At 37.1% G+C, this 120,395-nt stretch overlaps 3 protein-coding genes across 31 annotated transcripts; 2 read left to right on the top strand and 1 right to left on the bottom strand.

Annotated features, from left to right (window-relative positions):
* Positions 1 to 5,816: 5,816 nt before the first annotated feature.
* LOC139133207 (stromal membrane-associated protein 1-like) lies at positions 5,817 to 38,590 on the top strand. Of its 29 annotated transcripts, none has more exons than XM_070699650.1 (15): positions 6,047 to 6,260; positions 18,365 to 18,498; positions 20,157 to 20,242; positions 20,417 to 20,495; positions 22,322 to 22,372; positions 24,302 to 24,397; positions 24,901 to 25,093; positions 25,334 to 25,579; positions 26,062 to 26,366; positions 27,656 to 27,688; positions 27,986 to 28,021; positions 29,671 to 29,735; positions 30,761 to 30,833; positions 33,477 to 33,506; positions 34,433 to 36,723. In XM_070699650.1, the coding sequence occupies exons 1-15, from the start codon at positions 6,143 to 6,145 to the stop codon at positions 34,601 to 34,603; spliced, it is 1,716 nt and encodes a 571-aa protein (XP_070555751.1). In that variant the 5' UTR covers positions 6,047 to 6,142; the 3' UTR covers positions 34,604 to 36,723. The 29 variants fall into 29 exon arrangements, with proteins under 29 accessions (XP_070555779.1, XP_070555751.1, XP_070555749.1 ...); XM_070699648.1 differs by having other exon boundaries at positions 33,474 to 33,506; XM_070699651.1 differs by having other exon boundaries at positions 29,671 to 29,736; positions 30,765 to 30,833.
* Positions 38,591 to 43,085: 4,495 nt separating this feature from the next.
* Positions 43,086 to 96,177, bottom strand: LOC139133209 (protein LTV1 homolog). Its single transcript, XM_070699679.1, is given in 11 exon segments — positions 43,086 to 45,848; positions 47,493 to 47,720; positions 48,334 to 48,606; positions 48,609 to 48,657; positions 50,379 to 50,506; positions 51,033 to 51,243; positions 51,918 to 52,050; positions 52,875 to 52,962; positions 60,808 to 60,957; positions 92,302 to 92,442; positions 95,960 to 96,177. Coding segments are annotated over 11 exon segments (1,662 nt in total). The 5' UTR covers positions 96,107 to 96,177; the 3' UTR covers positions 43,086 to 45,734.
* Positions 96,178 to 97,089: 912 nt separating this feature from the next.
* LOC139133201 (voltage-gated purine nucleotide uniporter SLC17A9-like) lies at positions 97,090 to 113,014 on the top strand. Its single transcript, XM_070699640.1, has 9 exons — positions 97,090 to 97,467; positions 99,598 to 99,724; positions 100,438 to 100,658; positions 104,387 to 104,489; positions 104,972 to 105,208; positions 105,854 to 105,950; positions 106,870 to 106,992; positions 109,550 to 109,721; positions 111,648 to 113,014. Exons 3-9 carry the CDS (start codon positions 100,595 to 100,597, stop codon positions 111,815 to 111,817), a joined length of 966 nt encoding a protein of 321 aa, XP_070555741.1. The 5' UTR covers positions 97,090 to 97,467; positions 99,598 to 99,724; positions 100,438 to 100,594; the 3' UTR covers positions 111,818 to 113,014.
* The last annotated feature ends 7,381 nt before the right edge of the window (positions 113,015 to 120,395 follow it).

The raw sequence follows: 120,395 nt of genomic DNA, 5'->3' as shown, positions 1-120,395 counted from the left end.
ATAATTATGATGAAATCATCAATTTGTGTATTTGCAGCTAATGTTGCCATTTTAGGTCAGGCCATCCTGAAATGAGCTATCAAAGATCTCAACCATCTTCATCAATACATATGTCACAAAAAGTTGCTCTCTACATAACACAGCAGAGCTCTGTCGACTATTGGGTCGCTTGTTTTTTTCAAAAACCGCTGGTCAGACAGCTTTAATATTTGGTTAACAGGTCCCTAGATGACCTTAGTGAGATGATTTCATACAGTCAGGAAATACTTAATTTTGTATCCATGTCTATAGTAGCTTCAGGGACATTGGCCCTATGTTTAAGATAATGTTGTGATTCAGTAAGCATTTGAAATGGTAAACTGTATTTGGTGTTGAAATGCGGTAAAAAATAATGAGAAAACATAGCTGAGGTGATTTTAGCAGGTTTGGTTTCCAACAAATATATTCAAAGTTTTTTTCAATGTTAAAGAGTGATGGAGGGGGGGGGGGTGTCCTGGCAGATTTTGAAAAAAATCCAAACAAATGTCAATAAAAAAATCAGCCACAGAAGGTTTGTCAAAAAGAAAAGGTGGGATAGTGGGAAAAAAAGAATGTACAGTGTATCGGATAAAAAAGACGTTCCTCATCAATCTTCCAGACAACCCCCTTTTATCAAATGGTACACCCCTGATGTATTTTTGTGTGCCATTAAACATGCAGTGTATTTAGTTTAAGATGTCAATCAAGTTAGGTAAGGATTTGAAAGGAATAGTCAAGTTCACCACAGTTTAACTTTATCTCTTGTGTCATCATCCTTGTGTAATTGGTTAGTTTGTAAGTTGCTCCAGATGTGGATATACCAGCTGTTCTGGAAGAAAACAATGTTTACTTTTCCCTATAGGGTTTCTGAGTTAATGATTGCATGTTGAAATCTCTCCATGTATCTGGTGCATGGGCAAAATGTAAATATTAGTTGCATGTTATGTATTTCAGTCTATGTCAATATTGTAAATGAAAAATCAAGAACAGTTTGCTGTGTGCTTGTAAAAGATAACATGTATGTCAATTAAATTATATAAAATAATTAAATATTAAATATTAAATTAAATTATGTCAATTAAATATTAAAACTGCCTTGCAGTTTGATTGTCTTAAAAATTATCACAGAAGTAGAAAATGAAAAGAAACTAATCAAATTGCGGTAACATATCATTACATTCAGCTTTTTGTTATATCTTTATCACTCTCCATGGGCCAAGGCACACTTGGGGTCAATGTCATCACTCTGTGCCAGTCTGTGAATGTCAGTCTGTCTGTATTTAGGCCCATGTTCATACAATTGGTGGTTTGTTTTGATAACTATATTTGGTATATAGGGATAGCCTAGCAATACAATTTTTTTGACAAAATGTGACATGACTTCGGTGACCTTTGACCTCAAATATACATATTTGTCCATAACTCAGTAACCACAAGTGCTACACCCTTCATGTATAGTATGATGGGACACCTTATGATGCCACATATTGTACCTCATTAATTATGTGCATATCTAATTTTGAGCAAGCCAATAGAGCCAGAGGTCTGATTTTTGATATATAGGGATAACTATAGGAGAGAATTTTTTTTGACAAATGTAATGTGACCTCGGTGACCTTTGACCTCAAATATACATATTTGTCCATAACTCAGTAACCACAAGTGCTACACCCTTCATATCTGGTATGATTGGACACCTTATGATGGCACATATTGTAGCTCATTAATTATGCACATATCTCATTCTGAGCAAGCCAATAGAGCTGGATGTCTGATTTTGGTATATAGGGATAACTATAGAAGAGAAATTTTTTGACCAAATGTCATGTGACCTTGATGACCTTTTACCTAAAATATATGTTTATGTCAATAAATAAGTAACTACAAGTGCTATGTCCTTTGTATTTAGTAGGATGGGAGACCTTATGACAACACATGCTTTACCTCATTAATTTTGCACACATCTAATTCTGGGCAAGTAAATAGAGCTAGAGGTCTGATTTTTTGGCATATAGGGATTAATTAGCAATATAATTTTTTTTTCAAAATGTCATGTAACCTCAATGACCTTTGACCTTGATTATACATATATATGCATATCTCAGTAACCACAAGTTCTATACCCTCCAATTTTGATAGGATATTAGACCTTAAGATGTCACATCTTGTACCTCATTTATTATGCGCATATGTATTTCTTGGCTGGCCAATACTGCTAGAGGTCTGATCTTTTTTCCCGATTTAGAACCATAACTTAGACATGCCTCATGTGTTTCAAATTGGGAACAACGACATAGACCTATTTGCCCATAGATCTCAACATATACACTCCAGTGATACTTCTTAATGACCACATTTCCCTGCCCCATCAAGACTAATACTCCTATTACAAGTGGGGACTGTCATTGTCAATGACTTGTTTAGTTAATGGTTGTATCACAGTATACGATATTTCTAATTCTGTATTTTTTCCATTTTATATTCTGAATAAATACATTAAACATATTTCACTGTCTCCAGTACATTACATTTAAGTATTTTCACTTCATGCACTTTATCCCTTTCACACATGTTCAAATATCTGACCAGAGAACAAACACTAAATAGTCCAGGATGGGAGCTACAGTGTCATTGACGCTATTTTTCATTGTTATGAGTTTTCTATATACGCATTTTTTATTCGTAAATGCGAACACAGTTATAGTGAATTATCTTACCAATGTTTTTCTTAACAAAAGCGAATGAGTTTGATGGTTTTGGGGAAACTACTATGTGGTAATGAAGAATGGGAAATGGGCAATGAAATGAGCAGACAGCGGGTGATTTAAGATTAAATGTTACATCTTCACTGCAAATAAAACCATAAGTGTGTCATAAATAATACAAACAAAACAAAATCATGTTTGTTTGTTTTGTTGTATGTGAGCCACGTCTAAGACACACAACAAAAGTACTGTTTCAGTCTGTAAATGTCACCTCAGATGCCACCAGAGAAAACCATTTCCACTCCAAAATTTCATTTTTCGCCTTGCGAGAGGGGGGACACCCCCCTCACGCGCTCTCCCCCCCTCGTTCGCTACGCTCACTCGCCGCTCAGTCGCTTCGCTCCCTCGCAGTCCACCCGTCTACTTTCTTAAATTACCCAGCTACTTTCAATGTAAGGACAACACTGACAAGTAAATGCCATAACTGTACATGATTTTACAAATATGTTTTTGTAAAGTGAATCAAAAATGTACATGTATTTAGTTTCTTGAATATAGTCTGTGTGCGATAGAACAGCATCTTGTTACTGGGTGTGAAAAACCAAGCAAACAAACATTGCACCGAAAATTTGGTAAAAAAAAAATATATCTCGAAGAAGGAAAGTGAAAAAAAAAGTTGCCAGCATATGCCATGTAGAAAAAAAAATAATTCATGGTGAAGCACGTGGGAAAAAAAATAATGGCTCTCCACCAATCTTCCAAGCCACCCCAGGATATCAAATGGTCCACCCCTAAGAGCAATTTCAAGGAACGATGAATCTACATCTGATTTTAATCAGCTTTCGAGAAGATTCGCTATATAGTGTGTTGTTTTCCAGCAACTTAATTTTGCCCAGTCTTGGGAAAAGTCACTCGAACAAACAAACAAGCAGACGATCAATACCAAAAAAAAAAAAAAAATTAAAAAATATACCAAACTATCCGCAAATAAATCAGTTCACTTCATATATTCATCTGAGACTGTAAGCCTTACAAAAATTACGCCATTGTTGACATCTATTAGTATTTTTATGTCGAAAGGGAATCGCAAAATAAAACAGGGCTAATCAGCTCACATTGACCGCTGGTGGCGCCTCGTTTTGATGTATCGTTCGTGTCATTCAAATTCGAAGCTATCTCGAAGAGCCTATGCATCTTGTAACACCTTACACCCCTCATCCCTATAGGGGATGCCAACCAACGAATTTTGAGAATTCGTTTTCCAACATTTCAGTATGCAATGCCGCCAACGTATTTCGAACAGAATTAAAATATGGCGGGGATATTAACACAATAACAGTCATTCAATTTGGCTGCACTAACGCAACGATTTGAAAATTTCACTCCTATGCTCATAGGTTTTTCCCCCTAGGTAATCTGCCCAGCCCCACTTCCCCCTGTCCCGACAAAACAAAGTAAAACACCCCGCCAAAAATATATCAAAACAAAAATTACCATCTCTGTCTCCTCCAACGGGCTCAGTCTAAAGTTACTATCACCATCGCCTTTCAACATTACATTTTATTTCATTTCGTTTTATTAAATCAATGCATCCATAAACGGGTTTTCATTGAATACAATTTAATAGAAGACAATACTTGAAAATCGAATAACTCAGACCGAAAAAATAATTTGACATTGATCAAAATACATATATAAATGACAATTTTTAAAATAACGCCAACATGTAAACATGCAGAACATGGGAAAATGATCAAAAGTAGCGTCACAAAGAATATAATAATAGTTAAAAATTGTCTACATGCTTCTCCCCTGACATGTCCATCGATCTTCAGACTCCTAGCCTGGAGTGGAAACGACGAACTACCAGTCAATCGGGCGTTCGTTGAAGTTGCCCGCTGAGCAGAATCGTGGCGCTCTTTTGTTAGCTCCATGGTAGAATCACAGTCGCTTGGTGGGCTGTTCAGCTTTGGGACTATTCGCCCCATAGACGAGTGTACAGAAGCAAGAAACACCCCAAGTCTGGAAACAGAATGGCTATAAAAACCACGCCATGTCACATTCCGTGTCCGATTTCACTGTGAAAATTAGCAAGTTCATCTATCATGCAACCGTCGATCGTTCCCTATCATTCTAAAATTTCATACCTGATACTTTATCTGATTCAAAAACGCTCGTTTCGTGTGATTTTCGGCCGAATTCGACGGACACCTCGCCAAAACCTGGGGGTGAGCAACATTCCGGTCACCTCTTGGGTACCTCCACTTTACTGACGTTGGCGCCGCCTACCCATGAGGGATGACTGGAATGTTGCTCACGCTTATGTTTTGGCCAGGTGTCTCTCGAGCTCGGCCGAAAATCACAGGAAATTAGCATTTTGTAAGCAGATGAAGTATCAGGTATGAATTTTCGTGTGATTTTCGGCCGAGTTCAGAAGACACGTCGCCAAAACATAAGGCATGAACAACCTTCCAGTCACCCCTCATAGGTACGCGGCGCTAACGTCAGTAAAGTGGAGGTGCCCAACGTCCACTGTGAGGTGACCGGAATGTTGCTCACGCTTATGTTTTAGCGACGTGTCCGTCGAATTCGGCCGAAAATCACACGAAACGAGCGTTTGTGAAGCAAATCAAGTACCAGGTATGAATTTTGAGAATGATAGGGAACGGTCGACGGTTACATGATAGATGAACTTGCTACTTTTCACGGTAAAATCGAACGTCGAAGATGACATGGTGGCACAATCCCTATACGAAATAGCCATTTCATTTCCAGACTTGGGTTGTTTCTCGCTTCTGTACACTCGTCTATGGGGCGAATAGTCCCAGAGCTGAATAGCCCACCAAGGGACTGTGGTAGAATGAAAGAATTAAATTTCCGCGCATAAGGAAAAATTTGCCCGCCCCTAAGAAATCGCTCACAAAATTCGTGGAATCTTTTTGCACGAATCAATTTGTTGGTTGCCCGTACCATATAAGGCACGTACCTGTATCGTGTTCAGCCCATGACCTTTAACTCCTTTGACACCAATAAACTTTCTATTCCTCGAACGATGACGTCTACTACAACGTCATCATCGGTGACACCCCCTATTTTGTATTTCCGCAAAGTGCCTGTTTCGTTATACATTCGCCGAAGGTCGCATCATATCAATCGTCATGATCTGGTCAAATATTCGCAATTACCTTGCTTCTACGGCAAGTAAATAAGTCACTCTGGCCAAAAGATAGTCTTTAAAGCATCTCTCTGTCTACAGAAATATACAAATCTTGAATTTATTTGGAACTACATTTAGCGGATGAATCTATTTCCCTGAAATCAGACGTTACGCGTTCTACTTCCGGGTTACCTCCATCTTGATTCATACGGTGTGAGAATATTCAATTTTCGTCGTCGGTTCACAGCAGATTTTACAGAACATGGCCACCCGGTCACAACGAGACAAAGAGAAGAAATCACAGGAGAGGTATCAAAGTGTGTTAGCCAGACTTTTACGCGAGGAAGACAACAAATATTGTGCCGACTGTGACGCTAAAGGTAGGTTGCCACGCACGAGAAAATGACAATCCGGACCCTACCGGCATACTTAGCAATGTACATGCCGGTGAAAATGTATCACTATGATTGACCGATAATTAGGCTTGTCGAACATTCAAATTCGGAGTTTCGGTAGGTTTACCCCTTAAATTGGCTCTTCGATAACGTTTTAGTGGTTTCCACCTGGAGATTTCAGATAGGGAAATATTTTCAAGATAAAGTAAAACTATTTTCATATTCAGCCAGTGTCAGTTGTGACACCCACCCAGACAGCCGGTGTCGTGTTCACCATGGTTGTTTCCAACCTATCAATGGAATACTACCCCACCTCGAAAAAAAAGAAATGAACGGGAGAGCGAGGGAAATTACCCCAAAACTTTGGTCGGTGTGGTTTTCGTATGTCCGCAACTTGAGCTTGAAGTGGCGAATAGAAAGCCAACAAACTAGCAATGCGGAACAAAATCGAAGAAGTGAGTGAGAATACCTATTGAGATCGCCGCCCACAAAAAGACCTATGCGTAACCTTGTACTACATCATGGTATCTCTTCTGAGCTGCAACGCTTCCTGTTCAAAGATATCAAAATAACCAGTGAAGCAGGTCAGGAAACATATCAAATTAGTTATGAGTATCGTTGTGACATGGACTTGTACAACTGATATGTGCAACTCTTGGTCATACAGCGGTACATGTTTACATTACAGTTACTCGAGTAGGGTGACTCCCATACGTGAATAAAAATAATTTTGACAGTTATAGATTAAGATATACATGAAAGGAGCCCCTGATATAGGGGGTTTCAAATTTAGTTTTCTAATTTTGAAGTATATTGTTCAACAACCAGCAGCAGGTGAATAGATTATAATTATCGGGTCATAATCTGTTTGATAACAGTCCCCCCAACCCACCCACCATGGTTTGATTTAATTCTGGTAATCAATGATCTTTACAGGATCTATCTGCACTTGGTATGCATCTCTTAGCTTCACATCAGAACTCCAGCAGCCAAATAGCAGTACATATGTCACAAACAATTCACTGAAATGAAATTTACCTTTCAAGCAAGCACCTACATTTGTAGCTGTTGTACTCATTTCCTCATATTTTTACTGCCTTTTATCATGGATAACAATAGCTTTGTACTATGGATGAGTGGTTCTTGGCTGATAATACTTCTGTTTCCCCATTGTCATACTTTAACCATAGACCCTAAGGAAGTTTCTCTTGGCCATTGGGCCTGTTCTTTAACCAATTGATGTACAGTAGCGTAGTTGCAAATGGCAGCCTAGCGTCCGATAAACCATAGACTGTAGTTTCTCTAGGGTCTATGAATAAAAGCCACAATTTGTATAATAACTTCGGAACTGAGCTTTCTCCTTCGAAAATACTTTGAAAGAGAACACCCAGAAAAAAACATTCTAAAACAAGTTGTACACATAATAGTATACTGTACATGCATGCCCTTCTCTAGGAATTTGGCCCTGTATTGGTACATCATTGAGGTACAGGCATGTACATCCGTGAGTACATGTATTAATAATGTATGGGTTTATTGCAGTTACCACAATGATAAGTGATTATTAGTCCTGACATAACTGGCTGGGATTCCAAAATACTTCCCCAAATCTGCCCGAATTTTGTAAAGGGACACATAGATCATTATCACTCAGTCGAATCCTGTCATTGCAGCACTGTACACTAATCCAACCACCTTTTTTGACTACAACATGGTTTACAGATGTCACATGTTATGAAAAAATTGTTGTCAAAGTTCATTGGACAACAGTGCCCATGAACTTGAAAATGTTAAACCTGCTGCAGGGTATTTCACTATCTTTTAAAAAGGGTTTCTCATTTCAACAATATTGTTTTGCTTCAGTGGAAAGAATGAAACTGCCTGTCCATCAGGCTGGTAATTTTTTTTAATTTGAAAATATTTCATTTGCTACTGACATAAGGTTTATATTAGTTACAAAGTCATGCTTTCAATATTTTGTCGTATGTTTGTTCATATTTGGACCTTTTTTATCTGTTGTATTCCCAGTTGGTCACAGTTCTGGCATTGCAAGTTGTAAAGTGGCTCAAGTGTAAGTGAACTTGTGGTTTAGAATAATTTTGGCTGATTGCACATGATTTGATCGGATATCAAGGTCAAATATAAACCATCAAACACCAAATCGTAGTCTAAATATTTTTGAAAAGCTATATTTTACATGTATTATAATTTATGTAATTTAGTGGTTTTGAAGATGAAGTTGGATATTGAGTGTTTTAGTGGTAGCAGGGTGTTTGTGAACTGGAAAGTTCACAGGCAGGGGATTACAATATTTCACTTGATGTGAAACTCTTTCAGTGATGTCTGTGTCGAGATAAACTAACAGCTTGAAAATATACCAGTGCGTCTGAGTACCGCATTATGATAACCCCAGGCAATTGCCCACAGAAAAACTATTCGAGAGACAGTCGTTTCTAACGACAGTCCTGTTTGTTTTGGATTCAAAAATTGTCAACTATGTGAAGGTGTACATAGGTCTTTTCCACAAAAATATTGTTATCTGCAGAAAAACTGATTACACATAAACCGCATAACGCCTACCCAGCTGTAAAGCCAGACTATACATGTTCATAGTCCATATGGATTTTGAACTAGATAAAAATATCCCCCCTTGAGTGCAAAAGAATATCTAGTGTGACTGGAGTACATTTTTGCTAGCAACAAAGGAAACAATGCCAACTTACTGTACAGCTATTGCTGTTGGTATACATGTAGGTCTGATTGTTACCAACTTGCTTGTCTTGTACATGCTGGTAATACCAGACAAATTCATTTGTACTCACATACATGTACATTGAAACTTACATGTACAGTAGTGTGTAGTCTACTGAAATGTACAATGTACATGGAAACAAGTGTACAGTCCTGTGTACACCACCATATTCAGAAATGCTACAGAAATTTATATATATGTATGCACACCATGTACATTGAAATTACAGTAATATGTAGTCTAAAGGTGTACATACATGTATGTTACTGTAATATACGGTATAAGAAAACATGTTCATACACATGATAACAACAGTACTTGTAGACAGGCTAAATGCTTGTCTGTCCAATTTCTAGATTTTGTAAAGCTACATCTATGACTAAATGAAATATTTCTAGCAGGTATTCTGGAGTATGCAGTGGCCAACCTACCTATATTTACACCAGTTACTCTAACAGCGTTAAGACTATGTGACATACATTCCTTAGACATGAGGAATGAATACACACGTACAGTTGCTGAATACTGCCTCTGTGTACGTATGTTTGGAGAAACAAAGATCATAAAATGTGTAGTACATTTGACTTGTCTTTTAATGATACGTGTATGGTAAGTGTAGTTGATATCTACACACACCTACGTGTACATGTAACCCTCTCACTGGCTGTGCAAAGTGATGATCTCAGGTTCTCCACTTCTCCTCCAAACCCCTCTCCCCATCCATTTCACTACGCTACATGTATATGTACAGTGTACATGTATGCCTTAGCCTCCCTCAGCTATAATGTAGCCCACTAGGGACAGGCATCAGAAGCTGTTTTAGCTGAGGAGAGGCTGTGATAAAGTCAGAGCACATGCCAAATTTACAGGTGACTTGTGAGTGGACAAGAGAGCTTGATATGAAATTGCAGAGCAGTATGAATACACAATTACTTCAAGTAAGGAGTGAGAGCCTCTGTGAAATGCAAGAGTCAAGTATATGTATCACAGCGATCATAAGACTCATGATCTGATGACTGGTATGATAACTGAAAGTTGAATTGATAATACTTCTACTTTAGACAATATATATAACCATAAGAATTACAAAACTAACTCAATCGAAATAACCAGTTACAGTAACATCGTAGAAGAAATTTACCAGGAAACACAAATATTGCTTAAGATAGAATGTCAAAGACAGACATCTGACTTTTCTACTGCTTGTTAGAAAAATTTCAATAATTGACAGCTTTATTTTTCCACATAGAGTTCATACATGGATGGTGGCCATTTTGAATTTCAAATAGGGATACATCGTAAATGTTAGGTAATTTGTCTCTCTAGTACCAAAATTTGCACAGTGATTCCTGATTTATATTCTTGATTTGGTAAGAGAATGGTTAAAAGTTTCATTCTAGAAAGTTTGAGAAAAAAGTGTAAGTCTTTCACTTTCAAGGCATATACTACCTAATCCCACAAGTACATGTATATACACAAGAACTGGTTTGGGCTCCAGTGCAAAAGTATTGACTGTCTTGAAAGATACAGGTAGTGTGTAGGTTTTATGCCAGTGCAATATTAACCCTTTTCCTGCCGAGCGCCCTTGTCCGTTATTCTCCCAAGTCAGTAGAAAACCGCCCCATAATATGTGCCTGCAAAAGATTGGCTCTCCTGCATGTTATCCTGCCGGGCATTTTGGCAGAAATCGCCCATTTTCAGGGTTGTTTTAGCCGTACTTATACGTGTTAGACTTCGATAATTTCTACATGCCCGTAGACAGGGGAAGGAGCTCAAGGGTTGCTGCAGAAAAAAACTGAGGTCACCGGCTTTGTTTGCCCCTGGGAGTGCGTCATTTTATTGCCGTTTCATGTTTATTTTTTCGGAAATAAACTCCTTCAGTATTACGTACGTCCGCTAGGCACAAACATCACCTCACTCGTCTGTTAGTCAGAGACCCTGAGGGTCGTGCTAGGGGTGCAGCAGCACCGTCAAACCTGTCCTGTTTCCCCAGGGTAGGGTCAATTGAATACGTACCTCCAACGACTTGGCAGTGTAGCACAAAAACTACGTTTTTGCCGTTGTATTAACGACATGGCTGAGCCATTGAAGCACAGCTTTACGTAGTTTTGCCAGCTCAGTTGGGAGTTGGCTTACGAGTGTTACTGTTCATTACTGACTTAATCGAGTGGTCCTCAGTCAGGTACGGGTTTGTACCGGCATGGCTTGGGCTGCAGCTAACCAGTGATAACCAGTCACTACCCCCAAGTCTTCAGTTCACTTTTGCGATGCACGGGTGCAACGCAATATGCTTCCATTGTTCTAGCCATCGACGTGTCCACATGCTGGGTACTGCTAGCTGGTTTGCATAACAAAAGCAGTCCCTGCTAAATGCAGGCGGTATCCCCGTACATGTAGCATATTGACCTCATGTCACCTTTTGAATTCTCTGTACGCAAACAGCGTACGTAGTTACCAATGCGTCGGCAAGAGGATACGTTTGCCTGCAAACCAGAGCCAATACTTCGGACGATGGAATAAATAAAAATCCAAAGCTACGTCCATTGAATGGCATGGCCAAGGCGGTGAAGGACGTTGCCTGGCTTGAACTTGCAGAGCTGAAGCCCAGCTTAGTACGTCGGACACCAGTTTGTAATGGTATTTCCGAGTCGTTCATATCCGTTCCATGGGAGGAACAAGTCGAGCCGTCCCGTCAAAAATACGTTCTCATTTTCAGTCACGCACAACTGAATAAGTGACTTTCGTCTCGCACCATCGGCATATCTGCCAAGTCGTTTGCAAGAGGTAGCCTTCTAGATTAGCATTGCCGAGTTGGTCAAGTTCGGCAGCAATCTCTATAGTGCCAGGCAGCCAAGTACGTCCAACTCCGCCAGAAAACGTCACCATGCTATCCTGCCAAGTCCGCTAAAAAGCGGTAAAAAAAACCCAGCCCCCCTCGGGTGTGGGGGACTGGCGGACAGGTTTCTGCACCTTTCCCTGTCTATCGACTCCCTGCGAACCCATTTCGAGGGGAAAAGGCGTTCCTTGTCAGAAAACCTGTCCTCGGATGACCCCTAAACGCACAGGGGATAGCAAAACGTAGTTCCGTCGACTAGGCAGGAAAGGGGGTACCAAAAAGTAGCCCGATTTCCACCGCCTTAGGAGGATAACGGCCGTGGCTGCTCAGCTTCTAGCTACACCGAATTTCAAGCGGATTTTCACCGACTTGGCAGGAAAAGGGTTAATTAAGTTCAAACCACAAATTTGGAACATCTTGACTGACTATTTTTAATAGTCGTAGATTATAGTGATCAAAATTATTTACAATATGCATTGATTACATCAAACAAAAAGAGGAGAAAGACACAAAGAGACATGCATAATGTTCAATTTTTGCTTCAGGCATGTTTTTTCTACTGCCTTCAGGTAAAATGTGCATCTGGTACTGGCATGTTTTCAGAAAAAAAAAAGTCTGTTCTTGAGTAATGCAATTCAGAGTAATAAAAGACTGGGGAATTAGTTTGAAAATGAATGAAATATGGTAAATTTTGATGCGGTTCAAATCCACAACGTACGGCACCCAGTCAACTAGCAGAGAAGCCACAGACAAAACCAGATCAGATCAGATCTGAAAAAAATCAGATCTTTTCTGTCATGATGAATTATTCAAATAGAATTGCTACCATTGAGATTGAAATACATGTACTTTGTATCTTGTTTTGATCCTATTTGTAAGTCTTGTGTGAGGTTTCTGCAGACCTTTGCAAAAAAGAGGATCTCCACCCTTTCAACACCTGTTTTGCAATGTCGAGGTCCTGTGCCTGTGGAATACAATAGGATCATACCACTATTTACTTGTGCTAGGGGTGTCCAAGAGAACAACATCAAAGGTTCCAAGTTTCAAACCCTGCCATGATGGGAGAAAAGAAAGGTTTTTGACAATGGGAGGTGTGCATTACAATATTCCTGCCTGTTAATTGCAATAGCAGGAAATAGGAAGTTAGTGTGTTTTGATATGATAAAGATATTCTGTTTACCCTGAAGGATAACAGTGTGTGCCTGTGCTCTCTTTGATAACATCTGCTCTCAACTATCAATAACAGAGATAGTACGACCACAATGTGTTCATCATGGTTTTGTTATATAGTTTTACAGGATAGCACTATTCTTCAAAGATCACTCTCTGATAGTGTATGACATAGACACATTGATTTATTCCCATGAAATGCCATACAATGTATATCATTGGGCAAATGTATTTGATACACATGATGCCCATTTACATTACACATGTATGTCTATATATTAATATGAAGGATCAGCCATTAGATACTAGGGGAATCTCAAAAATGACCTGTAAAGCTAGTGTGCAGCCTTGCCATTTTGTGAAAAACACTTTTAATGACTGGGCGTTGAAAATTAAATGCAAGTCTAAAATTATTGGAGAAGAAATTTGTAAAAAAATGTCAACTTTCAGACCAAGAAAAAAAGGTGCATGTTGTCATTCTGACCATTCCCACTCCTCTGAACTTTTCAATATCCTTTCCTTGAACAAATGTACATTACATGCAGTCTAGATATTCAGGGAAATTGTATCCCCACTCCTCCCAGCTTCTACTCATCCATTCCTAACACACATGTACACATTCAGGGACTGTGCATTGTTGATATACCAGTGAATCTCTGAGAGTAAGACTACTTATTGTATATAAGGCAACTGTATTGAGTACAGAGAGATGTGTCCTCACCATGTTCATTAAAGCTTTGTTCTCACACGTGCGTGTAACAAGCAAAAAAGTATGGAGAATGATATATTGGAATTCGGTCTAGACATGACCTTGAAGTTCAAAGCTTGACCTCCATTCTGTGACATAGGCATCGCACACCTTGAACTGGTCCTTGTCTGAGGAGGGGGAGGGGGAATATTGGTAATAAATAACTGAATACAGACACACATAATGTACATGTACATACCTGTATTCTGTTGCTCATAATCATATGTGTCAAAAAACCTATAATAATACAGAACCCTGTATGAGGTACATTTTGTAGAGATCAGAGAGGAGATACAGTGTACAGCTGATTTTCATCCTCTGTTGTCTGTGATACACATTGTATATGAAATAGATGCCATGAAAAGTGGAAATTGGAAAATCCCTGTAAATTAATGTGGTTTGCCTTTGCGTTCGTTTGAAGTGAATGTTGCTATGTATGTTTTTCAGTGGTCAGGTCTCAGGCAATTTACATGTACGTCATGTGGCCAGTGTGCTGTGGGCATTCCAACAAATACCGCAGTCAAAACACGAAGGCCAAGAAATAGTGGTATGAAGCTGAGATAAGCCTTCATACTGTTACATGTAATTGCACAATGATGTGTGTCACTTCACTTCAAATTTAGAAAAACAACCCTTGATATGATCCAAGAAATCAGAATGAATATGGCTCCCTCTGTCATTACCTAAATTAGAGAGAATATTCCAGCAGTAAATGGGAGGGTCTTAGAGCCATTGGTTAAAGAATTGCTTACGGATTTCTGTCATTATTCAGACAGCAAGACAACCAATTTTCACTGTGTAGTCTTCATTGTAAAGTAGTTAATAATGATTAGCTGTCTGTCTACTCCAGAAATATAAGTAATTAGATCATAGTCATTGACACTGCTGTCCACGAAAACTGGGTTGTATTAGAATTCACTGGCCAGCCTTTCAGTGTGTCTCATCGCGGTACAGGGTCCAAAATGAACAAAGAGTAAAAACGTACCCTTATATAACAGTGATGTCATAGACATAAGTGATTTAACAGTTAGTCATTAAAGGTAATGAAATGGTAGCATCACGCATTGTCTCTTTCACACACTACAGACTGTCTTCCATTCTGGTAGCTGTTACATGGACAGTTATGTGGCGGATGTTAACGCCCACATACAGCACCTGAATACGCTGCTCTCATTCCGTTACAATCGGACCTTTTCATCGGCTTGTAGAAGTTGTACAGCTTTTGATTGGTGTGGGAGAGTTTGTATTGATTTGACATCTTTCTTTGTCTTGTCAATACAGTGTACCAGTACATCACATGCACGTACACTGTGCATATACCATTGTTACTACTTTCTTGCACTGGCAGTGTATATGCTGCATGGCAAAAAAAAAGTTGAACTTATAGACTTACCGATAATGTATAATCTTGTATCATATATTTGCCTATGAAAATTCAGGCCACCAATTCACAGTTTATAACCCACAATACTTAGCTTGATACTAAAACCAGTGTTGTGGTCAAGGCTGGTACGCCTATCAGGGTTCCCCTTTATACAAATACAAAGGACATAAGAAATATTATATAGGTTCTCAGATCACTTGCCTACAATGTATCTTCCCAAACCTCAGCAAAAAACCCTGCTAAAACTGGCATCTATAGATTACTGAGTTACATGTACAATAGGCCCTTTAGATTCTAGAGGGTTTTAGGGTACAACAAAGAGATTAATGAAGACATGTTGGTAAATCCTTTCATTACAATTGTCTCCACTAATGCCATCTGCCAATATCTATAGCACTATAAACAATCGGATTAGTGCAGTGATGAAAGAGTTACGGTACAAAATCATACTGTGGCCCGAAATTTTTTTCCTCACATTTTTAAATATTGCGTGTCACATGATTTGTTTAAATATTTTATTGGTTGCGCTTCACTAAAAACAAATAAGTTTCTTAACCCCATATCCTGAAGGCATGGTAATGAAACACAAACTATACTTTTCTTTGACATCTTTCTAAATAGGAGTAAAATGTACAATGTACATATACAAATCATTGCATTGAATGTTTTAGTATTCCGTTGTATGAAATGTTTCCTAGGTCCACTGATGGTTACCAAGCTACACTTAATGTTACCCTGTCATCGGTATAGTTTTCACACACATGTACATGTGTTCATTGTGTATGACTAAGTTACAAGGCTTTCATGGTTGAGAAAAGGAGTGTGAAAAGGTCCTAGGCTCCTTCATGGTCAGAGACCAACAAAGAAATGACACTGAAACACTTTGTCAGATCAGGTACTGTTCCAGTTGAACCACACCCTGTTTACTACTGAAGATGACAATTAGTGCAAGATATGGGGCAGATTAGTATCATATTTTCGGTATTTATGCTAATGATTCTTTATCAATATGGAACATTTATCTGCCCCGAATTGTGCATTATATAGAATATGAATGCAAAATGTATCTTATTATAGACATACAATACTTCATTATGTGGCTCTGCAAAATTGTATTTTGCAGCATACATGTACATCTCTGTTTCTTGAAAATGTCTGTGGTAAACATTGTCTGTGTACGTATACATGTATCTGCATTGTACATGCAGTTGCTTTTGTCATTTGGCATTCTACCGCTGTGTTATAGAGTGTGCATCCTGTGTAAGCTGTATCACAGCACAGTCCCTGAAGCAGATGACAATGATGAGGGTACATACACACATGCAACCATGAAAGATTAATGAATATGTCAATGCTCAGATAATGCACAATATTGCATAGTCACATTTCCTCTGTTGCCAAGTATAGTAAGTACTGAATTGAAATTGATCAACTGAGCAAACTGGAAAACAGAAACAATAAAAAAAACAGGATAGCAAATTATGTTTTTGAGGGCATACTGCCTTGATGTACAACTTTCCAATTCATGTACATGTACACAAGATGTCACACATCTGTCATATGTTGACTGTACGACTCAGAGGCAGCCCGCATACAGCCTGCATGTCTGATCTCTACACACACCTACGTAATATGTCTAATTATATACGTGTGTTGTGATAAGGATGGAGAAAATGTATTCAAGTAATCAGTGGTCAGACAACCATTATTGAGGTATGTCAGTCCACCGTGGTCCAGTTTGATATTCCAAAATAATACAGCTGTGGTAATTATGTCACATATATGACTGATTTGCTTGACCACTGGAGATGGCAAATTAAATTGGTCTCCCAGGAATAGAAAAAAAAAGAAAAAAAGTTTAATAAAATGAATAAATTATAAATAAATAAATGAATAAACAAATAAATAAATAAAAACAATGTAGACCACTGGGGATGGCAAATTCCATTGGTCTTGAAGGAAAAGAAAAAATTTAAAAACAAGAAATAGATAAATAATTTATAAATAAATAAAAATGCTGTGATGCTGGTCCTTACATCCTTTGATTTACCCACTTGGTATGGATTTGATGATAATGTATAACTGCCGTGTTGTGAATTGGAATTTATATACAATAAAGCTGTACAGTAGATTGCGCATGGAAGTGTGAAAGGGGTCATGCCTTTTTCCATATTTCAATTAAAGGAGTACAATACAGAGATGAGACAGCTCTGTATAGCTGTTGATAAGCGATTATCACCGATCCAATTTAGTACGTGAAGTGGCAATTTAGATTGGCAAAGTACAGAATGGCTGAGAACGGTATTTGTAGTGTCATCGACACATTTTGGATGAACTAGTTGAGCTGTGATGATGATCAAATTTGGCGTAGTGTAATACACTGTCTGTGGAATTCTTACAATCATATAAAGCAAAGCATTGGTTGTATAATCAGAATCTGCACACAAAGGACTTGGGTTTGTCACTAATTTGCTGTACATGTATATGTTTTACAGGGACAAAGTCACCCATTTTTTCATGAATTAATTTTGTTTGATACAAGATGCTATTTATATTGTTTGACATGTTGAAAGATACTGAATGAATGGGTGACCATGAATATATTCGTTACCGGTTTTAGACAAATTAAATGAAACCATCATGAAAATGAATTAATGGTCATGATCATAAATTCATTCTCAGGATGGTTTCATGTCTTGTGTCTTAAACCGGTATCGAATACATGCTTGGTCACCCATTCATTCAGTATCTTTCAACATGTCAAACAATATAAATAGTATATTGTATCAAACAAAATTCATGAAAAAATGGGCGACTAAGTCTGCTGTTTTCTACCCAGTAGTCGAGTACAATCGTCATTGAAAACACTGTTTTGCATTTACATGATGTATTATTGAACATTATTCCAATTCTGTGTCTTTTGAAGACTAAGTTTGTACTTACTGGAATGTTTCTCTGTGTTTGATCAAAATGATATAAAAGAATTGCAGTGTATTCTGTCAGACAATTGTGTTCAAGTTATCAGATAGACTGCAAATACGCAGTCGATAAATCTTTTGCAGTGTGGCATTCCATACATGTATATATCATATACTGTATATGATATTATTATTAGAAAGACTAGTTTGAAAGCGGGGTTGAATTGAAACATTCAAAGTTTGCAATGACAAAAATTCTTTTCGTTTAAATCTCTGTGCAGGACCACGTTGGACGTCATGGAACATAGGTATATTTGTGTGTATTCGCTGTGCTGGCATACATCGTAATCTTGGAGTTCATATATCCAGGGTAAAGTCCGTCAACTTGGACTCATGGACTGAAGAACAGGTTGATGTAAGTACTTTCACATATTCTTTTTGTCATTTTCTTATACCTCATTTACCATCAGAAACCAAGACAAACATTATCAAAGTCTTTAGTAATTACTCATACTTCTTCCGTTGGTTTTTCGTGCTCTGTCGTTTTGACTAACAGTTGTGTGACATTCTTGGCATTGTTTTGAGAAAAAGTCAGAAGTGACATAAATATATGAATAATACATGTATGTATACAAGATTGTATCGGTGTTAAAATCAACAATAAGTTCCATGTAAGTCTTCATGCTTCAACATCAGATTATGAAAACATTCTATGAACAATAGTTAGCCGGGTTCTCCCCCTAAGATGGCTTGTTCCTGCAATACAAATATCGGTAGCTTTTCAAACTCATCAATTATTAAAGAAATATTCCATCATTTTGTATGGATTTGAATGACAAATAGAAACTTCTGATTGAAATACTTGCAGTTTAACTGAAATAAGGAAAGAAAAGTTTCATGTATTTGACTGGATCTATGTGAGTTTAAAAAAATACTGAAATGATGCATCTATAAATTCATCTGATGCTGTGTTTATTTTTATCCTTCATGTACCCACATGCAGACTTTTCTGAATATTATCATCACAGGATGCTGGTAGATGATCACTTTTATCTGATCATAAAAAATCTACATATTGTATATATTACTAGTCATTTAAAAAAAAATCTATAACCTGTTTAAATTACTACAGGTTCAGGAAAAATATATTATTGTACTTAGTACTTTTTCTTTGTACGTGAACATTTATTTTGAAACAATTTTGCTTCACACACTGTGAAAACAGGATTTCTATGTGCAAATATTGTGATTATACTATGATTGTACGATTTTCAAATGTAAATACTCAAACAAATATACATGTACTTATGCTGTTGGTACTAAGTGGTCGAAAAAAGGGAATATTTCCTACAGTAATTACGTACAAAAGTAGTGTGATATTTTTTGGATCAGTCCATATTTTCAACATTGCATTACTGTTGTCACATCCAATGCATGTATCATGCGTGACTCCTGACTCTGCTCACCCCTCCACTTCCCGTGGTATGACCCGTCTGAAAATATGAATAGGATCATGTCAGGGCAACTTCAGTATTCAATACCAAGAAATTACCGATGCCATTGAAGTAGGATATTAAATTTGCGGTATTTTCAGTCACCAGTTCATCCGTTATTTGATTTCAGATACATAACGCAATAAATAAAATAATCATGATTGGAATGTGGCCCGATAGGTTCGGTATGTCACTGTAAGTGGTTTGTACATGTGGCAGTTCACTGTACTCCAGTTTCTAAATTTTGTGATCGGCAAAAAAGCGACCTCTATGACGTACAAGGCACTGAAACCACAAAGTCTCATTCAAAGATTTCACATGCTCTACATCGCTGTACTCACTGCTCTTGCAAGCTTACACCAGTGAAAAAAAAGCCATTAAAAGCATTCTAATTTTCTGCATGGATGGTTTTAATTATGCGATTAGAAGCGTTTCAATTTTCTCTGCATTAATATTGACACACAAGAAGCTGACTTAAAAAGGGCATTTACGGTCAATGATAATGAGTGTAGTGATTATTTACTTTGGAAATGTTTGACCTGTATTTTGTGGTAATATTGTTCTGTTTCTACTTTCACAGTCGATGGATAATATGGGAAACAAGAAAGCAAGAGATATCTATGAAGCCCATTTACCACATGATTTCAGAAGACCACAGACTGATTCGTATCCTGAGAGAGAGAGAGAGAGAGAGAGAGAGAGAGAGAGAGAGAGAGAGAGAGAGAGAGAGAGCGAGCTTGTGCTTGCTTGATATTTGAAATTTTATGTCATTGCTTTTGGATATACCGTTCTTTCAAAGCATTTTTAGTGAATTGATTTCTTAACATGTATAACTCAAAGATCATTGGAGCATTTTATACGATGCAAGTATGAAAAGAAGCTGTACAAGGACAAGAATTACGTCCCCAGTGCTCCAAAGGTAACCCAAATAAAATCTTTATTATTGAAAACCTTGTACGAGATTGCAGAAGGTTTAACATTTAGAAAGGTTTAAGTTTTGCTGCTTTAAGAAAGGCATAAATAACAGGTGTATACAGGTACATATGTACCAATACCCCTCAAAGAAATATCTCTATGATATACAAGAATTTGTTTTTTGTTTAAATTTAATGTAATTGTTTTATCTTCAGTGGCCTCAGTTTTGCTGTTACTCTACCTGTTACCTGTACTCTGCAGAACAAAAACCTTGTAAAAATCTAATTAATATTTTATTTAATATTTGAATAATTAATGATGTTTGATAACCGCTTGATTAGTTTTGCCTATTCATTATCTCTATGTGCATTTGTACGAACATATGTGTGTGGTCTTTGACTACAATTCCTAACCAGTGAGTTTACTGTATTAGGCAATATGATGTGCAAATGACTCGTTAACCCTTTCCCAACCATGGTTTGGACCAAACCTATTGTTATCAATGGTGATTATGGACCTATTTAAAGAGAACTGGGGATGAACAGATTAAGAGTTCTCCTTGACTCAAGAAAATTTTTCCAAACTAAATTACAGTGTGCCCACCGAAGCCACTTTGACGTGCAACGGACTGTAGTGTTCTTTTTAATTCATGAAAATCATGCATGTTTTATGTATTGATAGGGTCAAATAAAAAATGTGTTTCTGGCAACATACCTCCAAAAATTAGGGTAGAAAGCTCATGGAAAAATTTTGTATTTTTCTTTTTGTTGGCTGAGACCCGTAAATTTGATGAATTTACTTGAATGTTTTTGAAATGAGAAAAAAGTCTAGGGTCTGTGTGTTTGTCTGGGGTAGGTTGGGTTACCGGAAACACATTATTTGGCCTATAGGGCAGGCTGGCTCACAGAAATTCCAAGAAATTCAAAAATTGACTCAAAAGTAATGATATCCTAAAGTTTAAGGTCATACTGTCATACAAATTGAGGATTTCCCTCAGAGAAATTCCTAGTAATTTCATAAATTGACTTATAAGAACTCAAGAATCTTGTCAAGCATACAGCCTAAATGTAAATATGAGCGAGTGTGAAACAAGGCAAGAAATTCAATCTCATTTACATGCTAAATATTATAAAACTTTGTCAACTTGAATTATTAAACCATGGTGTTAAGATTAATTTTGGTAAACAGTCACCTGTAATCTAAATATGCCCATATATGGTCAAAGGGCGTTCCTTGGTATTCAAAATGCCCATGTGAGGGCGCTGTTTTTAAAAGCGGCCACCCGCTTAAAATCTGTTATTGGTTAGATTTTCTCTTTCCATGGCAAAATTGAAACAAGTGACAGTATACCTTTAATATTTTGTAAAGAGTACAATTAATAGACCATTTACATGATCTTACATCCCTGTACTTATTTTGTTGGCATTTAATATTCAAAATTCAACATTCCAAATACTTGTACTACACTAAGACTACAATAAATTACAATACTGACAGAAAAATTGATATTTTTAGCATGAAAAGTATGCTAAACTTTGCTCTTGAGCAAGGGATGCAGTGAATATTATAGAAAGGCAAGTCAAACTGATGGATTCATACCAATGAAAACGCCAGGATGTAAATCATGTAGGATAGATCTCCATGTCACAAAAATGTTCATGTACGTCATAGGTAGAGCCAGGTTTATCTCTGTACTCTGATGCTGAGCTATGTGTAAATCAAACTTTGATGCATATCTTTCCTTGCTTTGTGTGTTTCTCTGTTTATTATGTCTTTGTTTTGTTTTATTTTATTTTATTTTTCTTTTGCAAAACTTTTTGTGTGCAATAGAATGGAACCAGCAGTAGTAGTTCACCTACTAATAACACTGCATTCAGTGTGGTGAGTTTCACCCTTCAGGGCGACGTTTCAACTTCGTTTAAAATGCACCCAAGCACTCGTCACCTCTTAGGCTGTACGCAGAGCCACCTAAGTCATGCACTCTCATTTATAATCAGCACGTTGCACTCATGGTTGTGGAATCCACGTCATTGTTGTAAACCATTTCAGCAACCTGCACTGCAGAATTCACCTCACGCAGCGACCATCGTGTACATGTAGTCATGTAGGCTGTGCTATTACCCGTATCTCTGTAATCTTTCATCACCATGCTTTCACCCACATTCTTGTCTACTTCTCTCCAAGCTTTTACCCCCTTCACCCTCATGGTTTGGTCCAAACCCATTGTTATCAACAGTTACCGTGGACCTGTATCATGGGGTGAATTGGTTAAAACCCTTTCACCACCAAATATTGGTATATCCCCATTGTTTTCAATGTGGTGGATGTACCTATATACTGATAATAGGGGTGAGAAGGTTCCAATGTAGGCATAATGAAAGCTGAAGATCAACACCTTACTAAAAGATACCCCTGCACCTTGCCTCTTTAGCTCTACCATAGAAAAAGTGAAAATTTACCAACATACCTATATCTAGATACGTGTTTATATTAAATTTACTGTATGTATGAAACATGTTTGATTGGTGTACCTCAGCTGCTTACTTGAAGAAATAACAATAAAATTGTTTTTTCTATGATCAAAATACCAGGCATCTGGTATATCTTTTCGGGCCAAATGGACCCACTGCTATTTCAAAATTTTATCACAAATTTACTTCAGAGCGAATGCCATTATTAGATCTGTATACTAATCCAGTCTGGGATGTCTTGATAGGGAAAAAGAAAAAATGTGGTAAACTAAGAAAAGATCAGTGACAAAGGCTCGAACAAAAGATAGCCAACGTTTTGGGGCCAACGTTTTGTCATTAGGAATGTAAGACAGATAAGATGGCCCAAAGGTTTACTGATACAAAATATCAGATACTATTCATGCACTGGGTTTTAGTTTGGACTTTGATCTGATTGGCTTCTATTTACATGTGACCTGTATGTCAATGGATGTATTGTTAATTGTCATTGTAAATGTGCACATTGCCATGATTAAAGTATGTTGAATCCTCCAAAATCGCCAACTACCCAGTGGATCACAAAAGCTGTACTGGTAATACCACAAACAGCTCATATGTGTGATTGCAAGAGCCGTCACTTGGCGTAGCCTTTTATCAAGCTACAACATACATCAGTTACTCACCTCTCTTCCTCTGTTCTGAAATGTTGACCCTTTGAGCACCAACGTCGATTTTAGTCATCTTCATAAAATAAACCAAAGTCAATTTTTCAGATTTTTGCCAAAATTATGATAAAAAACTAGCCAATGAAATGTGATGTTGATTTGGTCCAAAATTATCAAAAAAACACAAGAAAAATTCATAAAAAGTGGCAAAATGTTGCACTAAAATTTTGGTGGGAAAAATTACAGCACTCAAAGGGTTAATATGCATATCTGTTCTGTGTTCAAACCCTTCAAGCTTACAATTTGCCTCTCAAGTACTTCCAAGCTAGATTTACAAAGAAGCACATTTTACATGGGTGGTTGTGACCAGTACAGCTTTTATACTATATGAGATAAATCTATTCTGTGCAATTTCATGTTGCTTTCATTCCATCCTCTGTCATCTGTTTCTGCCTCTTCTACTGGCCACACATGTTCCACGCATACACAGCACAATAAAAAGTCATTGCAATCTTTAAAGACACAGATGTAGTAGACTTAGTGCAAAATATTAGATATCTTTATTTCATTGCCTGTTCACCTGCTTCTCTCTCCCTCCTTGCTTAGTTGCACCCTTTCTCCGTAATGTAAACTTTGTCAAAAGAACACCATTGGATGTGGCCCCAATTGTGAAGTCTCTCTGTTTTGGTTCACAGAAAAAATCCTTCAAGGACGAAGAAGCTGAGAAAGAGAAGAAGAAACGCGAGAGGAGAACAAGGACTTCGTCTTTGACACTCCCAAAACCAGAGGAGGTATGTGTACAATACTGATCCATCTTTCTACTCATCATTTACAAGTGTAGAAATGCTAGAATTTTGTGTGTGATGGTTAATTTAATTTTGTTCGTGTACCTTAATAGATGCGTACTCAAAACATTAAACTACTGTAAATGCATCTGTACATGTATCCGTGTGTATTTGTGTGTGTTTACAGTAAAAAGATAGTGTTCCCTGTCTCTCTGAACAAGCAGCTTGACATGTATGGAATTACACCTCCCAAGTACAGAATTGTTTTGAAAACTATTTCAACTATTGATTAACATGAAGTATATTTGTGTATATGTGTCACATTTCCTACATATAGACTGATACTTTTCATGACAATTTTCTACCGTGATTGAAGAAGGTATTATTTTCCCATAAAAAGGTCAAAAATGGCGATAGGCGCTCGCTTTGAAAATTTGGATTTTTATAGTTTGAACAGTAACACAAAAAGACAGGTTTGTGTGATCATTTCATGGATATTTTATTCCCAGGCATCCGCCATACCCAGACCTCAGCGTGTCCAGCCTGTACTTCAGCCAGCGCAGCAAAATATGACCGCAGCACACATTGCGGCGTCTCCTCCAAAGAGCGGCAGCAGCGTTCAGAACAGTCCGTCGTCAACAGCGTCACCTCCAACACAACAGCCGGCCAAACAGTCTGCAGCAGCAGATCTCCTGGGTCTTGGTAGGTTTGCTTTGCCGGCATGAGAGTCTTTGCTCACTTTGAAGGAAGTGTGTTGTATAATATTGAATATTTTGTTTTCAACTTTCCAGTCAAGGTCAATATTTGCATCTCAAAAAGTCCTTGAAAATTGCTGAAAAAAGGTCCTTGAATTTCAAAAGACTTTGAGTGTACATATATGGATTCTGAAGATTTCTTTAAAGAAAGTCACCAATCTTTTACTATATAATGTTTAATTTGCAGACACACCAGCACCGAGTACCTCCAACACAGATCTCTTTGGAATCTCTTTCAACAACGCAGCAAGCAGCCAGACCCAAGACCTCATGCAACAGAAAGAGAACCAAAATCCCCTGGACGAACCGCTGTTCGGAACCAGCGCTAGTCCAACCGACGAGGAAAAGAGTCCGGAGAACCCAAAGAATACCAAAGATTCCATCATGGCTCTGTACGGATCTTCCAATAATCAGACGGTCTATAACGTGCCAGGTGCGTCCCTGCACTCATCCCTTGCAATCCCCCCTTATTCATTGAATGAAGCAGTCCAGTTTTCATACAAGTGTAGGGTTGTGTCACTTCTTTGAGGTGTAGATATGTGTAGACGTGGAACAGAGAAGACAGTGTTGTGCATTTGTGGTATTATGAGCACTCTCTGAAACCAAAATTTGATTTTCAGATTCCTAAAACAGTCGTACCATGTACATGTACATATTTATAAATTGGATTTGATAGTCACTCTGAAGACAGACATCACTGAAGTTTACATAAAGTAACTTACACAGGACTATAAATTGTGATGAAATCTGTCGTTCTTGTTACTGTACATCAGATGTGTAATTCAAATATTTCAGGCTCACAGTATCCGTACAAAATTGTTTGTACTAAGTGCCCTTACTGAAAAATATATAGAATATTGACCTCATTGATTTGTTGAGAAATTTTTGATAGAATGTATTATCTTTTGATGACAGGTGGTGTTTACATGCCCCAGGCACAAAATCAATACAACATGCCGGGCCAGATGATGGCAAACGGACCCAGTGGGGTCGGAATGATGGCAAACGGCCCCTCATCGGGAATGATGAGCAACGGACCCAGTGCCGGCACGGCCGCCCCTGCCAGCGGGATGATGTTCGGCCAACAGGGTGTGCAGCCTGCTGCTAACAGTATGATGCCGGGTTTCAATCCCATGATGGCACAGCAACCACAACAGCAGCAGGCACAGCAACAGCTTATGTACCAGCAGCAGCAGCAGCAGCAACAGTACTTGCAACAGGTAAGTGTGCGTCGATGTAGCTCAGATTTCATGATGTGAAATGTATGTAGCAAGTGCTTCATAGTAAGTGTGGACGATATAATTCGTCCTGATGTTTCCTAAAGAGAATGTTAGGACTATGTCTCGCTCCAAAGTCATGAAAATGATTCGGACGTTCGGCTGGCAAATCTTGTCAGTTTTGAAAGCTGATGCTTCCCATGTTGAAAAGAGAGCCAAAAATCTCCAACTAGCTATTTGGTTTTGAGAGAGAGTTTGTGTACATAAGAACAGGCTCACTGTTCAGTTGACGAAAAAGTCAAAGGCAAGAACTAAAAAAAAATGAAGTGTACTGAATGTGAGGTCTAACTGAAATAGAGGCAGATTTGCCTTAACAGTTTCATCTCTCAAGATTTCTCCGCTTATAAATTCTGGTGTGCAGTAATTATAGTAGGGCAGTGGAACTCCACTTCAAATGTCAATTCAAATAAATTTGTTTTTATCCGCAGCAGTGTTTGATTGTCACGTTCCTGACTGTGTATCACTATTCTGTCCTTTAACTTGCCCACCATATCCTGACCTTCCTTGTAAGTTGTGATGTCATGCTGGTCCTCCAGGACAAACTAATGATCAGTGGTGCCACTCTCTCAGTGACAAGGAAATTTTGCAAAGTCCGCTCTTTCTGCCAAAATCTAAAATGGCCGCCCTCTCCTGTTTGAAGTGCCCCTCTGATCTGTCTGTACACAAGATAACCATTCCTTGTTTTCTCTGTGACTCGTAGCCTTATCACTCACAGTAGTCGCATATTCAATTCTAAAATACAGGCATTCTTTAACAAGTATATACAGTAAATGCAAAACAAATGAAATATAATGTATTTTTACTCATTTGTATTTTCATATACGTAATGAATGAGTACCGTAGTAGCTACAGTATATGCAATAAATTTACAAATATGTACCTGTATTGGGTTTATCAAGAACTTTCTGTTTTTCAAACCAGTTTCATGGAATTCACTGCTGTTGATGTTCAGTTAGAACTTTATTGTCAGGAAATATGCATCAGTTTTGTGCTAAAGTACTTGTATGTCTAAAATATGAATCTCTGTGAACACTAAGAATGTGTCTGTGAACCCCATTAAACCTAACAAAGCGCACTAATCCACACCTGCTGTTTCACTCACTTCTCTATTTGCTGTTCTGATTGTTCCTCGGTGTAAATTGGCTCGTGGTAAATTTCCTAAAAACTGAACTTTTGCTGTTTTCAATTCAATGTATCGTATACTTTTCTCTATCTCTCTCTCTTTCTAACAGCAATATCAAGCACAACTCCAAATGCAACAACAGGTCAGAATTCAAAATGGTCAGATAGCCAATCACTGCAATGCTTCTATAAATATCAGCCAATCATTGTAGCCCTCTCTTTTCCTATTAATCCTATCACTGATTTCTCTCTCACTATCAGCCAATCAAAACTTATCTATCTGTTAGCCAATCATAATACATGTACTATTCTCACTAGGAAACTATTTCGCTATCTCATTCTCTGCTAAAATCTCAATATCTATATATATATAAACCATTTTATCTCACTTATCAGCTCAGGCTAACATTGTGTTGTTTCATGGTGTTTATTTTTCAAAGTATCTCTATTGTCGAAGGTTTCCGTTCCGACGACAGGTAGTTAGATATTTATGCATGCCGTATTTTGCATGTTTGCATATGTCATAGCAATGTTTCTATACCATGGATTCTTGTTATCATCAACTTTTAGTGGAATGCAGAATGTGCACAGATTTGTATGAATTTATCCGTCTTTTTATGTACATTCATTTTGGGATGAAGGTTATAAAGCTATCGCTTTGTCTCAATGACTTTGCCGTCTGCCTCACAAATAGCAGGGTGACGTTGCCATGCTAACTACTTCATCTCCGGCACTAAAACGGAATCATAAACTTGTCACTCATAGTTTGTACAGACCGTTGAGAGAACTTTTATCAGATTTGGCTGTTGCAGGGTATTGTATTGGAAGGAACAGATCTGTCAAAGCCAGAGAAATAATATGAGAAATCTAGCATAGTGTAAAGGAAAAAATATTGAAGAGTCATTTAAGATTCTTAAACTGAAATACTACCTCATGTATTAATAGCACTGACCTTTGACAATGATAGAAATGCACAAACGAAACTACCAGCCATTCTTGCTGCCAAAATCACTTCAAAACAAAAGAAAAGGAACATCCATTCATTTACAGGAATAAATAAACCAGACAAATACTAGAGAAAAAACATCAAACATGTGACTTTGAAATAATAACAACATTTCTCAGGTCACCTGACAAGAGATAAAAATTTTTTATTATTTCGAAGTCATGTGGCTGATCTATTTATCATTCAATTCCTTCAATGGCCATTTTAGTCCGCAGACATTCAAGTCATGTAAAAGTTTGTAGCCACTTAGACTGATGTAGTCATTCAGAAAATAAATGAAATATAAGCTTTGTGGGGCTGGGCTTCAAAGAACACTGTCTCTGGTAGCAGGTTGCCTGGTATTTTAAACGTTATGTATACCATATCAAACCAACCTTCATGCAGTTAATTTAAAAGCATGAAATAATTTTTACAATAGATTACAAATATCTACATTTGTATTTTAGACTCTCTCACAGTAATCAAGTGAGCTATGCAATGCTAATATGTCTTCCTGCACGTATATGCGCCCTCAATAATTAAGTTCAATATATATAGCCCTACTGAGATGAGCTGGTGCAACCAAGTCGTGCTGTGCCATATGGCTACCTTCATGCGTGAGCCTCACAAGGTCAGACCGTTGAGGGCGCATTACTGTATAGTATTAGTAACACCCGCATAGAATACAAAGGGCTCTGAGAGAGTCTTCTATCACTTGTACTCTTGAATTTGAACTTGAAACTCTCTCTGAAGATATTTATGCTCGGTTGAATTTTTAACGTACCAGTCTGGGGACATTTATACAGATGACGTACGAAACACGTCACGTCTTGAAAATTAAGTGTCTTACTCTTGTACTGGTCACAACACCACTGGCTTTCATCAACAGAGCACGAGGAAGCTAGCGCCAAACAAACAAACAAACAAACAAAAAGCAAACCTTCACCACGCACACTCACAATTTTTCTGCCAGTAGACCTAGTTATGCCTGCTTATGTATTGTAGCATCCATCACCTGTCTGTCTAGCCCTGCCGTTTTTTCCCTGTTTTGAATGTGCAATGCCATCTATTTGTCATCTTCAGACCAGTATCATTTCCCCCCCTGGCAGCTTGAAATCTAACACTTCCCTTTTCCCTCAGTATCATATGCAGCAACAATTCCAACCGCCACAGCAGTATCAGCTACAACAACAACAACAACAACAGGTACTAAGTTCCCGTCCATTGCTTATCCTCTCATTGTTAACTGAGTTTTTGGGCTGCAATCGTTTCTTTGCAATGTAGTAAAAGTGTATTCCGGTTGTTGTTCACACAAATACTGTAATTACTATCAAGAAACACTTTTCTTCTACATGTTTGTGTTAAAGGGCCATTAGCTGTAACTTTTGATGAGTTTTGTTTTGTATGTCAACACAGCTTCTTGTTCTACACCACAAACCATGTTGAGATAGACAGTATTCAGCTTGTCAACTCAGCCTGTACATGTGTAGACTGCATTGTTATTGTTGACAAGTGTGAGTTCTGATCCGGACTAGAATTCAAATGTAAACAATACCAGTGCATTTTACAGGTACAGACACTGTGTTAACAAGCTGAACAGTTGGTCTATCAACATGCTTTGAGGAGTAGAACAAGAACTTGCCAGTGACATACAAAATAAAAATAGTTAAGAAATCATCAAAAGTTACAGCTGCCCTCAGTATGTGTGACCGTACACAGTCAGAGGATAAATATATGTTGACTGAGTGGCTTGAGTATTTTACTTAGACCAACACTTAGCAAATATGAACAGACAGAATAACATGCCTTATGCATTCATAATAAGACCCACAGCCTCCTCATTTGCCACACAGCTCTGTATCTTTGCCTCACATTGCTGTGTACCCACAGGAGTCTGGCTGGCCAGGCTAGGGTAGGGCCAGTGGCATCGCATGGCCAAACTAGGGCGGCAGTGCTGGCTCTATGAGCTGGACCTTCACTCTACTTGACCTGTAGAGGGCAGAGAAAAAAACCACATGTGTTGGTAACAAGGTTGCTGTGAGGACGTCTACTTTATAACCAGCCCTGCCTCATTCCGTGCTAAAACTAATCCACATCACAGTTGACCCAGATGAACCTACACCGCGCTATGCTTCCACATAATCACGCACTGACCACATTTTCCATCTCAGAGAACTTCCTTTTCAATACTCTGACTAACACTCCTGAATTTCACCACTTGGAATCTTTCACAGTATCAAATGCAGCAACAGCAGTATCAACAACAACAACAACAACAACATCAACAACAACAGCATCAACAGGTATATAACGCCAACTAACTCATTACATTGAACAGGCTTTGCCAGTCTAACAGTGATAATACATGTGTGTAGATATTTAGCATCATACATGTGTGCATAGATTTGCTTGGATATGAATGTTCATGTCTATCACCATCTGACATATTTATTTCTTCTTACACTTTGCCTGGATCCTCTCACCCCATTCCCTGTCCAACCACTCAGTAGGAATACATGTACCATGTAGATGTATCAAAACCCTGCTAGTCAAAATGGCTCATCGTTGTTGTAACCTGCTCACCCCCCAATTTCCTATAAACAGGTCCACAATCACCCTTGATAACAATGGGTTTGGGCCAAACCATGGTGGTGGAAGGGTTACTTAAAGCTCCATTTAGCTGTAACTTTTGATGCATTTCTTGGGTTTTGTTAAAACTTTGTGTAGTCTGTAGTTCTGCTCGCCCAAATCCTGTCAAAGTGCCTAGTGTTTAGCTCGTCAACGGAGTCTGTCAGTGTGCGATGTGAAATGTTATTGTTGGTAGCCATGTTTTTTAGTTCAGATTGAAATTCATATTTCAACAGTAACATTTTGTATTGAAAACACTGTGTGATGTGGCTAAGGCTTAGTCTTTGAATTTTAGTGCACTACAAGAGCACTATGAAAATGTAAATATTTTATAAAACAAAAAAAATGATGGAAATATAATAAAAAATCTCAGCTATTGTCCTTTCAAAATCCCTCGTGAAGAGTTCTGTGTTGATGTGCTTATCAGTGTTTTGTGTATTTAGAAATGTTTTCTTTCCTTTCGCATCGTCTCAAAGTGTAATTGCACAATAATATTGATGTGAATGTTACACATCATGCAGTTGTCCCCATCTAAAAATAAAAACCTGCCCAATCATGTGCCATCCAGAATTCCGATCAGGTGGGAAATGTTGTTGAAATGTGGTGAAAAATCGCTGTGTATTGTTATGGGTATTGGTCGCGGTTATTTTCACAAGCAACATTGGATATCAATGGCATGGACTGACCTTGACCTTTATTTTACTGCCATGGGAGATGTTATATTCTCAAATTGACAGTTTCTGAAGCAAATAAAATCAGCCAAGTATTACAGTCTGCACCAAAACTGGGAAAAAAAGGGTGTACGCCCTCCATTTTTATAAGCGTTGTTTTGCTTCATCAGAACATCTGGTCTGCGAATCTACAACGTAGCTTTGTGATTTCGCACGTTATACTTCTATGCTAGAGGCCCGTTGTTTTCCAGAGCGTAGTGTTGAAAAGTTCAAATGATCATTTCAGCATATGATGCAAGTTGACTTTACCAAGAATATTGACAAAGCATGAAGTCTGTTTGTCTTTACCAAGGGTTTGGGGTCTCAGAATTTATTTGTTGATATTGTCTTTTTCCATCAGTTTTGTTCAGTAGATGCATGTACTAGATACAGTGAGAGTTACATAGAATTTATATATGTCAACATTGAGTGATTGTCTTAGCACACATAAATAATACATTTTAAATGTGTAATTACTCCACATAATGTATTCACACTTATAGACATTTGTGTTGTTTTGTAAGATTGATGGTTGCAGTTCAGTAGACATACCTTTCTATATAAATACACATTACAGGTATCATACATTCATACACATCTACATATTTACATACATACATATATGCAAACACACATCTATCCATCCATCCATCCATCTGTCTATCCATACATACATGTACGTATATATCTGCATACATATCTACATACATATCTACATACATATCTACACACACATACATACATACATACATACATACATACATACATACATACATGCACACACACACACATACATACATACATACATACATACATACATACATACATACATACATACATACATACATACATACATACATACATACATACATACATACATACATGTATATACATACATACATACATGCACACACACACACATACATACATACATACATACATACATACATACATACAGTACATACATGTATATACATACATACATACATACATGCACACACACACACACACACATACATACATACATACATACATGCACACACACACACATACATACATACATACATACATACATACATACATACATACATGTATATACATACATACATACATACACACACACACACACACACACATACATACATACATACACACACACACACACACATACATACATACATACATACATACATACATACATACATACATACATGTATATACATACATACATACATGCACACACACACACATACATACATACATACATACATACATACATACATACAGTACTTGTACTTTTAATTGGCAGCGTACATTTATGTATACATACCACATAGCTGACAAAGCTATCAAAATAGACACCATGGACTCAGGAATGTTTTCTCAAATGCAAGAAATTTGACACGTTATATGTTCTTGTGTAAAACTGATTTAAAGGAATTTGCAGAAATGCCTAAACTGAAAAGAGTATTAGATCCAGGGCACACTGAAACATACAACCTGTTATGTATACACACACCTTTGTGATACTTTGTGTTCTACGTATTACTTATTTTGATAAATTTTCTTTTTATAATAACACTGGTTTGTTTTTCATTCTTACAGCAGTATCAAAATCAAATGCAGCAAGTTCAACAGGTAAGATTTTTGGATTTTTCGCTGACGATGGATTCATTCCCATTTTGACAGTGTTTACAGTTGTACGGTGAAGTGAGTTTCCTCAAGCCTTTTTTGGAGTCTGGGCATTGCATATTTTGTCACTGTCATGACTTGAAGGTCGATGAAACTTGATATGGATAACCAAAAACAGTAATCAGTAATTTCAGTAGGCTATCTTCATGATCCCTACATGACCTTACGTCCTGATGTTTATTCGTGGTAAGTACGCAGTATTCAAAATTTGATATTGCGCCATGAGAAAACAAAAGTTTTGCTAAAACTTTTGCTGAAAAATATTTCAGGAGTGACATTGTAAAACATTCAGTCAGTGTAGGAAACTGTTTCAGAGATACTACCGGTAATCAAAGTCATGACTTCATAGCAAGGATATGACCAGGATGGCAAGTCATGCAGAGTTTATGAAAATCACCTATAGAGGGCAGGCAACATCAGATGCTGCTGACAGAAAGTCTGACAAATTTTGTCAATGTTGCACGCGTGGCTGTTTTTGTAGCTTATAGTCTGAGCTATTTGTTTGTCAGATGTTGCCTATAAATTTATTTTCACCATTCTTGCATGCATAATCTGCAAAAGTGTTATCTAAATTTTTAGACAAATATTAATGAATATTAATTTGCATGGTAATGAGAGGACAATAACCTTAATTTTTAATGACCCAATAAAAAAAATTACTTCATAGTCATTTCATATAAAATGATTATTTGACTGTCACAAGCTTCCTTCCTTGCTTGGAGTGTTGAACACATTAACTCCAAAGAATAGTTTGTAGTAAGGTAATGCGTGTGTAATGTTCTGAATAAGCACATTAAGTTTTCTTGTAATGAAAATGTTTTAGTTTCTGACAAAACCTCAATGAAAATGATCAAATTTGCATCCCTCTGCAGGTCCAACAACAGATGCAAGCTCTCCGTGTGGGAACACATCCCGCTAACACACAGATGGGTTGGCAGCAGGCCTCTTCAGGAATTCAACAAGGTATCCCGGCGACCGCCGGCGCCGGCGGATGGGGCAACATGACGACGGGCCACACTCACAGCACACAGCTGTGGAAATGATAAATCCACCATCGAAGATATTGAAGAAAACTATGGCTATTTTGTTGACAGAGAAGAAAACAAGTTGATCGTAGACATCCAGTGTTTAAAGAAACATGCACAACACTATGAGAAGACATTCCCCAGGAAAAGTTCAAAACTAGTCAAATGCTGTCCCACTTAACTGATGTATTTCACCTTCTGTAACCACAATTTACCTGAATTTTATCATTATCATGAGCAAATATCTACATATTTAACGAATGATTTTTATGTATCCATATCACAGGGTTGTATTTTGTTTTGCAAAGTCATGTCAAATATTTGGACAAAATTTTGAAAGCTGTAATTTTTCTGTCTTCTGTGGGCCACGGGTTCTTTGCTGTGTAAGGACTCTCTGGGCCATCCAATCAGTGTCATGATATTATCTGTGTGTATATCCAGATACGTGTAGGATTTCTCAGTGTAATGTGGTAGTCATGATTTCCAGATTCCTCTGATTGACAGCTGTTTATGTTCTTGTGCGTGTCGATATGCCGCGTACACAATGTTAGCTACATTTGACCCTGGCCTTGGGTGCTAACTGCTGTTAAGTTCGGTTGCCTGCCCTCTCCGACAATCCGTATGTGTTGCTTCAACATTCACGGGTATAACAAATTCTTGTAAAATGTGCAAATGTCCATTTTGTGTTGTGTTAGCAGTTGTCCCCCCCCCTCTCACTGTTGGCACAACCTTACCTTTGAAAACAATTGATAAAATTCCTCTACAAAACACAGGAGTTCTGCCACATATGAAGTTATGTATTCCATTTCAGATTTCCCCACAAACCTCATTACATGGAAAATGCTCCTTCGCAGATCTCACACCGTCGAATTGCATAGCTACAATACCCCCCCCCCCCCATAATTATGTACTTTGTGAGACAGTCTGCCATGTAGAGCAGTAGGCACATTCCAAGTTGAATCATTGACAGGGAAGGAAGGGTCTGCATAGTCCTCGTGACGATACATTGGATGTTTATGGTCATCAGTATATCACAGAACTTTTTTAAGTTTTTCTTTTATTGCACTTTATAATATCATCTTCAGTAACTATATTGAATAGGTGTTGATACTTGGTCAGTTGTGAATAAGATTTTAAAATAATCTGTGCCCAGAGTTTACTTGATTCAGAGGGTAAATTCTTTTGGGAAAAATTGTTAAAATGTGTAAAAAAAATTCACCTGCATATCTAGATATGTGATGTTCTTATTTTATTGCATTTGTCTAAAAATCTTGCGTGTGTTGACCTATTATTATTGTAAACTTCTGTCAAATGTCCAAAAGTGTGCAATGTCTCTCTAGGAACTTGGTAAACCAGTGTATTGGTGGATTTTTGTGAATTTATATCATTGAATATAGAAAGATGCAAAGACAATGCGAAATGTGTGTAATTTTTTTGAAACAAAGAAAAACAATCCTGAATATTTTAATATATTTCAGATGGATTTTGAAATTTCGAAGACGTGTAAAGTTGATCAAGGAAAAATAAAATTGAAATGTTTCGCAAACTGACCAAGCATGCAACTACCGGTAATTTACAAAAATTTTAGTTCGTTTTATTCGACCACACGGTTTGTGAACAACAGTCACGTATTTTATTTCAGACTCTCTGATGTATATTTATTGTTTTGTCATTCATTTCACAGAAAATTTCTTTTCTTAACGGAGCAAGAGTGCACAAATCAGTAAAAAGTAATCGTATTTATCATTCCTTTGTGAACAATAATCTTTAAAAAAGTAGACAGTATGAAACAATTCTATTTTGGTAACTGTTAACTTGAAGACGACAATGGGTTTATAACTTGTGTAGTATATGCAAATTTTTATTCAAATATCCTTCGTTGATTTTTTTTCAATGTGCTGCAGTCTTACATACTAACCATACTCTCCTATTTACAAATGGAATGGTCCGTGGTAACCTGTGAGATATAGAAGGGCTGTACCAGGTATTCAGGAAATATAGGGATTGAGTTATATATATCATTCACGTAGACTTGTCACCAGAATTATACTATTGTGAGTCTGTCATTTCTCCTGATATTGTAATTTTTATGTTCACATTAAAGTTCATTTTGAAAAAAAAAAATTCAACCATGGAAATTTACCTGTTTCTGCGCAGCTTTGTATGTCTAGTCGACACAGAGACTGAAAATGGAAAAAAAGTTACATGGTTGCTCATTTTAAATATCAAAGTAGTAGCTTAATTGGTAGACCTTGAGATTGAAAATGATATATGTACATGGTTGTTTATTTTGAATATCAAAGTAGCAGCTATTTTTCATAAGAGCTGCGATGAATTCAGATATTCTGACAAGACAGTAGAAAACGGATTATCCATCCCTCTTCTATTGTCCTCAGTGCCAGGAATAGACGTTTGGTCTTTTATCCCTGTGCAGTGGTGTATAGCTCGTCCCTCCATAAGAACATGATATATTCTACCAAGGCAGGGTGCATTCTGATGTGGATCAAACAAAGTGTATGAAAATCCTTAGGTGCACACCGCCCTCTACAGTTGTGCAACTTTCAGCTGGATTCTGAATGTTGGTGTTAGAATTTCATATTTATTGCAGTATACTGACTGGTCACCCTTCTCACGCTGTAGGAATTCTTCGCCAACACTCAAGTTCAAATAAATAGCCTTTGACTTTCAGACTCAGAGGTATAGATTTCATTTTACATGGTTTACTGAACAATGTTAGTAATGCAATACATACCCATGTATCTTTTGAAGTCAAAGGTCATCACCAACATGTAGGTGCACATGACATTACAGTCTTGTTTTACTTCACATATACTTGTATCTGTAAATATTTTATCAAAAGTTACACAGCCAGTCATGACACGTTTATTCAGTAGGGGTACGCACTTTTGCTGCAAAAATTATGATTTTTACTGGTGTACGGAGGTTGAGTTAGTTCATTGACAGTCACTTGTACCGGCTTGGTTTATGGGTTTAGCCGAGTCTAAAATCCCTTGACCGTGACTAGGCTGTACTGTACTAGGTTGTGTCACTGGCGAGTGGCAGCCAATGCAACTGAATTGCCACGGCCGGAGTAAATTGTTCATTTGAACAGGAAACAAGTGGCTGTCCACGGTGTGAGTTTGAACAGTGATGTCCGGCTTTTGTGCCAATGCCATGTTATTTAGAAAAGGAGAAAATTCAGGAGTCTGTGTCAATAAAATGTTAGATTTTCATTTGTATTGATTCTTTCCAACCGCAAAAGAAAGATGACATTGTCTGATGCAATGGAAACCATTTTACTGCAAAGGGACTTTTTTGTTTTCACTACTAGAGCAGTTGAGTTCCAATGCTATTTCTAAGGATTGAACAAAGAGATTTAAGGTAGTATGCACATTTAACATTTGCTCAAGCTTTTTGTAAACCAGCCCTTTTGAGAACAAGAGAAAAATTGGGGTCACCAAGCAAAATTTGTCACTAGAGAAACATTACCTATTATTTACCAACACTTGAAATTTTAAATGGCTGCTGTCCCTGTATTAACTCCAAGGGAAAAAATGAAACTTGATTTTCACAAAAATGTGTTGGCGAAAACGTATTTGCTGCGTGAGCTTCAAAATTAGCCCCCCACCAGTGGAAGACCAAAAGAGCAATGTAAAATGAATTGAGAGTCAAAATCTCTGTCTTTGTGCATTCTACATTTAATTTTCAATTGTTATTATGTACTGCAGTACGCAGTGTGTATGTTGATGTTTGCTGTCAGACTGTAAGAAGTTTTCACCAGTGCATATGATTATTTTGTGAAATTAGAAATCCGTTTAAGAATTCATTTTTGAAAAGCAAGTAACATCTTGTACATAAAGTAGTGCTCCTGTCTTCACTGCTGACCAAACAAACGCTGTAGGCTTTTGTAAGAGAATTTTCAGAATTGGAATTTTTATTTCAGGAAAGAGTAGTTTTAGACATGTCAACAGTAACTGTGTGTGAACTTATAAATTTTGAAGCTCAGTATTCTGCTCTTTCTGGCTTTCAAATGTAATAAGTTTTGGAAGTGAACCTAGTCGTTGTTCATTAGTAGATGCTAAACCTCTAGAGGGGCTTCCTTCATGGGCAAGCCCTGTGGAAGAGGAAAGATATTGTCGACTTGACCGATGAGGGCGCTGTCCAATTTTGGAGAGTCCTCACCGTAGTAGTCTGTAGAAGTTTGCAGTGGAATGTAAGATATCTTAACTAGGGGGTGTCAAACGGTGATGACTTTCTCTGGAGGTAAATTTATGACCGTGAATCAAAGGATGATACATTTCAGACACTGTCAACCACTTTTAATGAACTTGTAGATGTCATAATTTTAAACTAAAAGAGGCTGTTGATTATTTGAATGCACATGACAAAACTCATTGCGGGTAAAGGGGGTGGGAGGGTCATTCCAATTTTGATACTCCATGATATTCAATCCCTGTTTAAGTTTGAAATGTTTATTTAATAACAGTAAAAACAAAACTCATAAGTTTAAACTGCCAACAAGCTGTTTCAGCAGTTGATCACATTCAGGGGAAAAGACAAAATTATAATGTCGTCATTTGAACCTTGCAGTTCAGAACTTTAATAAAAGAAGACAGTTTTAATAACCAGAGACAATGAGTTTTGTTTGCAATGCACACAGTTTAATGGTCCATGGTATATACAAGCACAGCAGCTTGTGACTTCTGGGGAGGAAAGAAGGCCACCATTTTGGCAGGCTGGAAATTTTCTTCACATGTTGATAAACACTACCTGATATCAGCCATCTTGTTATTTGTGCACAAGCAAGTGTAGCTGCTGTGTTTCGGTGAAATAGGATTGCAAATATGATTTCTATGTTATTTGCTTTAAAGTTGAAAGATAATTTAAAAAGTTTAAAAGTTATTTTATGTGTTAAGATGCAGCAAACATTGATTTTAAGTTTTGTGTATTTTTTTCGTAATTGTATCTAGGTATTTGTTGATTTAAAAAAAATCTCTAGGTTTATCAAGAGTATTAATATTGCCATTATTTTAAGTTCAAAGGTCACTGTGAATGCTACACTAATTTTAATTTTCAGATTTATGTTTTAGCCTCTATGTTATGTAATATCTTTGAAATACATGTATTGCCCGTCATCTCAGGAAATAATGTAATCATATTAATTGTACTCCCCTCCAAAAAGTAAAACAGACTAAAAAATAAGCTTGAAGTATGGTTATACAAACAATGGATATGGGACATAATTTGTGGTGCATGGGCTGAAATATACACGTAACGTCTGCTTGATTGGCTATGATTACACCATCAGCTGTATGACTAGCAGACGTCTTTAAAAAAAAATTTGATGTGTGAATAAATTATGAGAAAGCAAATGTCGGTTTTGAGAATCCACTGTTACAATATTCTGTGAGCCATTTTGATTTCGGGGGCAAAGGTCAATATTTCCGTAGCTTCTCTGTAGCTTGTGAATTGTACTTTATTTTGTTGATAAATGAAGTGTGATTTTCAATTGTAGTTTATAGAATAATTGTGTACATTTGTTATGCAAAGTGTCCAATTTTCAAAAATGAACATTTTGAGACAAGAGTTTGTTTTGTTTCGAGTGCAGAGCAGGCTGTACAGATACACGGAAGAAAAAAGCAAGCCAAGCCATGGTCTATTGCAGTTTCTCTAGCATAATTCAGTTGTCCTTAGATGTTGCGAGTTACACAGTGATATCATTATGCTTTGTACATGTGAGGAGTGTACACTGTCACACAATTTCCCAGTGACCCATATCTGAAGCCAACTTTTCAAACATCTATGACATCGCAAATCAGTAAAAAGGTTAGGATGACCATTGATGCATGTATGATTTCAGCTCATCAAGAATATATCGTCTCAAAATCCATACATGCAGTGCACTCAGTTTGGTGCAGTTTATTTGTATGAAAGCTCAGGAGATCTGAAACATGTCATGGGGGCCCATATCAACAACTATCAAATGCTAGAACCAAATGATTCTACCAAGTGCACCATCTTCAAAAAAGAAATGATTTTAATTTTCAGAAAATTCAAATTTTTCTTGGAGTATGTAACCTTTTTTCAGTGTCACATTTTTGTTGTTGATAATAATACGGCCATTGTTGATTTGTCATGTTGGCTATGTACTAGCAGTTAATGTACATTACAGAGCAGGCATTTCACATACTAGAATTTTCCCCTGCTATTTTCAGTGATGAGGTCGGAATAGTCGAGGAGCAAGACCCACAATTTGCTGTACATTGCTTGGAATAGTCTGTCAGTTTGAGAGACCCACATCTGTGTACTCGTCCCATTATTGTCCCAGTTTATTTTAATCAGTCTTTGTTTTTGTTTTGTTCACTTCATGGTATAGTCTTGTAGAAAGTCTGAACAAGTAAATATAAATAAAGGCAACGAGAGGAAATGAATATGGTTGTACTTGTGTTTTAAATGGCCAATAGTGGTAACGTTTGATACTTTTTTTGCAGTGCTGATTTCTTGTTCTACTCTGTAAAGCATTTTGAAACACCAACCATTTCGATTGTCAAGAGAGTGTCTGTGAGCTAAAATCAACTGATATTCTTTACATTTGAATTCTAGTCCAGACCAAAATTCACTTGTAAACAAAAAAAGTGCAGTCTACACTTGTGCAGGCTGAGTTGACAAGCTGAATATTGTGTATCTCAACATGCTTTGGGGACTAGAACAAGGAACAGTAGTCGACATTAAAACAAACAGAGTGAAAAAATTATCAAAAGTTACAGCTGCTGGTTCTTTTAACCCTTTCACCACCATGGTTTAGCCCAATCCCATTGTTTTCTATGGTAAAGTTGGACCTCTACACTGGGAAATGGGGTGCAGGGCTTAAATGGAAGGGTTTTTGAGTGTAATTTTATACTTCATTTAATACAGCTGAGTTATACTTGGTGTCCCGGTCTCATTTGTCATGTATTACATAAAGGCTTATGTACATACAGTAAATTTTTGATCAGATTTGAACTCACAATGTACAGCACCCAGTCACCTAATAAAGATTATTAAGATCAAAACTGCTAGGCCAAATCCCCATCCTAAAAACAGTGGTTCAATAACTGAGCTAAGTTGTTACAATTACTATATATACATTAGCATTTTGGCTCTTGGTCAGTTGCTGTGCAGTTTATGACTCAATTTTGTTTACCTTGGTGACAGTTATGGACAAAGAACAATGCTAAGCCAGAAAAAAGCATGTCACCACATTTCCCTGCATTGAGGTCTGACCATGCCAAAAGACCAACAGATATGTACCAACATTCAACAGTGACTGGGTTTTCTGTAAGCTGGGAGGCAAGATACTCAGGGTTTGACCAAATCCGTGCAATTTTTACAGGAGTAACATGATTTCTGGTCATCAAATATGCTCAAAAACAGTACAATTCTAGCTGCAACCACTTCACAGCTGCTCAGTGACGATAGGATCTTGCATCTGATGAGTTTTCAAGATTCACACATTGTGTACCTCTGAATGTTGTGCAATAACACATTATAGTAGATCTGGCCAGTGAGGGCGCTCTCTGCAATTACAGGAAGACAGTTCAAGGAGCATCTGTCCGGTATTGCACTCACATGTCACATATGTTGCATTATTATAGGTGGGATACATACATGTATCAGAGGTATAAACACACTCCTGTAATAATTAGGAATGATATTTAATCAGTGAAAATTTCAAATTCATAAAATCTCCACATTTCTGTTTGATGATCTTGGTCTGCCAAAATCCTTTCCAGCCCTTTGAATCAAATCACTGCAAAACATACCAGTTGTGGTAGATTGTTTACTAATTGTGTACTTTAATGATAAATTTTTCCCAGGCAGTTAACACTTTTTTATGAATAAGGAAATTGTACCTAGTTGGCAGTGCTACGCTAGCTAGCTGTCCTTTGGTGACAGGCGGAAGAATGAACTTGTTCGGTTCAAGGATGTGACAAAAATCAAAATACATCCAAGAAAATCGACAATTTAGATAAATTTTACATGGTCTTGAAATGTTTACTAAAGTCATATACTGCATTTGACTCTATGTAGTTTGAACCCTGATGTGAATCTAAATATACTAGTCACCTTCAATCCTTGTACACCTGTATTTTGTTTTAACTACAAAGCTGATTAAAATCCGATGTAGAGTTATGTCGGTCTTTTGCACTATCGTATGACAGCCTATATTCTACTGTCCTCCGTAGTGATGGGAGGACCGTAATACGATAACGTAAAAGACTGACCCATCTCTACATCATATTTCACTCAGATTGATAAACTACCATCTTGAAGATGGTAGTTTATGTTATACGTGATAATGAAAGAGCTAAGACACTGTTTTCACTTTAATTTTTCAATGGTCTGTTAGCCAGGCGAAGATTTGAGTTCACAAAAGTTTCATTTAATTTACTTACAATGTTGGTGAGTGCAGTCTTGTCAATAAGTCAGTACGGAAACCGAAGAAGTTGTGTTTAGCAATGAGACTTTTTATTTGTCGTGTTAACTCTCATACAAAATTAGATTGGTCAGTTGAATATAAAAATGAGCTTCAAAACATTCGCTGAATAAGAGATATACACGTATGAGGGCATGCAGCACAAAGCCAGTGAGTTCAATGTTGAAATACTGCGACAAAGAGAAATTCTGTGAAAGACCAAGAAATGAGAAACAAATTAAAAGGTAAATTTATTTTGTAAGTATTCATGAAGAAATTTTTTTAGATTTTCAAAGGTTGAAGTGTAAGATCCATGAAGCAAAAGATTTGCACCAATAAGTGGGTTTGCGATGTAAATATCATGGGTAAGTAATGACCAGAAAATTGTTACTGAGCGGAAAACGGAAAATCTTCAATCTAAAAATTTGTTTGAATAACAGTACATGAAATTTCTATGCCTCTCTAATGTGTATTTTCTTTGCATATGCTCGTTCTTGCTGCAAAAGGACAAAAGTTGAATGTTTTTATATTTTCGTAGCTAAAGGAAGGGGAGGGATAATGGGAACTGCAATCGAAGGTCACATGGGACCCATACAACCAATGTAAATACTGTATCCAAGGTACATTAGCAAGTGATGGAAGTTAACACATGTTTGTCATAATATACATCATAAAAGTTAAATGTTACAGCTATGTTGACGTCATGTATCTAGATAACGTGCATGAAATACATTGTTTGTAAACAAGAAAGTCACACGGGTTAAGTTCAGATGACCCCACCGTCCCCATCCCTTGAAATTAACTCCACAAGTTGCTATTGTCAGGTGGGAATTTCTAATTCACAGATGTCATTGAACTTCAAGTTTGGTTTTTCCACTGACTCTAGGATATGATAGAAAAACAAAAGATATCCTAAATAGTCATTATGTGCCAACATCATAAAACAGATTGATGCTTTGACAATTATCAGTCCAGAATTATTTCAAGAGCTGAACGACACAGCTTACAAATCAAAATGGAGATTTTGTCAAAACACGACAACGTTGCTCATTCGATATTCATTTAATATCTACAAAATGAGGTATTGGACCCTTCCAGAATTCTCAGCCATAATGTCATTGCTGTACTTGAGAAACAATACTGAATTGTTAAACCTTCATAAAATATACCGTTTATATTTTCAGTTGCAGCATATTCAAAAAGATGGATTGTGTAATTCTCTCAGGGCATAATATCTGTGAGCTGCTGCTCGAGCAAAATCATTTCTATCACAATTCGCTTCACTGAATCACTTCTTTTCTCGTCAATTTTTGTGAAAATACATGATTTTGAAAATCCTTTTACCATTTGCTTAATTCATCCTCCATATCAAAATTTTAAAATATCCAACAAATGTTGTAAAGATCAAGTCTTTTTCATTCCTCAAACATCTGAAACTTTGAACAGGTTTGACAAAGTACCAAATACCTTATCAGGAAATTAGTTGCATATAGATTCATATATTGTCTCTCTTTATCTCTTGCAAAAATTCAGAATGGGAATTAATGCATCTGAAAAAACAACAAAGGCTGAGTCCTACTTTAGAAAACTAATCAAGGCTGAATTCGTCTTTACAGAGTACAATTTTTAATCATAATTTCTCACATGCAAACAGACCAACTCGGAGGTAATTTTGTGAACTGAGTTTGTGTTGGCAATGCTGATGATCAAACTAGGAAAATCATAAAAATGGTTTATTTACAGGGTTGTTGCTTATACACAGAGAATTGCAGTACATCTTGAAAACATTTCTTTTGCATGTCAGGAATCTCAATTCAAAGGATTGTTAAAACTAGGTGTGTGTATGTTAATCTGAAATATTTGAAACGTGAAATGTCAAAAAGGATGTCTGTCATTGTTTTGAATTATACTGTCTTTCGATACACTGGGCATGGCAGCCGTCACAAGCAAGAACCAAGCACAGTATTACAGTATACTCTGCTGAAACTAGAAAGCCCAAAATACAAAAATATGTTACTTTTACAGGAAGCAATCTTATAACAGGTGTGACTCAAATGAAGATGTCCCCACCTCCCCCCAAAAATACATGTCCATGGAGACAAACTCTGCCTCAAGAAGTAACACCCAAACTTGTAAGTTTAAAAAGTTGTCTTGCAAGACATGTATTGACCGTTCAGTTCAGTAGTCTATGATTTCTGTATCAAATTAAACAATTTTCTTATCAAATTAAACAATTTAGTTCTTGTGTACCAAACATTTTGCATAGGTACAATTTAGTATAATGATAATAATCCCCTGTTTTCCTTTGGAGGGTTGACATTAGTAAATTTTGAAAGCATTGGACAACATTCTGTAAATGTTTTCGTTTTGGTTTTGTCAGATTTGATGGGTGAATATTTTAGGTAGAACAGTGTGGGAGAACTTTCACCTTTGAACTTGAGTCTAAGCAAAACATTGCCTGATATCTAAGTATACTCTGTTTAGTCATACTTTTGTGTTTTATTTTGGAAGAAGTTGTTTGGTGTTTAAAGAGTTGAAAAACTTCTGGTCCATATGCATAACAAGGGTACTATGCACCTGCTTGTTGCAAGACAAGTCAGGAAACACCCAGAATCCTCATTGGCTAAGCCAGCAGGGTACACCTGGGTATGCAGTCCAATGGCATCTCTGCCTCATAAGTGTTTTTCCGCCATTTTAGGTGAGTTTGACTCCTTGTAAATTCTGCTGCAAGTTCATCATGACTTGTTGTTGTCTCTGTTCTTCCGCTTTGAAAGCTTCCTTATTGGCTTTCTTCTCAACCCGTCTCTCCTGACAACAAAAATAGAACATAGTGATGACCTTTCAACTTTCAACTCAAAACGCATACTATACCAATTTTTGATTGCAATGGGTGAGATTCTTCACCTTATCTTTAGCATTCCTGAAGCCTTTAGACTCCTGTAACACTACCAACCCTATTCTCGGTGTATTTATCCAACTCTACCACAGAAAGCAATGGGAATAGGCCAAACCATGGTGCGGAAAGGGTTAAGGCTAGTTTTTCCACGAGATCATATGATATGCAGAGTTGCAGCCAGGAATTTTAAACTAGGAAACACTCTGTCCCCTTAGCGTTTATTTTTGGGGACATTTTGCACATTTTGGGGACAACATGAGTTGGTTGTCAATCAAATTTTGTATTATATTTTAAAAAATTAGTTTAACAAAACAAAATTCAAGCTACCAGGACCGCATCACTATGCTTGAATTTCAGGCAAGTATTTGTGGTATCTATTATACTGTATCTGGCAATCATAGCTCAGTCGGACTACAAGCAAGTTATAATATAAACAGCAGATTTTTATAATTACTCTCATCTGTGCTCCCAAAGTACGAAAATATAAGCCGCAAAATAATCATGCAAAACAAAGGTCATGGTCAATATCACACGTTACTTGCTGACTACACCCAACAGAGTGCACAGTTGACTCATAAGTGCGCCCGAGGGCTCGTCCTGGCTGCAACAGTGATGATATGAATATGCAAACTTTTACTGTGCACCTGGCAGGATGGTATAGTTACTGATGTTGGAAGGGGCAGTATAGTTCCATTGAACAGCACTGTTCACGGGTGTAGGTTTAATATAGCTACACATGTGTGACATCAGACACTTCTGCTAGTAATGCTGACAAATTGTTTCAGTGTTGAATGCATGACTGTTGTTGAAGCTTGTAGTCTGAGCTGTTAATATGTCCTTTAATATTCATTATTACACTAGCATTTGCCCACTAAGTGGTGTTTTCCTCATTCATGCATGCAGTCTCTAAAATTGAAATCTTAAATTGGGGCAAAAGTTTATTTTTGCATATCAATGGGAGAACAATGATGTCATTTGCAAACAGCCCTGTTCTCCACCAGCGCTTGACTATATAATCACTGCTACCAAAAATCTGCCACCAGGTACAGCAAGTGAGTACTGGGTAACAATCTATGTAAAAGCCATCAAGCGAGCCAGAATAGTTTTCATTTATGCAAAATGTACTGGTAATTTTGAGCATTTTACATGAATCATATTTGATGGGGAATATTTTCATGTCCCATGGATGATGCATTTGGATTGGTAGAAAACTCTCATTCTAACAGATGTTTACAGTTCGTTTATATTGCACTTTATTCATGCAAAATCACCTGCGATCAAATAGGCAGAGATTTTGAAGTTGCAACTGTTTTATTCTGTACTTATAAAACTAACTGTCAGTAATCTGCATCTGATAGTAACCCAATTCTAGTCCTCTTAATAAAATTTGTTTCAAAACTTAATATTCCAGCTTTCTCCCTGATTATAACCCTTTCAGGCCTGACTTTCCGGTAACTTACCAGAGCTACCCAGCTACCCCTATATACAGGGGTTTAGGCCTGAAAGGATTAAAACTTGCAAGAACTTGGCATATTCACATCAACATATCAACGTACCCTCCTTTCCGTTTTCACAATCTGTTTTCTTTCTCTCTTTTCTTCTGGAGTTTCATTTTTCCTTCTCGGTGGCGGTACGGGCCGCGTTGACGACTCCTCTGTGTCGCTGTCATCGTCTGATACATTGTTTATTGCACCTTTCGCTGGAAGCACACCTTTCGGAATGCCAGTTTTCTGTGACAACTCTATCGGCTTTGGTTTAATCCTTGGTTTTGGTTTTGGTTTTGGCTGAAAATGAATGAAATACCGTGTAAATTGTACTTAAATTCCTGTTTTTCAGCAAATGATTTATGTTCAGCTCCTTGATTACTTTGTAAACAGTAAACATTCTTCATATTTGGGAAGTCGACAGGAAATCTGAATTTCAGTTAAAATCTAAGATAGGCTTTGGAGGCATCGCAGTTATCGCTAAAGTTTTTTATGTTTTGGAATATTGCAACAGCGCCCTCAGTGTCCATTAGACATAAAATTCAAGCCTCTCAAATCCAAGTTTGTAAATAATGTATTCTTGTTTTGAATGAGTCTTAATAAATACCATTTCATATGAAGGGGACATACAAGTAAATGTACTTGTTTGATGCAAATTCTCCATACTGAATATTCTTCAGTTCAAAGGTCACTTGAAAGTGAAAAGCTTGATAACTTAACGCTCTTCAACTTGGTTTTTAACTACAGCTGAATATGTTATGGTACTACACAAATATTTTTTACATAATGTTTATGGCTATCAAGCTTAAAAACTGTTTCAATTAAATATGGAACTCTACAAAATGATAAAAGCACAAATTTCACCACAGGAACACGCATTATTTCACTATAGAGTTGAATGTGTCTAAATTACCTTCGGTGGCTCTTTTATGGTAGTTGGATGATTGTACAAATTGGAATGCGTCGACAAAATCGTCTCACAGTCCCACTCCTCTTTCGGTTCACGGGTCACCATGGCAACCAGCTCATCCTCCGAACTAGAGGTACTGTAATCGTCATCGTAATTGATGTCGATGATGTCCTTACGGAAATCTGGCAGTCCTTTCCTGTCTTCCCCTTCTCCTTCCGAAACTGCCTCAGTTTCGTTTGCTGTTCCTCTTTCTTTGGTTTTGGTATCTCCGTCGGCTGTTGGGATGGCGGTGGCGGTGATTGTGATGGCGCAGCGAAATCAACCACTCTGTTGAAGCAAAACAAATCACACAGTGATATCAGATTGTACAAATCAACAATCTTACACTACACATACTGACATTATGGAGATAAAATATTCAACAGTTGAAAAGAGCTTGACAATTCTTATACCGGGCGCAATTTTTTTGATCAGTGGATGGGCACCAAAAGAATACTTGTCCTCATACTGCAGCTTCTTGGGGTGCCCGACTTAATGAATAGAAAGAAAAATACTCCCTAGGCAAGTATTGAATTGCAATATGACTTAGCATCCACTCAATTTGATTCACTTTGGCTGTATGGACAAATGCAAGTGTTGAAGTCAGACAAAAAATCTCTGTCATAGTAACAAATTAGATGGTACAGCTGAATGTTTATGTATCAGTCATGCTACCGGAGTGAACATAGATCTCACACTGTTACACGATCTGGAAAAAAATATGTAGATACATAACACTGTCCTTAGAATATCTGCCACCATAAAAAACATATTTCCACATATAATCTATGGAAATGTTTCACTCAACACTTTTTTAAACAATCGGTAGTTTTCCAATGTGTTGAGGGAACATTTTGCACGGACCATTTAATATTTTTCTGTACACATATTTGCCCCAAAACTGGTGATGAATCCTCTGTATAGTTATGTTTGGTATAACCCTGATGTTTGCTTAAGAGGGGCTAGCCCAACAGGAAGCTGAGGGGTGTGTGTAGGGTAGGCCCAACAGGAAGATGAGGGGTGTGACGGGGTAGGCCAACAGGAAGACGAGGAGTGTGTGGGGTAGGCCCAACAGGAATCTGATGGGATGTTTGGGTTTAGTACACAGCACCCTGCTGGTACAGAAATCCTGTACACAAATAATGTGTCATTGGCTCAAAATCGACCTAGAACAGGATATGACTGCATGCACTGGGTAATAGGGACTTCCACACCTGGGAGCAAAGTTCAAGATAGACATTTACATGCAAAATAGCCATATCATAACAACATTCAAGACTATTTGGTTTCCAAAGGCATTGCTTACACTCTGCCTGTCGGTCAATACTACTATTTTTATCCCACTGTCACCTGTGGCAGTTAGCATGATTCACGTTGAAAGAACCTATCCAAAAGGCAGGTGTTTACTTGGCTAGTGTTCAATAATTCACTTTGTTACAACACTGGGGATAAAAACATCTGCCATCCTTATACAGATGGCAGCTTTATGCATCTTTAGAACACACATGGTTATTGCTAACATTTCAAGCAGTTTCAGTCAGCTCTGTGTGCCCTTTTTGCATAACTGCAAACATTTTGTATTGAGGATGTTCAAAAATGTGTACAACATGTCGCAACCTGTCAATCGCAGGCAGGGGGAGAAGAAGAGGTTGATCATGCACAGAGGGTGTATCCCCCCTTCTGTCAGCAAAAAAAGTTTTTGATGGAAAAATAACCAGCTAAAATCAGTCAATAGCTGGTAAAAAGTAAACACATTGTGAGGACTAATGTGCAGCATCTTGGAAGCTGTTATCCAATTGGTTGGCTGAATCTTACTTTTATAACTGAATTATAAAAATAAACTCCCTAAGTTGTTGTGAATAGTGACAATTGACCAATCAGATATGACCTTCTGCGCACGCTGCACATTAGCAGTATAGTGAGGCTTCTTAAAGTGTGTCTGCTTCAACGTGTATTTCACAAGTTCCAGGAATTGATTTGAGATTTGATTAACATGCACAGTGACTTACTTTTCTTTCTGTTGTCTTTCAAATTCACTGAGTACTGACTGCAGCAGGTCGCTGTCTGTGTGGATATTTCCGGCAAGTTCTTCATGGTCCAGTGCACCAATTTCATCATCATCGTACTGTTCATAAACCTAGAAATATCAAACAGTTGCAGTGTGAGCAATTGTCACTTATCAATCCTTTTTTATTTCATCATTCTCAATGTGGGTTTCATAATTCCCCTCTGTGTCTACATCGTCAGTTTATATATGGGTATCACAACTGATGAACACTGATATCACAATCAGTCAAAATCAGAGAGGTATAAAATTAATCATTGTCTCAATAAAAATTTACACACGAATGACATAATCTATTTCAGTGTTCATGTCATCAGTGTATGTGTAGATGTCATCGTCACGCTACACGTACATGTCACAATCATCAGTTTCTGGGTAGCTGAAAAATCAGGCTTTGATACAGTATATACCATCTGAGTATTACTATCACAGTATGGTGTAATAGTGTCTACACATCCCAGTGTTTCTCAATACCAGCGAACTTCCTGTGGATCCCTGTGTGGATATACGGTATATAACTTGCACACTTGAGTAATAAATCTCGACAAAATCTCCATCTTATGATCAGACTAAAATCATCAAAAAATATTAGCATTACCTTTTCAAATCTGTCATCCAGGAGTGTGAGTCCTTCATTTCTTTTGATGACGGACGAAGTCATGGAATAATTTGTAAATTTTGATTTGGTTTCTTCATCTGAAAACGTCTTTGCTCCTCCGGAGTCCAAGTCATCAAAAGCGCCCTCGTCAGACCCATAGTCAGCATCGGAAAGGTCTGCCATTTCTTCAATGTCAGCTATTGTGGCACGCCTGAAAATAAAATCCATGATTGCTGTTATTGTCAAAGATTTCAAAATTGTTGCTTTCTATGAAGTGCATTTCTTGGAAACTACACTGCTCTATCTCTTTTTGGTTTTCACTGAATTTTACAGTATTTCCATAAAAGATGTATATGTGTGAGACTCAGTGTGAATGTGAACAAAAGTTTTAAACTTTTGCTCACACTTTACTTGAGGACATATTAAACTAACCTCCTCAATAATTAAGAATAAAATTGGGAATGCCTTGTGAATCTTTGATTTAAAGAAGCTAATTTTCTAAGATTATCAGAATTTATAATTCGATATGGCTGTCTAATTTCTCTACTGAACATTGTTGGAAAAAAATAAATTTTCAATTTTCAAAAACACGAAACACTGAACACCCAATTTTCTCCAGAAGTTTCAAACAGAATTTACACTGATGGTAGGATGGGAGATTTTTGTAAGTTTGGGAATCTAAAAATCTTTTCAAAAGGTGCACTCGGTCATACTCAAGTCACTACTGAGAGGATATGTTAAAGGTGACAAATTTGGTGTCAAAATTTGACATTAGTCTAACAAAACACAGCATCCTTCAATAAATGCTTGGTGTACGCAAACATGATGAATAGATGATTTGTCTCTGACAATGACTTCCGTCCGACCAAATTCTACCTTCCTTACCTCTGTGGTTCACCGTCAGTTGCTTCACTCGCTTTGACGACAAAGTCATCGTCGAGTTCATTGTCGGGGTTCTCAAAGTTGAAGTCGTCATCCATGGCAGCCACTACGTCAGGGTCCAAATCTAACCTGGGACCTGTTTCAGCAAAACAAGACGGCAAACATAGATGATGAAAAAGAATTAGTCTCACAAACACTGTGCTACCGTACTGTATTTCAAAAATGAAGATGACACTTCACGTTTCACTGATGAAAACTGCTGAACATCAAAGGCTTTAATAATAACTTAATTCCTCAAGTTTTGCCTCAATACTCTTTAATCCAATTCTTTGAAAAACATTCTGTTCATGCCCATCAGAGTATTATTTTCTGAGAACTTTAACTCAATAAATATAGAATAATGCTTGTTGAACCATGGGAATTTTTAAAGTCAAAATCTACCCTTACGAAAGAACCAATAATAAGCTTTAACCCTTTCACAACCATGGTTTGTCCCAAGTCCATTGTTTTCTATGGTAAAGTTGGACCTGTATACAGGGAACTGGGGGTGAAAGAGTTAATCTTACAGTGTCCTCATATCTCCAAAGAGTTACCTTTACTGGGTATGTATTGGCACAATGTAACATTAACATGGTCTATATTCCATAGGCATTTTGTTTCTTTTCAGCTTAAGGATGGCTTCAAAAAATAATTGTGGCTCTTCAACGAAGCATTTTCAAGAAATTCCTTAATTTTGAACAAGGAAAGGAAAGGAAAGCTACCTAACGATGGGCTGATACAGATCAACGTCTGCCACTTGACAATCTTTTGCAACAGCAGCAGAAAGAGCAATTTTGGTATTTGATTTTCAGAATCAGGGTATTCAAATTTCTAACGTTCACAACTTGAAAAGTTCGTAAATTTGTGAAAAATTCACTGTATCGAAAAATACCAATAACGCATAATTTTTAAAAAAAGTACCTGATATTGGTGCAGCCTTGTTCAGCATTCCGGTTTTTTCTTCAACTTTGGAACCAAATGCTGACGCTGGAAGCTGAATTTTTGGTTCCTATGGAAACAAAATATACATGCGTATGGTCTGATAAGTCACCGTACATTACTGATTAACTATCAATGAAATTAAAACTGTGGAGGTACATCCAAATTTAATATGCTTATAGTATTAGAAAATCCTGTGGTCATCTGCAAAATACTGATAACTGCAGATTCAGTCGTGCATTAACCTGTAACAAATGTGTTTTTGAGAAATGGAAGGTCCTTTTCAACTGAGGGTGAAGATTAAACACCACTGAGAAATGTTTCAATGTATAAGAGGATTGGTCGCCATGGAAACTGCATAATTAGAAGGTCTAATTTGACTTCTGACTTGACAAGATCAGATGTAATCCTGACACTTGTCTCTACTTAGCTTTAATACAGAGTAAATGTGCTGTATTTCTAATTGAGATTGAAGAATATATTATACATAAAAACTTTATCAGTGACTACAGACACAGTTCTACATGTACTGCTATAAACGACTGTGATGGTTTCTTGAAATTTGTTCATTTTGTTTTTTAATATTATTTAATGGATATCTCAAAATGATAAACGTGTTTAAAGCCTTTCATATGATGTGGGATATGCACATTATTGTTTTGAGTTCAAAGTACAACTCATTCGTCATGGACAGCAGCCATTTACCTGGTACATCAATGCAGAGATGTTAAATCACCTATATATTGTTGAAGTGATGATCATTGATCAAGTTCATATAATGGAGACCACTGCATGCTCTGATCATTTCATCTCAGTCCCTTTGGTTGAGTTCAAAGCACAAAGTCAAATGCGATTACATGAAAGCGTGAGTGACATGTTAAAAGCTCATTTTTGTCAATATTCTTCACTCATTAAAGCAAATTGCCCTCATTTCCAAATAATAAATGGTTGGATTCAATGACAGGACAGAAGACGAATTTCTGATTGAATTTTTGAGCTAGATTGTTGTATATACCAGTACACATGTTTACACAAAAGCTTCAGGGAATAGCCTGTACACTTTGTATTGAGAATTGATGGCAGCATTTAAAATGTTACACAAAAGTTGTTGAGCATATTCATCTACTAGGATACTTCACTGTATTGTATCCGCTGCTCAACGAGAAGCGATGTTGACAATTGACCAGCGTACATGTATCTCAGCCATGACAACAAGCAAAGAAAGTTATTCTGTCCTTCAGAATGCTTGGTAGACCTTTGTGGGTACACGTTGCTTTTGATAAATTGACATAAAGACATTGACAATGTCATTTAAGAGATCAACATGTCAATCAGAGCCAAGTGTTTGCCTGGGCAAGTCCTGTGAGTAAGAGAAATTCTATTGTAATGTATTCAGCACACGCTGTGATCCAGGTCTTGCAATACTCAGGAAAACATGTATTTTAAATCCTTTTAGTTTCCATGACTTGAGATGTAAACTGGCTTTGAAGTGCACCTAAATTAAAACTTGTATCTGAGAATGTGTGTTGTCATGGTTACCAGTCCATCAGGGAAAGACGGTTGTCTCTGAGACTGAAAGACTCAAGTCATGTATTGGTCTTGGCGAGACCCATACACAAGTGAATCGTTCAGTCTACTTCAAATACTGAAATGTTAAGCCTGAGATGTGTACCAAAGACTGGTTGCGTCGGCCTGTGCTTGTGGACGTAATGGCCAAGATGTGTGAATAAACACAAAAATGACAGACACCACCTACCATAGCAAATGCAATAGATATATAAGATAGAGTGTTTCAGGCAAAAACAAAACTGTGTTTTATGAGGTGTTTGATTACTGCTCTGTAAAATTAGTCTGATGGTTAAAATTTTTCCCAGTGGATGTCAATTTCAATAAATGAAATTTAATCAAGAGTCTCTTCACTGATCAAAACATAGGTGTAATACATTAATTGTCAAAATATGTACATATCGCAATTGTCAAGAGGGTAATTTATAACTTCAATAGCAATAGATGTTAATTGGGTGCTAATTAGCTATTAGATCAATTCTATCTGTCTATCTTTTAATTCTTCTATCTTTCTATTGGATACACCAAATGCTAATTCAGTCTTGTGGATAATTTGAATCTTGCCAGAATTTTATTATATTGAGGATGAATAAATTTGAACATACTCGGTAAATATCTAGTGTTGTTTTGCTGTCAAGTTAATTCAAATGACAGTTATTTTGGATTGAGACTGTGTTTCACACCCAAATCTCGTTCACCGATGGCTATTTATGGCACTTTAAGCTGACAGAATCTCCTACAAGAAAGCAGTACCAGTGAAGCGTGTCACCGGCATGCTAATTCACTGAGGCCTGTCAACTTCAAAGTTATGTATTGCCAATAACAGCGTCAACAGCCTGCCATTGTTAAGTATGGTTTATTGGACAAATGTTCTACTTGCAAGGAACTGAAGGGGATTCACTGTCAAACTGTGGATTTCGATGTCTTTAACTGATGTCTGGATTTTAATATCCATCTTCTACTTCTGCAAGCCTTAATGGAATTTCTTTAATCTATTGAGCAGACATCTTAACACACTTCATTGCGCAGCCTGCAAACTGCACTTCTCTGGCTAGGATTAAATATCTGCTTTCTCACACCAGACACTAACCTACACGTAGCTATACAGTGACCCTTGACTTTTCGTGTCAAGGGTCACAGATTACCATAGTGATGCAAAATTTTGGATTGAGCCAGCCATTGTGTAGATGATTTGCATTATGTGGAATTTATTGAATTTTTGATCAGCAGGTTTGGACATGAAAGAGTTGCTTTGGACAATTTTTGTTTTTGTCCAAAATACTGTTATTCACAACTGAATAATTGCCGGCACCCCTATCAGGGAGAGCAAGTGATCAGTGCCCTGGAACAGACTAAAACAAACTAACACGTACAATGTCAAGTTTGAGACCGATGGTTTCCATCAGTGCAAAATGCCAAACAAAACACAGCATGACTTTGTGAGTGTTTAAAACTCTGTCAGCAATAACATTTGATTTATTTTTTAGTATATTTGCTCTTGGAGTTAAACAGGTTTTTTTTGGTTCTACTCCGAATATTTTGTTGAAATACCCACTATTGAACTTGTCAAACACAGCTTGTAGTAGATGCAGTGTCCAATGTTGACTACTGAATTGACGTCTGGTCAAAAATTCACTTGTTGACAATAACACTGCACATTATATACATGTGTACACTGTTTTGCTGGCAAAGTTGACACTTCACATTTCAACGACTTTAGTGAGTAGAATATGTTATTCATATACTTGTTTTACAGAACAAAAAAAGAAGAAAAGTATCATAAAAAGTGATTGCTTTAAAATTCCAGTCAGATTAATGAGACCATACACTTCATTTTGGTCTATATTATTCATCCACAGCCAGTATTTCTTTCCAGAATATATTTGAATCTGAAAACTTTGTTTCTTATATTTTAGGGTGACAGAATATTTGTGACATGAAGATTTAAAGGCCTAGCCAATATTGCAAGTGTTTATATGAGTTCGTCATTGAAGAAATGAAGTTATATCAAATCAACTTGAATCTTTATGCTTGGGAAAATCAACGAAATAACATCGTCAAAGTTTGGCATATTTGGCTCCTGGCTGACCACTGGAAGCAGATTGTATGGAACACGGTTGTGGTGATATACCAGACCTGGTCATTCTCTCCTCAATATGGTTGTATGGGATTCAGAATTCTGATTACATTGCGATTTAGGGTGTTGCTGAGTGACATAGCGAACACTTCCAGGTGCCAACTATGCTCCGTGTTTGGAATGCTGTCAGACTGGCAGGAAAGAGAGAACTTGCCGGGACAAGTCTCGGCACTCCAAGAGGAAAACTTGACAACGTCATCTCTGTTCCTTTATCTTGATCAAACGATGTTTGATTGAATTGGAAATGGCTTACAGACAATTAGTCTATTCATGGAGACCGATTACAAGCACATACCATGTCCATCGATTTACGCACAATAGCCGCAAACATTTATTTCTCAATTGATCAATCAATTATGTGTCACTTACTGAGACCTCTAAACATTCTGATTGGAGAAGTTTCCTGCATATAACTAGACACTTCTTTACTTTGTTTCCGACAGCATGGAAATATGGATTTGTCAACTATCAGCAAATGCCAGTGAGTGGTACAAATTTACTGACTCTTCAATTGCATGAAAAGTACAAAATATAAGTATATACATGTATGAACATAGAGGTACGTGTACATAAAATGTGATTAACACTGTGGATAGCTGCTATGTCAAAAGTAAATGTACTGCCATTACAAACACTTAAGGGCCAATTTCCATCCCTAATTCTCGCATTAGTGGTTGTTGACATTGACTGTTTATAATCTTTACGGCCCTGATATGGCTTTTGCGGCCCGAGGTCGTGCGGCGGAAGGGCCCGAGCATGCGAGGGCCCGTACGCCGTACGACCAAGGGCTGCAAAAGCCGTATCAGGGCCGTAAAGGTTTTATCATATACCTTATGGAATGATAAATTTGTAGTTTACATAATATTCAACATTGTTTACGAGATAAAAATGCTGTGCGATATCAAAGATTCATCGCCATTTGTGTAAGTTTTTCAGAATACAATGACCGCTTCCCGTCGCGGATTGACATACATAATGACGTCATTTGTTTACCTGCAGAATTCTAGAACGCGCAAAGCAACATCTGTACTGTACGTGACCAACAGAGATCAAGGCTGAAATCGAGGTGTATGGAGGACAAAAGCGTGTTGTCAGTTTCTGGTAATTTTTACTGAACAGGCACGCACTTAGTATAAACAGGATTTCACTAGAATTTAGAAATAAAAGCCGATGTCACCTGCACGGCCCCACTGTCGCCATGCGCAACTACGATCTGAGCGAGCAGACGTTTTTTCTAATCTTGCGCTGGCTTTGTGTACGAATGGAACGTTTGCGGATAGCAACGCGCGTAGTAACCAGAATTGAAATAGTTCAGAAATGCACGCGATTGCCCATATTTGGGCACCGGGCCGGGGCGTGATACGTAAAAAAATGCACGGATCTGAGGCGCTTTCTCCCATAGCTTTACACAGGCACATGATGTAGGTATATGATAATGTGATTTTAGTCCCTAGTTCTCCTTTGAAATTTGTGCACGGTTTAGTCAATTTGCTCAGAGACAAGCTGATAAGAAATCTGCCCCTTTAAGATACAATGCTACAACAGGACAGTCTTTTAAACGTTCAACTTTTTTATAATTATGCATTTCTGGTCTGTGCTCATATGGACTAATTTTGAAGACTGAGGAGTATATAAAGTTTTCAGTGTCTTGTTTCAGTGAAAATTTAGTTTATTTGCCACTAAGAGGATGACATTATGTATAGAGACATTTTAGATTTCAAATATTGGTATATTTTAATTTCCAACTTTTGTGATCACTGACTTTTATTCTTGATTATTGCAGATAATGGTTTATTATTTCCTACGGACACTCTGAGTAAAAATTTCAATCTTTCTGTTTTGAGGATGTACAAAATTTAATATGAATGTGTTCTATCAAAGTGGTTCAATAACTTCAAAGGACAAAATCCCCAATGCCATGCGTTAGACTGTGCTATTGAGGTACAGCACTGGTTTTCTTCCCGAGAATTGTAATAGACAGCTCAAAATAAATTGTACAGCTACTTTTCCAAACAATGTGAAATGCATGGAACTCAAGACTGGTTTTAAAGCATTTGGATCATGTCAGAAAAAATATTATAACACATCATTTCTGTATGCATCTACCAATGAGTACAATAGAATTTTGCGTGGTGCTGAAATAACAGTTCCATAACTTTGGCTGTTTCAAGGCGCCACTAGTTCAGCGCACAATGGACAATAGCACTGCATATCGCCCTCCGCACTGTGTCAAGTGACGTTGCTTAGCCGAAAGCCTCATGCATACTTTGCAGTATTTTCATAACAACCCCGTAATATACAGATGTACAGTGTAGGTTATAATTTGTGTTTCTGGTGCAATAATGAAATCAAACACACGTTGTGTGTTTCATTTGCCTACGCCACATTTCCTAGATGCAACATGGTTAAACCAACCGAAGGGGACAGCAAAAGTGATATCAGAGAGACATGTACATGTATGAAGCGATGTTCTACGTAAAGAAACAGGATAATGGTTGAATCCTGCAGATATTTAAAACATAAACATTATTTAAACAGTACTCCGACACTGTCTAAATCCTGAGTGTAATCCATGAAATACTCAATACCACAGGATCTTGGCACTTGCAACTAACACTACTCAGCCCACAGTTTGTAATTTCACAAAGCGGAATCAGTTTCAAGTCACCCTGGTCAACTCTTTTAACTCATATCCTATTTCCTGTTCTCAAGAGTAAACCGCACAATCATCTGAAATTCTGAAGAGGAAAAAAGCGATGGCATTTCCCAACACTATTATGGGAAACGTGTATACTCCCCTACCAGTAAAATATCAGTTTTTCTTCTCACATTTTTTGTTTTCTTGGATAGGGATTAGGATTGCCCAAGCAGTAGGCTTTTAGTTTCCCGATGACTAGGTGGTACAGGTTATGATGTCAATGACATCACAAAACCATCACAAGGCCAAAACTGAGAGCTGAGACCAAGTCAGTCTAAACATCTGTAAACTTACAAGTGTTTGAGTTTCAACACATACATCAACAGATACTCATGTTATCCAGTCTATGCAATTATTAAAAGGCTTTTCAGTGAAACAAACTCTTGTAAGTGAGTAGAAAAAAACCCGAAAAACAAAGCCTTTTTTTTCCCTCAGCGGTGATGCACAGGCAGATATACCACACCCAGCGACTGTATACCACCAGATTTCAACCAGATCACGATATACCGGTACGCACAAGCGATAACGTGTGCATATATGCTGTGAACTGAGGTATACCCATTGATGACATAGTTTATTGCTATAATATCACAAATGTTTATTCAAATTCTGCGTGACATGCCAAAAAAGGGATTTTTCTCTCGCTGAGAGCTCATGTATGTTCCAATCATGCTGTATCGCAAATATAACACGGCTAATTTCACATCTCGACCAATCAGATTGCTATATGACAGAACTGTCCATATTTTGGAACAAGGGACATCATTCAATATATCATGCATAAGATCTAACATTGTCAGGTGTTCATGTAAATCCACAGCTGACTGGGTCCAAGGTGGATGTACCGGTATGGTGTACTTGACCATGGAGAGTAACAAGGAGAGTGCTATATGTGTCCACAGGGATACTACTGATGAAATGAAGGTGACATTATGGTGCACTTGACCATGGACAGTAACATGGATAGTGCTAATGTGTCCATAGGGATACCGTTGATAATTGAAAATGAAGGTGACGGTGACTGTAAAGGTCAAGATGACCTTGACATCAAAGGCGATGAACTTTGGGGGTAGGGAATTCTAAATGAAATGACTGCCTTCACAGTCAAATGTTGTCAGAAAGCTGTCTACTTTAACAAGACAACTACTGTCACTTTTGATAGCATTTCCCTCATTTTTGTTATTGATGATGAGTGTATTTTCTTTTTATTTCTTCTAAAGAAAGTATGTTGAAATGCATATGACCAGATAAAATACGGCAAAATTCACATTGGTTTCAAGTAGTCTTGGACCTGTAAATACATGTAGCCGTATCGATACGTTGAGTGCCCTATGCATTTTAGTATGATTTGGGTATAGAACAAAGATTTATGGATATGACAAAAGTAACTCAACAGTTACTGTGAATGGAGCTTTGAATCTTAGGTATGTGTCTCACTTTGTTTTGCTTTCAGCAGCAAAGAGAGTTTAAAACACTAAGATGCAAAGTGTGTGTGTGTGTGTGTGTGAATTTACCTGGCTTCGTGGCTTGGGTCTTGGAGGAACCACTGGTTTGTCTGACGACACCAGGACATTTTGTGGGTTAGTCTCTTTCAAATGTTGTAAATAGTTGTAGTCATCGTCGTAGTACACGCCATACTGCCTCTGTTCATCTTTGCGTTTGTCCTGCAGAAAAAAAGGGCAAAAGATAGAATAAGTATGTCTGTGTTCAGAATCAAAACAATATCACTTGTACATGTACAGCAACAAATGAGGTGAGTATTTATGCTTACGGCAACATTTCAAAGATTGTAGTGTCAGCAAATTTGGATTGGAAAGATTGTGTTATGATTTTCAATTTCTTTTCATGACCAGACATGTTTGTTCATAACGGTATTACAATACTCTTTCTTGTCATCGGTTGCTGAATCCCAGGTTTATGGTACCTGTACATAAGAAATACTGTACAGTGTACCGGTACTTGTGACAGTTTTAATGGAATTTCTGATAAACCTAGATTGCATACCCTACAGGTACATTTCTACTGTTACTTATTATGAATGAAATAAGAAATGTCAGAATTCCGGATATTTCTTGAAAACTACCTGTTTTATAACTAAATCAGCCACGATTATACAGTTTCTTTAACTATTCCCAGGGTCATATATACATATACTGGTAATAAATGAACATATGTTGGAGCATTCTTGTTATAGGCAAAGCTGTATTTCTGTGCCATGATACCTCTTGGGGTAGCACCTCCAGCTGTTACTGAATAAGGGGTCAGTGCCTTATGGTGATGATTTTGGACGGGAAATGCTCTATACTCTGATCTGTTGGTATTTGTTGAATATCAAATATCAGTACAATGTACATGTATGTCATGGCCTTTACTGAAGAAACAGGTAAAAAAAGATGTAAAGTGGCTTTTTTTACATTGTACTGTCGTTATAATGTTGTAATACAGTTTTGATTATTTTGAGAACTTTATTTTCGTTGATCTGGTTAGAAAATTGACTCTGTAGCACAGAGTGTGAGTGAAACAAAGCATGAATGTACAGTCACTAAGCAACTTTTAAAAATAGTGAATTTGATGTCTGAGGCAGGACAAACCTGAACCCAACACAAGGACAAAACCTGGAACAATACGTAGCCAATACCTGGTGTACATGTATACCATGCTGGTGTATATTCACATTCACAAATTAAAATGAATCATAATACAAGTGGACAAATAACTGGTGCCAAATGTGTGCTCTGCTTTGTGATACACAGGGAGAATATTTCAGCAAAACTGACTAACAATTTTATTGAAATATCCGTTTCAAGTTGTCCAATATCCTGTGACTTCTGAGTTCACATATTGTTCATAACACCAACACAGGGTGACCTGGTAGCCAAAATATCAACATATGGTGACCTAGTTAGTCATAATTTGATCCTTGTCCTGGGAATTACGTTACCAACTTCCCTACAGTTGGTTTTGATTCAGAAGTTATGAATTTAACCTCAAGGAGCCTAGCGGTAAAGGGAATAGAAACATAAATGAGAAACATGACCATCATCTTCTTGAATTTGGGATCATTTTTCTTTTATCAACATTGTAGGAAGTAAAATATTTACATGAACGTGTCTCTGAATGACCATAAAAAGTGTAAAATACTGTGATTTCCTCTCTTAGTAATTTGTGAAACATAAATAGCTACTATGTCGCAACAACGCATTTTATTTTATTTTACTTTTTGTTTACATTTTTCCAATCCATCATCAAACAAGTCAAAGCTCAATGACAGGATGAGGTATACCCACCATCAATCACCTACTGCATCACAAAGCAATGAGGAGTAAAGTGCCTTGCTTAAGGGCACAACACCATGCTGGAGTCTCTCCAACTCACCATGGTTATTGACCCTGTCCAACCATGTTTCAACCATGTTTAACCATGTTTGAACCATGATACAGAAAGCGGGGTGACACCATCCTCTGACAGTGAGTCTGGTACTCTAACCACTTCCCCACGGTGCCTCCATAAAATTTAACAAGTAGCTATGTTTGATATTTTTAGCGCTGTGGGCATGCAGTTTATCTTTTCCTTCTCCTTCAATTCAATAAGTATGTACAGCTGCATGTCGTCACTGCCCGTGACTGAACAGAAATCCAAACTAAATTTAGTCAATGATGTTGTGGAATTGAAATCTGCGCCAACACATGGAGTAGGATGAACTACTACTCTTTACTAGCCGTACTTTGTATGTAACAGAGAGGACAATGACAATGTACTAGTTTTCTAAAACAAAAATTAATAATGATATTATCAAAAGTTGCAGCTATAGCACCTTTAACCTTATACTGTCGCACAAATCCAAACAGATTTTCAAATAGGATCAAAAGTTCAGAAGGGACAATAGTGGTAATTTTTAAAAATATATTCATTATTTTTGAAGAAAATAAATACATTTAAATCTTCTCATTAAAGTATGTGGATATGTAAAGTTGCAGGTATTAACCTATGGGAGATACCATGTAGTCTGTACAATATGCAATATTGCTGTTGACAAATATATCTACCAGTAGTCTGGACTAAAATTTAGTTGTCAATATTAACATTAAAGATAAGTGTAAGTCTGTATTTGTATGATGTGATTCCAGTGTGCTGGGCTACCATAGGTTATGATTCATTAAAATATTAGTATATGTAAATTACCAAGGACATTTATGTATATCGCTTGATTAAAATTAAAGTTAACTTTCTCTAAAAAATTTGGATTAAAATTACAGTTCTCTGAAATTTTGCCATGGCAACGGTGTAATTTTGCTTAATCTACAAGTGCCGGACTGCAATCTGCTGATGGAAAATTGATCCGCCTGCCAACATGTACATTCCCAGAGATTTTGGTAATCATTTACAATTTTTATTTAACAGTCACATGTGCTAGGCATCAACGTCTCATTTATCATGTCTTTGTGCCTGGATGCATTGCTGTGAGTAATTGATCAGGATTGCTGGGACTGTTCAGTTTCAGTAAATCATGCACAGTGAGTGATTGTAATGAGACTCAAACTACAATAGATGTGCTTGCAGCCAAATGTCAGAAATGTATAACAGCAGTGTCTTTTATATTTGTTTATATGAACCATTACAACTGCCTTAAGTATCTCTAAGGCCGCGTTCAAAAAAAATGGTGAGGGGGGGGGGGGCTGGAGGAATCGCGATTGAAATCTTATTTTTTTTCAGATCCCCCCCTCAATACCCTCAAAATTTTCAAGTCCCCCCCCTCAATATCCTCAAAATTTTCAAGTCCCCCCCCCAAATTACCATATAGCCGCTTATTTATTAGAAATGCACGCAGAGTAAAAAAAAAACATGTAATGTGTGGTTCTGCACGCAAATGTTCAACACCTCTTATCTTACCTCTTATCAGCAGGTTGTAGAGCCATATACCTAGGGCAAGTTCTTAAATTGATTCATTTTTAAATGCATCAGTGAACTTTTTGGATTTCTCAGTCTAAGCCGACTTGAGTTTATCGAACTCTGGCCAATTCAATGGCACCAGCTGAAAAGCACACAAAATGACAATCATGAGAGAGTATTAAAATTGTGTATTCCTAGCTACGTTTAACCAAATTGTGAAAAAATGAGCACAGTGACCTACCGAATTTTTTTTTCAAAAGTACAAGACATATACAACTTAGATGCCACTTATAAAATGTTTTACAAAATTGACAATACTGGAAGGTTAAAATATTCCATGAAATTAATGTTTTAATCTCAGAAATTTTGGGTGTAATAATGGCAAATTTGATAACAAATAAAAGATTCCATTTAGTCACACATTTTTCCATTTAAATTAGAGTCTTTACTGTTCAAAGTTGTACTTTTGTGTTATTGGTACAATGAGATGTGAAAATTTCATTCACTGCATGAACTTGAAATGAATGGTTTTATATATTGATTTTAAGTGATTTTAGAAAAACGGACTTTTCATCGTACATGTACATAAGATCAAGTATGGTGACCCCATCTTTTTTCTCTAATATTTGATTGTTCTCATATGCCAGAATTCAAAAATCAATGGTAACTGTTAGTCCCCTAGTCTTCTATGTGTTGCTCTCTGGCTGGATCCTGTGTACATGTAGATGTATGTTTCACTGTCAATTGAGTGTCCTACGACCGAAACTCTTCTTAAACTACATCAGAATCAGAGCTACATGTATCACTGTCACTGCCAGTATGTAGTAGCAGGGCAGTAGTTGTATTAACTTTTTATTTTGACAATATTTTTGTTCAGTTTATACAATTGTGTTCTTGCCCAGCTATCCAGTATTCATCTTGCCAACACAGCCTACGTGTACCGTGCATTTGCATCATTCAATTATCACCAATATTTAGACAAACGGCTTTGTTGACAAACTGAACATTGTCTTTTTCAGCAGCATGCTGTAGAGAGACACCAAGAAACTGTGTTTGATACATTGCATAGAAATATTGAAAAATTATCAACAGCTGTAGCTCCTGCCCCATTACAGGCCAACTTGTTCTACAAAATTTAATGGCATTCATACATTTTTAGACTTTTTCGAGATTAAGACATAAAATATGACAAAACGGTTCTAGATTTTGTTTAATTATTACTAACATTAGAACCATTGGACAACATCAAAATGTTGGGAGTCAAAATATTTTTAGGTCCCCCCCCCCCTATAGGCAGAGCAAAACTTTCAAGTCCCCCCTCGACTACCCCAAAAATTTTCGAATCCCCCCCCTGAATTCCTCCAGGCCCCCCTCACTACTTTTTTGAACGCGGCCTAATGGCTGACTGTTGTTATATAATAAATAGGGAAAGTGTGAAACATTCTGATATATTTTACTCTAAGCAATACCTTGATCAACATATACAATGTATATTTATTTGCATCAATTCAGTTCGGACATTGGAACCTGGAGTTAGAAGTTACATATTATCTGCTATTGTCCCATTTTGCATTGTATATCAAAACCGATACCGGATCAACCCCAATGTGTTTAGTTTCGATGGTGCCTTTCGACGTGACGCGCAGCCAACTATATGTAGCTATTACCTCACAAATTTCAACACTCTCAACAGGCCTTCATGCTATAATTGGCACACAAGACACTTGTCTGGTATGCAATGATATCATTCATTGCCTGAATGTATTTCCATATCAGCACTTGAAGGGTGACGTACGGTTGTTCCAATGATACACAATTATGAGTGGTACAATCTGTGGATACCGGGACATTGATAAACACATACCAGACCAGAAGGACACTCTCTGATAAGAGAAAACTGATTCCCTGGAGGCCTCCTAGGCAAACCAGACACTTGTCAAACTACAAATCTTACAATTACCGGTGATGACAGATGTCACAATACAAGCTGGTGGTTTTAAAGATTGCGGTAAAATATTAAAGGGAGTCACCCAGTAACTGATTTGTTTATTTGACACTTTTAGTACAGTATTAGACCACAACTGTCAGTGGTGGGTTATAACTTGTATAGGGAAAACTAACCCATTAATTTTACTTTGCAAATATTTCCCTCAGGTCAACTCTTATTGTACCATTATAGGGAAACCCACCCTTAATTTTATTTTCCAATTATTTTGTTCCGTCATTATGCTATCTTTTAAGTTCTGCACAGAGATGTGGTGATAACATCGATAATGATAATGATGATGAGCACCATGATGACAAAAATAATCAAGAAATGAACAATGACACCTCCTTGGATGAACAAAGCCAATAGTCTAAAGTCTGGCACCATAATTTAATTAATTTAAATCATTGAAATTGCCATTCCCCTAGTCCAATGGACTGGTAAACACTACATTTTACCAGATTTGAGCAAAGAACAACTTTTGCACCATTAATGCTGAACATACAATCATGTAAATGACATTGTGAAACTGTTATCCTGGTAACTGCAATGTTGTAAATCAAGTTGAATACATCTGTACCGGTACATCTCTCAACACTGCTTCATTATCCTGCCAAGTTCATATTTCACCATCAATAGTTCAAGTTGGTTAAAATAGTGAAGCACAACATGTCCTATATGGTGAATTTTAATTGAATTAAAAAAATTGAAGGCCCCCGAAAACATAGATACTGAACATATAAACATGATTTTTATAGACTATAACTGCTATAACATGCCAAGCCAAGTTGGTGAAAATACATACATGTATAGTTTTGGCTCAATACCGCTTTTTATTGACTTGGCAGATGGGAAAATGATACCATCTGGCAGGAAAAGGGTTGATGCTAATGTGATGGGGATACACCTGAAATCCTAACAAACTATCACACATGGTAATATTTACATTTATTAATTTTCTTCTATTGACAGGATATTCTGGTTAATCAGTCAGCTGTTTCCCATAATAAAAAATTCAAATTTGAAGTAATAAATATTGATTTTTGCCACCATTCCAGTAATAAAGTCAAACACTTTTCGGCAGAAATGTCTCGGTGGAGTTAAAATTGAGCTGAATGCAGTAGATGTAATTAGAGAACATTTTACCGAACGCTATTGAAGTCAGAACACCTGCTCAGGAACCACAAGCGGAAAGAAAATTAATGAGAAAATAATGCTGTAGAGGCCATGAGAATTCCAATAAAAGTTCACTTTCTGCCTTGTAATCAGACTTCAGGCCTCACTGTTAGTATCAATTGATTTTTTCTGTGAATATGTCTGGCTGGGAGTTTTGTAAACATCCATACAAAAACCATGGAGGGTTGTCTGCTGGAAATATCTGCATGTTTTTCACTTTGGCTGCATGGGCACAGATTGGCTCCATTAAAATTGCTGGAGGTTAATGTGATCGATGCATGTACAGACTGCTGATGGCAGTGCAGAGATTGGGTAATTATCTTGTGCTTGCCACTTGAAGTTCTGCCCGGATAGCTTGTCTCTACTGATTGGGGTTTTCCCTGAATTACGATAGTAATTTGAAAGTTAATCTCTCAAAACCATTCTGTTGTCACGTATGCTTGTTAGCAAATTTAAAAGTCTAATATGCAGTAAGATTCTTCTAAACCAGACATTCTTTTTTTTTCCCTTTTACGCAAAATTCAAGCGTCATACTGGTATATGGATCCTTACAATACCGCTGGTGTGCTGTCGGATTGCGAAGGTTTATACAACCTGTATACTGCATCACACAGAAGCCCCTTAAAATGTGTTCCATACTGCAGAATGCATGTGACCAACTGTAGCCTTATCATGTTTTGTCTCCACCTCTTCATCCATTTACTGGAAAATTTTGTGAATTAGGGGTTCTCATCGATCCTCAATTTACCTTTTTACAGGGAAGAATATCTACCATTTTTGTCAATGTATACGATGTAATGTAGAAAAATTCTAAAGATTTTGCCGGAATTTCTTTGTCAGTCTGTTAAAAATTTGTTAAACATTTCCATGATGTATTTCATTTTCTTATCTCTGATTGGCCGCTACATGACATGGTTGATGGCCAATTAGATAAATACATAATACATAAACAAATATAAACAAATACACAGACAAACAAACAAATCAGTATTGCTTATACCAATCAGGCATGAACAGCACTGTTAAGCGCATCTGTAGAACCCTGGTCTACATCATCCTTAGTGTAGAAATCCATGCTGGGCTAAGGGTACTGTACCTTGACTTATTAAAGGGAAACCTAAGTCCAGCGACTTTGACCGTTTATCCCTTCCAAAATCACCCTTGAATAAAATGCAGCTCAAATTTGCAACATAATTGCACGCGCCGACGACTACGGAGCGACGAAAAGAGACGTTGAAGTAGACGACATTTATGGAAATGAGCTCGGAATCCCATGGGCGCGAAAGGGCTCATGGGAGGAGCGTGCGTGACGTCATCGGCGATACACGAACGTGTGTGACAGCCTACCAAAGCATTGGAGTCTATGACTGCAGGAGTGCAGTTATGCACGTTACGACTCTTTAATGCTCAGTAGCATAAAAAATGATTAACTGTTGTTCATTTGAGTGCAAAAATCACTAAAGAAAGAACAAACGGAGTCAGCTTTTACCGTCTTCCCACAGAATAGCTTTAATTTTTCAAAGACAGTCAGTGGCTAAAGAAAGTCGGGCGAGTTTTAAGTTTAAAAAGATACAAAGTTATGTTCTAATTCTTTCATGATGATTGTTTTATAAGGGATTTTGGGACTCTGATACCGATACACGACGATACTACACATTGCGGTTCGTATCTTGACATGCTGAGTCAGCCTACTATCGCAGGTTTTAACCAGATAAATATTAATATTGGCGATTTCGGTACTCTAAAATCCGAAGACGAAACTACACAAAGCTTTTCTTATCTTGACATCCCGGGTCTGCCAAATCTCCGATATATAACCAATAAAGATATGCAATTTCGGGACTATACCTGGTAATATTGATATTACAAGATACTGGAATGACTTCTTGCCTACTGTGTCTCGGCACGCCGGGTCTGAGAAATCGCCGATATTATATTTACCCGATAAATATCTATTATGCCGGGACTCCTAGGGTAATATCGATACCAGACGATCCGAGATTTACTTGCACTGTGTGGCGTCGGCACGCCGGGTCTACGAAATCACGGATATTTATCCGATAAATATCGGCGACTTAGGACTTTCACTCTGATACTGGACGATACTTTGTCAAATTGTGGGTAAATATCCGATGTATATCGGAGATTTCACCACCTAACAGATCTGACCACCCGACTACCTCTGTCCGACTCTTAGTTCAAAAATAGCATCCATGGCCGGTAGTCAAGAATACTGTATGTTTTACATTATTAGATTTATTAGTGCACGAAATACATTTATTACATGTAAAGCATTTTTTTTCATTAAATGTCCACACGGGACTTCGTCGAGAGGGCCGATCGGATATCATCGGGACTCGGGAGGCCCTTGCACAAATTACATTCTTTACATGTAAACATTTTTACTTGGCGATCGGGACTTGAACAAAGGAAATATCGGAAATCATCGGGAGTTTGGGCTGGTCTTGTATGAAATACATTCCTTACAACAAGCTTTAAGACGATACTATTTTTTTAAATAGCGGGCAAATTTCCATTATATCAGCGATTTCATCACTTTGTAGATCTGAATAAGCCCGCCTTCCTAAGTTCGACACCAGCTTCGAAAAATAGACGACACTATGATAGATTTGTCAAATCGCGAATAAATATTTTCCGATACATATCGGAGATTTGGCAACCTTAAAGATCAGGCCAAGCTCGACTTACACGATAACACAAACAATCAGTCAATCATTCCGTAAGCTTACCATTCACGAATCAAAAATTAATTTTAAGCGACTGATACAGAAAACTCTGTTTTAGGAACGTAGCGTTTAAGGATCGGAGGGTCACTCAGTCTCTCCAATCCAGTTCGGGGTCTCAGTGTACAAACACAGTGACTCCCTCCGCTGAATCATACACAAAACGCAAACAACCAAGATATGAACGATGTGTGGAGATGCTTTCCAATTATTACATATCTTAGTTCAAATTAGTATGGTTTGATTTCAGTCAGGGAAAAGTAATACTCGATGTCAGAAATATCGCTGTCCGAACTCTCCATAGTCGTCTTACGAACGCGCTGAACTGTTCACAGCACTCCTCCAGCTGCAAGCTACAATCGTCTGTATCGCCAATGACGTCACACACGCTTCTCCCATGAGCCCTTTCGCGCCCATGGGATTCCGAGCTCATTTCCATAAATGTCGTCTACTTCAACTTCTCTTTTCGTCGCGCCGTAGTCGTCAGCGCGTGCAATTATGTTGCAAATTTGAGCTGCATTTTACTCAAGGGTTATTTTGGAAGGGATAAACGGTCAAAGTCGCTGGACTTAGGTTTCCCTTGACTTATTAACATATAAAACCATACCCCCTAAGACAATATCAAATTGTACAGCAGCTCAGCAAGGGCCCAGCATCGTTCAGTCTTGTCTGACAGAGGAACAGCATATCAGAGTGTATTGAACTATTGAACCAAATAACCATCGACATCATCATCTGGTCCGTTTCATCAAGATTCTAGAAAATGATGAATGTGCTTATTTCAAGGGCATATTACAGAGCCGCAAGGTAAAAAGTTCTTCCTGCCCAATTATATTGTCCATAGTGACCTCCATTTTCCTTGAAAACAGATCATTATTTTGAATGATCATATCAAATACTTTCCCGCTCTGTAGAAAATCGATGATGTGTTGTCAATGACCAAGGACAATGCAGAACAATAAAGGACAACTGAGGCTTACATCATGAATCATCCATATGCCAATACATCTCTCATATCTCATCTTTTTGACAATTTTCATCGAGATGATTGCGTCCTCAAGGTCTTCATGCCACGGGAGAACACATGTTAACCCTGTTTTAGTAGTTCAATGAAAGCAACTCCCGCCGTACATGTACAGTACCTGGGAAAGTTTACATCGGATCAAGGTCTTCATTCAACAGTTCTCTTTTGGGGAAGCACGTTTGAAATTTTATATTTCCTGGCATATGGCACAGTGAATACTGATTGTCTGTTCTGAACAAAGCGGTCTTTTATCATTCAGAAACTCTACGTACATGTACATCACTGATAAATTCTAACAAGTACTTCTCTTGGCAAGCTCTGGTTAATACCAACCTACTGTTACATGTTATCCTGACTTCAATATTATTAAACGAGACAGCTTTATGATGCTTTGATTTGTAGTGTTTACACAAAAGCGATGATGAGATCGTAATTTTTGCCTTGAATTCATATTTGACATTTGCTGAAAAATAACTTAAAACTCTAGAAGTCATGTTATTATTCAACATTATCCTGGAGGGTGTGTTCATATTAGTTTATTATATTGAAATAAATACCATCCCTAAGAGACAGGAGAGTACAAAAAAAAAATAGTTGAGCTTTTATCGGTAGTGTTCCTCAAGTGAACATTTCCGCATGAATATCACAATCCCCCTTCAGAGCATTTGTGATGGTTTCATGTACAATGTATTTGGCCCTTTCCTCTTTCTTTATATCATGCAAACCCCCCCCCCCTTCTACCAATAAAATATTTACCGATATTTGAAATTCAAAATGGCTGCCATCCCTGCTGTTAAGTCTATGGGGGGAAAGCGCAAAATTTTTGATTTTCGAAAAACTAAGAAGTTTTCTTACACCAACAGCTTTAAAATGAGCCCATACAAGTGCAAAGTGGTGGATCAGAAAAGAATTGTAAAAGTTTGAGAGAGTCCGATATACCTGTCCCCGAGGGGCATTCTACTAGTACCTTAAGTGTGAGAATGACATTTCACTTTTGCAAATTTTATCAGAGTATTCTGTGATAATACTATAAATAATACAGGGCTCGAAATTAACATTTTATCCTGGTAGTCACTTTGACCACCACATTTTAAATTTGGTGGTCATTTTAAGGAAAACTGGTAGTCAATATTTTTGTTTGAACTGAATCATATTACATGTAATTATCAGGATTTTTGTATTCATGAAAAGAGAGGTCAATGTTATGGTGGGAGTCTTTGAACATGGCTGTACCCAAAATGTCCATATCTGTACAGTGGATTAAAAAAAATAATACCTATGTTGGATACACTGTAAAATAACTGATTTTGCCAATAACTTCTTGTCTACTGACTCCTGCTTTATTGGAACCAAATAACGTGCAAATGGGTGGCACAATTCGTTCATGTTGTCTATCTTGCAATCATACTTTTATACTTGCCAGAGTTCCAAAGTGATCGCTGCGTTGTCTTATGTTTTGTAATGATAAGTAGAAGGATTTCGAATTGGTTTTTCCGTTGCGAGAAATATTTGCATTAATGTTGCAGAATAATATTTAGTTTATTAGCACCTGTGAAGGCCCTGTGCCACAAAAAGGAACGAAACGTTATGTGTATCAATTTCTTCAAGGCCGATTGCAATGTTGTATTGGTGAAACGGTACCCTCGCCATCAGACAAACCGGCAACCGCTGAAATACTAAATTTTTCATTGGTGGTCAAAATGACCACCAGTTACAGAATTTGGAGGTCAAGCGTGGAAAAATGGTGGTCATTTGACGCAAGACCACCGCTAATTTCGAGCCCTGTAATATGACCCTTCAGGCCATCGCTTAAAGTTGGACTTTGAGCAGATGCAAATTGAGATCCTGAGCCCCCTAACTTTGGTGTCATTGGACAGCATGCAGAAAACACAAAAAAAATATTTGCAAAACAATTGTCATGATTTGTGTACGCTAACTGTTATGTACATTTTGACTTACTCAAAGGTTAACCGGATATTATCTTTTGAATAAAGTGCAAATTTCAGGAACTGAAAAAAGGTACATCGATTCTCACTATTTTACAGGAAACCTGACTTTTTCAAACATCTGACATGATGATTTGAAATTCAGGAATCTGAGGATATGTGTAATCCACAGGAATTTGAATGACACTTTTTGCCTACAAGGAATCTCGATGGGACATGTTGTTTGGGTAACTATGGCATAATACCGCTTAATAATTTCAGAGAATTTTGTCTCTTGAAAATAGGGGATATACCTTGGTCAAAGGAAAGGTTTTCCCATCATGCCCTTTCTGTAGAGCAGTTTCCTACTACATACATTCCTTTTGTTTTTGTTCAAGCTATTCTCTGGGCAGTTTTCTCAGAAAATAATCACCCAGCTTGTCATTCAACTTTGATCCACATGCAGGTGGCTATATATGCACCAGAAAAATAAGTCTACTGAACTTTGCTTTCTCGTCTTGCAACTTACATGCCTCATGCTAGTCCAAGCATGTAAGGGTCTCACCTTTTTGTTGGCAATCACCGGATAAAGTTCAGAGATCAGAGCATTATCACTGATAGGGCGACACTGTAACCTAAGAATGGATGTGCGTTCGTGCAGACAACTTTGTCGCTGTTTTGAAGTACACTATTCAGAAACCATTGAAGACTTTATAACAATCCTAAAAAGCATTTCCATTGGGAACAGGATGTTTGTAAGATTAGAATGCCGTGTACAGACTTTAAGTACACTGATACTGAATAGACACAATCTGTTAAAATGTGGAATTCTGAATGTATGAAATTCCAGACTGACGTAATATTGTTATTTGACCTCTGTGGTTGGCAGCAAACATTGTCTGGTTTGTCTTGTATTTTGGTGAACGGGGAATGAACTGTATAGCTGCATACTGAATCTGTATATGCAACTTTGCACCCCGGGCTTTGCACCTGCCCCGGTAGCAGGCAGCGAGTTAGGTGGCAGTTGGATGACACTGACTTTAATCTCACTGATGTACCTCTGGTACATCTTTCCTAATCCTGACGTCAATTCAATTGTAATAATTTGCAATTTCCTGTCACAGGTGCAGTACAGTTAGCCTCCGTAGCATCTGCACATCATTGAATTGAAGAGAGTTTGGTTAGACCACGGTCACTCTGCAAAATCATGGTTAAGTTAGATCAGGTACGGAAGACAAGGAGTGAAATTAATCATAATCGCAGAGATGCTGTCATAGTCCATAAACTAGAATTTTCAATGATACAACTTTTGAGTTTACAGGTACATCTATCATGGTACCTGTATATTTTTACATGAAATATGAGAAGATATATTGCTTATACATGTACTGCATAACAAAATGACCTTACAATAAGATCTCACTGGTTCTGTAATGGCATATAAAAACAATTCTGATTGTGCAACACACACATTACCTACATGTATTTACATTTCTTTGAGTTCTCTGCACTTTATAGCGTAATGTGTGCATGTATGTCTTGTTTTTAATTCCACCGAATTTCCACTGTGTGTCAAACATGATTACCGGTATAAATAACGATTCCAAGAGATCTTATGTGAATGTGTTACTGAGTTACATGAACATTTGTGAAACCCTGAGCACACATTTCTCTATTATACAAAGGGATATGAAACAGAATTCCACTCGGAAAATGTCATGTATGTGTATGGTGACTATCCTTTCATACCGGCAGTCCCGTTTTGACAAAAAATTACAGTGAATGGTGTCAGACATTTATTGTAAACACACAGGGATAAAAGCCTTGCTGAGCTGAGAAAGCTCAATTCTGACTCAGATTCAGTGAACGTCAATATGCAATTACTTAAACTACTGGTATGGAAGTAATTAGAGGTAATGTCAATCTGAGTCATAAAAATTGTAGTTGTGATGCTTTTTGTGATATCTATGCAGCGCATTTTGGCAGCGCATTTTGAGCATACAGATACGCACACACGACTTGATATCCAAAACATTATTCAAATTGTATGATGCTTTAACCCTTATCCTGCCAAGTATATGTTCACCATCAGGTCGAACTGGTTAAAATAAGGGCAGCATAACAGGTTCCGTATGTTGCATTTTATCAAAAACTTGAATATTTCAATATTACATACTGTAAGAACTGTAAATATGATTTTTTTCTGACAAAACCTGTAATAATGCCAAGTAGGTGAAAATACGTATAGATTCGGATCATTAATACTTTTTACATACTTGGCAGATGGAAATGTGATACTGCATGTGGGGCAGGATTAAGTTGAGGCTGTTAAGAGATGCATACTTTCATTTTGCTAAAAACTACGAAACTATTTCTAATTTTGATGATCAACTTTCCGCATTCTGTTGATATTTTTGCTGTACTGTTTACTATATCACTTTGCACAGGTTTGAAATTCTGATGAAGATATGCAAGTGTTCAGTGAAATGAGGGACGCAAAAACAGCAGTTCTTTCCAGTTAATGATGCGTAGATGATGAAAACACAGGAATCGGTTCAGATTTCTGAGATGCTCAATTTCCTAACACCTGCTCCTATCATCTGTACATCTTTAGCAAATCATCCTCTCATCTTTATCTGGTCTGCCTGAAGTCTTCAAATCAATTTCCTGAGCGATGTCGACAGATTCTCTTCAAGCTGGACATGTGATGGTATTTGCGGGCTAAATTTAGCTTCGCTGGTTTTGTAATGACGGAAACGGTGCCTTCAGTCGGGACAGTAAATTGCCTGGATAAGTGACACTTTTATTGGAATACACTGGGAATGAAATTGATTTATCCTGATGCAATTTGTGATCAACTTGTTTGGAGTTTTTATTGAGACCTGCTTTCATTTTATTGCTCTCTGTATGAAGTTGAGTCTAATACAGCCTCTCATTGAATGGCTGTCTCTACCAATGGCACCTCCATACAGAACATCATTACAACTGAATTGTGTTGAGTTTAATTTTGATATTTCATAAACAGACATTTCAAAATTGTTACTGTAGGTGGGCGACATGCATGGATGATACCGCACAGCCAAACACACGATACCAGTCTTTGGTAGTTCGCAATGCTAGTTCATATTAAGTATTGGGCATACAATTTACAATGCATGTTTTTGCAAGTTATTTCATCCTTTAATAATTGTGAAATGTGACCCCTCAGGCAGGGGGAAAAGGGATGAAATTGGGCATTACTTCTTTATCTGCACTGGTACGTATAAATAAACTTTTGAAACTACTGTAACTGATGACTTATGAAATTCTCTGCTATTTGCATACAAAACGGAGCACTGAAACTTGAAGTCTCCGATACCATACTGTTTATATGTTTCTGAAACTGACTCGTAATGTTATTTAAAAAGAATAGCTTGAAGTGTAATGTCTGCAGACGGCAGAAATATGGTAGTGATCGTTAATTTTCTTTTAATGCTTTCTTTCTAAGCAATGAGTACATGTAGTTTCTTTACCCTGGGATATTGCACATATTGGCGCAATCAGTGTTAGCGCAATTTCTGATAACATAAAAGGGTCGGAGGTTAAAAGAAGGTGCGTATGTTCCAGTTTTTCCACCTACAGTCTACACTGTACAAACAATTATTTTGCCCAGAGTCCTGATTAGCGATTTGAGAGTCATGCGTTACAGATAGGTTTTGACCTCAGTGAACGTGTTTTGTTTACTTGAGAATCCACTTCTTGCAATTTTTATAACAGAGTTTGTGGGTCTGAAAATAGCGATGAGATGCATGTCTACATACATGTACATGTGGGGTACTCTTCTCTTGATCGGCAACTGTCAGCCATAGTGGCACAGCGGTTGACCAGACCAAGGAGTGGAGTATCTCATTTACACTAGAAACAACTTTCTATGCAATTATAGATCTATTTTTAAAACTGAAACGCTGCAACATGAATTGATGCTGCAATGTTCAAAATGTTGCACTGAACTAATGACATCCCATACACACTCAAGTGATTACCAATTCCTCAATTTACAGAATGTTTCGATGTCTTAAGTGTGGCTGGAAAGGCTATTTTTGCACCAATTCTTTTCTCAGAGTTAATGTCAAGTTTCAAGTGTTAGAATCAAGATATTTAGTTCAAATTTTCAGGATAATTCCCTTAGTTAATATTTTCTCCAAAGAATATAAAAATTGTATATTTGCAGCCATGATTTTGAAATATGACACCAGTAAATATTAAAATTTAGTTTTTCATATTTTTTTTACATATTTGAATTTAATAATAATTGGATAGTATTCATATTACCAAATTATTATAAATATGTTGACACTATTTATTGTAAGATTTGTACGGCAGGATTTGTAAATAAAATTTGTTTTTATGATTTTACATGGGTTTATATATCAAAAAATTATTAAAAATTCTTTCAAATTTCAAAATGTGATTTTTCAAAAAGTGCTTCAAATACAGGAAAATTGTGCCATACAAATCTTATCTGTAACCTTGTTAATAGGCTGTAAAAATTCCATGTCCATATCTCATTTCAAAGTTGGATTAAATTGGTATACAATTATGTAGGAAAACTGTTATTCTGTCAAAAATGTTGAAAACAAGCCATATTTGCACCCCTCTTTTGAAGTCATAGAGCAGTTTTTTTGGTTAATCTCACTTTTGACACCTCTTTGACACTCAAAGAATCTAAAAATGCATTTACAATAGCAGTCACTCACTCTGAATGCCAGTACCGCCTTGTCAAACTTTCCTGAAAAACAGCAAATAATGACTTTCCCTTTTCAAACATTTTATTAAAAGCTAGGGACCTCTACCATAGTTAATACACTAAGGACTCCCCAACTTCTTATTATTTGGTCAGTTTTTCAGAAGAGTTAACAGGCTATAACTCTGCAATGCCTTTGTGCCCAAATGTCTAGTTTTTTTTATTCCACAGAGAATGTTGACTACTTTTATATTTTAATAGTTTTGTTGAAATTTATAACTGACGCTCTAGCCTTTCCAACCACCTTAAGTGTTAAACACATGATTGACATGATGTCAAGGAGTATATAATTCAGCGTTCATTTGCATCTCATAAAATCTGCACGGTTCGACTCTTTTGGGTGCACACAGCAAGAAATGCTCAGATAACTGCTTCATGGCCACTGGTCAAAAGAAAACAGGTTGAATTTACCGGTATGCATATGTCAATTGCCTTCACAGACTCAAATACACTGCAGGTTACCTGAACTGGTTGAACTGAAAGTTACCCTATCAAGGAAGAATGTGCCTCAGGCACAGATATTTAGACTCTTAAAGACTTGTACAATACTTTGCTGGTGTCGTGCTTGTGTCTGCTCATTTTGAAGTGCCTTGAGAGAGATGAAGTGCTCACCTGCTAGTTTGCTGCTAGTTTTTGTGACATTTTTCTGTTGACAGTATACATGTAGCATCTAGATAGAGCACTCACGTGGAATTTCAAATATATAACAATCTAACGGTGACGCTTGGGAATATAATTTTTCTTAACCACAATGCGCTTGGTCCCCCCTTGTTTTCATATTTGATTTAAAAAAAAATATCCAAAGTCTGTCACCAATTGCGTCATAGTAGTGTTTTTGTCACAAAAAACTATCCCTACATTCAAGTGTCTATGTCTCCTATGTCAATGCATGACCTCATGGCGGTATGCGGTACACTGTATACGCATGGTGTACATGAAGATCAACATCAGTACTAGGACTGGAATAGCGAAAAGTTTATTTTCTAAGCAATGCCGTTGATTGAAATTATCCTTAAACTCATTATGCGTTATTATAGACAACGGTTATGTAAATTTGAGTGCATAAATGGTATCTCGTACCTCTGAGCCAAAGTTTCACCAGGTATACTGCAGGGCCACGCTAGCATGGCATTGATTGATATGTATGTGACGTTACGGAAATATTCGTACTGCTACAAATACGATAAAATTACATAACAGATGCCACGAGAAAACATGTATTGACAAAATATCAACTGCAAAACTGTTTTTGTAGACTGTCAACAGTCCCTTGTGCCTTTTCTTCCTCTCATTGGTGTAGTTTCTTGCACATACAACACTGAGGGAAATTTTAAGCGAAGCGCCAAACGTGGGTATGAGTGCCGTAATGCTCAGCTCGCGCCTTCGGCACTTTGCTTATGATTCCCCCAACTGTCGTATGTGCGAGAGACTACACCAATAAGAGACAGAAATGGCACAAGGGACTGTTGACAGCCTACTCTTTCTCAACTGAGTGAACTTTGAGTGATCCACGATCACCGACAGGATAATTATAGAATGAAAATGCCGGTTTCATTATCTGCTGTGAAAGCAAGTTTATACAGATCAATTAATCTCTTTCTGGTTAGGTGACTTGAAAGGAAACACTATTAATGCTATTTTCAATGTAATTACTCTGTTTTGTTGTTTCAAATATCCTTGCAATGTTTTCAACGTAAACATCTTGCAAGCTTGTGCTCGGGCAACGATTATTTGCTTGACCTTCGGCTAATATCATCTTTAAAACGTGGTGTTGAGCCGTGCCAAGTTCTGTCTGTATGATATTTTTGAAGACTCTGCATCACTGAAGACTGAATTATGAACAGCATGTCAGACAAAAAAATCCATAAGGCAGATTTGAGTGGTAAATTTGAAATATTTTCTTCCAGAAACCCTTTCTTTCTTTTTTCCCCTTATCCATTGATTCATTCTGCACTACGCTGCACCCAACACAGCATACCAGTATTTTGCTCAAAATAACTTTTTTGCAAATATTCATTCAATTTTAATTAATTTGTGAACCGAAGATTAAAATATTGGTTGGGTTCACCTATTGTCAAGTAGACGTAAATTGTGTGATAATGAAATGTTAATATATGCAAATGTATGCAAATAACCCTGATTGCCTGGCTTCACTTTACTCCCAATTTCAAGATTTCCAAAGGATTTAACTCCACTCTCGCTGGGTCAAATTTTCTGAAATTCTCACATTATGTTCTTTTAATGCTAAATAACAAAACAGCTATTCAGGTATTCCTCTGTTTTCCAAGTTGTGGAGAACGCTATGATCCCAAAATGATTCACTGACAGATAATATTGCTGTAAAGCAGACCCTGCTGCAAAAGGTGTGTGCATTTACTCATTGGTGATTCCCAGGTCTGATTACACATTCCTCTTTTTAATTCACCATATTTTTACTGTGCATATGTTCAAAAGAAATGACTAATAGACAGAACATGGCAAATGTACCGGTACACACGCATCTCTTGTAAGTAAATATAATAAAAATATTTGTGCTGGACAAATGAACAGATTTGTTTGAGAAAGTCTTTTACAAATATGGTGGTTTTCATATATGCACACTGGTATATGTATTTGTTTCATGTAATATTTGACTTCTGAAAGAAAATGACTCAAATATGTTCAAAATACCAATTTAAATATTCATCATACATTAAGTTTTTTTCTTGTGATGCATAATATGAGGTTTTTACGAAAATACCGCAAAGGATGCACGAGGACATTGGCGCAGCGTATCGCCCGATGTGAAGCGGAGGGCGATGCCAGGCGCCAATGTCCAAGTGCATCCTTTGCGGTATTTTCGTAATAACCTTATTATTATACATCTTACATTTGTGACTGGGGCATCAAATTGTCTGAGAAATGACCGTTTTCATGCAATGTCAATAATTTTTGTTCAAATTTTTATAGCGCAAGTGTTGAACGATCTCGGATGCACTTCTGCAAGTTCTGGATAGTGTGTGTGCACTGCACACGTACGTACAGAGCGCGCACGAGACATGTTCTGGCACTCGTCCAAAGAGTCCCTTGAAACCGTTTAACAGTGAACGCACAGATACAGCCGCAGGGGATGGAGCGCCTTGAAACTGTACGTGTTACGGAACGGGCGTTCCGTACGGCTTTTTTAGTGCACGCAATATTCTATTGTTCTCGATGGTACCGTAGATGTATAATAATAAACAATATTTCCTGCTATTTCCATCCATATGAATTTTCTTTTCTCTGAGATCATTCAAAATTACTGTGCCAATATTGGCCTACATGTAGTTATGCCAACACTTCATATTTTTTGTAACATTTTGTGACAAATGAAAATAATTTTGTGTATAGGACGAACTCAACTTAACTTTCGACAGCAATTGAGAAATGCAAGTATAGTACGGTAGCTGAGTACCTGTTATGCGAAACACTTCAGGCCAAATTTCAAAATCATGGTCTGGTGAGCGGATACAAGGGTAACTACGACGTCACATTGGCAAGACATTGTTGATAAAGGAGCACTATTTGAAAGTCAGGAGTGACCGTGTCTTCAAAGTAAACACAGAATATAATGTAACTCTTACAGCGAAAATCGTTTTGTGCCTTCAGAAACTGCTGCAGCGTATGTGTACACACAAAGCAGGCATATTGCAAATTGCTTAGGCAAAGTAATTAATTCTTTGTTTTGCGTCCCCACCCGCTTAGGTTTTTAAGGTTTTCATGAAAAACACACACAGTGTATTTGAATAGGAAATTTTAGGACATAACCGCTTAGCTTTTCTGAACTAAAATTTTGTTACAATTTTTTTATTTGCTGCAATCAAATTACATTGTGTTAATTTTCTTGTGTGTGTTTTTCAGCCGCTTTGACGCGTACCTTTTCCCATTCAGAGTGGACGCAAAACAAAGAATTTAATTACTTTGGCCTTATCATGATGGCCAAGTTAGGGATCCCCAAAGGTTATTCCTGGGTAGTACATTGTGATGTCATACTGTACTGACCATTGATATGCAAATCATTAATTGGTTTAAAAGTGAGATGCAAAGAAGCAAAAGTTAAACCTAACATTATAAGATATTAAAATCACGAATTTCACATATTTTGAGAACATGCATTTTCTATATTTCGATAAAATGGCGAGCATATAACCATAGTGCCACAACAAAAGTACCGTATTTTTACAGCAGGACAATGTTTTGCAAGGAACTTTACTTTCCTGGGAACATCCAGAACCTTTCCTGTTCACATAGTGTTCGAATTGTCGTACATGTATTGTTTAAGTACTAATGCATTTCTTGGTCTAAGTATCCATGTTGCAAATTCCTAAATGTATTTGTCAATCTAATTCTAGTACACTGTAGTAGGGAAACTTGTCCATTGTAATGTAAATTTATCCTTTCGGAGGAGAAGTGTGCTCCATCCATTCATTTCATAAATGCAACATTGATATCGCACAAATCTTTGAATGCGTGTTGCCTGCAGCATTTGCATGATGCACTGGTTACATCAGTACACTAGAGCATATGTGAGTAGTCTGCGGTCATAGACCCACACACTAAAAGGAAACTTTTCAAAGTCTACTGTATTAATTTTGCACTGACACATAAAGTTCATGGTAAGTCACTGGTTGGTTAGAGATATCACTTTCCAACGATGAGGCATACGATATACATCCTGTAATCATGGCCACTTGCCAATTGGTATCCATGTACATGTAGTTACACATATATGTACATGTATTTGGGTGTAGCTATGAAGCAGAGTATTTTCAAGTTCACAAAAATGCTAGACCCTTGAGCACCAAAGTCAATTTTTGTCGCCCTTTTAGAATGTACCCCGGGTCAAATTTTTTCATGGTTTTGCCAAAATTTTGATGAAAATCTGTAGCCAATGACATGTGATGTCTGTTTGGTCCAAAATTATCAAAAAAAATTACAGAAAAATTCAAAAAAAATGGTAAAATGTTGCACTAAAATTTTGGGGCAAAAATTACAGCACTCAAAGGGTTAATACTTACAACGACAATATCCTTATCATGTTACTGTGCACTAGCAAAAAATATTAATTAAAGTTGCTGACATGGGCACATGTAGCAATGGAAACTAGTTTTTGTTACACTGGTTGAAATTTTCAGAAAAAATTTTACAAAGTTTGTCTCATATGATCAAGGTCAGAATATGAGTATACTGATAAAACATGTGTAGATGTTTATAACAAACTTTTGCTGCAGGTGTATTACATGTGCATGGTAGTAAACTGACACAAACGCTTTTCAAACTGTTCCATACATTAAATCAATCTTTTAATTAAAGGAACAATGCCGTTGTCTTTTAGAACAATACATTATTCCTTGATAATGAAAATCATTATGTTATGCTAAATAACTAACATCGGGTGCATTGCTTAGATGGATAACATTGTCACCAACCTTTCAGAAATACAGACATGGTTAGTTAAGGGGGAGACCCACATTCGCAGACACTTTTCTTTAACCTGATTTTTTACCATTAAAATGAATCTTAACCCAACATGTAGTATATGTTTGGGTAGGTCGACAGTTGAAGATTATAAAAATTATGAGAATATTTCAAAACCTGTTTGCATGTGTTTGTTTTGCTCAAAAATGTGTGTTTTTGAGTTTTTTCACTTAAAAAAGTGTAAGTACGAGAGGGTGCTGGCAATTGGTGAGCCGTTTACTGCAATCGATAGCAGGGTAAGGTGTGTAAAAAACCGTGTCTTGGATTTTTGATACTCCGCTTTGTTTTTGCACAATTAGCCTTGAAAGTGAGAAGTGGTGGATTCTGAATAAATTAACGGCTTTTGTCCACGTTTGTCACGATATCTTTTGTTTTCGGAACATTATCGGAATTCTGAGACACGGTTTTGTAGAAACAGTCACTAACTACAACCTGTGCAAAGATAAGGCTAATCCGTCAACGCAGCGCCAAGTTACACTCTCCAGAAGTTGCGATACATTGCCAAAAACGGAACGGAGTAAATCGCAGAAATGTGTATGCGACCCTTGGAGTCGCACAAAGTCAGCTAAAATTCCGGTTCGCTCACATTTTCGGTGGAAATTCCCAGCCCATAATGAAGTACAGGACTTTTTACACAATTGTCTGAATTTGTGGTATGAATGAAATTATACATGACGTGAAAATTGGAAGAGAATGACACTGAAACGGCCAGTTCGCGGCGTAAGCGTTTGGCTTTATTTACACAACTGTCAATCCGAGCTAAATCTGGGGATAATCTTCTTGCTAAATACAAACTAGCGTATTAACTGTGCACTGTAGTGAAGGCCTACCAGTCAAAATTTGATTATCAAGCGAAGAAATGGCTGGCTGCATATATACTTTGTAAAATTATGTGATTTTGCATGCCAAGTCCGTTGACATTGTGTTTTCCTCTCTTTTGGTTGCGCAATCATCACCGCGTTTTCAGCTTCCTGCCTGGAGAGAGACACGTGGCAATGATTTACAATGTGGTACATACTGACAAAGACGAATTCATTCAGACGCCGTGTTATGTACGTTAGCTTTTACGTTCCGTACTGCATATTGAAGTACGACCACAGTCCGCCTTGAACAAGGCATGGAGCTAAAAACGGACAGCTACATGAACGCGGTTTCCGACCTCAGAAGCACCAGTGCCGGGCTAACTTTGTGTTGTGCCATGTTAGAACCCATCGTTAGGCTAAACTTAATATAACACCTGAAAATATCTGGTATCTGAAACGATTTCCTAATAGAAAGATAAAAAGTTGGCGAAAAACTGAAATAAATCGATTCTGACACGAAACTTGAACAATTCTAAAAGCGACTTGTTTTGGCTTCGCGAGTGCCATGGAGGCGAGTACCTCAAACAGATGTGAATCTGTGACCACGCTGATATTAAACTGAATGCGTCATTCTAAAATCGCGACGGTCGAATTTTGTACAAGTAATGAAATGCGTGAACTTCAATCAAACAGTTGAATATCGCGTTGGCTGATGTGTGGAAACGAGCATTCGTCGTTCTCCGGTGGCGACTATCCGTTGACTATAATAGCGACGATAGACAGGCCAACAGCACGCTGTTTTTCAGTGTGATTGACTTTATCCACAGGAAAAAGTAGTCGCTGATTCGAAAAAAGCACGTTCATGGTTGTTTAATTTTTTCAAATTCATGGAAATTATTCTCTCATTTTCAATTTGGCTTCTTTAAATTTATTGCATAAGTTTATAACTACCTAATACAATTCAATCGCAATGATTTTAAAGCTATACCGACATGAATTTGTGCTGTGAAATATCGCATACTTTTCAATCGAGATTGATTTCGACCCTGGACTTCGACTCACTTCATGAGCAAGTCCGCCAATAAAAGTTCAGTTGATCGAGACAAATTATATATGCTCTATGATTAGCTCCGGTACAGATTGAAAAACAAATGCTGGGTCAACATTGTGTTTACATTGTAAATCACGGCATCATTCTAAACTGTACGTGCAATACTCGCATCACGTTCCCTCTGTGTCCGCATAGAATTTACAAAACAATAAGCTCACGTTTCCAAACCGGGCAGAGCAGACACCGGCGCGATTTTCTCGTTATAAAATTTCGAACTATTGGCATATTTCTAATTTCTACGGAGAGGAATGTTGCTCGCCAAACTGTCGAAACAAAAAGACGTCGCAACCATTTTCACAAAAAGATAGAAAACTTGTGGTGACGTACAGAACGTAATCTTCATTGCATGCTTTACGTGTAAACAACCGTAACCACCGGAGGGACGGTGCCGTAACGTAGCGGTAACAATTTGGTTGCCGGACTTCACTGGGCATTTGCAGATGTTAAAAATCATCTGACATTTTTATCATCAGTCGCAATTAGTTCGGAGCGGGATTAATTTTGAAGTCTGCCTTCATAAGGTGCAGACAAACATGTAAACTGTTATCAGAAAAAGACGTAATTTTTGGATTTTCGGAGTAGCCTAGTTTGATTGGGGCGGGGTCAGTTTTGAATGTCAGACTATACTTTGCATTGAGTCCACGTCATTTGTTAGCGGACACAAATGTACGTTTTGGTTTTCGGCGGCGATTAATTTTGAATGCTGGACTTTATTTAGCAAACATGTAAAGACAAAGACCTACTATTTGGATTTTCGACCGTTATTTGTTTTGTACGGGAACAGTTCTATTAAATACGTGTTATAGGAAAACGAGGTAAAAATTACGTAAACTACAATGAGCAGCCTCTCTGTTGTGCGCAAGATGTATCACCAGTTTTTATTCGAAGCTCAGTTTAGTGTTGAATGAGTAAGCGTTCTGCGTTACATTCCTCGCTTGCGACCATATCCAGTTTACACCTTTTCAACGCATCGGAAACTGGAGTTTTAAGCCTGACTGTAACTCTGACAATTTTAACTGTTCTCTCATTCCCGGCCATATGCTTGATATTTCGCTTTTGTGGACCATGCTTTTGCAATCGACGGCTACCTTCAGCATGTTCAGTAGCCACGACATACTTCCTGCCGGCAGCTGGGAAGAAGACTGACGCATGCGCACTCCTCCGGACGGAATTAGCGTAATCTACTTACGCTCTTGAGATAGCATTGACTAATCTGGAAACCGTTAAGACACAAGAAAACACGGCACGCGAACTGGCCTACAATGTTCATTTTTGTTAAAATTTAACTCATTTTCAAGTATGTTATGGTTTCAAACTTATCGTCCACTCAAAGGCCATATTAGACAGATTCAAAATTTACCATAAAACAAAAATGACCAAAATCACTCAAGGAAGGTGGGTCTACCCCTTAAATCACAAAACAGCTGTATACATGTATACAGTACCAGTACATTCATTCAGAACAACAACATATAGTTCAGAAAGCGTAGCTTCACACAGTGACAAGTTAATCGTTTTGAAGGCAGAGTTTAGAAGTGTTCTGACCACTAACAATTCAGAAATTTTGAAACGTATGAAGAATGACATACCAGTACTTTCAACAATGTCTTGATGCTTACATATCAAAAGGCACAGTGTATTCTTGAAACTGCTGCGACATGGCAAACTTTATTGTCACACGCAATTCAGTTTCCACAACAAAGAAATGTAAACCTGATAATATCATATATCATATCAATTCATTGTATGACAAAAGCACAAAACCATCACAAACTGTAAAAGAACACACAACCCAGGTTGACCGTAATACTGTGATATAACCAAAGTACACGATCACCTTGTTGTCTCTTATTCATGTGTTTACACCATACCCGTACCCATAGTCAGCCCATGGCATTCTCTTTATGAATAAGGTGTGGACACAGACAATAGCTAGATCCTGAAGCGTTTTGCACTCTGACAGACTCCACTAACTGGGTCACTGTAGATTTTAAAAGCTTCTATTCTTTCCAGCGAACGATTTGCCCTCTTTGAGTTCGGTGCTTTCTTGCTATTCAATGAGATCTGAACGCTATAGACAAGAACACTAAGTGTCTGCGTCTCAATTGCATGCTGGTATTTCAATTGAATTGAACCGGCTAGGCAATTAGCCTGAAGTGAAATAGAGCACCTGTGTGCGTGTAGATGTTGGTAAACACAATGAACTGCTTTTAAACATTTCTCTGGTTACTCCAAGCAAGTTAACTACAGTAGTCTGTAATATGATAAATTTTTCAACACCGCTTCTTAAACCAACACAATGTACAGTTCTGTAACTTTTATTAACTTTATTTATTGTTACAAACTTCTAATATCTTACTTGCTTGACTTGTTTTATATTTTGATATATATGCACAGGAAAATAATGAGAAAACACGAATAACACGTTGATATACAACTTGAAAATACAATACAATGCACGTTACCAATTTGACTGCTGTACCGCAAATGTCCGTACAGTGCAAATTGCATTATTTCTATGCTATCAAAATGTAAGACAGGCTCCCAACGGCACATCTACTGCCACTTTGCAGAAATCTAGATAATTCTGATGTTTGATTAATACCAAAAGTAATCACAATCAAGCAGCTTCGGCTGAGTTGAAGCGAAACGCTTGCAGTGCCAATCAACTCACACTCTGTACACAGTATTAGCTGCTTATACAGAATTGAATTATTAATGCAGAGAATTGAATCGATGCATACACTTCAATGTCTATGCCTGGATTTCAAATCAAATTCTTCTAATCAAGGTAACCTCAGGCACGTTGTCAGTGCAATTTTTGAAACTACCCATTCCTTCAGGAAAATCTGAAACATTTGCAACATTCGGCAGAGTAGAAATCCTTTATTAAATATTGATCAGCTGACAAGGCCATCAGCTATTTTTTTCAGTCTCAATTACAAAACTCATGATAATTATCCTCCAGGTGAAATTTGAGATGAAACTTATCTGCCTTGACTGACATTGACTGTTTGAAAGTGAATGACGAAATAGTGTAGGTGGGTTGAAAATATTAAAAAAAATCTCAAGGTAACCAAAGGAGAAGAAAACAGCACGTCTCCACTATTTTTTTGAATTCACATCATGGCAGGCTATCTAAGAACGGTCAAGGCTGTGCCATCGGAAGATAATCATGGAATTGAACAGAGGCCAGCATGTGTATGCTTTGAGGCTAAGCTTTTCTACTTTCACGAAAATAACATGCTTTCATCTCCAGCAATAATTCTCAAAGTTCAAACAATGAAACTCTTTCCAAGTACTTTCTTGATCAAAAACTTTTTTAATAGGTCTCAATGCAAACACAAGAACTTTGTAAATATTGGTTTTTCTTCTCAGACTAGATGAATAGCTCTTACATTTCTACGCCCTGGTGGAACTTGAAGGAGATCAACTCAATGTCAAATATTTTTGTTGTATCCAAAGAAAACAGTAAGGGGCCTTGAATTCAGGGAACAAAGTGGTTTTCTGGCAATTTCCCGAACGTTGAAGGGTACCAAAAGCTGAGCCATGATTGAATAAGAATGACATGGTTCAGAAAATTCACTCACTGATAAGTCAGCATTTGTACATGTACGACTAATAATGTGTGTGTATCAGAATATATTCGCCCCCAAAAATTCCATTCTGGTGCTTGAAATCTGGCAAAAGTGCTGATCAGCGGTCTTCTTTTTTTGCGATTTTTTAAAAACCAAACAGAGTTCTTCACAAGGGGATTTTTAGGGATGGGCCACCCCTCTGTTTTTTGAGCAATCCATTCACATGTTAGTAACTATACAGAAGATTATATTTTCACAACAAAAGAATACGCAAATAACCTATTGTTATGTAAATTGGTTCCCCACTGTTTTTCCAAGCTGTGTAGTGCAGAACCAATCCTTGGGGTCTCAGTTTGTTTCTGGTAGACACCTTTAGAACAGGTATTTTTAAGAATATACAATCCACTTTCACTGGTCAATCATCATCTTGAGTTTCTGCATGACAGATCTGTGTTGAATTCTGGAAACTCATTAAGCTGTGAAATTATTCATTGTCTTTTTAATTCTTTCAATCGATGTAATTAGCGAGGTCAGTTTCAATTTGTTTATCAGTCCTTGAGGATCTCAACACAAACAATCTCATTTTACAATTTGCATGTGTGTAGGCACAAGGTTTTCGAAGACTTTGAAGGTATCCGATATTGCACAATAGTACATTGCGACTACCACTTTTCAAACACGGTACTCGATATTTAAGCCGGACAAGAAACAAAGGTTTTAGCAAAATTCCCAGCTGTATGTATGAATATAAGGAGACCGTTATCGCAATGAAGACATATTTCACACTTTCTGTGCTTTACATCATTACATCTCTTGCGTGACTGTGGTGTTCACTAAACAAAATATCACGCAATGTTTTCCAACAGACTGGTAGTTTGATTTAAATACTGAAGCTCACTCTCTGATCTCACATTGCAAAATACCCTTTCTATTTCGTACTTTGTACCTGTACATTTCAGTGAAAGTTAGGAATAAATTTTTAATGACAAAATAGCCTGACAAGCTCTCTATATCGTCAGATTTGAATAAAAGTAAACATGAAAACTACACCGATTTTGAGGGGGTTCATTTCTATTTTGAGGGATTTCTTATTTGATTTGATTTTACTAAAGGTAAACATGAAAACTACACCTATTTTGAAGGTGGTTCATTTCTATTTTGAGGGATTTTTTCTTTCTACACTTATTGAATTTTGTAACAAATTTTTACATTTAGTACAATTATTTCATTATTTAACATTTTGGTACAGATGTACAGGTATGTGCACTGGATGTTATGTTACTCTGATTTCAACACAAAAACACATTCAATTGAAAACAGCATCTGAGATTTACACATAACGAATACCCACATGTAGCAATATCCCCTGCAAGTCACAGGGGAAAAGACTCGTTTTTTTCTGGGTAAATGGATCAGCTGAAAAGAATCAATTATCTCCATTGACAATTGACAATAAAGGTGGCTTTCAATGGATTAATTAATACAACTGCCGATTTACAGGCAGTCAACATGTGAATTGTATTCAAAGACTGTCCTTCCTGACCATACAGTGCACCTAGGGGATGCATTCATTGCGCCACACAAAAGCCCCTCAGACACAAATATTGACACCATTTTCTGGAATTTTGTTGATAGTGAAAAGCAGTTTTCCTTCCTGAAACTTTTTTATTGCTGCTGGTGTTTGGGCTTTTTAACAAATATGATCTTCATTGTTCATGTCATTTTACAATTTATTTCCCATAAAAAATGCTATTTTTTCATCTGATGACAGCGTTGTTTTGCGTTCCCCTTGAGATACAAAGTTCATTGAACCTCTGCCACAGGAAATCCCAAAATAAACAAAGAGCATATTGGCACAACATCAAAAGGCTCCATTACTGCATTTTCTTTAAATATTGAAATTTTGTTACAGTACATTTTGAATAAATTTGAACAGATTTCAGCATCATTGCTTCTAAATTCCACTTTCAAGTGATCATCGAAGGCTCAATTTTTTGTTTGCGTTTTTTTGTTTCCGCTATCATTCTGGTTGGGTGATAAAAACTTTTTTTTTGAGAATTAGCAGACAGATAAAAGTGTGGCACATTACCACTATATATCTACTGATAACCCTGTCATATCTGTAAGCATTTCTCATTTGCAGGCACTGAACGACAAAACTGTAAAATGTGGCAGGGGAATACGGATTGGAAAGTTTCGAGTTTCGGGGGGGATAGATTCTGTGTCTTGTTATCGTCACTGTGAAATGTTGAAACCAAAAGTGATCACTGCAAAACAGCTGTTAATCAGAACATGTACCGGTACGTGAGTGAAATTAATTGCCTTTCACCAGAGTCATGGTGGCTACATGTTTATGAAATGAGATCCAACTAAACGTGGTTCAAGAAATATTGAATATCAAACATAATGTAGTGCATACAATATACAATATGTATGTTTCAGTATACAACTTGCAGTAGTCCTACTCTAGGTTTGATTTGAAATTCGACAAGAACACCTTTCCATGCATAGTAAAACTATACAAGTTTTAGTCTAGTATCTAACCACTTCATTGGAGCTCTGCAAAGCCCAGAATATTGCTGTATGGAGGTTGTACACCTGGCGCAGAATTAACTGGTTAAATGTAAGACTGAGTAAAAGCAAGCCACTTTATCTGTCTATTGATAATTTCTCTCACATTTCAGGAAATGTACTTGTACAGTCATGTAGTATGTGAAACAAAGATGCTGTTCAACAAAAGTTTATCATTGCAGTACATGTTACACATATCACTAGATCTTGGCCTGTATCTAAGTCTACGTGATACCGGACTTAATAAATGAGAATTTTATGTGCTTTGTCTAACCTCTAACAATGGTCAGTATTGGACAATCCTTGAATGCACCGACTAAAGTGTGACTATACAGAACACATCTTTTAGGTCCTCCAAACCTAAGAAGAACTCCATGACCTGTGTCAAGGTCAACCATTTGGCCATTCCCTGATCGAACAATAGCTCTCTTCACTCCATTTCCGGTATTAAAGCTAACTTTTGCAGACATCTGGAGTGGCATTTTGCACAGTACAACCATCACATTGTAATGACGCCTAAGCAACCTAACAGTACTGAAAATATTCCTTTGATAATTTTCATGGGCTCAGAATTCACACCATGGACTTTTTAAGTCTTCTTTAGAACAAATATTCAGCCTAAACATGTATGTGTGGTAGCAATTATTGTATTTGAACACATATAAACATGTGCAAGCAATGGACAATCAAACAGCCATAGTTAGTCAAACAAATACTGACTTAACTAGTAATGTCTGCAATTTTTTGTACCAAAAACAATATATGTATACATATGGTGTTTTTTGGAAACTACACTTGTCCCAAGTTCAATATTCAATTTTCACTTAAGGACTGACATACTGTTACATGTATTTATTTCCACTTTTAAGTGTCTTGATGCATAATATACAAAGTGTTGTGCACAAGAACATTCAACTCACCTCATCTGCTGATTCTACAGGTCGTAACACATGTTGAGAGCTTTCATCATCCGCCTGAAGTGGATCACGCTGGCTTCGGTGTACAAGCTGGAAGTTTGCAGCTTTCTTCTTGTCAATGAACTTCTTGGATTTTTTCCCAGGCTGAAAATATTGAAAACACAAAAATATAAATATCTGTTTATTCTGTATTTGTTTATTGTTTATGCAACGTTGCCTATTGTTGTCACTAACATTGGTATGGAATGTACCTCAAATTGTATACATAATACATATCATATATGTTTGGGTGAAACTAGGAATTATCCATTTGCCTATTTTATTTATTCACTGGTTTGATTTTCACGTCACCTTGTAACTCATTATTTGTCGTCATTTACATTGGCACGAAATTTACACTACCCCCCTGTATATACATGTAAGGTGCCACCCCCCCCCCCCAAAAAAAAAAATAAGTATTTCTGGTAAGAATGCACATCACTTGAAAGCCTTTGCATCAACCTTTTTCTGCATCTGTGGAGCAGAGATCAGCGACATAATGAAGTATTCAAGTTACAAAATGGTGTTCTTTTACATGCAAACTACATGTACCTCTTCCACAAGCATTCAATATATTTGTTTGGACAGCAGACTGTGTGTGTTGTACCGGTGTTGGAAAGAAGCCATGACTAGAAACATTCCTTTGGCCTATCTGGCAGACACAATTGAAACATTATGTATACACTACACTCTCTGGCTCTGCTCCCAAAGTTGCTTCTCAAACTACGGTATACTGGTACAGTGACCCCCCAACCTACATACTTTTCTTCAGATTTAAACGAGCAAGTTTCCAATAAGTAAATACTATATGTTGTCGTTTACAAGTCATGTACCGGTACATACATGGAACGCAAAACTCGATAGACAGGTGGTTCAGCCGGGTACAGTTTTTATCATGAAACAATGTGCCTGGCCTTATGTTATTGTTGTCACCCATTTACTATTGACATAATTCATGACAACTCTGGCATACTGCTATAAATTGCTAGGTGCCACCCATACTCATGTACATTGTGCAAACACTTCATGCAAGAATGCGATTATGCCCATAAAATACATGTACGCATTTCTCACAACCTGTTTTCACTGACTTTAGGTTAGTTTGTTGTAAAAAAAATCCAGTTTCTACCTTACATCATACATATTGTAAGACACACGTTCAGTAAAAATTTACTTGGTCAAATGCACCGGAAAATATAAATTAATGACTTGGTTTCAAAACAAAACACACCATTCAATCCTGCCTCATCACAGAACCAAGGGTTGAGTTTATGCATGTAGGGCCATTTACAGTATCTTAGGGTCTGTAGGTCAACTCAGTTAATTGAAAAAAGACGGTTCTTTACATCCCTTGAGAGAACAATGACAGACGATACATTAATGTCTGAACTTGTCATCTTACGGTTATACCTATCTTTCATGAACTTGTATCGAGTCAAGGCCAAGGTCAAGCCTGCAGAAGCACTGACCTGGGAACTCTGTTTGACCTCATACCGTGGTTGTTGTTTCAGGTTTGAGACTAAATGGAAGTATCAGTATTGAAAATTGTGAATGTTTTTCATAGTTATATTGTAATGGATTTGGGATGTACACGACACATGAAAAATGGTGGAAAATTAAGCAAGAGAGAAAATTGAAACAAAGATGATTCAAAAGTCAAGATACCAAACAGTTGAATCAGTCTCTAAAAATAACGTTTGAGCATAAACAATGTTAAAGAAGAACTTGCAGTTAATGTATTTGGCATTAGGTTACATTAAACAACAAACCAAGATTTTGTATATATGTTCATCTAAATTTAATGTTCAAGTTTTTAGATGATACCAAAATTGGTGACAGTATGCCAACTTCGGGCCACTTGCTGCAACTTATGGTTAATTTTTTTCACAGTTTTGTTTTCTACATCAATTGCAAGTTCTACTCCACAAAGCATGCTGAAACAGCAACTATTAAGTTTGTCACCACAGTGTCTATACTTGTAAAATTAGTAAAATGCACTGTTATTGTTTGCATTTAAAAACTCCAGTCTAGACCAGAATTCACTCGTCAATGATAACAATGCAGTCTACAGGATGAGTTGACAAGCTGAATACTTATATCTCCACATGCTTTGGGGAGTAGAACAAGAAACTGTAGTTGACATACAAAACAAAAATAGTGAAAAAAAAATCATAAAAAGTTACAGGTATGAGCCCTTTAAAAATGATGGATTAACATTTATTTCAACTTAATACTTTAAACTAATACACATGCAGCATGTGTACATCACGGAACATCTGGCAAAACATCATTGAGTGGATTTAAGCACATTGGAACCTTAATTTATGGCAGCGCTGCGTTAACAAACCTAGCAACATGTTGCCTTGAACCTATTCAGAAGTTAGCATGCTTGTAAGCTGTGATGACAGCTAAGAAAGGTTAAGTTTGTTTTACACCAAAAAACAGGCTCTTCAAATGTTAATAAATAACTGTGACTGAACTTTACTGTATTCGAACATGTGGTTTTGTTGCAACAAAACAACATGTGCAAAAGATCCATCATAAAATCATGGGAAGAATTAGACACTCTGATAACTCCCTTATTTGAAAAAAAAGATAATTTAAGTACCTTTTGATACCTCTTAAATTGTTCATTTGTATATAGTGACTTCAGTACTAGAGAATTAATCGATTGCTTTTCTTCCATCATGGAACAGTATTATGTAAATAAATGTGAGGGAGCTTGGAAGCACATTTCCTAACATCGCTAGTGCTTGCTACTGTGCAATAGAGCTATTAGAAGAAATTAATAGAACACACTGAACCAAGTAGACTCACAAAACATACATACATACATATACGTACAGACATACAGACACCGTCAACTCACCATATAAGCTCTCTTTGTTATTTATATGTATATCAAATATTAGGTAAAAAGAATATTCAATATTAATATGACATTACACAAAAAAGGCTACTGGACAAGTCAACTAGGTCTTATTAGGGTTGTTGTGGAAAGTTTAATGAAAGAGTCAGTAGTTGTAATTATTGACAATTTTTTTCACTATTTTTTTGTTTTCAATGTCAACTACAACTTTCTTGTTGCACTCCCTACAGCATGTTGAAATACACAGTATTCAGCTTCTCAACTCAGCCTGTACATGTGTAGGCTGCATTGTTATTGTCGACCAGTAAATTATGTGGGAACTAGAATTCAAATGTAAACAATAGCAGTGCATCCTTACACATATAGAAAATGTGTTGACAAGCTAAATAGTACATTATATTCAACATGCTTTGGGGAGTAGAACAAGAACTTGCAAAGACATGAACAAAACAAAAAATAGTGAAAAAATCATCAAAAGTTACAGCTACTGGCTCTTAAATTGCGAGTATAAAGTTTTATGATGCTTGATGTTAAACTTTTGAAGCAAAAAGAGTCCCCAAATTACCTTTCCAAACTCCTAAATTTTGAAAGTGATGGCCAGGTTGCTGCAAGCTGTGTTTGAATTTATGCTTCAGGCAAGTGGTAGTTGTATGTAAATGTGATGACAATTTTAGAGCCTATGTTCTTGCGGGAAACATCGCCAACAAATTCGGGGGATGTCACCATCAACAAACACAAAAAGTTAGAAAATACCTTTTTCTTTTTGCCATTCTCATTCTCATCAAACTTCAGCCTGGCCTTTTCATCAAAACCATTTGACTTTGGCGAGCTCTCCGTGGTTTTGATGGAACTGCCTTTCCCTTCATCAGTGAGAATCTGTTGTGACTCGTTGGCACCCATGATACTCAACACTGCCTGCTAAATGCGCGATGCGGGGATACCAGACACGTCTGGCTTTTACTTTTGAGGACTTCAACCTCTCAACGGTCCGGTTTTTGTCTCCGTCCAATTTGCATATTAGATGTCGTGGGACTGTCTTTTAAGTACATCGATAAGCATTATGCGATGATTAACTGAAAAATCTAGCCAACCAGCTTTGAGAGGGGTCACGTAAGGGTAAGAATCTTGAAGACGACCCTGAAACTCCTCTGACCTTTGTTTGTCATTAGGGGCAATCTTATTATCATAAGAATGTCTTGCCAGACCCAGCTGAGATTACTGTTTGTCTGCTGTCAAAACTTAGCTGATTTCCTATTGGTGGAGTATGAGAAGATAGGCTCTTATACATGTATGAGGTGTAGCCCCACCTGGGTGGCAGCCGTGACGGTATCGCATTTCTGCGAGTTGGGTTTTGAGATCGTTGTTGTAGGACAGATGCAAACACAATACACACACTACTATGTCACTGGCATACACGTGACATCGCGTACACTACAGTTTCATGGCAGACCACACGAACATGTATATAGAAGACTAAAAATGCACATTTTACTTCCTGTGAGGTGAACAAATCAACCATGACTCAATGACGAGAACTTAGCCCGTACTCACCATTTTGTCAAAATTTGTGAAAACTGGAAAGCGGAGAGCTCACTGTCGGAGTAGTACTACAGGTAGTGAACGGAAGAGTGAATGAGTAATACAATAGCGTGAGCAGTCACTACTTCCTGTTCTGTGGACCCCTCAACTGTACCAAAATTTTAGATGAAATATGATTTTAGCTAAAGAGTAAACTGTGAATCCAAATCTAATGTGAAATGCCTGTGCGGTTTTTCTTCGGCAAAATAATACAACCCTATCCAAAAATAAATAACTTTGACCCTGATAGTCGAATATTGAAGTCAACATAATATTGGGTTATACCACTACCAGGAGAGGGCGCTGCTGTCTAGGTAGTCTTGTGTCAATGGCAGCAGAACGCATATGGATCATACCAGGCGAAAATACTCGCGATTTATTGGTTACCCCGTGATTTCAAATGTTCAGCGTCGCCTTGTTTGCTATACAGCGTCCCAAATTTCTTGTTTAATCACAACATGATTCGCACCTGTTCGTAGCTGTATGAGGAAGGAAAGGAACAAACCTGTCGCAGACGACGTGGCACTGATAAAGTTGGCCACTTGATTTACCCACAGTTCCTCCAACCACCGGACCTTTGCTCAAGGAGTCGAGATTAATTTTTTGCTTTGTGCGTAATGCCAGAGGATAGTACTTCTTCCGATTATGGTGTTATTGGAAGAGGAGAATGCTCACTGGACTCGGTATGTTATCAAAGGTCATATGCACTAGGTACCGGTAAATGTTCGACGTTTGCCTGACAACCACGCATGGCGTTACTAGCCATGACCTCACGATAAAGGTCATGCCGTAGCAATGTTTTAGTGTTACACCACAGGGCCTAGGGACTGTGGGACTTTGGTTACACCCATGTTATGGGTCATGTCAGGACAGCCCAAGTGGCCCTAGCAATTATGTCATGTAAGGATGACGCAAGTCGTCAAAATGTCGCTACATCTCACTTGTTACTGGCTAACATCTGTAAGTGGCTTCCGCGTTTGTCCGGGTTTGTTTTTATAACATAATTTTACCAATGTGGGTATAATAAGCTATTAAGCTTATAGTACCAGTCGTACGTCATCAATGTTACAGTTCCTGTTAAGTTTTAAACACGATCAAGTATGAAAAATATCTAACATATATTTTCTTCTTTCTTTTATAAGTGGTTTTTAAGCTCTCCATATTTTTGATGCTCATAGAGAAACACCCAATTAGTATAACACTAAATTTCCACCATCACTTCTCATTATATATGTTCAGGAAATAAATACCAAAAACCTCATCCGGTAATTATTCTGAGGACCATCAATATGTCATATGGAAATGCAACCTTATATGGAAATACGAGCACTATATATGTAAATTAGATGTGTTAGATTACCCCCACTGACTGGCCCATTACCTAGTGACAATAATTACTACGATTGTGAACAGTTTATTTGCAACAACAGCTATAGATCACTTTTTTGACAGTCACGCTGGTTGTTAATACCAGTACAGATAAATTACATCAAATGAGATATTACTTTGTTCCCACAGGTTTTCTTTTATCTGACTGTTAAACCCCACAATTTACCAATCAAAGTGTTTGACTTTAGATTAGAATGATGTTGTACAAGTTTTACATGTCTTCAATTGCACTGTTCTTGAGATAAGAGAATATGGAAAGTTAATATTCTGTACGGAGATCTCTTGCCTGAAATTTAAGGAGAAAAGTATTTTGTAATTCTGCCACTGGTGGCGTATTTCCAACCATGAACTCAGAGCTGTTTGAGAATTGTCATTTAATAGATGATGGAACTGTGAGTAAAAGGCACACGTTGTTTGCCAAGTTTATCTGAAATCAAATGGAATAATTTGTTTATAGGGCCAGTAACTGTAAAATGTTGAAATTCTTGCTTTTTAGCTTGTCAATACAGCATCTATACATGTAAAATGTATTTGTACTCGTAACATTTGAAATTTACCGGACACCAGAATTCACTTGTCAATAATAACAATGCAGTCTTCACATGTATACATGTAGGCTGAGTTGACAAGCTGAATACTGTGTATCTCAACATACTTTGGAGAATTGAACAAGAATCCATGGTTGACATTAAAAACAAAAATAGCAAAACAATGGTCAAAAGTTACTGCTACTGGCCCTATAACCCTTTGAGTGCTGCAATTTTTCCCACCAAAATTTTAGTGCAACATTTAGGCAATTTTTATTAATTTTTCTCAAATTTTTTGGATAATTTTGGACCAAATTGAAATCATATTTCATTGGCTACAGTATTTTATCAAAATTTTGGCAAAAATCCGAAAAAAATTGACTGGGGTATATTTTATGAAGGTGACAAAAATTGACTTTGGCGCTCAAAGGGTTAAAGTCTCAAACGGAAACAAAGGACCATAGTCAATATAAATGAGAACTAATGCAAGAACCCGGCATTGATGACTGCAGCTTCCCAGCAAATATACAATGAGAGTGAATAGAATTATACTCCACACCCTGAGTGCTAATGCGGCGAAATTTGGTATGCTTGATATTTGATTCCCAAATCAGTAAATTAACGTGATTTGCGTCCAATATCTGATAATCTGACCAAAAGTTACAAAAAGGATTTTGTACATGTAGGTATGTGTTTCCCTAATCATCCACCCTCTGCTCGGGTCTGTACCTTAAATCAAAATTTGATCTGTTTTGACCATTTATGAAACATAACACACACATTGAAATTATTGACTGTATTGTAAAAGCAGAATAAATTTCAATGTGGCAACCCTGTGCTATGGAATATTGACATGATGTTAATTTCTTTACATCTGTACATGTCTTTAAACTACAGAGCAGAGAGGCAGATATGGACGTTGGCGTTATTCACAGGGACTGTTCTGACCTTTGCTGCCAGGAATTCCATGCCATTGTCTGCCGTGGAATTATCCCATGAATTTAACTGGGACAAAACTGAAACCGTAAGTAAATATGGATAGACCTACAGAATGCACCTATCATTTCCATGAATATATTTCAATAACTAAACACAAAATATGATTGATATATCACTGTTGGATTTTAGTCCCATCATTCGAGTCTCAACAACAATTCAACCCATACGTTTCCATTTCCTTGTTTATCTGTATGAGTAAAACCATTGCAAATACATGTAGTAACTTTGCCTTGAAGTTTGTTGAGTAGTTAAAACATTTTGGTATTTAAATTATTATTATATCTTTCTTAATACAATGCCAACATTTGTTGCAGAAACAGTTGACATTTGATCACCTTTCTCAATGATGGTACTACAAATCTGGAAATGTGAAACTGTTCTGTGGTGACCATAAAAAAAATCAAAATATTGGCAATATACAGCTGTAATAATCAAATACCAAGGGACTTTGTGTGTACTTCTACGGTTAGTGTTAGACAATAGGCAACAAGAAATTTCGTAAGTGTTTACACTCCCTGCTGTTTCTCTCCTTCCCCAGGTCCTCATGTAAAGATCCCACTGAGCAAGCACCCAAAAATAAACAAAGGTTACTGGTACATCAAATTTTGGCAGTGGAAATATTATGCATGATACTCACATATGTAATGGCATACTTGTAAATTTCCTTGTTATCATCCTTTATTTAAATTACATATGTAAGAAATGAACCATGATATTTATGTGTACTATTTATTTCAGGGACTTATCTTATCGTGCTTTTACTGGGGCTATGCATCAACCCAGATTCTGTCCGGCTGGTTGAGTGATCGCATTGGTGGAGACAGGGTGGTCACCACAGCTGCCCTTGGCTGGGGGTCACTTACTGCCCTAATGCCCTACTTTGTGTATTTTTTTAATGTCAAAAGTACTCAGCTACAGTTTCTGGTGTGTGTCCGAGTGTTTTTTCGCTGCAATACAAGGTAAGAACTATAAATTGCTATCTGTGCACATTGAGTACACTGTAAATTATAAAAGTGTACACCCTTAACCCTTTGAGCGCCAAAGTCAATTGTTGTTGCCCCTTTAAAAATATACCGCAGTCAATTTTGTCAGATTTTTGCCAAAATTTTGATAAAAAATTGTGGCCAATGAAATGCTGCGTTCATTTGGTCCAAAATTATCAAAAAAATTGCAGAAAAGTTCATAAAAATTGGTAAAATGTTGCACTAAAATTTTGGTGGGAAAAAATACAGCACAAAGGGTTAAGGTTGACTTCCACTTTTTGTACTCACAGTCTTGTGTTTTTTTGCTAAGTTTCGGAAAGATAACCCCGGTACCTTCTCTATTGTGCTCTAATATAATTGTTCTAACATTCTAAGGGGTATGCCTGTAATTTACTGGGGTACCATCTTTAACAAAGCCATTACAGTCATTTTATTCAGATGCAGGTCAAGTGCATGTTCAGTTCATCTCAAGTTAAAGGCATGATTTCTGATCCCAGAGTCCCATTATACACCATTAAGGTAGTACACTCTTTGGAATTGAGAGACAAATTTTTCTTTCTCAAACTTTCCTCATGAAACTTTCATTTATACAGTCTTGCAAATTCAAGAATACAAATCAAGGATAGCTGTGCAACTTTTTGTACTAGAGAAACAATTGCCCAACTGAAACATTTACCAATATTTCAAATTTGAAACGACCGCCATTCTGCCTTAACCCTATGGCGTAAAATCGAAATTTCTATTTTCAGAAAACTAAGATGATGAAAACTTTTCTTTTCTGACTCAAAAAGCTTCAAAATGAGCCCCACAAGCTGTACTCCAGAAAAGTATTGTAAAAGTTTGGGAGTCCAAATATATGTCCTTCAGGAGCATTATACCTTAACCCTTTCACCCCAGTTCCCTGTGTACAGGTCCAACTTTACCATAGAAAACAATGGATTTGGGACAAACCGTGGTGGGAAAGGGTTAATGTAGAACGCATCTCGGGGACAGACATTCAGACTCTCAAACTTTTACAATTCTCTTCTGATATACCACATGTGGGGGTTCATCTTAAAGCTCTTGGTGAAAGAAAACTTTTTACCGGCTTAGTTTTTCGAAATTCGAAAATTTTTATTTTTCTCCATAGAGTTAACACTGGGATGGCGGCCATTTTGAATTTCTAATATCGGTAAATCTTTGGTAATTTGTTTCTCTAGTACAAAAATTTGCACGGTGACCCCCTATTTTTATTCTTGATTTTGAAAGAGAATGATTGAAAGATCCCTTGAGGAAAGTTAGAGCAAAAGTTTAAGTTTTTCACTTTCAGGTGCATATTACTTCATTGAGTATGCTAAATCAACCATACATGTTAAGGCTGTATCATGCGTTTGCTGTTGTCATAGTAGCAATATTGAATCCAGTAAACAGTCAACACAAATGTCTTCACACAAAAAACGATTTTTTAAATTTAACTAAATGTAGAGATATTTACAACTTGTTCACAGTGACGTGTACCAAAATATGTTAATACAGCAGTTTGACCACACTAAAATCTAGCTATTCATCTTGTAACCTGTTAACCCCCAAATTTTCTGTAAAGAGGTCAACACTAACTACCGATAACAATTGGCCTGGGCCAAACCATGATGATGAAAGGGTAAAATCTGAATATACAATGCCATCGGCACACTGTTATACCAGACACATGCCTTTAATGCATATTAATATCAATATTACTATTTGTATTCTATAGTTTGCTTGAGTGTTGCCTACTTCATGAATAGTTCTTAGAAGACTGCCATCATGGGATCTCGTATTGATCCTCGATCATTTAAGTGACTTCTGTCATGTGAGTGCAGAATGTCCTTCAAAGCATTTTTTATTGTCAAACAGCAGATGTCTGTCCAATTTCTGTTTTCTATGCATCAAAGTCAATTTTTGTCACCTTTATAAAATATACACTAGTCAATTTTTTTCAGAATTTTTGCCAAATTTTGATAAAAACCTGTAGCAAATGAAATGTGATGTCCATTTGGTCTAAAATTATCATAAAACTTACAGAAAAATTCATAACAATTGGTAAAATGTTGCACTAAAATTTTGGCGGGCAAAATTACAGCACTCAAAGGGGTAATGTTGCCTTCAGTTTTATGATGTACTGTAATTAGCACTAAACTTGCAGAACTAAAACAATCATAAATAAATATCTTTTGGTACATCATTTATTATGACACCAGTTTGAAAGAAACCATGATCCAGAAAGATGTGTTTGGCCTGTAGACTTGCACACTGTATGCAATTTCAACATATGTTGTCTTCTCCTTCTGGCAAGGAGAGGAGACAGAGAAAGGTCTGAAGTGAATAACACTTGACACCGAGCACCTCTCTTATCAAACAGAAATCAGTGAGACAGAGTTCAGAGAATTCAGTGATCGCTATGTTTCGTAAGGTCTGAGTTTGGTACCAAACTTGTCACCCTACTCAAGAATAAAACGACGTGCTCTTACCACTGCTGTATGGGTAGTCAACCTACTCCAGATTAAAAATATCACATTCTGACTCACTGCAGTGCACTGTGGAAACATGATGCTTTGGACACCCTGTTTTTGGCAGTACCAACAAATATATGTGGATAAACATGCACAGAGGAGTACATATATTTCTCTAGAAATTACTGACCATGATATTCCACCCGATTTCTGTGTTTCAATCATTATTTACCCGTAGCATCTGTTGTGAAACCCTCTCACCACCGAAATTGAGGAACAACTCATTGTTTTCCTATGGTAAAGTTGGACCTCTCCATTTGCAAATAGGGGTGGATTGGTTAAATAATACATTCATTCACAAATTTTTATGCAACAGCGCATTTTCAGAAGTCCCATATACCACAGTCCTCATCATTTGTCCCAGGTGGGATTTTGATCTTAGCAAGCCAGTCTTGAAATAAAATGTGATAAAAATTTTCAACAGATTCTACAAGTCAAAGTTTCCACTATATTCATCCACAAACTATATGAGATCAGAAAATTACAGTATTGCAAGTATGTCTCCAAGTACTGTCTTTTCATGAAAATGTGATATTTTGAAGGAATTTTTATTATTTGCATGTGTAGCAACCATTCGTGAGTTCCTGTCAGCCAATAATTGTTCATTTTCTGGTAATTATTGTGACTATTTGCTGACCAGCATGGTTGCTTGATAAAAGGAACATAACTTTTGATGGTATTTTCATCATTTTGATTTTACTCAACACATATATTGTCTCACTTTTCTGCCTTAAGTATGTTCAAATAAAAAATTAGTTACTTTGCCACCACAATTTGGATTATTTAGAAAATGCAATGTTTAAGTTGACAAATGAAATCTGAGTCTACAATAAAATTCGGTCACCAATCTTGATAGAGGATATATCACATACACATATAGGCTAACAATGACAATGGGATATTACAAACATACAGATGTGTTGACAAACCTTACACTGGACATCATAATTGTTGAGCACCTGACATTATAACATGATTTTGCCATAGAACAAGACACTCTCTATAATAATGTAACAAACAGAGTAAAATATATCTGAAAATATGGGTGAAGTTGATTGAGTTTTAAGACTCTGAAGTCAAACCTGACAAGTTTTCTCTGTCTATATGACTCTAACATATATAAGAACTTTATATATTCTATATTCTTTCATTTACAATTTCTTTTTTCCCCAGCATTCCACTATCCTGCCTTGGCCAGTTTGCTGTCCAAGAAACTTTCTGAAAAATCTGGCAGGTCCAGAACTTACACGACTGTGATGGCTGGAACTGCTACTGGGTGAGGACTGTGCTGTCAAAACACTCTACAGTGGATATTGCAGCAGTAATAACAGTATTTGATATGTGATAAATTTGTGTTTAGTATTACTAGGCAAAAATAAGAAAGGGTTTCGTTTGCTATCTGCCCCACATCGATCTAGTGTAGTCGTGTCAGTCGGGTTTTTTTCATGCTCATTTGAAACTTATTATAAAAAATGACAGTGTGCTCGGCACAGCAGAATATATAACATTTATTAGCTGCAGGATCACATGCACATAATGTACTGTTCTGAACAGTTCAGTTATATCACCGTCATCATGCCAGATCCAGAATTACCAGAATTAACGAACTGATCAAGAAAATTAGTAAACAATACTGCATAATTCAGAGGTCTCTGAATTGACTTCATTTTAATGTAAGACAGTGACTGCAAGATTAACTTGAGAATTGAAAATTGAAACGTGAATTGAAAATCAACATGATTTTTTTATCTTTTGCAGAAATGTGTTGTCAGGGAGTGTAGGATCACTCTTATTAGCTACCTATGGCTGGCATAGTGTCTTCTACACATTTGGGACTTTGAGTGTAATATGGGCACTGTTGGTCAAATTCTGTCTAATAAAAGGCAAGAAAGATGACACCAAGCAATCAAATGGCCAATTATCAAAACCTGTCAACCAAAAAGTTTTGATGAAGGATGTACCGTGGAAGGTTTTGTTGACACATTCAGCCTTTTGGTGAGTCAGACTGATAAACAATAGACGTTTTGAACTGTTAAGGGATCGTAATTTCAAGGTGGTCGTATTTTCAAATGTGTATTTGGTGGATAAAAACAAAATATGGGAAGCTTCATCCACAATTCAACACACAGGACAGTGTTATGATTACATTTCATACTTTGCACAGCAAATTTAAGTAAAAAAATTTGCCGGTCAACATTTGAATTGGTCCCTCCTGTGTTTTAACAAGTTTGCCAGATTCAAACGTTATTGAATTGTCAAATATTGACTATGCATATTTTAACAGCACATTTGAAAGGTTTTGCAAACAGGTAATATAGATTTGATGAGGAATTGAGATTCTGAAGCAGTATCTTTGCTGAAGTTTTTTTTTTGCTGTGTGTTTCCACCTGTAATTATTTTTCCTGTCCATTAGCGAATTTGATGGAAATTGTCATCACCAGTATTTGCAGTGCTGACAATTACAGCATTTGGTGGTGACAATGGAATTTTATCATCAGAACCTTTCTTTCTGAACGACATGAAAAAACTACCAATAAAAGTGAAATTCAAACTCCTTAGCCGACAAAGGAAGGTTATCAGTTCATGATTCTACAATATGGTCATAAATTTATTTGAAATTTTTTTGCTTTACTCTTTCAGGGCTCTCATCCTGGGTCGATTCTGTTTAAATTATGTCTTTCATTTACTGTTCTCATGGCTGCCAACATATTTCAGTGAAAAATTTCCCGATGAAAATGTAAGTAACTGAATATAGCACATTGATTGTACACTTCATATGTTGTGTAATTTGGTTTGAGCAATTGAAAGTGTATATCAACTGTCAGGAAAATGCTCTCAACTCTGCTGAGTGTGTTACACAAGAAGACTTTGATTTCAGTGTTCACTGTTTTGTGCCAGAGATCAGCAGTGATCTATCTAAGCAATAAACCACACCAAGCGACAGTATACCACTAGCTTTTGATCATGACCAGTTTACGGCATATATGCATGACCGATAGTGAGTGCATACGGTATACGCAGTGAACTGGTCACAACCCAGAGGTATAGTGTTGATAGGTGTGGTTCATTGCTATTATATCATAATAGTATATTGAAATGTCAAAAAAGAACATTTACTCTTGCCGAGAGCGCTAGCGTGTACCAACCATGCTATATCGGGAATGTAGCATATTTTCACGTCTTGACCAATCAGATTGCTGTATTTGCGCCATCAATATACTGGTATGAGATAATTACATATATTGTCACTTGATATACAGCAGACCTTTGGTTGGCCCTTAAAAATGAGCCAGGCTCATCATAATACCCTTGCCAATACAGTGGCATGTCTAACTCCTTACACATTAACCTCTGCAACTAATGCATATTCATGATATGCTAATTGTTTATGAATAATGTAATATAGTCTCCTTAGCAAAATTTTTCTCCTTATTTCAAGAATGAGTTTCAGATATTTTCAGGACGTTTCATTTTGACATAAGTCACATGGCTTCTTGTCGTCAGTGTTTTGAATAGCACAGTAAACCATACGCCACCACTATACTGTGTTAGACTCATTTCACTTGCAATGGACTGGTACATCTATTTCTCAGAAGATTAATACAGTCAGAAAATACCAGGAGACTTTACATGCCATTTGTCTTTTGTCTCTGTAGGGTTACGTTTTCAATGTAATACCATGGCTGCTGTGTGTGCCATCCAGTATATTATCTGGTTTTATAGCCGATAAAATCATTTCATCAGGGTATTCAGTCACAGTGGCCAGAAAATGTTTACATGTAAGTATCTGTTTTATCACTATTCCACTACCAAAAGTCCACAAAGAAATGACGACATATTACTGGGTTCTTATAATTTCACTCTTTGACATTGAAATCACGTTTCCACAAATCAATATAGACATAATCCAATATTTGATTTGTTGTATAAATGTACCATTAAAGGGCTAGTAGCTACAACTTTTAAAGCCCCAATAGCTGCTTATTTTATGCATTATTTTCATGATTTTATTTTCAAACCAAAGTTGGTTCATGTAAATGTGCCAACTGAAGGACATGTATAGAAGTATCACTGCTCACCGATTTGGATCATGTTTTAACAGGCTGAATAATAAACGGGTGCCACACTCATAAAATGGCGCCCCATAGAAAAATACGGAAACAGTATTTCCTGCACATACACATCGTGATCATACCAGAAATTAGCATGATGCCATTTACTTAAATGCACAACACACGATAGCCGGCATTTTGTTGTTGTATTCCTTATTTTCTCTGTCATATGATTAGTTTTTGAAAATTGCGGGAAATCTATAATGATGTTAAAACTTTTGAATTGCATGTCACTTTCAATATTCAAGGCAGCGTTATACATTTTTTCAGTCTTTAATGGGTCTTATTCAAAGAAAACTCTTGGAAAACTGAGGATATTTTGAGATCGGTTTATTACACGCTCGCAGATATTGGGATTTGAATGATTTTCTTGGACTGTTTTTGCATGTTTTAGTTTTTCAACACAGTGTCTCTACATCTTAAATGAACTGTATTATTTATATGTGAATTCTAGTCCAGACCAGAATTCACTTGTCAACAATAACAATGCAGTCTACACATGTACAGACTGAGTTGACAAGCTGAATACTGTGTATCTCAACATACTTAGGAGAGGAGTACTAGAAACTGCAATGGACATAAAATAGGAAAATAATGAAAAAATCCTCAAACGCTACAGCTATAGCCTTATATTGTAGAAAATATGAACAAGTTCATCACGTTGTAATGATTCTTGGTCAATGGTGAATATTCATTGACCTAAAATTGTGCACTATGTTACAGACATATTAGAGCATTGATATACAAAAGCACAATATATATTTCATGTGTAAAGTGCAAACAATATTTATCAGTATGTGTACATGTTAAAACCATCCACGTCAAGTTGGTTTGCATCTTGTCTGTGCATTTAATGGCTTTGTAAAACTTTATGCCATATTGTTGCCAGAATAAACAGAAAAGAACCTTATCAATAATATGAGGTTATTACGAAATTACCCCAAAAGATGCACGAGGACATTGGCGCAGCGTATCGCCTGACGTGAAGCAGGGGAGTGCATCCTTTGCGGTATTTTCGTAATAACCTTATTATTATACATCTTACATTGGTGACTGGGGCATCAAATTGTAAGAGTAGTGGCCGTTTTCGTACAAAAGACAGGTTCGGCTACACGTTTTACGTGAACGTGAACGCATAACGTCACTAATTACTGCGATGATGTCATCGACTTGTGCGTACATTCTCCACGAACAAGGAGCTGGCGTCGCGTATTTACGTGGAGACAGCTGTTTTCACGTAATTTGTAAATGTGTAAATTTATTCTCATTTTTAGGTATCAAAACATGATATGAACTGTGAATCATTCAAGCACATTGTTAGTTGGATACATGATTCATGTATTTTCGTTATTTTTAAGTGAAATTTCTTCGTAGATTCGTAGCATAACTGGTATACCATTGAGCTATCCCTGTGATGCGGAAACAGACTACGTGTACCCAAGCCGAGCCGAATCATTTCTTGCGATTGCCACAAAAACGGGTGGCGTAATGTGTAGCCAAACGGATTTTTGCACGCGAACTTGTACGCCAACAGCAACGTGGATTCTACGTGTTCACGTTCACGTAAAACGTGTAGCCAAACCTGTCTAATGTCAATAATTTTTCTTCCGATTTATGGCGCAAGTGTGGAACGCTATCTCGGACGCGCTTCTGCAAGTTCTGGATTATGTGTGTGCACTACACACATACGTACAGAGCGCGTGAGATATGTTCTGGCACTTGTCCAATGAGTCTTTTGAAACCGTTCAACAGTGAACGCGCAGATACAGCCGCAGAGGATGGGGTGCCTTGAAACCGTACGTGTTACAGAACGGGCTTTTTTAGTGCACGCAAAATTCTATTGTTCTCGATGGTAGATGTATAATAATAATATTTATTTGGCATTTCAGAAAATATTTAGGATCCCCAGAAACATGCTTTTGCAGTAGACTTTTAGAGATGAAATAAAAATATTTGGCAAGTTCTCAGGATTTGAATGTCTTTTGTATGACTTTAATAGTGAAGTATGGGAAGTTATTCTGATCATACCGGTATAATGCAACATGGTCGATCAAGTAGTATGCTTTTGAATGGGAGTTTTCAAAAAAGGATTACTCACTTTCCATGTTTTCACTTCAGTTACCAAGTCAAATTTGTTGATATAAAATCGCCAAAAGTATTCTTTCCCAAAATAGTAGCCCCACTGTATGAACCGTAAAATTCTTTTATTTTGTTTTTTTCACAGACACTGGAATGTAGTGGTGTAGTAGTCTGTCTTATAGCAATAAGCATGGCAGAAACATTTTACACAGCAGTTGTGTGTGCAACAGCTGCTCTTATCTTTCAGTCTTTTGGACTCGCTGGGGTTTTTGCAAATGCACAGGACATTGCCCCAGACTTTGCCGGTGCTGTATTTGGTGAGTTTTTCTCCACCCTTTGATAATATTCATGTTTGGCCCACGCAAACTTAAAGCTCAGAGGCTCAGGCGGGGACTTAACCTGTTCATCCCCGATTCCCAGTAAGCAGGTCCACAATCAACATTGAGAACAATGAGTTTGGACCAAACCAAGGTGGTGAATGGGATAAAGCTTAAATTATCAATACCAGCGAGTCCCCATTTCCTAACCAGCATCAACCAGGATTGGTTGTTTGTCGTCATTTCTTGAAACGTGTTGATTGTGATTGGCTGCTACTCTCTGATAACATTTTTCTCTGGAAATTCAAATAGCCCGTCCTTGTAAATTGCATCATGTAATAATAAGTAGAATGCGCCTTGGGGATAGATGTTCGGACTCTCAAATTTTAACAATATTCTTTTGGCCTAGCCCTTGTGGGTGATCATTCTGAAGCTTATGAAGTAAAGTAACCCTTTGAGCGCCAAAGTCAATTTTTGTAGCCTTTACAAAATGTACCCCTGGCCCAGTCAATTTTTTTTCAGATTTTTGCAAAAATTTTGATAAGAAACTGTAGGCAATGAAATTTTATGTCCATTTGCTCCAAAATTATCAAAAAAATTACAGAAAAGTTCATAAAAATGGGTAAAATGTAGCACTGAAATTTTGGTTGGAAAAATTACATCACTGAAAGGGTTAAGTTTTTGCGGGCTCAGTTTTGTGAAAATTGGGAATTTTATTTTCCCCCATAGATATAACATAAGGATGGCAGCCATTTTTGAGATTCAAATACCGGCTAATGTTGGGTAATTTGTTTCTCTCATACCAAAATTTTCACTATGACCCCTGATTTCGTCCTTAATTTTGAAAGACAGTGGTTGAAAGTTTGTGTGAGGAAAGTTTGAGTGAAAGTTTTAAGTTCATTTTCGAGGTGCAAACCTTAAATCATAGCCTGTCAATTTATTTTCTTAGAACACTTGGTTCCTACTAATGGTTGAGTATGGCTTCCTGATGTTTTTCAGTTTTTAGCTCACATTTGGTGTACCAATGTGAGGTTATCGTATAAGCTGAATCAGTTCATTTGCATCTGATTTGCATGTCTGTATGTCTGTATATTTGTGGGTATGTGCGGATGTATGTCCGTCACACACAAAGGCTCCCATACTGCCAAAGCTACCATCTCAGTATTTGGTGTACAGGTAGATGCAGGGGTTGAGATGTGAATTTGTTCAAATGAACATGTCAGTGTCAAAAATGTGCAAATGAGGTAAGAAAAAGCGAAATCCTGCAAATGTGCAGGAGTGATGGCCAGTGTCTGAAACAGGCTTGAGTCATATCCTGTCATTGTTTATGAACTGTTACATATTAACAGACCAGATCAAACCATAGACAGTAGAGGGGGGAAGACTGTCTATGGTCCAACTAAGAGGGACTAACTGTTTCTGCTATGCATGTTGCTAAAGTTGACCTCCAGTACCTAAAGTTTCAGACCTTATTTACTTTTGTCATTCTTTTTTTTCTGGTTTAAATATTTCTTGTTGTTTTTCTGGTTGTACTGTGCAGAAATCATTGCCATAACATCAACGTAGAATTTTCCTCCACTGAACAGATAGAAACAACATTTATTGTTGATCATTGGTAGCCCATACTGGTATATACCAATTCTGATCAAATTTGAGCGACACCGTATAATTGCGGTATTTTTAAAATTACTGGTTTAATTTTCGAGTGCATCGGTTTAATTTGCAACATATATTAGAAGTGATAGATACAACCATTACAGATACTATGCACCCTTTGAGTGGTAAAAAATGCACCAAAAAAATATGGCTATCTCTAAGCAAAAATTATGAAGTACATTTGGAAGGTCAAAGAGACACTGCGCCCACTGGCAAAAATGAACTGAAACTGAAGTCATGTTAATGAAATAATTTATTTTTACTCCTCAGGTTTAATGAATACAGCTGGTGCAATACCAGGATTTATTGGAGTTTATGCAGCTGGACACCTTCTGGAATACTTACATAGCTGGCCAGCTGTTTTCTGTTCCACGGCATGTATATCTTTCATCGGATGGTTCATTTTTTTCATCTTTGGAACTGGAAAGAAGATTGTTTGATGACTTGTGGGGTCGACCAATTTTGACAATTCAGAATCAGGGTTAAGATTTACTTTTGTTATCATTGGTCCTATGTTTACTACAAGTTCAAGATGTGATGGTTCAAGTTCAGACACTGATAGTCCCAACTTAAGTAGGTCAGACAGTCCACACAAGGAACACAGTAGTCTTCATGTTGTTTGGGTTTTTTAACGGATCAAGAAAGTTTGAAACTTTTGCCTCAGCATCCCTGATGGAAACTTTTAATCATCTATTTAGAGCCCCACTAGCTGTAACTCTTGAAATTTGTTGACCTCAAAATATCTTCCTATTCTCCCCTGGTTTTCTCTGAATTCTACGTTCTGAAGGCATGTGGGCTGTGACATATTTATGTTCTATTTCCTTTGTAATATTACCAACTTCCGAAAATGGCAGGAAATCGAAATACTATTAAAATTTGAATTTACTTGTCAAATGTTTCACAAAGGAATAGTTTCCTAATGCATGGCCCTATACATTGCATTGGACTACTCTGTGCAGTTTATGTGAAGATTTCAATTGAGATATGCACAGTATCCACAGTTTTTGCCTTTTCACATGGGCCTGTGCAAACATTTAATTGCAGTGTAATCTTTATCTTGTTCAAAACTGCACATACAGTCCCAGCTGGTAGTTAATAATAAGTGTACACACACCTAAATTGATACATTCTCACAAACTTATTTTAGTTTGAAAGAAAATCATAAAAATAATGCTAAAAGATACAGCTAGTGGGGCTTTAATAATCTTGAATAAAATCAGGACTGATCACCATGCGGTATGTTAAGTTAGATCAAATGCGACATTGTTCTGTTTTGAAAACAGGGAATTCCAGCAGTATTTTCTACATAGACTCATATGTATTACATTATTGTCTCATAGAAATCCTACAATCATTCTGTGGTACAGGTTTTAGTTCTATGAAAATGCCATAGGATCATGTGTTTGAGGGAACAATAAATCTTATTCTTAGGTTCAGGACAAAATCAAGTGATAATGAAGCTTTTTAAAGCTTCACATGCCTTCAGTCATGACCTAACAACTGTCAGGTTTTGAATTTTTATTGCTCTGAATTTCTTCAAATTTTACAGAATACAATGTTGCTATAATTGGACTATAAATGTTCATGTTTTTTTAAATATTTCCTAAAAGCTGTAATATATAATTTTACAAACATTCCATGCTTTGTAAGTGTATTGTTTCTTTTTTTATGAGACTGTCTGATTTCTGATTGGGTATCATACATGCATTTTTAGCTCGCATGTCCACACATGTGGGCTAGTGTCATGGCGATGTCTGTCTGTCTGTCCGTGTGTGTGTGTGTGTGTGTCTCTCTCTCTGTGTATCTGTCTGTCTGTCTGTCTGTCTGTCTGTTTACACGATAACTCAGAAATGCCTGAACAGATTCAAGTCAGATTTGGTAGACATGTACCATATGCTAATTACAAGAACTGATTAAATTTTGGTGAGTGGCTTGCATATTAATGAAGTTATGCAATATCGGTTTTTAGCTCCCATATATGCATATGTATATATGCAAATGGGAGGTATTCTTATAAGTGGGAAAATGGCGTCTGTGTGTATGTATGTATGTATGTATGTCTGTTAGTCCGTCCAGATCAAAAGCTCCTAAACCGCAATGGCTGCCGTCTTAGTATTTGGTGTACAGGTGCACCTAGGGGTGGAGATCTAAATTGTTCAAATGAACATGTCAGTGCCAAAAATATGCAAATGAGGGGGAAAAAAGGAAAAATCCTGCAAATGGCTAAAACTCAGTAAGCATTGGTCAGATTGGATTGAAATTTGGTATGCAGATTCCTTTAGGTATCCTAAATGATGTGTGCACAGATTGGGGTGAAATTTGCATGTTTGTATTTTTAGGGTATTTTTTTGCGTTTTTAGTCAAAAAATCTTGTTCTCTGAAATCGCTCGTCCGATCGCTCTGAAAGTCAATATTCATGTTCCTCAGGATGACCTCAGTCAAGTTTGTGTAAATTGTATTGATATTATCATATTTGTAATTTTGGGGCAATTTTCCCAATTTTTGGTCAAAAATTTTTTTTATCCAAAAACTACTGATCTGATAGCTTTGATATTTGGTATACAGGTATCTAAGATAATATCAGTGTTCTCCCCAGAGCTATTATAGAGTGGTGGCCGCCACTCTATAAATTTTTGGTAAACAATAGAAACTCATTACCATAACAATTACATTTATTGTTGTGCAAATTAGCCGCCACTCTATCAGAAATCCTGGGGAGATCACTGAATATCTTGATATAATGTATTGAAGTTAGGTTGAAACTGGCTATTTTTTTATTTTTTGGTAAATTTTTGCCATTTTGGTCAAAAAAATTGAGTTTGTTTTTAGAACTGGTGTCAGTCCAACTACAGTAGCAGGTACTAGGTGGCAATGAAACTTGGTCTTGAGAGTAGTATTGAGCGGATGAAAAAACAAGACTCTGTTCCAAAATAGAGTTTATTTCTAAAACTTCGACGTTTCGATTCCACACAGGGAATCTTCATCAGGAATCTAAAAAACAACAAAATTACAGTAATATGGGACTAGTAAAAACGAAAAAGAGCAACACTGCAACACAAAAAAATTGTTCTCCTTAAACTACTGTTCTGGTAGCTTTGATATTTAGTGTACAGTTTTCTAGGGTTTATGTTAATTAGATATATCAAAATTAGGATGGTATCTACAATTTTGTATATTAAGGGCAATTTTTCTCATTTTTGGTCAAAAAATTTGTTTCTCAAAATTTACTAGTCTGATTGCTTTGATATTTAGTAAACAGGTTCCATTGTATGTTGAAATCTCTTCATGTATCTGGTGTATGGGCAAAATGTGAACATTGGTTGCATGTTATGTATTTCAGTCTATGTCAAATATTGTAAATGAAAAATCAAGAACAATATGCTGTGTGCTTGTAAAAGATAACATTTGTCAATACATAAACTGCCTTGTGGATTGAGTGTCTTAAAAATTATCACAGAAGTAGAAAAGAAAAGAAACTAATCAAATTGCTGTAACATATTCACCCTGAGTGCCTGTTCACCTATATTTAAGTATTTTATCATTACATTCAGCTGTTTGTTATATCTTTATCACTCTCCATGGGCCGAGGCACACTTGAGGGCCAATGTCATCACTCTGCGCCAGTCTGTGTATGTCTGTCTGTATGTATGTCCATGTTTCATACAATTGTTGGCTTGTTTTGATAACTATATGGGAGCGAACAGTGACATTGTCACTATTTTTTTCATATAAGGGTTTCCCTACGGAGACCATAATGACAGTGTGGACATGTATCAAGAAATACAGAACAAAATTTCTTGAAACTTTTCACAGATGACAATCTCAGAACATCATGATGATACTGTGAGTGTCATGTCAATTATCTGCTCATTCGCATATTTATTGAACTTTTAAAGTTAGTGACATAACTCTGAAATTCCAGCACCAAATTTGATGATACATGCAACAAATATTGATCTGATATATATCTAATTGTACTGAGAAGCATTTGGCAGTGTCAAGTTAATGAATAGCTCATTTGCATATTTAATGAAGTTTTGTAATGAGTCTCATATCTCTGATATAACTGCACCAAATTTGATGAAATCTGCTGCAGATACTGATCAGACAGATATCTAATTGTGATATTAAGCATTTAGTAGTGTGAAGTTAATTAAGGGTTCATTTGAATATTTAATGAACTTTGTAATTAGGTGTATAACTCTGAAATTACAGCACTCAATTCAGTGAAACCTGCTACAGATATTGATCTAATAATTATCTAATCATGCTGAGAAGCATTTGGCAGTGTCAAGTTAATAAATAGCTCATTAGCATATTTTATGAAGTTTCGTAATTAGTCATATAACTCCGAAATAACAGCACCGAATTTGATGAAATCTGCTGCAGATAATAATGCGACAGATATCTTAGTGTGTTGTAAAGCATTCAGTCGTGTGAAGTTATTTAAGGGTTATTTTACATATTTAATGAACTTTGTAATTAGGTTTATAACTCTGAAATTACGGCATCAAATTTGGTGACACTTGCTGCAGATATTGATCTGATAAATATCTAATTGTGCTATGAAATATCGAGCAGTTTTAAGTTAATTAAGGGTTGATTTGCATATTTAATGAACTTTGTAATTAGTGATATTACTCCAAAATTGCAGTATTAAATTTGATGAAGCGTGCTACAGATGTTGATCTGATAGATATCTAATTGTACTGAGAAGCATTATTCAATCATTGAGCGTGAGTGTGAAATTGATAAATAGCTCATTTGTGTATTTTATGAAGTTTCGTAATTAGTCATATAACTCCGAAATAAATACACTAAATTTGATGAAATCTGCTGCAGATAATGATCCGACAGATTAATTTAATTTAATGAAATGAGCTACAGATGTTGATCTAATAGATATCTAATTGTACTGAGAAGCATTAAGCTGTGTCAAATTGATAAATAGCTCATTTGCATGTTTTATGAAGTTTCATAATTGGTCATATAACTCCGAAATAAATGCACTGAATTTGATGAAATCTGCTGCAGATAATGATCCGACAGATATCTGACTATGTTGTAAAGCACATAGTTATGTGAAGTTAATTAAGGGTTCATTTACATATTTAATAAACTTTGTAATTAGGTATATAACTTACGACACCAAATTTGGTGAAACTTGCTACAGATATTGATCGGATAAATATATTATTGTGTTATGAAACATTGAACAGTGTCAAGTTAATTAAGGGTTCATTTGCATATTTAATGAACTTTGTAATTAGTGATATTACTCCAAGATTACAGCATTAAATTTAACGAAACGTGCTACAGATGTTGATCTGATAGATATCAAATTGTACTGCGAAGTATTGAGTTAATAAACAGCTCATTTGCATATTAAATAAAGTTTTGTAATTAGTGTTTTAACTCTGAGAGTACTTTGCGAAAGTTGATGAAACCTGGTACATATAATGATATAACAGATATCTTATTTTTCTATGAAGCGTACTACTATTAATGAACTTGTCGTAAAACACGTGAGCACATGTAGTTCTCCAAGTCCGGTATGAATTTGACTAAGTTTTGTTCATTTGGCCTCGTGTAAGAGTGGTAAAAATGTGTGTGTTGAGGGGGTGAAACATTACAGACTTTAATAGTAGTCAGAACTGCCCTCAAAGGTCGTATGGGACCCATACGACATATGTAAATACTGTATCCAATATATGATGGTAATTGACGAAAGTTAAAAGATGTCTGTCGTAATCTACATCGTATAATTTAAATGTTGCAGCTCTGATGATGAGGTGCATCTAGATATCGTGTATGAAATACATTGTTTGTAAACAAGAAACTCGCACAGCCGCAGTTCCGACGACGGTTTTCCTGTAAGCACATACAGTACTGTGAATTCCTTTTACAACCTTGCTGCATTTGCAAATATCGTAGGTTCACATAATCTGATATTTGCATGTAAAGGGAAAGTGGAATTCTGGGTAAAATGTTTGTATGCCCTGCCCACTGCAGTAAACGTCATACGAGTATCTGACGTCACGAATGCAAAAAGGATTACCATTCCAATTGTCCATCCTTGGATAAATGTCAACAGCCTTGCATAGATTCCGAAACCAGTGAGATTGTGTGTTGCTGCACTGTGCAAATGGAATCATGCAAAAGTGCTGAGTGCGTTTTCAGGGCCAGATGATCTTGTATGATCTTAATGGCGATATTCAAGATTACTGTGCACGGCCTGCGTATCGGCAGGACTGTTATGTACCAAGATGGATTTCATAGCCTGGTCAACATAGGTTTCACTTCTGGTCTAAAGTGTGGAGTGTCTTCCCTACAGAAACTTAGACTAGTGTATATACCTTCAAATGTTACTTGATAGACTATATAAGAAAAAATATTCTCTTGTAATTACCCTCTCTTTGTAGTTGTACGTATTCTGCAATTTTCTAGTTATTCACATTTTCTTCTGAATGATCTGTTATGAAAAGTCCTGTACAGTAACTCCAAGTCGGCCGCTCAATAAGATTGTTAAAAATTCCTTTGCGGGGATGGGTACCTTTCCCGCATCAGCTGGTGGGTTCGTGGACGATGTTTTCTTTATTGGCGTGTAGGGAAACTTTATGCTCTTGCTCAAGGGCGACGTGCGGAAACCCCACAATATCTGGCAGTGAATACAACTTTATAGTTTTTCGAGAGTTTGCCTGTGGGTAGAGGGAAAAGACCACAGTCGCCTGTTTTCTAAAATTCCGCTTTGCGCCTACGTGCCCCATAGATTTGTCTACATAAGCCTCAGGCATATTTACACGTTTATGGGGCATGTAGGCGCAGAACGGAATTTTAGAAAACAAATGACTGTAGGAAAGACGTAATTGGCGTAAGGGGCAACTTCAAAATACATTAAAAATCTGAGTGGAAGCAAAGTTCTTGCTTCCAGTCCGAATTTTAATATTATTCAAAGTACGTTTAATAATTTGCATAGGCCTAAATCATCTATCGCTACTATTGCTCAAAATCGGCTTAGTTGCAGTCGCTGTGTATACCAGTAACGTAACTGGTATGTGAATTCATTGGTATACCTCACAAATTGTATGTATACTGTGTGTCTGTAACGATCTGAGAGTTAACAGTTTGAGCATTTTGTGTTCGCAGCATCACCTTTTTAAACATGTCCCCAAGGAATTCACACAATGGCGACCGTCTTGAATTTCGAGTGTCGGTAAATGTGGATCATTTGTTTCTCTAGTATCAGATTCTGCGTGGTATTACCACCCCTGATTTTATTATTTCATTTAGAAAGGGAACTGGTTAAAGTGTCTTTACAAAAGGTTTGAACAAAGTCTTTCATTTCCAAGGCGCGAACTACCTTAAGGTAGTATGCGCCACGAAAGTGAAAGACTTAAACTTTTGCTCAAACTTTCCTTAAGGGATCTTTCAACCTTTCTCTTTCAAAATCAAGAAAAATCAGGGGTCACGGTGCAAATTTTAGTACTAGAGATACAAATTACCCAAGATTTACCGATATTTGAAATTCAAAATGGCCGCCATCCCTGTGTTAACTCTATGGAGCAAAAATAAAATTTTCAATTTATAAAATTAAGCCTGTGAAAAATTTTCTTCCTCCAAGAGCTTCAAAATAAGCCCCCACAAGTGGTAGATCAGAAAAGAATTTTAAAAGTTTGAGAGTCCGAATATCTGTCCCCGAGGCGCCATGTACCTTATAGTCTGTTGATGAAAATTTTCGGCCGTCCATCACTCCCAGCTCTTTGCGTGTCGTTCGAAATGCAAACGTTTAAGATAAACTACCTCTCGATATTTATTGCAAAATTACGTCACTCCACACAAACAATGCCCGATATATTCGGGAAGAACGACTCCCCCTCCCGCCCCCTTCCCTACAATGAACGGCAAACCATACATCACGATACAAACTTTGTCATCGGTGTTGACCACTGGAGTCAGGTTTTCTAGCACTGCTAAGCCTATAGGTAATATGTTACAGCACGGCTGTGCATCGAACTCCTTCGACTCCCCGCCCGCACTTACGAAAGTAAGCGCTTCCTTGTCTCGATAGTCGTGCGATGTCCTGCTGTCGCATCAAGTAGGACATTGGAAGTCAAAACGACAAGGACGGCGGTGTTGACTTTGAAGTAATTGAAAGTCATTCTACGCTGGAAATCTCGCCGATATTTTTCGATGAAATTCTGCTTATTACATTTCTTGGCATTAACAGCAGGCCGCCGTTTATCACAGAATCTATGCGTATTTTTTTTTCTCAAAAATCCGAATTTTCGTTGCTGTTTATTAAATAGAGTGGACTGAACTCAAAATTTAACCGTCAGCAGGATACATGCAATCCATATGTGGTACCCGAGAATTATCAACGAAAACTAGATGCCGCGTATTTCAAAAGCATTTCAGTAGTACCGAGAGAAAGAAAATGAATGTTACGATAAAGAGCACAAAATAGAGAAAATCCTTTCAAATCTTAGCATCCAAAGGCAAATCGAAAATGAGACATCCTTACGAAAATGATCAACACCGCCAGTGCACAAGGGGGCGTTGATTTGCGCGATCCACTGGCTCCGGGCACCGGCTTGAGGATCTCTGGTGAAATACCACTCAATCCGACGGATACAATAGAGGCTTTGACTTTTAAAGGCTCATGTTTCGGCTGTTTCCATGGTTTTAATGTTAGCCTAAGAATCGGAATTTCTCTTTACTGACGACTACAATATGTCATAATATTGTACAATCTGTAGAACTCGATGTTTGGGCTTCAACTGAAAATAACTGTGTGTCGTCCTATTACTCCACTGATTGGAGCCAGGTGTCGTTTCCTGGAGCTCGGCTGTCGCTTCAAAAGTTAGCACATTTGTTAAGGCTCCATTGTGGTGAGTGCTTTCAGTGAGTTACCGTATGCTGAAAGGGACGTTTCTGACCTCGAATTATCTCGCTGAAAAATGCCAATTAGTAACGTTTGCTTGCGTAAATCCTGCCATGAAGGCCAGCGTCAAATGCCAA

Source organism: Ptychodera flava, chromosome 5 (genome assembly GCF_041260155.1).
Source record: "Ptychodera flava strain L36383 chromosome 5, AS_Pfla_20210202, whole genome shotgun sequence".
Taxonomy (NCBI): Eukaryota; Metazoa; Hemichordata; class Enteropneusta; family Ptychoderidae; genus Ptychodera; species Ptychodera flava.
The sequence above is the reverse complement of the archived record's forward strand: the minus strand, read 5'-3'. Positions and strand labels throughout refer to the sequence as shown.

Excerpts from the sequence above, each read along its gene's own strand:
- LOC139133207 (XM_070699648.1), top strand. The coding sequence starts at position 6,143 with ATGGCCACCCGGTCACAACGAGACAAAGAGAAGAAATCACAGGAGAGG. Across the intron at positions 28,022-29,670 it reads GGTTTCCGTTCCGACGACAG|TATCATATGCAGCAACAATT; the intron begins GTAGTTAGATAT and ends CTTTTCCCTCAG. Across the intron at positions 30,834-33,473 it reads AACAACAACAGCATCAACAG|CAGTATCAAAATCAAATGCA; the intron begins GTATATAACGCC and ends TCATTCTTACAG.
- LOC139133201 (XM_070699640.1), top strand. The coding sequence starts at position 100,595 with ATGTCAAAAGTACTCAGCTACAGTTTCTGGTGTGTGTCCGAGTGTTTT. Across the intron at positions 105,209-105,853 it reads TTGACACATTCAGCCTTTTG|GGCTCTCATCCTGGGTCGAT; the intron begins GTGAGTCAGACT and ends TTACTCTTTCAG. Across the intron at positions 109,722-111,647 it reads CTTTGCCGGTGCTGTATTTG|GTTTAATGAATACAGCTGGT; the intron begins GTGAGTTTTTCT and ends TTTACTCCTCAG.